At 39.6% G+C, this 113,286-nt stretch overlaps 2 protein-coding genes across 3 annotated transcripts; one reads left to right on the forward strand and one right to left on the reverse strand.

Moving 5' to 3' along the window:
- Positions 1-15,931: 15,931 nt before the first annotated feature.
- Positions 15,932-110,265, reverse strand: stab1 (stabilin 1). Of its 2 annotated transcripts, XM_067586422.1 has the most exons (71): positions 110,119-110,262; positions 109,687-109,902; positions 102,887-103,014; positions 102,663-102,778; positions 101,281-101,366; positions 100,332-100,401; positions 100,064-100,159; positions 99,152-99,265; positions 97,823-98,010; positions 97,131-97,267; positions 95,254-95,381; positions 94,746-94,822; positions 92,698-92,820; positions 87,808-87,945; positions 86,525-86,596; positions 85,111-85,224; positions 83,939-83,992; positions 83,410-83,490; positions 83,150-83,308; positions 82,895-82,957; positions 80,772-80,864; positions 79,474-79,560; positions 79,243-79,354; positions 78,691-78,877; positions 77,793-77,886; positions 76,553-76,711; positions 75,329-75,424; positions 74,705-74,800; positions 72,402-72,449; positions 71,645-71,778; positions 70,966-71,077; positions 70,265-70,342; positions 69,734-69,835; positions 69,527-69,628; positions 68,562-68,693; positions 67,353-67,481; positions 67,174-67,227; positions 66,731-66,844; positions 64,180-64,375; positions 62,978-63,073; positions 62,812-62,857; positions 61,918-61,997; positions 61,696-61,821; positions 60,571-60,644; positions 58,921-58,992; positions 57,316-57,435; positions 57,175-57,222; positions 56,015-56,092; positions 55,628-55,774; positions 53,303-53,437; positions 53,134-53,193; positions 49,891-50,067; positions 48,706-48,795; positions 47,920-48,066; positions 47,111-47,167; positions 46,851-47,013; positions 45,951-46,100; positions 41,804-41,908; positions 40,184-40,297; positions 37,963-38,095; positions 37,747-37,807; positions 35,341-35,485; positions 34,159-34,292; positions 31,165-31,330; positions 28,974-29,080; positions 26,366-26,485; positions 23,370-23,504; positions 22,672-22,776; positions 19,364-19,513; positions 18,707-18,811; positions 15,932-17,209 (listed from the first exon to the last, which is right to left on the reverse strand). In XM_067586422.1, exons 2-71 carry the CDS (start codon positions 109,738-109,740, stop codon positions 17,141-17,143), a joined length of 7,638 nt encoding a protein of 2,545 aa, XP_067442523.1. In that variant the 5' UTR covers positions 109,741-109,902; positions 110,119-110,262; the 3' UTR covers positions 15,932-17,140. The 2 variants fall into 2 exon arrangements, with proteins under 2 accessions (XP_067442523.1, XP_067442522.1); XM_067586421.1 differs by having other exon boundaries at positions 109,687-110,265.
- On the forward strand, positions 88,987-92,518 carry LOC137181068 (zinc-binding protein A33-like). Its single transcript, XM_067586424.1, has one exon. The coding sequence runs from the start codon at positions 89,278-89,280 to the stop codon at positions 90,688-90,690; it is 1,413 nt and encodes a 470-aa protein (XP_067442525.1). The 5' UTR covers positions 88,987-89,277; the 3' UTR covers positions 90,691-92,518.
- Positions 110,266-113,286: the final 3,021 nt, after the last annotated feature.

Raw genomic sequence — 113,286 nt, forward strand, 5'->3', positions numbered from 1 at the left:
TTCAAAATCCCTGTGAGCGACATGCTGTGACTTGTACTCACAGCAGTTTGTTTACTTTGTCTTAAATGAGACATTAAATTTTGCAATTAATCTGCTGTTCACATGTGTGCTGAATCGTGGGGGGCGATCCATATGATCATGGATCGACTACGATCCGTTACACCACTAATTAGAACTATTTGGAGATTAAAATGATGAAAGAATTTTGACTCTAGGCCAAGCTGTATTCGAGATAACTGTTGAACCTCAAGTTTGCCATTTTGACCGTTGTCATCTTGGATTTTGGAGCCAGAAATTACCATATTTGGACGAGAGGGTGGAGCAGACCCTAATGCTAGCCACTAGCTGTTAGCTTGGTTAGCACGGTACATTTACAGTCGATGGTTAACTGTGATAATGCTAATGCTAATTTTTGCTAGCAAGAAGCAAATTTAAAACCACCAAAACAAAATGTACTTACCAATAAAACTGAACATCTGACTCCTTAGAGGGTGTTTTTGTACAACCAAATGCTGAACAAGGCTTTTTTTAGGCCACCAAAATGTTACAATTAACATTCATGAACATATTAAAATATAACTATTTAAAAAACTGGATACTGCATTCCAAAATGGTGCCCCATTTAATCCAAGGTAAGTGCTCACTGGATGCATAAGCTGAATTTGTTTAAGGCTTTTGGGGCCCACAGAGCATAAGCACTAGCACTAATGGATAAAATTCTGATAAGACAAAGTCAGCTTGGGCTGCCACTCAGAAAAATGTATTCTCCATTTCACAGCTGCTCCATTTGTAACTAGAAGAGAGCATTCAGTAGAGTGCAGATCAACACCAGGTGAGTACAGTCAAAATGGCAGCGTAGGTGACAAAAACAGTGATATATTCTTCTTATATTGTTCCTAACTTTAGTGAATCATAACATATTGGGTTTGGAATTAATCTGTAGATGCTCCAGTTCAAGATGAGACCAAACTTTTCTATGGATGTCAGTTTTTGAGCCACGAGAAAGGCCAAAATGTGACCTGCAACAGATTAGGTGAGCCTTGTTTTTAGTCTAGCAATGGCTATATTGTAAAAATGCGAGGACTGCTGAAACCGGCTCTCACGGTACCGAAATTTGGCACCGATTGATCTAACTTGGCAAAAAGGCATGATTGGTTGTCCCTAGAGGAAACAAAATTCCAAACTGAAACTGAACTTGTTGACTGTTGTCACTTGTTGCCCCTACCGGCCAGTTAAGAGGAGTCAGCAGTCAATGGTGGTATAAAACAGAGTAGTCAATGGCGTTATAAAATAGGTTTTCAAAAATTGTGAGTCACCGCAACAACGAGAGGTCCTTGAGCATACAGGCATAAATGTGTACAAAAAATGTTAGGCTGATGGGTCCAGTAGTACGTGAGATTAGCTGTGGACAGATACACACAGACACAAACACACGACCAAACACGTGATCCCCTCCAGGCTTATGCCTGGCAGAGATAATGATTGTGTGTTGGAAGAGGTCTTTTTTGGCCAGTGTGGATCATGTGATCCTGCAATAGAGTTGCAAAGTGCTAATTCAGGAGTTAATTCAGACGCCCTGGTTCTGGAAGTAAAGATCCTATTCATTTTTCCCACAGATAACGTTACATGACACAGTTTGAACACTTCTACAGCTTGGATCAATATGAAACTCTCCCGGTTAGATCATCAGTACAAAAGATGAACAACCATATCAGGAAATATCTGGTTCTTTAGTGAAAAATCAAAAGTACAAGAATGTGTACATAAAAATTTGGGGTAGAAGTTAACTACAACTCCCAAGGTGCATTTCAGCAGCAAACAACCAATCACCAAGCCTAAAATTAGGTAACATGTACTGCTAAAGGCAAGCAGAAGCTAAAGATTACAATGTTGAGTAAACTGATTTTACAGACATCAACACAGTGAATCAGTTTGCTTTTAATTTCTGGGTAACCTGAGTAAATTCAGCAACTATGGCTAATGTTTGCAACTTCAGCGATGAAGCGTTTTGAATTCATTAAGCTCAAATTCAGTCCAAGTAGTGTTCCAATTCAAAGTCCACAGCTAGCCAAGTACAGTCAAATGGTGTTCTTGCTACGCCCGTTTTATCGAGGATACATCAGGAGCTGACTGTGTGGACATGGGTTAGCCAAGTATCCCAAAATGCATTTCACCCCAACTGGCAGTGATGGCAGAGATTTCGATCCAGGCTAAAAGCTGTTGAAATTTTCAGTCTAGGATCTGTTAATATGTCACTTTATTAAGTTTAATATTTTTTCAGGCGAGAAAATAACCATTTAGATTCCCAATATGTGATCAGTTCATCCAAATAGTGCCTATTTGGAAATTTGCACTGATGTTTTTGGAGATATGGGGAGCCGCTGGCTGGGTGAGACCAGCCAGTCATCTCTGCCGCTGGCAGCCCGACTCCTGAGATTCGGTCCAGGGTGCAGACACCCTCTCTATGTTTAAGAGTAGGCTTAAAACTTTCCTTTTTGATAAAGCTTATAGTTAGGGCCGACCAGGCTCACCTTGGATCAGCCCTTAGTTATGCTGCTATAGGCCTAGACTGCTGGGGAACTTCCCATGATACACTGAGCTCCTCTCTCCTCCCCCTCCTCTCCATCTGTATCCATTCATGTAACATCAATGCATGTCACTAACTTTGCTTCTTCCCCGGGGTTTTTTGTTCTTACTCATCTCGCAGGAAATCCTGGGATGCAGGCCAAGCCTTCGCGGTCCTTTGCAGTCCTGTTGGCATCCTTCCCTGGCTATTGCTACCTATACTTATTGTTATTGTTATGATTGTTGTCCCCGCCCCCTCCTCCCCCTTTCCCTCTTTCTTTCTCTCTCTTAACCCAACCGGTCAAAGCAGATGGCCGCCCACCAAGAGCCGGGTTCTGCTTGAGGTTTCTGCCCATTAAAGGCTGAGTTTTTCCTTACCGCTGTTGCCAAGTGCTTGCTCATGGAGGAATTGTTGGGTCTCTGTAAATTAAAGAGTACGATCTTGACATGCTCTATGTGGAAAGTACCCTAAGATGACTTTTGTTGTGATTTGGCGCTATATAAATAAAAATTGATGGATTGAAATTGATTGATGATCGGACATGATCTGAACTGATCTCTGCAATCCCTTTGTAATTCACCACTGGTTCTAATATTTCCGTAGCATTTTGGTATATGATATAAGTCCCTTTGGATGATAAATTTTGGTCTCACAGATGAAATCTAATAATTGTAGCTGCCACATTAGGTCGTCTGAATGTTAAGTGAAGCTTCATGTTTTTACTGGATAGAACAACAAGGCTCTATCCCAACTAAGCTGCTTAAGGAAGTTTTACCCTTAGTTAGTACTTCTTTACTAAATATGATCAATCTGTCTTTATTAACAGGCTATGTACCACAGTCCTTTAAAGCAGCTGTAATAAATCCTCTTCTTAAAAAGCCTATTCTTGATCCAGGTGTGCAAGTTTGAACTTGACATACTTTGTATTGAGCAAGGCCTAGAATGTTGCCTCACAGCCCAGCGTTGTTCTTGGGGGCTTGGTAAAGACCCACTGGAAGTGAACAAATTGCGCAACATCACCTCTGCTTCCTCTTGTTTGTTGCTTTGAGCTAGTGAGTAAGACACTCATCAGCAAACACTGTGTAAATAAGAAACGCACCAACAATTTGTGACTTTGTGCCAAACTGAACTTCGTTTTTGTGTGTATCTGCAATCTTGGAGGCAAGGAAGAGAAATCCTAGAAATGATCTTCTACTCCACAGACATGGTGGTAAAAACACTGGTAAAAACCAAACTTACTAATCCACCACTGCATTTATTTTCTGTTGTCTGTTTTTCGGGAAGTTACTGCCAAAAGTAAAAATGTTAAACTTTTGACACCTGCCTTTTTTGCGTTGCTGGTCAGTCCTGTGTAGCCTGAAATTTCACTATGTCTTGTATTGTATAGTGTTGTATTCAATCAGTTAGTCCACCACTTTGATCCAGAATGAAATGTCTCAACTACGTACAACATTTATGTAACATCCCCTCAGGCTGAATTGTAATTACTTGGATGATCCCCTGATTTCCATCATGTCGGTCAGCCAGTCCACCACTTTGCTCCAGACTGAAATATCTTGGATGGATTGCCATAAAATGTACATTCATGGTGTCCAGAGGATGAGTGCTGCTGACTATGATGATCCCCTGACTTTTCCTGTAGAGCCACCATGAGGTTGACATTTTTGGTTTTGAATGAATATCCCAACAACTCTTGGAAGGATTACCATGAGATTAGAGATCCATATGCCTCTCAGGATAAATTGTAACTTTTCATGCAGAACGGCCATAAGGTCAAAGTTTAATTCATCCAATAGTTTGTTTTATGAACAAATACCTGCAAAAACATAGCTTTACTTTGTCTTTAGTGCTAATTTGCAAATTCTAGCATGGTAAACTAAGATAGTAGCCATGGTAAACAGTATACCTGCTAAATATCAGCCTGTTAGCATGCTGACGTTAGCATTTAGCTCAAAGCACCACTGTGACGTACAGTTTCACAGAACTGCTAATATGTCTGTAGACTATACAGTGCACGAGAGGGCTGTAAATCATGTACATACATGCACTGATTCTTTTCACTGTGAATGTCACCTGTTACATGTGTGTACATCTGATTCCTAATGGTCCTCCTCTGGTTTACTAATGTTATGATTGTTCTTCTGTAGCCAGCTAGCTAGTTTAGCTAATTAATTTATCTCTGCGAGTTGGTGAACTCCCTGGCTGACCTGTTTTAAAATGAGAATCATGTAAAAGAGGTTTAAATATGCAATGGATACATAAATTATAATGTGCTAAAAGACTGAGGGTAAAGCTATCAGGCATGGTTTTGAAAGGGCTGAAAGAGACACCACCCTCCAAACTCTTTGTATACTGAGTATCTCTCTAACTAAAGCAATGTTGCCAGATGGGAAATGTTAAAGTATCTTACCAGAGGCTTGAAATTATCATATTTTGAGGAAAATTATTGTACAAGTAAGTCATAACCAAGAGAGCAAATAGGCGTAAATGTGTAACTTTCAGAAAACACGTGTTTATTGAGACGAACAACTCTTCGACACCGCCTACAAATCTAGCCACATTGTTTAAAAAATGTTAAAAAATTGCTGATGTAGTATGATGCATGGAAGGGGGTAGTCTGATTGGCTGGAAAGACGTCACGTGAAAAGACATGTGTAAACACATCTAGGATCCATATTTTACTATCCTGATCGTGTTGGCAAATGAATTAAAATGACTACAATTACTAATACTAAGTATCACAAAATGATCAAATTATCGTACATTATGGGACTTTTGGCATTATTGATCGTACATTGTACAGAGGGCAAAATTATTGTACAAATATGATAATTATTAATAATAGTATAATAATATTATAATAATTATAAACACTGAACTAAAGCCCTATGAACACCACTTCAGCCACTCTATGAAGAAATCCGAATACTGACAGTTCGTTTGTGCCTAGTAAAATTAATCTACCGTATATTCCTGCCTACTTTTTCATTGCAGTTTTTTCACAACTTCCAACTCTTGTTTTCCAGTTCATGCTTGTTAAGCCATCAAGTCTGTAAGTAACAAATATGATTATTGAAATGGCGCAACTTGTTTGTGTAATGTTATTAAAAGGCTGATCCAAATTTTAAAATAATAGTAATGATATTTTCTCATTTAGCGCTAGGAGTATCTACCCATGCATGAGATTTCTTCCTGTGACCAGTCTAAATGTCATACAAACAACTTGACTACATTTACATTCACTCAAAATAATTATTCCGAATACGACAATATTCCGAATTTGATATGGGTCAGCACTTACTGTTTGGATTTTGAATTAGGCCTTATTCCAAATGTAGCATTTTCCGATTATGAAGAATGGGATATGCCGATATTATTCAGGTTTTAGGAGTATTCTTTGGACATGTATACAGCACATTCAGAATATGCGTCTCAATTGGGGTTTTTACTGCAGTTTGCGACACACAGCCTCTTGCCTATTTACGGTCGACTCTATGTATTACAAACACACCAACTAGCCAACAGTCTGTAAGGCTGGGATAGAGATGCATGACAAGCTGGTTGTGTAACGCACCCCCGCACAGGCAAAATGACGTATGCTGGAGCAGGAAGGCAGACAGAGGAGAGGAATGAGAGGAGAGTTCAGGGCGGGATAGAAAAACAGAGCTCGCCATCTCCATGACGGCGATGGAGGGGATTGGTTATTATCCTGACATGCAGCCATGGACTGACAACTTGACTCAGCAGTTTAGTAATCATGAAACCTAGGTACTGGATGTGCCTGTAACTATAAATTTATATCAGTCATATCAGTATCACTTATAAATATCAGGCAGCAGCTCACTAATGTTTTTCACCACGCTGGTTTACTTCACTGCCTGCGGAGATCTTGTGATTCCCGTTCCTACTGGAGCAGAGGGAAACTCTGAAAACCCTCTGCATGTAAACAGGAATATTAGTGGAATATTCATTTTCATTAGCCGTGTAAACAGCTCAGTAGGAAAATTTTCTTTTTTGTTATAAGGTCAAAAAACTGAATGTTTTGTGCATGTAAACATAGTCACTGTTTCATAACAAATCCTGCTGATGTGAAATCTCATTACCACGGAAACAAATGAGCAATGCAACCTCAATGCCCGTTGTGTCAATGTATTTTCTTGACCCTTGAGCTGGAGTGTCATGTCAGGGCGGAAAAATGTAGTGATTCAGGGGGGCATAGCCGGACAGGTTGTGCCCGAGCTCTGTGCTCTACCTCAGTGCTCAGTGACATGTCTGCTGACAGCATCTGTCTGCTGTGGGAGGTGGAGCAGGTGGAGAACGAGACCTCAGAGCCAAAGGGGGGGTGGGGGTGGGGGTGGACATTTCAGTGGGCGGCGACTTGTTGAGCAAAGCAAGATGCTCAGCTGGCTGGTTTTTGATCTGTGATTCACGGCAGTTACAGTGGAAATATGTCAGAACATCCGTAGAAACTTCTCAGACACAACAGAGCTAAATACACCCTCGCCCCTGAGTTCTGCTACCTGAATCTGGATGCCGTTATTTTCAAATATAATGTATTGAGAAACTTCTCTTTCTCTGACTGAGCCAATTGTCTGTGTCCACATGTATCGTCTGCTGCAAGTAGATTCAAAATGTCCAGTGGAAAGAATAAAAGAGAGAGGAGAGTGCAGCCAGTGTTTTGCATTAGCCTGGCAAGCTAATGGTCAGTAATGGATGAAATGAAGCAAAGTTATAGCTTCAGGTTAAGGTCTCAGATTTGGTAGAACCAGTTGGGTCTTAAAGACGCAGGTATGGGCCAGTTTCTGGTCTCAGTTTTAGGACCATGCAGAAGTCTATTGCCTCCTCAAAGCGCTGAAGTGGTGTATTTAGAGATTTATTGAAACCAGCAGGCTAAAGGGGGCCTGGGTTAACAGCTGGTTGCACTGTAGCTACAATAGCAAGCAGCTATTAGCTGACTGCCAAAACAGACGGTGTTTGTTTACAGCTTGGAGGCAAACAGCTAATCTGTAATGCTAGCAGGAAGTCCTTTAGTCCAGTTTCAAATCCCACAATTGGAGAACTATATTTCAACAAGTTTCAACACACTGTTCTTTGCAAATGTTTTCCAAAGAGGTTGAAAGGTTTAAAGTGGCTATAATCAATATTTTTCATAATAACAAAGTAGTGTGCACAGTCATGAACCTACATGAGTTATCAGCAACTCAGCCGCTCTACCTAGTTTAACAGCAATCACATGATCAACACTCAGCCAATCATGAATGCTGATCATTGGTTTCAACTCTCTACTCATTTTGCCTTTGTTATTCAAGATATTATCCAGGATAACAAGTCAGTCAAATTAGCTGGATGAGAATTCACAGTGTTATTATAGCCTGATAACAGCATGTTAGCCTGAATTACTTAAACCAGATTTGAAGAACTGGGCTCAGGACTGAAATGGCAGAAATTCAAGCCAAACTCTTAACATCCGCTGCTGCTCACTGCCCGACACAAACATGCAGTAATTATTCACCTGCAGACGAATTAGAGTGTGACGCTGAGTTTACTGACCTGAATGACTCATGTCATCCACCTCAAGGTGTAATTATGAGTCTTTACTGCTTACGCACCTGGTGTGGAAGTTAGTATGCACACAGACTATCTCAGTGGGCTTTTCAGTGTAGTACAGTGCATGTGTCAACCTGTCCCTTTATTTCATGACGAAATATGTCAAAATAATAAAGGAAAAGGAGGTAACGACACCACAACCACACAAATACTTTGAATAAAAAGGGGGAAGAGGACAAAGTGCTGAATGTTGGTCTCGGATCTGGACATGGCCTTGTCGCTGTTTATCTGGGTTTTTTTTTTTGCCTTGGCGTTGATGATGTCAATGAACTCTGGCTTCAGGGAGGCTCCACCAACAAGGAAACCATCACCATCAGTCTGGAAGCCCAGCTCCTTACAGGTGGCACCGGTCACAGAACATCCATAGATGATCCTCACAGAGTTGGCAACAGCTTCGGACACGTGGGTCTTGAGTCACTCCCTCAGCTTGTGGCCTCAATGACTCATGTGGTGTTTACTTGTCTTGAGCTATCAGGAGTGTTTGTTGGACAACCTCGGTTCAGATTTTCTCACCACAGACCAGCTGCAGTCACAAACTTGTGTTTGTTCCTCGGAACATTCTGGAAAACTATAATAATATGGTGGAGCCAATTATAGGACTTTCTAGAGCTAGGGATGGTATCTACTAGCCAGTTCCATTTTGGGTCTAGTTCCCAGTTAGCAAAAGAACTGCATTGGTTAAGCTCAAACTTCTATCTTTATTATTATTATTATTATTATTATTATTATTATTATTATTATTATTGTTATATTTTTTATTAGCAAAGTGCAATAGAAAACAAAGGTAACAGGCTTCTCATTGAAAGCCGACCAACACTGTATTTAAAATAACAGAAATAATAAGCTGTAGTTAATTACTATTAATTCCGTAACGGCTTAAATAAAAAGTCTGATATACAGTATAGCTTGTGAAACACAGTAGGCTACAGTTGTTAGTTGAATGTGTCAGATACATTTAATTAACATTCACATATTATGCTGCTCAAATCATTTTCAGGTTGTAAACATTAATTAGGCTGCCGCTGAAAACTGTTTCTGCCTTCTCAATCAACAAAAGCTGATCAGAGATCTTCGAGTTGTTATTTTAGCCTTTTGTTACTTGCAAACGTTGAAAGATCTACCTACTAAAGGATACGAAAAGATCTGAATTTGATACTGGATTTGAATTTGATAAAATGAATTAAATTCCACCCCCATCTAGAAAATTTCCTGCATATGCTGCCAGAATTTACCTCTTTTGATACTACCAATAGGGGTCACCATAGTTAGAAATTGTACAATTGTACAAATTGTACAGTCTGACAGATATAAAATAATGACCTTCAAGTAAATATTTCATTCACAATAAATGTTTGTTTTGGTTCAGATTTACAAATTGTGCACAACCTCCAGCTCAATCTTCAGGCAAGATCCTGCTATGTTTGTTAGCCAACGTGTGCACACAGGAGAACAGGCTGTCTTCAGTCTTGTTTGTAGTAACTGTTTCTATGATGTGCCTGTTCAAGGATGCAGTATTGGCTAGCATGAGCTGACACTGGCTCAGGATCCTGAACTATCTGGATAGTTTGTGTGTCTACGCCTGCTAAGAAGAACTGTGTTGTGGTTCATATGCACCTGAACAAACAGAAGACAAAGCTTGAGTCATCAAGTTAGAAGGATCTTCGTTGGTACTGTTCTGTACTTCAGGACTGTGAGACTTACGCTGACCTTAGAAGGTCAGCAGATCTTTGGTCCCCTGTGCCCTGCTGCAAATGTGGCCTGTGCTGAATAGGTTACTGGACAACTAGGCTTATGGAGCTGAAAGCAGCCCTCCTTGCTCTCTGGCAGTTTCTTTGAGGATATTGACTCTTTTCTACAAAAGAACTTTTCCAGGAAGCCTAGTAACCTTTTTAAGGAACTCAAGAACTTTATGTGTTTTGACAGGAGGAAATGGAGAAGTCTAAATTCAGTTCCTGGTTTGCTCTGGGGTTAGTACTTTCTGAAGGCAAAAGAACTATCGGGACAGATTTGGATGTAGTGAGTGTTGCTGATTGGACAAATACAAACCTCATGGCTGCTATAACTCCTGTATAATATTAATTCATACGTACCTTAAACAACTCTGGTTTTTGTTGGTATTAACTTCCCAGCTAGTCTAGAAAAGAGTTAAATAAAGATCTTGAGAGAATGTTGAAACAAAATGTAACATTATTTGCTTATTGATTAAATGAGGTAATGTGCTAAAGCATAAAATTAACTTTAAAACACTCAGACAAACACACATCAGATTGTCACTATATATGTGGACATTATCGACAATGACCATCCAGTCAATGAAAGCAACACTTCAGGAGACGAGTCAAAGTAACCGGAGTAGGATACAAGTTAGGCCCACATTCTTTCTCAGGCATCGGCAACCCATGTCACTCAGTATATGCTGTGGCAAAGATGTAACAACTAATAATTTCTCAGGTGCTACCTGTGCCATGACAGTGAAAAGACAAACAGGAAAGCACAGGAAAGATACTAGCCCTTTTCGACCAAATATTTGCAGGAACTCTGAAGCCACAGGTACTAAACTCAGGAAAAGGGAAGTCCCCTTTTGTGCATTCCTGTTTGTTGTTGTGTTCTTTGTATTTACTACATGTTTTCTCATTTCTGTTAATCAGGATTTGTTTTTTTCACTTGATCGCTGATCCTACCCTCTTGTTTGCTCTTGCTCTTACCACATTCACACTCTTATGTCATTCCAGTGAGACTCGTAGGAAAACTAGCTACATAAAACTGTTTTAAACTCAATCAAGATTTCCCACCTCTTATTAGGGTTGGGCGATGTTCTCCATAGTCAGATCGTTCTATCGTCACCCTGTGAGATTGGCAATACCCGATGTTATCACCCGGGTGGGTTAGGGCAAAACTCGGAAAAGACTCGGCAGCCAGACTTGTCTCCATTCATTGTTTCGGAGAAGCTGAGATTGTTATAAAAATGAGAATAGCTGGTCCACCTCAAAGGTCAATCCACATTAATTAAGCCTGGTCAGGTTCGTCTAACCCATTGTTGCTAACTTCAGGGCTAATCACCTTCACTTTAATCAGCAGGTGGTAAGCAAGACACAGGAACTTGGCTTTGGTCTTGTGGAGTTGTAGCATTTATTCATTGACAAATAGCCTAAACTGTACACACACTGCACTGCTATGTTCACAACTATAAAGCTAATTTCATACTCTCTGCCCCAGTAGCCAGTCTCACCATGACACACACTCTCTTTCTCGACCGCATGCTCACTACGCACACAACCTACACACTGAGCTGTTCCTTAAAGGAGCTATGATACTAGTATAAGACTGTAGTAAGTTAGTTAAAATTGCCTTAATATCGGCGCAGGAAAAAACAATCGTTGAGCATCCCTTCAATTGTCAATATACAATCTGACTGCCAATTGGCACAAACCTACCTCTTATCATAATATTGACTCTATCACCCAGTGTTTGTTTACTCTGTAAATATATGCAAGTAAAAGCACTCATAGTGTCTGTGTTTTACCAATCAGAGCAATTCAGCCATGAAAATGCTGCCCAATAGTTCCTGAACCATCTCAAAGTACTTCTCCCCCAAATAGGAACTGTTTTTGCATTAGGAACTATGGCAGAGGAATTAAATTTAGTCCCTGGTTCCACCAGGTGAAAGGCAAATAAAGTTCCTCAAAAGGTTCTTTGTTTCCTTGGGAACAGGGTGTTAAGCCCCAGTAAACCATGTCTCGTTGCACAGTGATAACTCTCTACATCTACAGACAGAATGGTCACAGTTCTCCAAACTGTGGAAGTCAGTTCATCAGAGCATCTGTTCTCTCAGAGCGGGGAGTTTATGGAAATCTGATACTGCTCCACCAAGGCGGAGGCTCACCTATAATTTGCCTCCAGGGAGTTGAGGCTTTGTGCACTCTGCTGGAGCCTGAAAAATTATAAAACTTACCCATAAGTTAGGATGCCTTTTTTAAAAAAAATGAGTGGTCAACATTCAGTCCTCTTCAGCCCCTCTTCAAAAGATGATGATTGTGCAAGATCATATGACCAAATTCAAATTGTTTCAAAATGGAGAAACGTTTTTGCTTGCAGGTGATACGCCAATCCTTCCCATGGTTTGGGTTAAAACGGTTACGTTTAGGTACAAACCTCACCACTTGGTCAGGGTCAGGGAAAGATCATGGTTTGGGTTGAAACAGTCAAATGTCCAGTTTAACGGCACTAAAATACCCAACATGACAGTAAAAAATATCCGGTTAGTGGTCTACAAGAGGTCCAGCAGTAAATTCCAGAAACCCAGTCCATACCAATAGAACAAACTACTATCGGCACAGAAAACCAGTCTGGACCAACAGCTTGTGGACTACTGGCACAAAATCCCATTCCGTGTCAATAGTTGGTAAATTATTGTAATGGTTCCATAGCTGTAGCTAGTAGTTTTGATTTAAATACTTATTTGTGCTATTGCCATGATACAAGATACAATTTGGTAGATTTTTGTTTATTTACTGTAAAAAATAATACACACTTAGCGTCTACACAATTCACAATATGTAAAGTAAAAGACTTGTTGATTTCACAAGTTCCCAGCTTTTTGTAGCCAACAGCCTAATATTTTGGGAAGATAATGAGGCTAGCATGTCCTGTTAATGTGTCTTGTACTCTAGTGGCCTGAAAGATTCATAGCACCTACTACTTGGAGACTCAAAATATTCAAAAAGTATTTAGAGGTCCAGACCCTAAATACCAAAGCAACATAACACTCGAATTTCCCAGCACTACAATAAGCTACTTTGTTATATGCCATTGTGGTGGCAACAAGAGAAAAAAAATGCCCAATCAGAGATGAGTATGTAAATTACATCAATGCAAACGAATGAATGCAAGCTTCAGGCTCATCAGAGACGAGAGAGACTGACTCTTTGTATCTGCATGTGTTAACGCTCAGTTAGAAATGGGCTCCTCGGTTTCCTCTCAGCAGAAACCAGCTGTCACTTTCAGCTGTTTAACATGGACAAACCGTTGTCTCGGCTGAACATCAGGTCTGATCAGGATGTGTTTCATCAGACAGCAGGTCGGATGTGAACAAACAACACCGGTTTTAAATGAGGTCTGCAGTGGCGGCGAACAGCCAGCCAGCCAGCCTGCAGCAATGGAGGTCAGGGTCTCCGGTCTTCACTCCCCCTCCTCTTTTCCCCCCACAGCGTTGCTTCTCAGGCAAAACCATTTCCAAGCTGCTCTGCTCTGCAGCCAGCGCTGCAGCTCAGTTCTTTGTGTGGGGGGAAGGGAGCTCAGCAGGCAGAGAAACAGCCGGAACAGTAACCTCCACAACTGCATGCTCTCCATTTTGGAAAGGTTACCTCGTCACAGATATTCTAATCTCAATATATGACTTGAGTGTATAATTACAATGCTTTATGTACCTTGTGTGCACTGCTTTCTGGTGAACTGTCAAACCTATAAACTGTCTGACAGCCACACAGACAGCAGAGGGAGGAGGTCAGGCTTGGTTTTTTTGCGTCTTGAATGTCAGCAGCAGAGAAGGAAAGCTATTTAAAGTGAAGGTCTACAGAGAGAGGAAGCATTTGGGGTTTTTCAGTGCAAGCCAGCGGTAGACGCAGCAGAATAACAACGATCTCCTCTTCTGCCTGAAAATGTGAACAGAGGAGCCAAAGAGAAGAAGGAGAAGAAACAAACCGGCTCCTTCCACCATAAACAACATGGCTGCTTTCACACAGAAAACCTGAGTGCAAAAAAACCTGCTGGCTGTGTAAACAAAACACATTTCTTCTGTTTAGACAGCTATGAGGAGAAACAGAAGTGGGAAAAGAAACAGATGTAGAGGCCAATAAGAGACAGACACATCAAATGAAACCAGAGTGAAGAATGAAGCAGATTTCTTTGGTTTTAAACAAACCATCGAAGAAAATAAATTGCAGCAAAGGAAGGAAGGAAAAGCCAACAAAGGACAATCACTTTGATTTTTTTTAATTGAAGCAGCAGCTAGATCTGATAAGTCTTCAGCTTTAATAGATGTAACAGTCACTAAACTGATCATGATGTTTCAGTTTCATTAAGAAAAACACTGAGCCTGGAAACTCTTTCAGCTCATTCTGTCCTGCACAGGAGTGTGATGAACTTCAACACCACCGCAAGTCCTGACAATGAAACTAATAATTACCTATAGTATCCACTAATCTGTTGATTATTAGCCACATTGGCAGCATGCATCTAGGGATACTTATGTCAATGGGTCCACAATAGAGAATATCTCAACAACTACTGAATAGATTGCCATGAAATTCACCACAGGCATTCATGGTCTTCAGTGGATGAAGCCTGATGACTTTGATGATTTCCTGACTTTTGCTCTTGCATCATCATTAAGTTCATTAGACTGCTCAGTCTTTGACAGTACCTGGTCGGTCTTTTGCTGGCATGCCGTTATACTGTACCAAGAAACAGTTCAGCACAAAACCCTCTAAAATGGCAAATTGCCAGTTTTACACTTCAGATTTTGTATGGATTGAATAAATAAGTAACATGTTAATTAGTGAGCTTAATACATATATATGCTGGTAGATGGCTTTGTTACTCTTGAAAAGAGCCAGGCTAGCTGTTTCTCCCTGTTTCCAGTCTGTGTGCTAAACTAAGCTGACCAGCTGCTGGCTGTAATTAGTGGAGAGACTGGAGTGTGGTATTAATCTTCTCATCTAACTCTCTGCCAGAAAGTGAATGAGTATATTTCTCAAAATATCAAACTATTCCTTTAACACAGGAACACAAGAGTAGAACTTTTCACTGTCTCTTTTAATCAATTAATCCAGAATTTAAATTTCTGTTATGCTGAACTGTGATTGTTCTGTAATATCAGTCTGAACTGATTATCAATTATTATCAGAATTGTAGATTCGCAGGTCAAAACTTGTTTAGGGGCTTTTTTTTTCTACCACACACAAATGCACACATGCATCTCTGTATGTGTGTTTGCATGATTGTGCATACATCTTGAGGTGAGTTACTGTAAACTGACGTTGGTTCATTGTGGATCCTTTGTTTTCACGTGATGTCAGTGCAGTCAATAGAAACACATCACAACAACATTTTTTTTGCTCTCTGTCATCACCCGTGATGACATCAAATATCACTGATGTCAGTTAAATGACATGATAGACAGTGTGGAGGAAATCACTGCGGGCTCGTCTGTTTTCTGATAAACTCAGCACATTCAGAGAGCCTCACTGCTGACATACAACACCATCAATGATTAATGACAAAACAGCAGCAGACAGGCAGATGCAGGGAGTTTAATGTCTTTGCCGAGGTTGTGATTGAAAATGATGGCGGACATTTTATTTGTTTGAGGACATGCAGCTGCTCCAGTGTGGGTTAAGTGTTTATCCAGTTTCTCTGCACGAGCGAGTTAAAGGATAAGGCAGGCGTACTTCCTCCCTGTTTGTTCCTACTGAAGATGTAAATCTTTAATAGCAACTCACAAATACATAGCTTCATTTTTTAAAATGAGGTTCAATAATTTCCAAAAACAACTGGTCACTGTAGTTTTTAGCAAACGTTACTTAAACAGGAGGAAATAATGGTTGGGGACTATTTTAAGTGGCATATTAATCCACATTTGTTGCTCTTTCGAGCATTTCCAGCAGCAGGACGGTGTGTGTGATTGAGGCAAAATAACCTACAGTGTGTGTGTGTGTGTGTTCATGGCAATGAAGGAACATGTCACCCAGTGCAACGGTGTGGCTTGTTGATGTGTTTTTAATAGATTTTTGACAACAATGGAATTCATTGGCACAGACAAAAAACATATATCAGGCTTTGGCTTTGAATGAACAACCAGCTCTGCACCTCTACGCAGCTTCTTTTTGGACTGGTGAAACCAAAACCATGCTGTCTTGTATAAAACGTCAAGGTGGAATTATGATTCTCTATCCTGCATGTAGGCAAAAGTGCAAAGGGGTCGCTGGGAGACGTTTGTGTAGCACTTTGGTTTACACTTGTCTGTAGCATGTTAACATTTGTTTTTCATCTCCGTTTCCTGAAAGCAATTGAATCCAGCAATCAACTTGAGGATGCACAGGTCTGCACCAAGTGTTTTTGAGATTTGGAAGATGTACACAATGGCTCCTCTGCAACCCACGGTTACCCATAACACCCTTCTTCGACGTTTACATGTATCTTTGGAGAAGCATGATTCCAGTTTTAGGTAGCTGCCCTCAGTTCAGGAGCTAACAAACTGTACACTACCTGACTAACACCAAACGGCAAACAAAGTTAGAGACTAGCCGGTGAAGAAAGTAGAACATTTAGCAGCTAAAGAAACAGATATTTTTGGTTGGAGTTGGAGACTAAACCAGAGCTTGGGTGATGAGGGTGAATGATACGCAGAGCAACATTATCATCCCATTGGAGTCATGTATGTGTCCACCTCTGATGAATATACATCCAATATTCACTCCCCTTTTAGCTCTGGTTTGGTCTCCACCAACTCATGTGAAAAAATATCGGTTAAGCTGATAAATGTCCCACTTTCTTCACTAGATAGTCCCTAACTTTGTCTGCTGTTTGGTGCTGGGAAGATACAGCTGCTTGCCGCTGCTGGGAACAACCATAACAAATGTGCTATAAAACCAAAACTAGGAGCTAAAGGGGGCTAAAAGGCTCTGTATAGGTGCAGAGTTGGTGAGAATTCTGTGTTCACAACTACACATAGTCAGCTGATCCATATAAAAATATATAAAAAACTATTGATTAGTGCAGCTTTAATGGAAATCATTTGGTTTTTCCCCTAGAAATCATCTGGTTTTAATTAAACTGATAATTTTTTCTTATTTAGATACAGATGAACTGAATAAGAGCTAAACCACGATAAAGTCACCAGTTTACTGTGGTATGGAAACAGACAGACAGACAGCTCCAGTTTTGCTGGTTCAACTGGCTCAACTGGCTCTATTGGTCCAGGTCAAGAATCTTTGGAGGTTCTTCAGGTGCTGCTGACTCTGCTACTGGATTGGTGTCCTGTAGGATGAAGAGAAAATAATCAAACTAGGAAGTAATTTCACACTGACAATATCCTTCTGTTCACTAAAGTATATGGAGGGCTGTCCTCATACTAATAGTCATAAAGTGAATATTTATGACCATTCTCAGATTGTGTTGTCAGGGTGTTCAAAGACAGTAAAACGGAGGAGAAAACAAAGACAACAGAAAGAGGAAGTGTCATGCACAGGGTGAAAGGGAAATATGACTTCTGTTGAAGCGGTCTGGAAACCAGACTGGGGTTCTACAGATTGGGGTTGTTTGAAAGTGTGGAAAGAACCTGCTGAAGGACACTAAAAACAACAAGATTCACAACAGACAGAATCACAGGTCACAGTGTCCTTAATGAACTGTTCAGAGAACCGGCTGAAGCTGAAAGTTAACAGAAAAAAGGCTAAAAATGTCCAGAGACATGGTCTCGGGCAGCGGCCACAGCGGCTGAACAGCTGACTCTCTAAACTATAACTCTACTTTACTGTCAGTGTTCGTGCAGGTCTGACAGCAGCAAGGTCACACAGCTGAAAACAAAGTGAACTAACTGTTCTGTGGACCCTGATAGAAAAGGAATGTGTAAACTACAGAGATACAATACAACAGTGAAGACAGCAGAGTGTCCTTCACACACACTAAACAACAGCAGCACAGTGGGAACTACACCGTGTTTCTGTCCAACCAGGTCTGTTTTTTATCGAAACAAGAACACTCAGTAAATATTTTTTGTTTAATGTAGATGGATTAATTAATTTTTGCTGATTCGTTTTATTCAAGGGATTCTGTTATATTCTGATTCTGTTGAAATGAATCATTATTAGTCATAAGTTTTTTGTTGAAACATGAATAAATATTTTCATAGTTTGTTTCCAGATGTTTTCAGTGATATTCCAGTGAAACAGAATTGATCAACAACAGCTCTGGTACATCAAGACAATCATTGCACCTAATAACGGCCTCTTCTGTTTGTAAACTCCTTATTTGATAAGTGAAATCCTCATGTTTCACTTCTTTTTCTTGTTCTTTACTTGAAATGGAAACTTCTCAAATACGTCCGTACATGTTTGAGCCTGAATCCGGTCCGAAATATGCAAGTGGACAAGGGGAACAAACCATGGCACAACCTAAGCAACATGTGAGAACAATCTGACGTCATCATGAGGACGAAGTAGAGGTAACTTTGCGAACAGCATTCAGAGCAGGTTGGATTTTGACTTTCAGAGAGCAATTTTACATATGTTCACTTTTCACGTTCAAGTTTTGCACCCTTTGAAGTTTCACATAGACATCTGACATCATAAAAGTATATAAATAACAGAAAATCACAAAAAGCATGTAATGTCCCCTTTAAGAAGAAAGACCTGTCTCTAATGTAAGCCTGTTTTAAATGAAGGCCTGGTTCTCTGCAGTTGTGGTAAATCTTAGACTGGATTCTTGGTGGTTTAGTTTGAGAAGCTCAGTCAGACTCTGATTGGTCGAACTCACCCCAAACGGCTCAGCGAAGGCCCTGGAGCCGCTGTACAGAGGGTTGGGGATGGAGACTAGCGTGGGTTTGGTCTTGCCGCCCGCTGTGCCGTCCTCATCCTCATTCTGTGACAGAGGAAACAGGAAGGACTGTTAGGTGTTAGCAGGGCGTCAGTGAAACTACCAGCAGCTGAATGACTGATAAACATCAGATGTTTTCGGGTTTTTTTATTGATAATAATGTCAAACCCTGCCAACATTTAAATCTGTTCTACATCTTCAAATTCACCGTTGAGTTATTAGCAGATGTCACTTATATCACACAACATATGAAACTCTTAGGATTCTGTGAACCAGTGAGTTTATTTTCTGAATGAATCCCTGTGGAACAAAAGGGGACCAAAGGCTGAAAAGTGCTGAGTCACTTCCTGGTTTTTGGAAAACAATCTGTAATTCGATGGCTTCCCGTCTCCCCCTGTTTTCTCTGAATGTGCGGTGAAGTAAAGTTAATGTGTCTGTACCAATGGAACCGGATGGTGACATAACATCTGAAACTCTCTGGTCCCTGGTTGAGTGTTCATGTTTTAATGCAACATCATTAAAAGAAAGATCAGTTATTAAAGGAGGAGTTCACAATTTTCAAGTCTGTCCTAAAACGTGTGTGTGTGTGTGTCTCACTCTGAAGTAGTGGAAGCGGAAGGCGTCGGTTTTGTTTTTGAAGACGTAGTAGCCGAGTCCAGCCAACACACATGCCACTAACACTGACACCAAGATGGCCGACGCCGTGCCGCTTGAGTGGGTGTGGCCACGGGAAGCATGATGGGAGATCTGGAGATGATAGGTACAACAAACACACACGAATTACACATCACATATGAGGACATCAGATTAAACCTTTAGACCTCATTGCTGGATATCTGACACACACACACACACACACACACACACACACAGTCTTTATCTGTCCAGCTCTAATAACCATGGCAACAGTTACACATTGCTGCACCGTCACCATGGAGACGTGACTCTCTGTGCTGTGACCATTACCAGCTTTATTTCCTCAGAGGAAGATAAAAATTCAACCAATTAAAATGAATAATAGATATTAAAGATCCAGTCAGAAGAAAGACAGGGTGGATCCTCCTGGTCACATGTCCAAGCCTGACCCTGGCTGCCATTTTGTTTTCCATCACAGGAAGAAAAATCTGTTTGTATGATGTAGAGGAAAGCAAGATGGCCGTCGACACTTCACATGTCCCCCCCCAGTCATTAAATTCTGAACCTTTACAGGTTAGTGTGAAGTCAACAGACTTACTGATTTTTAAGGTTCTAGCAGTTTCTACAAGGATCTGAGTTTACAGAAGAATATTTCCAAATTCTTTGATTCCAGCTTCTTAAATATGAATATGTTTTGGTTTCTTTTGTCCTCTATGATAATAAACTGAATATTTTTGGGTTGTGGACTGTTGGGACAAAACAAGACATTTGAGGATGTCACCTTGGGTTTTGGGAAACACTGATCGACCTTTTTTCACCATCTTATGGACCAAACAACAAATCAATTAATAGAGACAATAATCGACAGATTAATCGATAATGAAAATAATCCTTAGTTTCAGCCCTATATTTGAGGTTTGTGAGGATAGGACTTAAACTGAAATTGAAATGTAGTTTTGTTCAATATCAGTATATATATTCTTGGTGTTTGTATGTGTACTTATTTGGTTAAAGTTGTAATTATTAAAAAGAAGAAATTTTAGTTTTCTTAATTTTTCTGCAGTATTGAGGCCTCCACAACATTCACACATTTTTTCACCAGTTTTTGGGACAAAGTCTGTACTGTAATTTAATTGGTGCAACATTTGTATAATGGTTGGACACTAAAAACAGTTTTCAGCACACTACTGAACGGGTGTGAACCAGCAGAGAAGCCACTGTTTACCTACAGTTTAGCCCCATCTGTTACCTCAACACTCTGTGTGTTACTCTGAGACTCCAGAGTCACAAAGTAATGCAGAGAGGGGGTCTGTGAATTCAATTCACTTTTATGTGGTGAAAGAAATTACAGATTAGTACTTTAACAGACAAAACCTGAAGAAGATCCAAATATCTCAGTCTGAGAGAAAAAAAGGGATTAAACTGACTCTGTCCACATTCAGTGTGTGAAGGGGACGAGGACGAATGGAAAGAAGGTGAGCTTTAGGTGAACTAAACATTAGTCATTTAGGGAAAAAGAATAATTAGTTTAGCTTCAGATTAATCTAATGTGATCAAATCTAATCTTCGTCTTTTGTGTCCCATATCATGAATATTGATCAGAGTTGGGACGTTATCAGGATGAAAACGTTTAAAACTCTTCATTTCCTTAAAGAAACTAAACACAGCCATCTGCTCTCTGCCCACAACTCTTGCTGTTGCCTAGCAACAACAGACAGCACATCCTATTAGGAAGCAGATGGGAGAGGAAATGTTGTCATGGCGCCTCCTGGTGGCCATGATCAGAACTGTGGCAGTTGACATTACAGCAAATATTTAAAGGTATACTACGCAGGATTTGGCGGTTGGTGTTTGTGAACACATAGCATTCAAACCTCCTCCAGAGAGAGAGCAGAAGTGGTCGAGTGAGCTAGAGAGTGAATGAAGAGAGGGAGTGGCGGTGGTGAAAACAAAGCCATGAATCAGAAAAATAAAACATTATTTTCTGATTGTTTCACGGTGGTTACGTTCTAAAACACAAATAAACACACCTACACCTCCACACACCCCTGCGGGAAGGCACCGCATTGTCGGATTTTAAGTGAATGCAGAGCTTCATCTTTTCCGCTGTGGCCTCTCTGCTCTGCGTGTGTGTGTAGCTCAGCCCCGCCCTCGGTCAAGCAGATACACAGACCTGCAGCTCTTTATGCATCCATGACACAGGGACAGAGAGCAGAGCGGAGCAGAGGAGAGAGACGGAGACAGCGATGTAACCTGGTCGCTACGCTACAAGTCTCAATCTCACACCTGCACGACGTTATTGGCTGGCGGCTACACACCCACTGCCCAAAGGTTGACACCCAGAAACATCCCAAACACAGCAAAATGATAGGAAAATACATGCAGAGGGCAGAGTCTCTGCAGATAAATACAGACTTCTAGTGTGTATAAGTGATGATTGAGAAGGATTACTATTGTATGAGTCCATACTTTGTGTTCTAGGAAAATGTTAACAAGATCATGACAAAAAAAGACAAAAAAATGTATAATTAATTACATTTTCTGTATCAGTGTAACAAAATGTCACTTCCCAACCAGAGAGCCTGAAGTTTTACCAAGATTTCAATCTTTTTCTGTCGCTGGCCAGCGTGGTGACGTCCTGTTGTGTCGCAGTAGAAACAGAAATGAACGTATACAAAAAAAAACTTTCCAAAAATTCCTGTACTTTTGGAAAGTACTTTTTGGGGGGTAAAACAATCTCCCTGAAACTTCATTTAGACATTAGATTGGTTCCTCCAGTGGAAATGCAGATAGAGGGACTGAGTTCCTCAAAAGGTTCTTAGTTCCCAGGGAAAGTTCCTGTGGTGAAAATGCAGTTTTATGTGCTAAAAGCCCATGGAAAATTATTATTCAGAGATACAGCACTATCTCCACAAAGAGTAAGTCGTGTTGTTTCCAGCAGTGATGGCTGAGGGCCACGCTGACTGTCCCTGCAGTTTGGACTGGTTTAATTGAACTACAATTACACATATCCAGTGAAATAGTATCTACTATACTAGTATAGGACTGTGTTTTTATGTATATTTATCTTGTTAATTCTTTATTTATCTTTTTAATTCTGTATTTATCTTGTTGATTTTTTGAGGTTTGTTCCTATCTGTAGGTTGCTGTAACAATGCAATTTCCCCTCAGGAATTGATAAAATATCTCTCTCTCTAGGTGTAGACATTTTAAAGAAGTGTGCATCAGTGATACAGTCAGCACCTCTGGATTAAACCCTCTTCACTCACCGGTGGGAGAGGTGCTGTCAGCGGGGCCTCGATGATATGGATGATCCCGTTTATAGCAGGAATGTCCCATTCCAACAACAGCTGCTGGTTCACCAGTTTACGGCTCTGAGGGAGGTCATTTAAAAGAATAGCAAAGAAACAAAATTTTAAAAAATATTACACAGGTCCATTAATGCAGTGGTTCCCAACCTTTTTCGTCTGTGACGCCTTAAAATAAAGCAAAGTCTACCTGGGATCCCTTGTTGCCAACAGTTCAGGTTTTGTCTGACTAACAGTCAAAAACCCAAAGATATTCAGTTTATCATCATGTTCGACACAGAAAAGCAATGAATCATCACATCTGAGAAGCTGAAACCAGCTTATTTTTTAATTTTTGCTCATAAAAATAAAAAATAACTAAAAAAACTATTATTCAATTATCAAAATAGTTGCTGATTAATCTTCTGTTGATTGACTAATTGATTAATTAACAAACCTTGCAGTTCTAGAAAGAGGACTTATTTTGTTTTATTTGAATAAAACTCTTTTGTGTGTTAAAAATGTTTTTTTTCTCCTGAATCCTATCCTGTCCTATCATCTCAGGATCCCTTTGATTAATCCAGTGACCCCTTGTAGGGGTCCTGACCCTGAAGTTGGGAATCACTGCATTCATCCAAACTCAAAAATATAAGAAAACATGAGAAGTGTTTGTTTCTGACCTCATTGTTGCCGTGGGTAACAACCAGGTTGAACCCAAGTCTGGATGTGATGACTTCCTGGTGTTTCAGATCCTTGTATGGTCGTCTACTGTGATTGGCTGTGATGTGATACTCAAGATCTCTACCAGACAGAGTCTATACACACACACACACACACACACACACACACACACACACGATAGAAACACATTAGATGTCACTGACAGCTCTTTTAGTTGGAACCTGCTGATGTTCTGAATTAATTAAGTTCTAGAGGTTAAATACGTAATTAACAAAAGGTTAATATATTTGTGGATTTGAGTGGATCATTCTACTTCTATAGTCAGGTTATATACCTAGTAGACACATGCTTCAATAGAAGTCTGCAGTCCATGTCCTTCACACATTAAAAACCTTCAAACATGAGTGTACTCCCCAGGCTCCATAGCTTCTTCTAGATTGGGTAACAACCACAGAGGTGACTTGTTCTAAATAACAAATAAATTAATTAATCAATCAAAAGTGGAAGCTCTCTGAAGTTATTGGTTACTGGAAAGATAAACCTGGTTATCATTAGCAAATCAATTAATTAATTATTATTATTAGTAATAATTAATTGACGATTTACTTACAGTATTTACAAATATTTCAGTTTATTATGAATAGGTCTAACAATAGTTACTGTTTACTGTTACAAACTTACAGTTAATTGGAGTATTTAAAGTATTTAAAGTTGTTATAGTTAGTAATAATTGTAATACAAACATTTAATTTCAACTTAATAGAGCTATTGTAATTATTAAAGGATAATATATGTATGAATTAATGTAAAATATATGTAACATTAACTGTTAGTTAAAAATGAATAGATTTATGCTATATTGCTTTATACAGTATATGCTTCTGCATATATGTAGTTAATTAATTAAGTGTAGTTAATTATGTACATTTTCAAATTCAACTAACAGACAGATTGAAAACCTGGGTTGGACTTTCAGTCATAAGTCTAAAGTGGTAAAATTCTTATCTCCAATACAGAGACCTGATTGAAGCAACATGACCTGTGGAGTTCCCCAGGGCTCAATCATTGGGCCTCTTTTTTTTGGCTGGACTGAAACAGCAGGGCCAGTCCTACACATGCAGTTGTCTGTGAGTGAGTGACTGAGTGAATGAGTGATGAAGTTACACCATTGGTCGGCCGTCCAAGTGTTGGAGTTTCCCCATTGGCCGTTGCTCTTTCAAAAAGAATCAGCGCAAACAGTTTTCTATTTACATCATGAGGAGGCATTTACAGAGCTTCCACTCAGAGCCCTATTCGCACAGGACCAGTATTACCTCGGGACCTCATGTGATTTACGCCCCCTCCCCTCCCCACCTCTGTGTTTCATGCGGCACATTTGCACAGGATAAGCAAAGTCTGTATTTTACTTGAACTTACTGACATTACCCCCCTGGATATGCGTGACAAGATGACAGGCTGCAAACTTTTACAGTCTACAGTTCCTGCTCCAAGCTCTCAGCTCCAGTGTTAAATGCAGAGAAGTCAGCTAAACTGTTTAAACAGACACATACCAGCGTCTGCAGGTAAAACATGAGACTGAAGTAGGCTGTTATATCAGTTTAGTGTAGATACGCTTGCTGTAACTGCAGTAAACTGAGTGAAGATGAGCCTCTTGAATTTGTGCCCAATGCTGTAAAAACTTTCATTTATAATTTCCACCACAGCCTCCAGATGAACATTTAATATCCAGGAATTCACATTATAGGCACTATCACTAACTATTCCTGTAACAAACTGGCCACAATTTTGCCCACCCATACACGGTCCAGCCATATACTAGGTTTTGACCCAGTCTTGTTAACCTTTAGATGTTTTGATGGATGGCAGTTGGAAAAACACAAGATCAAAAAACTACTCTTAGATGATAAAAAATCAGGAGTCAGAGGTCCAAGCAGCAAAGGGTTCTTTAATGTTGGCAAAAAAGGAGAGCAAACAGTACATACAAGATGTACCAGGTCGCTCTGAAGGTTCTGGCCTCAGGGCGTAGGTTTTTAAACCCTTGGGTTTGCATGGGTCACACCTATTGTCCATCCTCTTTATCTTGGCCAATTACACCATTATATTTTAACTTCCTCACTCGTTGTTGGTCAAAACTCTTCAAGATGAACTGGATATGCATTGGCATATTCAGTTCTATCTAGTTATGTCCCTTTTTTTATATGACTATTAGGGATCATTTTACACCATTATTGCCAAATTGTCTCCTGGCCTTTATTTTTTATAAGTCATTCTTGCCATTTTACACCCTTATTTCTTGATCTCCTTTAGTGCAGACTTTAATGCAAACCCAAGCAAAGTGACATGTAATACAAACACACTCAAATTTACCCAGTTTATGAATTATGGTTGAATTAAAAGTCTTTTACAACACTTCTGTACCCATATCTTGATTCTATGTGATTTGTAGGATTACAAATACATCATCAATAAGAAGGCAACACACTATCACTTATCTCTTATAATGTTTATAAAATCATCATAGGTTAATATTGTCTGTTAGCCCATTTTTCATTTCTGTTGAGCTTGTTTTTATCCTTTTAATTTAAAACATCTTATTCAGTATTTCTAAATGTTTTTTATGTCATATGTAAAGCCTTTTTAAGTTGTCTTTGTGCACGAAATGCACAACAGAAAAGCCTTATCTTAATCCAATATATAGTAATTGTTAAAGGGTAATAGTTATATTACCCAATGGGAAATTATAATAGCTGACCATAAAGTTAATACACAGACTAGAAAGTAAAATAATAACATGAAATACTTGTATAGGTCATTAATTTTATATATATGGTACCTGTCAAAGGTTTGGACACACTTTCTCATTTAAGCGAATGAGAAGGTGTGTCTTAAGTTTTGACTGATACTATATAATGAAATATAATTAAAACTATAATATAATAATGAGTCAAATAACTTGAAATAATTAAAAAAAAAGTTATTAGTGTTGGTAACTTACCTGGTTTTGGGCGAAGCCGGCATCATGAGGAACAAACAGCGTGACCTCAGACTTTCTGTGAGATAAAAATTCAACAAGCTGTTTTCCCTCCGAGGACGAACCACTATAGTCCAGCAAGGACTACAGTGAGAGAGACAAGAGGACAGTGGTGTTATTTAATCCACTCAATAAATCTTTCTTAGTTACTACTTAGTAACTAAGAATGATTTTTGCTTATTTAGTCATGAATATTTAATGTTACAGAGAAAAAGGATGAAACATTTGCAAGCACAAAAAACTATGTGGTACAGGAGGAAGACAAAAGAGGAAATTAAACATATCTCAAAGGATAATGGGTTTATTTTTGTGGGTTTTTTTCAATCCTGTTTTATGTTCAGACAGACATATAGTATATATCAAACTGAGTACACCCCTGTGTAATATCACTAAAATGTTAAATGATTCAAAATTGTATCATCTTACAATACTTGTAGTATTGTAGGGTGAAGTGTAAGGTCTTATTTGTAATTAAAAACAAACAGGTTAGATAGACTAAATAGAAAATACAGACCTCGAAGTAGAACCTCAGTGCAACAGAAGTGAGTATACCTGTGACTTCCAATTAAGACTAATTGCCTGAACAAGCTTATAAAAGAACCTGTGAAGACCACAACTTCCTCAGTTTTGTCCTGGGTTGTGTCTAATGCAACATGGCTCCACATGGTGAGGAGTTGCCTGAACAAGTAAGAAACCAGATTGTGAGACTTCATGAAGATGGGAGAATGTACAAGATCATCAGTAGACTGCTGAACAGAAGCCATAACAGCAGTGCAGTGGTTACGAGGTACAGTAGGATCCGTACTACCAATAGCAGAAGGTGCAGCGGTTGTCCTTGAGGAATGACAGTAAGCACAATTCACTATTTACGCAGCCTTGCATTGAAACACGGATGGGCAATTGCTTCTGACTTGGCACAGGGATTATCTGTGGAAATTGGTGTTTCAGTGAATGATCAGACAGTGCGAAGGACATCGCATGAAGTCAACTTCTGCAGGCAACGTCCAAGAAGAACACCATTGCTCACAAATGGACTCAAAACTGCATAATTAAACTTTGCCAAAGAACATGAAAAGAAGCCTGATGAATATTGGTGGCACATTCTTCGGTCAAATTTATTTTGATCAAACCAAAATAAATTAGTTTGGATCAGATGGGGTCCAGCATGTTTGTTGTGGACCTGGTCAGGACTACCACAGTGACTGCATAGTGCCAGCCATGAAACATGGAGGTGGGAGTGCGCCGATATGGGTCTGCATGAGTGCAAAAGGCGTGGGGGAGATGACATTTATAGATGGCACGATGAATGTAAGTTTGTACCCAAATACTGAATGAAAAGAAAAACTCCTGGTCTCAAGAAGGTTGGCAGAACAGGAATTTTCCAACATGACAGTGATCCCAAACATACTGCAAAAATCACACAAGAGTTTTTAAAGAAGAAAAAAGTGAAAACTATAACCTGGCCAAGTATCTCCCCTGACCTGAATCCAATAGAACACCTTTAGAGTATTTTAAAGAGGAAAGTAGAGCAACAAAATCCCTCCAGCAAAGAGCAGCTGAAAAGAATCATATGTGAAGAACGGCAGAACATCTCTCCATATATCTGTGTAAGACTGGTATCATCCATGCCCATGAGGATTGAATCAGTCATCAGAAACAAAGGTGGGCATACCAAATATTGAAAAATAAAAGAATGGAGTTTCACTAGTGAAGGGTGTGCTGACTTTTGCTGCGGTTTGTTCTTAAATATGAACCTTTTATATTAGTTTAATTAGTCAGAATTGGCTGAATTCTTCTTGGGTATTTTCTAAAAACAATGTAATTTGTAATTATGTAACATCTCAGTGATATTGACCAGGGATGTACTCAGTTTTGTTATATACTGTATTTACAGTAAGTCAAGAAATTGACCATTTATGGCTAATTATTATAGACCTGTCTGAAAAGAATCCACCATAAATAACTAATCTCCCATTAAAGACACTGAAATAAAAATACATTTTCCCAGTTATAATCTTGTGTCCTTGTGTTATCTCTCATTTTGCCAAAAAAATAATTTCAGAGTATTTGTATATCAAAATCCCAGCCTTTCCCCATCCTGTAAAATGTTTTCAGATGTTTGATGACTCATCTTGAACTCAGGGGTTTTTACAAAAATGTATCCAATTAAAATGTGATTTTGGGCGACTAGCTAACATCATATAAAACCGCACAGGTTAAAGAAGCAGATCAGTATCACAAGGGGAAGTGTGTTTTACATCAATGAGGAAAAAAAACCCTTTGTTTTCATTCCAAAAGAATGTGGTTGAGGTCTTAATTTATTCCTCCTCCTGATCTAAAAACACGGGTGAGGGAGGTGTGTGTGCAGGCCAACAGAATCAGATTTGATTGGATGACCTGAAAACTGAAAATACTGAAAGAACTTATAATAAACCAGAATTATCTTTAAAAGGGGACTTATTATGCACATTTCCATGTCTATATTTATATTCTGGGGCTTCACTGGAATATCTTTGCATGATTTACAGATATGTCCCCTTTCGCAACTAAATGGTCTAACTGTCACACTCACCTTGTAAAAGATGGAGATGTTACTGTACGTTGCAAGGACGTTGGTCAGGACGCCGTTACAAAAGTCTCCGTTTCCGACGTAACCAGTAGGACACACACACGACACATCTGCACACACAGACACACACATACATGTTAATATCACTAGGAATACTTTTCACATACCAGGGTTATCAGAGGTTTGTTTTCTGTTTGTACAGCATAATGTGTGTCCTCATGTTTGGAGTTTTAAGTCTGATGTTGTGTCTCAACTTTGTCATTTGACATGTTTTCTGTAGATTTGACCAGAAGCGAGGATTGTATTGTATTTTGCAGTTGTTTGGTGAACACCACTGCCATCCATCAATCCACCAGACTTTAATATACTGGAAACTCCCACAACAGTGAAATAAATTGAGATTGATGTTAAACTATTTCACAATAATTGAATGTATTGATCTGTTGGAAATTTAAAGTGTATCAAAGCCCAGAGGACCACACATTTTTTAAATTTACTTTATAATTCTGTTCCTGACAAAGTCTGATATGTTGGATTTTTATAAATACAGTGCATTACAGTGTTGTCAAGAAACCAAACTAAATATCATTGAACATGTTTCAAGATTTTTGGACATAAAAGACCAAAATATTTAATCCATTAATTGAAAAAATAGGTGACAGAATAAACAATAATGAAAATCATGATTACTTGCAGCCCTGGATTATATGGCAAATCCAAACCGCCTGTTTACCTCTGAGTGATAAATTAAATCCACACAGAGCTCTGTGACGCTGCAACAAAATAAATAAAACATTGACATAATGTTCAGGAACTAAAATGTCCACTGATAAAACCAGATGGGAGAACAATTTTCATTTATTTTTTATTGTATGTATACCAAAATATTTTCATATATCATACAAGCAGGTAGCTTTGGGTCTGAAAAGGGAAGCCAATGCAGAAGTGACTTAAACCTGCATTCTCTCTAATGGCCATCAGGGGGCAACTCCACTGGCTCCAAAAAGAAGTCGGATTGTATCGAAGTCTATGAGAAAATGACCCTTCTTCTCACTTGATTTATTACCTCAGTAAACACTCTCCTACTGTGTTTATGGTCTCAATTTTTTAGTTTCAAGTCTCCTTCAATACATCATGATGTTCATTTTGTAAATTATGGTCCCATTTAATTTAAATTTGACGATAAAGCAGAGTATGCTGTAGGGCGTGACTATGTTGTGATTGACAAGTCGCTAGCACGGCGACAATATTGGTTAGGTAACGTAACCATGGCGTAACCCGAGATTCACAGAGTATGGGCGTAACCATCACTATTTCAGTGTGTTTTCAGTTCATGAAAGTTAATTGCAACATTTTGGTCGCCTAAAAGTCTTGCTCAGCATTTGATTGTACTAACTAGTGAAAATTAGCGTTAGCATTAGCATTATCACAGTAAACCAAAGACTGTAAATGCACTGTGCTAACCAAGCTAGCAGCTAGCAGCTAGCGTTAGGGTCAGCTCCACCCTCTCGTCCAAATATGGTCACCTCAGGTCACTTCTGGCTCTAAAAATCCAAGATGACGACGGTCAAAACGCCGAACTCAAGGCTTCAAAACGGGAGTCCACAAACCAATGGGTGATGTCACAGTGGCTATGTCCATTATCTTTTACAGTCTATGATGTCATATCATACAGCATATTGTATTATATCATCATCATTTTATATTATATGTTCTATCTAGGAAAACTGGTAAAATGGTAATGAAATTTGAATTTATTTTGAAAACAATTAAATGGACAAGATGGTATCTTTTTAATTAAACCGTTTATAATTTTCAGCAAATTCCATAGATAAAATGAAATTAGCTAATTAAAATATCTATATTACAATTCTTTAGTTGGGCTGCAGAATAAAAAGGCAAATAATTATTTTTAAAACCTAGAAAAAAGAAATGATTTGAATCTGTGCATTTTCAAATTAATTTTTTCCTCCTACATATTATTTTATTTCTGTTGAATATGAAGAGGTTCCTGTAGTATCCTTTTTTGGGTAATGTTATAATTTCCTGGCACTCCACTTTTTGTTCTTATACATTTTTATACTGTATTTTATTGTGCTTTGAATTTGAGTTTGTGTTTTGAATTTGATTGCTTTAAATAAAGACGGAGATGTTTCCACTGATATGTCAGCTTCTGTCTGTGCTTCCATATTACCTTTGACCCTGTAGCAGTAGGCGTCATACTTGCTGGTCGGGTCCACAGGGTCTTTGTAGAGGACCAGCCCCACGTGGTTGTCTCCACACTTGACGGAGGGGAAGCGGGTTGGGTACCCCACCTTTCCCCCTTCAAGCCAGCCGGCCACGCACAGATGCATCCCCAGCTGTCAGGACCAGAGAAAAACAACCACAGCAGGATAAGTGATTGATCACAAATCCCAGCATGCACTGCTGTGGTCGAGACAGGTGAAATACAATAAATACTTCACAATTAACTGGAAGAGGTTGTTATAACGTGTCTGTGAATTCTGTGTATCAACAGAAATATTTCCAGATGTTTAAAGATCAATTTAGACGGATTGATTGACATTCTCAGATGTTCAGTTTTCTGTCCTGTTTGTTATTTAGCAGGATATCAAAAAGTATCTGGAAGTAAAGCTGCTCATGTATGAAGAATGACCCACAGGATGTTGGTGTTCGTGTGTAAAGAGGAGGACAACATCTGATAACACACACAAACCTCATCTTGGATGATCCTTTTTCCATTAAGAGTCCAACTTCAAACACATTCCCTTATTCCAGGCATCTGCCGTAAAACCAAAGACTCCAAAACTGTTTCCCCCCAAAAATCTACCAAAATCTGTCATGAATCTGATATGGATTGCAGGTCTTCATGGAATATTTTGTGCATGTTCATTTCCAAAAGGTTTTGTGTTTAAAGTATATCTCTGATGTTTATTACAGCAGCAATAATGTATGTCAGGATAACTTCTATTTCCACTGTAACTGACATGTCATGTTTGATTATTTAGTGGCATCAATAATGAAGATTCTGGGGAAACTACTCTCACATTTATATTCATTTATACATACAAAATATGGACGAGGGTCAACTCCCATGGTCGACGCCCCTTTAATCCAAAACTATAACTGGTTCAGACATCTCTAGAGACTCCGCTAATAAAATCTTGGTCGTAATCTGGGTCAGACCGTACGATATAATTGTTCAGTCATTTTATTATGTTTACATGGAAGGTCTTCTTACCAGAATTAATCTAATTCTCACGACTTCAGGTAGAAGGATTCCTAAATTTAAGGGATTAGATTTGTTTTATAATAATTGAACAAAATCTCCCAAGAATCAACAAAAAATTTTTAAAAAATGAATAAATACATTAAATTGAAAGTTTAGTTGACCTAAAAGGCACTAACAGCTTACAATAAAACTATACATAAGTGCTACATTTGATTACAATATTCTACAATCTTCTTTCACTCAGGACTCCTGAATTTTTCAGTTTCGTTGCGCTTCCTGACCACCAACCTGTCCCTCAAAATGTATTTGGCCGATAGGGACGCATTCCTGTAACACCCGCCCACATGAGAGCTTTGTGTCAGAACTGAAAAATTCAGCAGCAAAACTGTAAAAAGTGACAGCAAAACAGAATCCCGATCAGTGAAAGTGGAGAATACTGTGATCAAATGTAGCACTCAGGTCTGGTTTTATTGTAAGTTTTGTCTTAAAGGTTTTGGTTTCAAATTATTATTGTTATTATTTATTATTTTTTGTTTGATTTTGTTCATTTATTATGAAACAAATCTAATCCCATAAACTGTGATAGATATCTTAGTTGTCATTACATGTATTATGTATTTTCTTTATTTAAATCCATTGCTGATATTCCACGTGGGTTCAGTCATTGATCACTATCTTTCTCTCCCACCTTTGACTATCACTAACTGTGTCCTGACTGCACAAACCAACACATTATGATAATTCATTTCCTAATTTATTATCCTTGACAATTGATCTTCTCCACATGTGCATTAATTTGTTTGAGAGAAGTTGTCTTGACTCTTTCGTGCATGTAAATCTTTTAATATCAGAATCCCTGAAGTTCCCAAGAACTAGAAGAGCGAGTAGTGAACATATTCTTATATATATATATTCAGTAATGAAACAAGGTCAAACTACCCGTCATCGTCCATATCACCGAAATAATGTAAACACAGTTACTGTGGGGAATATAAATAACCCATGTTATGGCTGAATATCTTACAATATATCTGTCGAGCGTTGGTGGTGATATCCTCGGGTGAAATCCGACACTCAACTATAAATCAAAACCTACGCTGTCAGTATCTGCCGTAAACCCTTTGCCCGTATCCCTCACATATACTGCAGCAGCAATAATGCATGTCAGAATAACTTCTATTTCCACTGTGCTAGACGTGTCTGCCCTGTACTGCACTGTTACTGTCAACAAATCCTATGAAAAAGACCAAAACTGATGTGTAAGTCTGTCTCAATACTTGACTTTCCAACCTTATCTGTGGCTCTCAGACCCAAACCCTTTGGCTCCTACTGAAGACATAAAGCTTTAAAAACATCTCACGAATACACAGTTTAATTTAAAAAAAAAAAAAAAAAGGTTCAGTGATTTCAGGAAACAGCTGAACCAGTTTGGTGCTGTAGTGAGTATTTCTGGCAGCAGGACAGTGTGTGTGTGTGAGATTTGGTTAAAACTGTAATGACCTTGTCACCTAGTATAACGGTGATGTGTTTTTAATAGATTTTGGACAATAATGAAGCTCTATGGCACAAAGCAATAAGGCTTTGGATACACAGAAAATACTTGTTAGTTGGATCAATTCAATGTTTGATCTTGAAATGACAAAGTAAATAACATGCATTATGTAGATCTAAGCAAACATAAACTTACCCACCCAATTTTGGCAATTAATAGTATCTGGAATCAAAGTTGAATTTAAGTGGACTTAAATATTGAACATAAACTTAAAATAGTACACGCTGCTCCCACTCACACAGATGTTTAGGAGAGAACAGCTGTATTCTCCACTAAAACAACAGTCTTCATCTGCTCAAATTTTTTTTTTTTTTTATATATAAATATCCTGTGTGTGTAAATATAGGTGAGGTGTATTGATCTGCCTGGTGTCTCTATGGAAACCCTTGCTGTAGGTGGTTTACCTGCTGCGCTTCTCCCATCTGTTTGAGGTTGGCCAGCGTGGCGCCCTCGGCCTGGCAGGCGGCGTCTGCCTGACTGACGTTCATCTTGTACTTCCCCTCTGGAGAGCGCAGGTGGAACACTCCAGCTGTGTTGGCTGAGCGACAATAACCATGTTATCTTCACCATTACCTCTGGCTGCTGTACTTCTATACTGTTCAGTACAACAATTTAATCTCTGTGTGTGAAAACAACACACTGATACACTAATAAACTGACATGAAAAACTGCCACTAATTAAAAAATATACCACAACTGAGAAAAATCCTGGTCTCTGATTGGCTGTCAGGTGTTTGTTCCACTTGCTGTATTGAAAAGAAAGCTGCAGGATGTATCAACCTGTGAATTAGTGCATAACTAACCCTTATTCATAAGTACCAGGTACAGGCTGAGCCTTAACAAGCTCCATGTTTAATGAGCCTTAACGAGCTGTGGGTGTTACCTTCTGTATTCCAGCTCAGTGCTTGTTGGCATCTGTTTACCAGTCCCAGAAAAATCACTAATCAAATCTAGAGCTAATAAACAATGTCCTCCGTAAAATCACCATGGTAACATGAACACTACAAAAGGTCAGCTGCTGTGGAATTAACAGTTACTATAGCAACTGCAATAGAGTAGGACTGTGGAGCCAACATGGCTCCCGGTCAGTAGGAGCAACACAACACATGATTACACAGCAGGTACTGGCTCATTTCAGATGTGTTACCATGGTAACACAATGGCGCTACAAGACAGATATTACACAATCAGCTTGTTACATATGTGTTACCATGGTAATAAGTCATTGTGGATGTGTTACTATGGTAATAAAAGGCAGTACATACAGGTATGTGCTACCATGGTAATAAGAGCCATTACGGATGTGTTACCACGCTAATAAAAGTAATTGCACATTTGTTACCATGGTAACAGAAGTGATTGCAGTGATGTGTTACTATGGTAATAGCTATGGAAACTGAAGTGATTGCAGATGTGTTATCATGGTAATAACCACTGTAATAAAAGTAATCGCAGATTTGTTACCATGGTGACAGAAGTGATTGAAGTAATGTGTTACTATGGTAATAGCTACGGCAATTGAAGTGATTCCAGATATTTTATCATGATAATAACCAATGTAATAAAAGTCATTGCAGAATCGTTACCATGGTAATGCAGGTCCTTGCAGGTGGCCACAGGGTCACAGTCTCCATTGTTTTCCAGGCAGCGGTCAACAGGAGGCACCACCTTCTCCAAACACTGGACTCCATTACCCACGTATCCCGGCAAACATTCACACTCACGCTCATTCTGAAGGAAACAGATTATGTGATCCGGTTAAAGCGTTGTGTTTGGATGCAGGTGCTCATGGTGTCATATTTCTGTCTGTCCTGCTGTTTTACTGGGTGACCTTTTTTATTTTTTAAGTATTTAAGTCCGTGTGATGTCATAAAAGAAACCTTGAGGCTGATTTATTAGTTCAGCTGCTTCATGTCAGAACGAGAAATCAATACAGTTTTAATGAGATTAAATGTGAGATAAAGCTCTTTCATTATTGCACTGCCACTCAAGTCATGCTCTCCGTGTCCTGGATCTTTGTCAAACAAATATTCACATAGAAAAAAAAAGCCTGTTAACCCAGTTATGGAAAGTCCGACGTCAGCAGCCTGTTGCTTTGTGTTACTTCACACACAGCTTCGTGTGAATGTAGTGGGAGTTACACTATAACTTTGTAAAAACATGTTGCACCATACATGTTAGTGACAATGTGGAGTTAAAATAGAACTTTACATTAAGCAAATGTAAGTGTGACTTTCAGGACAGAATTATTATTTTACCACAAAGATATTTTTCCAGAGACTTTTGTTGTTGTTGTTATAATTTACAATCATATTTATGTGTGACACAGCCATTCTTAATTTAGTAAAAAAACAAATCAGCAATCAGTAATGGATATTTAAATATTATTGAGGTGATGTTAAACACACGTATAATATATTAGCTAGTTTACACGTGATGGCATACATTACTTTCTCTTTTTTGAATACAAAAAGTCTATTGTAGATCTCTCACTTGCTGTGTCTGTTTCTCCCCTTGAATCTGAACATTGAGCTGGAATAAACATCTTTGTAACAATGTTTTGGTTACGACTGACTCATTTCTTTCATAGTGTCGGTAGAGCTGGTGTCACTGAACAACGTGGCGAGTTTATTGTGAAACTAACTTGTTGCAACATAACGGTATTGACTTTACTCTCAAACTTAAGAACACACTTATGTCGAGCTGGTGCATCAGGCTCTTGGTTACTGCAGAAAGACTAATAATCAGATGACTGAAGTGCATTAAAACACAGAGACCAAAAGACTGTGTGGGGAGGATCCTCCCCCCCAGCTTTTGAATTCCACTAAGAGATAACTGTGGGTTTGAATAGACCTTTTCAGAGGCTGCAAGAATCTGCCAAGTGGCCTTCTCACCTCTCATAATAAAGGTGTCAGAATTAACATTGGCCAGAGAAGGAACCAGCCCCGGAGAGACCAATGCTTTGACGTGATAATAAAATGAATAGCAGGACGTGGAACCACTTAACGACCTTTTGGGTCATCTTTGTTGTGGATCACAGGGGAAGGAACCATTTCCACTCAAGACAAAATAAAAGAGGAAGAGAGACTAGTGTTTAATTTGAGACTGAATACTTTTCACATCAGGAAAATTACCAGAATTAAACAAATAATGGCCTTCAGTCTCTTTCGCTTCCCTCATCTCTGTCTTACACACACACACATACAAACACACACTTCTCCCTCCCCCTCAGCTCTTTCTTATCACAACAAGCTCAGATCGTAAATTGGCCTCTATTCCTTTCATGACTTTCCAATGTATTTCTCCTTGTTCAGCACACATCTGAATTAATGTGAATTAGCTGTCCAACTATTTAGTAATTCGGTTAATATTTCTCGGTAAATGTTTTCATGAAAAATAGTTCAACTCCCGTATCTGTGTGATATAAATTGACTGGGGATGTATAATGCACATTTCCAGGACTATACTGATATTCTGGGGCTCTACTGGAATATCTTTACATGATTTACAGTTCAAAAAGCTCCTTATTTATCTTATACTGGCTCTTTGCAGCCCCTCAGTTCAGCCTCTGTCTGAAACAGGCAGTTTTAGCTCCTGTCTCTTTAAGGCCCCCCTCCTGATGAGCCTACTCTGTTCTGATTGGTTAACTTCTCAAATACATCCGTACATGTTTGAGCCCCAAATCTGATCCGAAATAGTTGAGTGGATGATGTGAACAACGCACGCAACGACCTTAGCAACAACCTTAGCAGCAAAGGCTACGGAACGGACGGCTGTTTGTGGGCATTTGCAAACAATCTGACATCATCACGAGGAGGAAGTAGAGGTGACATTGAGAGCGAAGCGTTCAGATTTTTACATATGTTCATCTCAAGTTTTTGGAAGATTAACATAGACATCTGGCATAAATAAAAATGACAGAAAATCCCCAAAAGCATAATATATCCCCTTTGAAGAAAAATAATAAATGTGCTGTGAGGGTTTTTACTCACCGGACCGGTGAACTTGCAGGTGGCAAAGTCACTGCAGCCGCCATTTTCCTCTTCAACACATCTGGACAGAAAAACAGCACAACGTCACATCTCTGACATGGACGTCTTGCATTAATATTAAATCATCTTTGATAAAAAAAAAAAAAAAAAAGGAAACCACAAAAGCAAATTTAATTCAGAAAATAAATGACAGACAGCTGTAAAGGCCAAGCCCACCTGTTGATGGGCTCGCAGGAGTAGCCATCTCCTTGGTAATTGCTCTGACAGGTGCAGTTGACGAGCAGTCCCGTCTGGTTACAGTCTGCTCTCTGGTGACAGCCGCCGTTATACTCAGAGCAGAGATCTGGAGCTGCAGCGAGTTTAATAAAACTGTCATTTGATCTGCTCACATGGTGGACTTCATGTCAGGAGAGAAACATGACAGCATCTCTTCTGGAAATGTGCCGTCTTCATATTTACACATCCTTCTTATTATTATAGTAGTATATTGAGAGCAAAGAGGAATATGGGATTTCTGATATCTATACACACATGTCAAATTTTACACCTCAGATAACTGCCAAACATAGATCATGTCTTCTTCCTTGTTATTTTCTTTCAAATGTATTAAATATTTCTAAACATCTAATAATTAAAGAGGATAAAAACCTAAGGAAATCTGTTCTCTATATAGGTTTTGATATATTTTGTTTTGTCTCTGTACTCTATCACATTGTATTGGAAATGAAACAGTGACTATGAGGTTAAAGTTTGGATTTTCATCTTGAAGGGTGTTTGAGGGTTTGAGTTCCCAGTTTTAGGTCAATGCAGCAGGACAATAACAACACCTGACGTAAGCGAGCCGCCGTTCTCCCATCCTCACCACTGTTGTGGATATTTTTAGCGATGGTCAGCAGTGGAGAGAGGCGCACGCAAGACTTTTGATGTCTCAATGCTGAAAATGTTTATTGAAAGCACTTGGCCAAGTGGAGAACCAAAAACAGTAAACACCAGAGTGTTTTGCTCCGATGCTGTCTCTTTCTGTTCTGCCCTCTGAAGGTCCAAGTCCTAGTCTTTATCAGAATATAATATGAAAAATTTGTCCGATTGGTTCACTCGTTTCTAAACAAGGGACAGTTTAAGTCACGTTGCATGTAATTTCAGCAGTTTTGGTTTGAGCATCTGACTGTGTCATCCACCCATCTGTGTCGTTTAAGGGAAGCCTCCTCTGACCTTGGTAACCATGGAAATGCTGATATACCCTCTATCAGAGAGGTTTTTCTGCCTTCCCTAAAACATCACGGACAGCTGAAGTCTCAAGGAGAAAATATCTTAATCTCTGATTAAGAATTACAGTGGGACCTCAAAGCCAAGCTTGACCCAATGTAACCCAATTTGTAACCTCTAAAGATGGAAAATTGCATAACAACCACCATCTAGCGCAGCAATACTGAGTGTCCTGACAAGCTGTATCGTTATCCGGTATTGAATTAGACTGTAAGTGGCAGCTGAGAGGATCATATGGGTCTCTCTCCTCTCCATCCAGGACGCCCATCTATACCAAGGTGATGTCCTAGACGGAGATGTTTATGAAAGACCTCCACCTTCCCCCCTGACTCAGACTGTTTGACCCCCTGCTGTCTGCAGCAAATCAAAAACCACCAGGATGAGCTTCACACTCCTTACAGCCACCCAGCACTCAAAACACACCTCAGTTAACAAACAGAAACACACATACAAACCTTCTCATGTTGCATATTTGTGTTGCTACTTTGTACGTGTGAATGTATCGTGTCTTATCTTTTTGCTCTGCTATATGTACTCAATTTGAACAAATTATACATGTTTATTGCACTTAGATGTTTTTATGTTTTGTCTGAGAGACAATATTTCACTAAGCTGCATTTTCTATGGTTGAACTAATAAATTAAAACCATCTGATCATGTGTTTCACGGCTAAAGATCACACTGAAAACAACAGAAAGCAGGAAATGAATCTGGCTGCAGTCCAGAGCCGACGGAGCATCACAGAGAAGATATTGAGTGTCTGATGATTTATTTAAGTTTATATGAGTTTGTCCTGTTATCTTTTGTCCCCTAAACTCCCTACGTAAACTCCCTAAAATTAGGTCTGATAGTCACTGTAACACATAATAGTCACTGTTTTCTTCATCTGAAGGAGGACAAAAGTTTAAAGTTGTTTATTTGAGCCACAGCAGAGGCGGGTGATCTAACATCCTGCAGCACGCAATCAGCCTTTAAATTGTGATTAAATTTTGATTAAATTTTTTCCACAGAACTTTATACTCTGTTTGCAGTTTCTGTCTTTTGTATCTGCAAAGCAACAATTCTAATCATTTTTGGCATATGATATATATGATAGCTTGATGTGTCTTGTTGTAATGTTGCTGCTTTAACTCACTGTCATCGTGTGGACTTAAGACTGCAGAAAACTCACGTTCTGAAGTGCAGAAGGTGCCGTTCCCCTGAAACCCAGATTTACACTGACAACCAACACCTGGCATACAGTCGGCCTGAGCGTGGCACTGCCGGCACTCCTCTGGGATCTCGCCTGGACAGCAACGGACAGATGATTCATCAGAGGAGGAAGTTAAAAAAGGTAAACAGTAAACTGTAAAATAAAACTAAATAAAAGTGAAATCATGTTTGGAAATGTTCCAAAGTTAATATAATCAACATGTCTGTATCACATGAATCAACTACAAAGCACTTCTGCATCTACACTTGGATCAAAATACATACATATGTATCATGCTGATTGGCTGATGATACCTAAATCCTGTCAGGGAGCATTAGTACTGTGTACAAAGACAAATACTGAGCAGTCATGAGTTACAGCTCTTGAAATGTATCATGTTGCTGTAACGCCGCCTGTAGGTGAAATGAAACATTTAAGGAGTTGAAGTGTTAGCTGATGCGTCAGTTGAATGTTAATTTATGATGAAGTTAAATCTCAGTCTGATCAAAAGCACTAAAAGCAGTTGAACTGTCAGTTGAGGAGTAATAGATGAAAGCACTTGAACTGTACAGCTCAAGAGTAAGTGATGAAAGCAGTCAAACTGTCAGTTGAAGAGGAAGCGATGAAAGCAATTGAACTCTCATTTGAAGACGAAGCAGCAGAAACTTCAGGTGACGAGGAAGCACAGGAGATAATTCTGTGTGCTTTTAAAACATTAAAGTGTCAGTTGCAAGAAATAACAGCAATTAGTCTATTTTGAAGTGTTTTTTCTTTATTCCTTTCTAAAAATTTTAACCTAACAAAGAAAATATTAACTTATAATTTGTAGGAGAAGCGATAAAAAACTGTTTTGCAAAACTTCAAAATAGACAAGCTGTTGGTGGAAAGTTGCACATTAGTCTTTAACCAAGGAATCCTGGAAATAAAGAGGGTGTCCTGTTTTCTTTAGTGTTTTGTAAACAGCCACACAATGGCGCCAATCATCCAGACCCACAACAAAAAAGTAATCATTTGTTACTTGATCCATGGCCAAAATCATATATAATGATGATGATATATAAATCCTGCTTAAAGACAAACATAAATTCTGATGGAGGTAAAAGTTAAAGGATAAGTCTGGTGATATACTATATTTTTTGTTACTGTCAGTAAATGTGACCCGAACCAACAATGAAAAACAAGTATTGTGTATCCAAAGCCTGATATATCCTATTCCTGTGCCGTAGACTTCCATTGTTGTCCAAAAACTCATCAATGAGTCACACCGTTGCACTGGGTGACATGTTCCTTCTTTACCATGAACAAACACACTGCAGTTGATATAAAAAGTAAATACTCACTAGTACTAGCACCAAATGTGTATAAATCCGCCACTAAAAATAACCCAAAAAAATCATAAATTCCTCCTGTTTCAGTAACATTTACTAAAACAACTGTGGCAGGAAATGTTTGTGAAACATTTTCAAAGATTTACACCTTCAATAGGAACAAATGGACTTGGGACTGAGAGCCACAGAAGGGTACAGAAGTCAGACGGTATTGAGATACATTGTTAGGATTAAATGTATTCAGGTCCTTACGTTCAGGAGGGAAACTTACCTTGTTTACTCTGGCAGCGATCGCCCTGCCAGCCCGGCTCACACACGCACTGTCCAGAACCTTCAATGCCCTCATCACACTTTCCCTTCTGACCACAGCTACAGACTGACAGACAGAGAAAGAAAAACGTGACTCAACCTTCCTGACTCTGACAATCTAACATAATCTTAGAATAGAGTTGTGAAAATGTAAGAAGTATTTCAGGCATCTAGGGTTCCTGCATGTAATGTAAGGTGTTAGGTGACACTTCATGAATCTGTCCTGGTTGAATCATCAGTACAAGCCTGTGGACATAAAACCTAAAAGAGCCAAGTTAAAGGATGGGTTCACAATTTTTCAAATGTGTCTTAAAACAACAATCAGGTGTCCATATGAGCATTAAAACAGGTTTTCCTCACTGTAATCATGTGCGCGCCTGTTCATATGCTTTCAATGTAAGTGATGGAGGCCAAAATCCACAGTGTGTCCGAACAATGATTCAAAATCTAATGTCTAGTGTGGCAGGCTGAGTGTGTTTGAGAGAGAGAGACCCATAGACGAGGCGGGAATCCAAGGTTAAAAAATGCAGAGCTGTTTTATTTTATTTTCATTTCTTTGTGGATTTCCTTTTCAGTGGGTGTGTGGTTTAAGCTCTGCAAAGAGAGAGCAAAATTATTAACATCAAATCAATTCACTACAGAGATTGTGTGCGATAAAGATAAATCAAATGTTAAATAAGGAAATTCACTTATAGGATGCACACAACATGACTGAGGTCAAAAAGAAAGAACAAAGCAAGGATATATAGTCTCTCATTAAGGTGACGTGATCGCACCTGAGGGGGGCGGTTGCTTTCAAGGCAGTTCCCGGCCTCAGGTGCAATCATGTGACTCCTGGATGGGGACTTCTTGACAGCCAAAAAACTGATGTTTTGAAACACAGAATCCCCATTAATCATCCTCCTTGATCTCTGGGAGAGGTACTAGCCGTGCACCTGGATGGAAGTCTTCTACTTTGATCTCGTTCCAGGGTCTGTGTCATTCTTCCAACAGGCCATAGGAGAGCAAGGAAGTTGGGGATCGACGATCATAATTTGTCCCTGTTTTAGGTTCTCCTCGTCTGTGTTCTAGTTTGGTCTTGGTTGCAGGTCTGGAAAGTGATGGCTGATAAAGCTTGCCCAGAAGTGATCGGCCAGGATTTGAATAAGATGCCAGCATCTTTCCCCAATCAGCTAGCTGCTTGCATGCACAACCTGGGGAAGCGAAGCATCCTGCCGCCTCATCAAAGGCAGATTTGGGGTAGTTTGGACTGGTAGCTGAGAAACTGGGACTGATGATTGGGCTAGAAGATGGGGAGGTCGACTAGGAGGCAGGAAAGACAGACAGGGTCACTCGGGAAAGCAACTGGAAGGCAGGACAGACTGCCAGTGTCGCTCCGGAGGGCGACCAGGAGGCAGGACAGATGGGCAGACTCACTCTGGAGGTCGACCAGTTGGCTGGAGTGCAGGACTGGAGTCTGGCAGCTGGAAGACAGACAGGTGAGCCAGTGTAGCCAGGAAAACAGGAGGCTGCTGCAGCACGGGAACTGAAGACAGCTGCGGCTCAAGAACTGGAGACAGCTGCAGCTCAGACTCAGTGCACCATTGAGGCTCTGGTTGTGAAAGATGAGGGGCACTGGAAGTCACGGCACCAAGTGAATGAGAAGAGGACAGAACCTGAGAGAGGCTACAACTCATACGGATCTCCCCAGTCGAGTCAGAATGTTTCTAAACAAGTAAAGAAGAAAGGAGTTTAGCTTTTTCCAGATCTCATTCGGGTTGCCTATGCTTCCTTACCCTGGAAATGTGGTTTGTGAGACACTCGTGGCTTCCGACAGCCTAACGAGCCCGGTCATCAAGCCTCCTATGATAATTTTCTGCCTCCTCTTCCTCATGCTGCTGTCGGCGTAGTTCATCCAGCTCTGATATCTCAGCTGCTCCTCCAAAGCTGCTGACTGCACAGGATTGAGCGCCTCTCTTTCAAAGCTTGACTTGATCTCTGGCCGCGGGACGAAGAAGAACTGCTGACTGAAGCTTCTCTCCCTTGTGTGGGTTCAGGTTTTGATCACATTGCTTGCTTATGAAGCCACATCACTTACATTGTAAATGCATTATGAAGGGATCTTCTAATGGTCGGTATGAACAGTTGGATTATGGCAAGTAAAACCTATTTCAATGTTTATTTGGGCACCTGACTGTTTTTTTTTAAGACAGACTTGGAAAATTGTGAACCCATCCTTTAACTACGACTCCCAAGGTGCATTTCAGTAACAAACATCCAATCACAGAGCTTCAAATTCTGTCATGTGCTCCACTAATGTCAAGCTTAAACTAAAGATTGCATGTAAAAACCTGATGAGACATTCAGTTTGGGAGAAACTCAGTAACCACGGCAACGGGGCGTGTTGTGTTCGTAACCGCAACGTCGAGTTTTGAATTCGCTACGGCTCTGATTCACACCTAAGAAGACTCCTACGTCTCTGAGTTGATTAAACATTAGATCATAAAAAAAGAACTTTGAAACCTAAACAGAAGATGATCAGCAGCTGTTTAATATTTCGTCTGCTGGGTGACTCTGACTGAAGACAGCTGGAAGCACACCCAGCTGTTTGATGGTGATTGTGGTGGCGTTGGAACGTTGCTATGGAGACAGACTGCTGAATAGCTGATAGAGGTGAGACTGTCTGCTGAGTTGAGATTTTATTGGGGATGGGAGGGAGGGGGATAAAGAGAAGTTCTCATGTGAACTGAGGCTACAGAGTCCACAGAGATACCGCGTGGAAACAACAGGAACTATGATTGGTCGGCCTGGGCTTCGTTTGTTTTCTCCTACAGGTTTCTGATGCTGGTTGAGATTATTGAGCGTGAACACAACATGACTCAGGCTGAAGGAAGTTATCTTCTCCTTTACAGAAACACACGTCTAGCAAAGCAATCTTAAACTCATCTTTTTGCCTTAACCCGCAATTAGTTGCCTTTAAATTGATTTCTTCATGACCTTGTGCTGCACGGCGGGTCGGTTTCTGTCTCAATGAATTTATTAAGCGCCATCCTGCTGACGAGATTATTGATTAGTGCAACTGTTCTGATAACCATTGCATCTCTCTAACCTTCTGTTTGTTTGTTGCCCTCTCTCTTCTCTCCCTATTTTCTCCTTCTGTCCTCTCTCCTCTCTCAGGCACCTCTTGCTGGACCAGCACCCATCCTGGATCCGCTCTGCTTCCCCGGCTGTTGGTGCTGTTTCTGAGGTTTTGGATCTGGTTCTCCATCCTGCAGGAGTTCAGCCTCACCTCATGTCCCTCTCTCTCTCTCTCTCTCTCTCTGAATGATGTCTTTATCCTCCTCTTTCTCCTGTGTGAATAACGTCTTTTCTTGTGTATGTGAATGGTGTGATGTGAGTCTCCCCTGTGTGCATGTGTAGTCTGTCCCCCTGCCAGGTCTCCATGGTGATGGATGTTGCGTGGCTCAGGTCCCACTCTGTTCTGGTGGCAACCGGAAGCTGCTTGGCGTCTTCTTCATCACATTCTTCATATATATTATAAATCCATTACAATTTTGTTATCCTGTTTAATGCTGTGTTTCTGTTATTTGCGTTCTGTTCTGTGTGTATTGATGATACAATCAGCCACGGGTGATATTTGTCATTTCAACCGGTGAAAGCAGCGTTCAGGGGCGGATAAAAATGAGAAGCTGCTACTCGAATGCTTTGCACATCGGTCTTTGCTGACAAAAGGAGATTTGATAAGAGATTGTTAACCTGGGTTTAACAAATCTGGATATTTGTTATCCGGCTTTTTTTCTTAAAAATGAAAACAATGAATTGATTATCAAAATAGCTGACGATTGGAAACTAATCAATTAATCGTGGCAGCTCTTAAATTAATGACTGATCTCTGCTTCAAAAACTAATTTATGAAAAACAACAACGTATTTATATCTTTATGAATATATTCATAATTTTGCTATAAAAACCATCCACATGGAATAATATAACTTTATTCTAAAATGAAGTAATAAAGTAATAAAGTCATAAAGAAATAAAGTAATAAAGTAATAAAGTAATGTCCTCTGAAAGGAGGAGGACCTTCAGTTTGGGTTCAAACACACTGTGTTTCACTGTTCATGCTGTACCTGTGCAGTTGGGGCCGTAGTGACCGATCTCACACATTTCGCAGGCTTTTCCTCTGAAGCCATCGTGGCATTTACACCTTCCTGAACCACGCACATTATCATCACAGTCACCGTGGTTACCACAAGGTGCCTCCACGCCACCTGGACAAACTGAAACACACAGGAAAGGTGTGAAGTTGATTCAAAAACAACACATTTAGACGAGGAGGGCTCCCCTGACAATTTTCCTAATTTTGCAAAGCCAGATATCCGTCTCACCAAGCTATTTGATGCTAATTAAGCATAAAAGTTGGTAACTAAAGAGACAGTCTTGATCTTTGCCATGGCGGACCTTTTGATTTGTCAAATTACTTTAACAAAGCGTGCATTCCTGAGACACTTCAGTGCTACAGCAGGTCAAAATATCCGCTATGGAAAAGTTCAATAAAAATAGAGGGAAGATGTTCATAACCAACACAAAACCAAGCAGAGGTGTTTCTTCTGGAGGTAGACATTTTCACACTCATACCATCACATGACTGCCTCAGGTCAGGATTTGTTAATTCCAGCCTAAATTAAAACAGCACTTTGGTCCAAAGGAGAATATCTGCTCAGCTGCTGGCCAAATTTCCATTAAAATCAGGCCCCCAGAATGATTTCTATTGGGTTTTTTTGTGACCTCCTGACCTTTCATGCACGCAAGAAATATGTAAATCTAATGTGCAGATTGCCATGAAATGTTCTGATGCTGTTCTTGTTCTCCAGAGGATGAACACTTAATGACCCTGTGACCTTTCCTAACTGAACATTTTTAACATTTTCACCTCTACAACTGATAAGAATGAACAATGGAGCCTTAAGGGGACACAAGATTTTCTCCAGACCTTCCTTCCTTCCTTCCTTCCTTCCTTCTTTCCTTACCTTGACAGTCTCGGCCGTAGTGGTTTTTGCAGCACTTATGGACCCAGGAGGGAGTCTGACAAACTCTCTTACAGCCCATCCGGTTGAAATGATCGTTTAGGTCAGAATACCAATTTGGGTATCCATACCTGGAGCGAAAGTTAAAACATCGTTCCCTTTTTCCCTGGAAGAAAGCAGAAATGACATTTATCTCTAACATAGCTCAGGTATTGTACAAGCTGCTGATGTTCAGATTTTTTTAACAGACAGGCAGATCTCACCGTGTCTTCGTGTCTGATGGGGCAGGATGGAGGGAAGAGACAGCGTCCACAGCCTCCCTAAGGCATTTTAAGACAGAAAATTTAAATCCAGCCTCCAATATTAGGAGGAATCAGTGTGGTATCGGTATAAAAAGGTGGTACTAGTAGCAACAGTAGCTCTGGTTGTAGATGAATTAAGGCCTGATCACACCAGAAAGTGGTGCAGTGACATTTATTCGTATGTTTTCATGAAATATTTGTGCTACTCACACAGCTCTCTGAACTTCTTTCTAGTCTATACTGGGCTGTTTATTCACCTGACACATCATTTCATTCAATAAAGAGTTAGCGAAGATGAGAAAAAAGCTCTCTGGCAGGCATTTAGAAAAGCTATTAGCTTGGTGTCTGATGGTGCAATTAAGGTCACACAGTTTATTCTGAAGACATATTTGTACCATCAACTCTTGTTTTTCTTAGACAGAGTTAATAAGCTACGATATTCTCTCAAACATCAGCACCGTCATGCATCAAAGTTCACCAATGACGAACACGGTGCAAGATTTACATTAATTTCGCTGCCTGCAAGTGAATCCACTTATTCTATTGAAATAAGCTGATTTCACCTAAAATGTTGTTGCTTCAAATGCTTGTGTGATCAGGCTTTTTGAATTACAATGAGCAGTAACTCTGGCAGCAGACTGTCCTGGTACAAATAGTTGTACTAGAAGAAGTGTTTATTTTATTATTACAACTAGTACAAGTATTAACATTTATACTTTGAGTATTAAAGCAGTAGCAGTATTAAAAGTAATAGTATTAGTACTACTAACATAAGTGGTTCTCATCTCGAGACCGTCGCAGTACGCTCCCAGTCCAGGTGGCTCCAGTAGCTGGTCGATGCCATAAGCAATGCCCTCAGTGAAGGTCAGGTAGCGCTCCACAAGCTTGGCTGCGTTCTCATTCATTAATATATCCCCCTTAATACATAATAATACACACACACACACACACACACACACACACACACACAAAGTCAGTAACTTTTTAAAACAGCTCGCCACAGTCACAGAGCCAAAACAGAAAATAATAACATAGAATAGAGCTGCAATGATGAGTCGATTAATCGATTAGTTGCCAACTATTAAATTAATCACCAACTGTTTTGATAATTGATTAATCATTTTGAGTCATTTCTTAAGAAAGAAAATGTCTAAATTCTCTGGTTCCAGCTTCTCAAATGTGAATATTTTCTGGTTTCTTTCTTTATTTTATAGACCAAACAACTAATCGATTAATTGAGCAAATAATCAACAGATTAATGTATAACGAAAATAATCAGTCTTTAGTCTGTAGTCTGGTGTGACAGCTGTCAATCAAACTAAAGAATGTAAAGAGTCAGTGCGAACATAAAACGGACCGCATGAAGTGTGAAAGTGACCATAGACCATCAGGGTTAGGTTCCAGGATGTTGTTCCCGCTAATATGAAACAGTGTTCTCTCCAACATCACCATGGTAACATGAGGCAGCACCAGTTACTATAGCAACAGTCAGCTGTCAGGTGCAGAAGCAAACATGGCTACCTGTCTGGTCTGTATGAGTGCGCGTGCTTTCTCACCACCAGGGTCTTGTCACAGTTGAACTTGATGGTGGATCCGTACATGGTGCGGTACGTCGAGAATACACTTGGGTGACTGATACCTGTCAGCTACACACACACACACACACACACACACACACACACACACACACACACACACACACACAGATATACTCATGAAGAGCTACAACAGACACTCCATGACCTTTCCTCTATAACTACCCTCAGGATAAACTTTACATTTTCAGCTGAATTACTGGTAAGCAGCCAGTAACAGAGCTGAAGGGTGGTCAGGAGGAGGAGGAGGTCATATGTTTTTCATTTTTATAATCTGTATATGTTTATATACACTTTGCTAAAACAGTTCTTGTAAAAGTGAAAAAAATAATGTGGTGGTTAAGTTGCCCACAGACAACCAAACAACAAAACCTTGTTTTTGAGACCACTAGAGACCAATAAGAACCACATTAATTTGATACTAAAAAAGCATTCTAGTTCCTAAAAAAAAAATATGTGAAACTTTAAATCAAATGGGACCTGAAGACAATCTCGACCAACAGAAACTCTGCTGTTGTTGTGATCTCCTAACAGTTTTCATTGCTAACTTTTCAAGGATGTCTGAAAATGCTCATCTTATTTATTTGATACGTTGTGATGGATAAAAAGCCTGCAAGTGATAAAATGAAAGTTGGAGAAAGCGTTCAATGAAGATTTTAATGACATAATTTGAATAAAACTGCTCCAACTCTGCATAGTGAATAGTAACACTGATCACAGGTTTAGAGCTGAAACGATTGGTTCATTAGTCATTAGAAAGGCAAGTAACTATAACTATGTTAATAATTAATTTATCATTTTTCAAGCAAAAATGCCAAATATTTGCTACTTTTTCTTTGTCTTATATCATAGTAGATTGGATTTATCTGTGTTTTGGACTGTTTGTTTGGAAAAAACAACACATTTTATGACATCACCTTTGGTTTTATGACACTATGATGGAAATTTTTACAATTTTCTTACATTTTATAGACAAATTCATCATCATTGTTTTCCTTCCGGGCTGTGATTAACTTTTCATCCTTTAGGGGGATAAAGTTGGGCTTCAGCGTTAATGGGTATTGATACTAAATGAGTTACATTTGAGTATCAAAGTACTGACACTTTGTCATTGAACCTTCTTCTTCCTCATCCTCCTCCTCCTACCTTGCCGTTGCGTATGATGTGAGCCTTCACAGTTGCAGCCAGCTCGTCTTGGTGGTCGGGGCTGTAGAGCCAGCGCTGTCTTTCAGCTGGCAGGGAGTCGAGAGCCTTGTTTGTGGGCCAGAACATGGTGAACGGCTGGTGGATGGACATCTGGATCATAGGGAGTAATCCTGCGTCCTACACAAAGAGGACAGAAGGGAAATTTTTTAATGTTACAATTATTCTGGCCAAAAACGATATTAACATAATAACTGTCAAACTTTCCTGAAATACATTAGTGCTAAAACATAATAGAATTACTTCACACCATGATTGCCTTGGATTTAATTAAAGCCAACAAACTGAGCAGTAAACAACATATTGCAGCTTTGTTGGACAACAAATATCATCAAAAGCAGGTTGGTTGTTAAAGACAGTTGACTAGAAATTACTTTGAATGCAGCATATTGTTTGTGTTTCTCATTCTATGTACGATTCACTCGTTCATGCTTTCACACCACACATGTTCTGATTTCTTCTGGGTGTTAACAGTTGGGAAGGAAAAACGTTTCTGTTGCCTTTCACACCTATTTATGTGAGTCAGGGGTTTCCATTGTGACCGTCACAAGGTCAAAGACAAGGAACAAACTGAAAGCAACTTGGAGTGCTACTGTGCACGTCTCTGCATGCCTCTCACCGTGACTTTTTTTGTAATGTTATGTTTTGGTTTTTCTTTTCACTTCTTTAGGAAGGGGGTCCTCGGAAATTTTTAACAATCAGAAGTGGGCCTTAAGCTACAAAAGGTTGAGAACCCCTGATCTAAACATTGTAAATGAAGTGAGTACAAGTGATTGACTGTGTGCAGGGTTTTCTGGTTCTTTTACAGCCAGAGTTTATGAGCCTACACACCTGTTTATAAAAACCTGTTAGAGGGCAATAACTTTGAAGTATTACCTGCTAGCTGTTAATAGTTAAAATCATTTTTAAAAGGCAGAATGTTTGTAAACAGCAATGTACCGTGGCACAGTTTGGCCTCCTAAAAACCACAAGCACCACCCAAAGAGCATGAGCAGAGGTGAAACTAACCCATGAGGAAGAAATGTAACGCACGTGACCTTAAGGCAGTTTCCTCTTTGTCAGTCATGTAAAACGCATTTTCTCTCTCACTGAATGTTGCAAGTCAGCACCCATAAACTAGCTGCAATTCAGAAGGTCGAGTACCTGATGTTCACAAAGTGAGTGACGGCCTTGTGTCGTTAAAATAAAGTACAGCTGTGCCTCAGTGCAGCCTCTGGTGTGGTTGTATTGGCTTTGTAATTAATTTAACTTTTTCTAATGTGTGTTAAGTAAATAAAATGTTCATCAATTATGGTGATATTGATGAAAATTTAAAAAATATATATACATATATATAAAAAAAATCACAGTCACAGTCTTCAGGTGTCTTCAGGTGTGCGCCAATGCACCTGGCAAAGATCCACAAGTAAATGTTCCTTTGTTTCTAGGACCGTCACTATAAAATTGAATCCTGACCATCTCTATGACATCATGTTGGTGATCACAGCCAACCTGTATTGTAACTAAAAATGCAAAGCTGCATGTGACGTATTTATCAAATCTTATCTTCAACACTGGACTTTCACAGTGTCTCTCGGTGACTTCAGCTCGATTAGATTTGACGTGCTGTACGGAGTCCCACAAGGGTCCATTCTTGGGCTTCTACTGTTTGATTTGTTTATGCTTCTACTTGGTATGCTACCATCAGCAAACACAGGATCTGTTATCAGTTATGCAGATGATACCCAACTATACATCTCACTGTCTCTGGATAACATTAACACATTAGATTCACTGTTACTCTGCTTGAAGGATGTTAATCTCTGGAACTGAACAAAGACAAAACAGAAATCAGGTCTGCAAGTTCTTTGCCATCACTGACCTGGAAGTTATTGATGCTGACATAAATTTTAATTTCACACATTAGCAGAATCACCAAAACATCCTTCTATCATCTCTGAAATATCTTCCGTAGCTTTATCTCTCAAGCAGATTCAGAAACACTTTGTCTTTTGACCTTTGTCTCCAGCGACTAGATTACTGTAACACCGTTTTTATTGATCTTACTGTAAAATCTATTCAACCGACTGGGCTATAAACCACTATATGGCCTAGCCTCTGACATCTTGACTTGACTACTTTGGTGTGACATATTAAAGGACAGGTTCACAATTTTTCAAGTGTTTCTTAAAACAACAGTCAGGTGTCCATATGAACACTGAAAGAGGTTTTCCTCGCTGTAATCATTCCTCCTGTTCCTACTAACTATTAAAAGATCCCATTCAAATGTGCTGTCAATGTAAGTGATGGGGGCCAAATCCACAGTGTGTCCACACATTTTGTGCAAAAATGCATTAAAAAGTTAATCTGAAGCTTATATAAGGCTTCAGCAGTCTGAGTTAATCATATCAAGTGGATATCTGCCAGATTTACAGTCTCTTTGGCATCAAATTCCCTCTTTGTGTTTCCTTGGACAGTGTTTCCCTGTTGAGCTGTGGTGGAAATATAGTAACAAAAAGAGGAGCTTTGGCACTAAAAAGACTGTAACGTTGAAAGATATCTACTTGATTTGACTCAGTTGGAAGGCTGAGGCTTCATATTAGCTTAAGATAAACAGAAGGAGGACTGTGGATTTTGTCCCCCATCACTTAAATTGTGAGTGCATTATGAAGGGATCTTCTAATGGTCAGTGTGAACAGTAGGAATGATTACAGCAAGAAACACATGATTCAATATTCATTTGGGCTCCTGGCTGTTGTTTTAAGAAAGACTCGAAAAATTGTGAACCTGTCCTTTAAGAAGAAGATGATGCACACAGTCGTTTCCCCCAGTTACCCGATGCTTTTGGATGGCGACATCAGGAGAGGATTGGTCAGAACGGACGGTCTGTGTTGTCGTAGTAATGTCTCCTTTGGTTTCGTTTGTTGTTGTTATTATGTGTGTTATTATCTTTGGTCACCCTTGTGTTTCATTGTGTTCTCTGATTTTGAAAAAAAGAGGTGAGGAGAGGTGTAGTAGAATAAGAAGTTGGCATCAGTAAGTAGTTCTCAGATAGAAGGAGGTGAAAGAGGAAGCAAAGTAGATATAAAAAGAGGATGTGTGGATGTGGGGGGGGGGGGGGTAAATGAAGGGGGAGGCAGTGAGCGAGATGTAGCTGTAGGAGGTGGTGGAAGGAGGTGTGGGAGGAAAAGTCTTTTTTTTTTTTACCTCCACGAGTTTGTAGAAACGGCTGTAGCCATAAAAAGTGGTTGCTGAGGTGAAGTTCATCTGAAAACAGAGAGATATAGAGGTCAAACTGCATGTCTGTCAATTCTGATTAATCCTCAGACATTTGTTTATTTCAATCAATCAACTAAATGACAAAAACAGCACACACCGTGTCAGACTGGATACGCGGTTTGTCCTGCAGCTTGTAGGGCGTCAGCATAGTGTCGATGTAGTGAATGATGCCGTTAGTAGTGGTGTAATCACTCTTAATGATCTTTGACCTGTTGTTCACCAAGACTGAACCCTGCAAGACGAGAGAGACACAAAGGGCACATTAGTTTAATGTCTATGGGACTGCCCAATCATCCAAGCTTTCTGGCTATTATTTCTTTTGTTACTGGTGTGAAGAAGACACAGCAGAGACAGAAATAATATACCGTTTCTTCTTCGCTGGTTTTCTGTGGCCGACTTGCTTGTCTGTCCTCCGTGCATGTCCAGCAGGAGGAGAATTACCTGTTTTGGCGTTTTATTGTGTACGGAGGTATTTGTAGAAACAAGCTGAAACGCCTGGGGTTGGATGCATGTTGTTTGGTGTGGAAGAGTCATTTTCTTGTGTAAACAGTCAGACCAGTGTCAGCACAGAGACAGTGTGCAGAATGATGTCATTTCGAGTCAGCGCTCATGATATTTGACTACTGGCCAATGAGCACTTGTGATATTTGAGTGATTTCTGACTTATAACTTGTGATTATTAAAGGCCACAGGCCCTCTTTTTATTTTCAGTCTTAGAGAGGTGTGAGACACCATTGTTTCTAACTTGAATCATATTTGGATTATTGCCAAAGCGTCAAGGTCACTAATGATGTCATTGTGGGAGGGGTTTTACTGGAAGTGATGTCATCAGGGTAGGAGCTTACATGGGAGTCTTAGCAACAATGGTAGAAAATTCCTGGATTTGGTAGAATGAGGTTGAGTCGTAGAAAACAGGCTCCACAACAGGAGGAGTTATGAAGGGTATATAAGACGATGTTTTATGATCTTACATTAGGTTTTTCATCCATGGACGAAGCCTCTGTTTACTTGTATTGCACTTGATACACAGTAAATCTTTTTATATTGAACTCTGCCAGTTTCAGTGTATTTCTTTGAGTTTGGATCATCTTGATTTTTGGAACAATTATGTTGAGGAAGACCTGAAGATCTTCCACCACACTGACTAACTCTGGCTTGATAGTCTTTTGCGCTCTCTTGCTCTTGAAAAACTTGCATTCATGATTAAGGACAAATAAAAAATCTAAAAAAAGAGTTTTTAGAGGGGGAGAAAGAAGCCTTTTTGCCTTGAATCTCTGCAAATGTCCCAATTTATGCACACTTTTCCAATGATTTGCTTATATTCTTGTATTTTATTTTAATTTTTGTTTATTTCTTTCACTTATAACGTATAGTTGGATGGTGCTTCGATGTGAATGTTTCTACATGCAACTTATTATCTTATATATCTTTATGTATTCGGTTTGGTTTGGTTCATTTAGGCTGGTGTGAAACTTCCAAATGAACTCTGGTGCAGCTTGTTTGTGGTGTAAAAGCAAAACAGACCAACCACATAGTTTAACTTCTATTAAACCCATGTGCTAATTGTGAACTGTTAAAATGATCTCCTGAGCTGAATTAATAGAAAACTGTTTTGTAACCATGGTAACACGCATTATGCGCATCAGTGCAGGGATTTAAGATTAAAGTGGGAGTCTCCGACCATCGCCATCTTGGCAGCTCCCAGCTAATCCAAAATGGGCAAAGAGGTGGAGCTGGGGCGGGCCGACCGAATGAGCCACTTAGCAGCTAGCAACCTGTCACTTAGAGCGGCTACGTCCTTAATTATGCTTAACTTTACGGCTTAATAACATTTAAACCCCCCATACAGTTGTCATGAAAGGGGAAATTAGCTATGGAGACAAACACTGTTTTTTGTACCAGGCTGTAAACATGTCTATTTCTGCTGTAAAGTTGGGCATTTTAACATGGGGGTCTATGGGGGTTGACTTGCTTTTAGAGCCTCAAGTGGCCATTCAAGGTACTGCAGTTTCTGGCACTTCTGCATTGGCTTCATTTTTCAGCCCCGGAGGTTGCCGCTTTGTCTCAACTAATAATGACCATAAACATTCACGAGAGCGACAGCCGCCGTCTCCATCACCGAGCTCAGCAGCATGACTAACGCCACATGGGAGAGGGAGGAACAAGCTAAACTCGCTGTCTTCATATTTAAACTCTTCAAATCCTTGAGGGTGCTACCAGCGAGGAAGAAAAGTCCACAGAATTCACATATTGGGCGAGCGCTCAACAACAACTCACCGTTGCCAATCATTTCATAAAACGTGAAACAATTGAGGCGAAGGTCAGAAAGCACCTTAGTCTTTGAAAAGGCAAAATTATAGTGTGTGTGTGTGTGTGTGTGTGTGTGTGTGCGTGTGCGTGTGTGTGTGTGCGTGTGTCTGACCTGCTGCAGGCTGAAGTGCAGTGTGTGTCCAGATGTTGAGACAGCACGCTCACTGGATTTGAGGTCACTCAAGGTCAAAGTCTCACATGAAATGATGTGGTAACGAACCAAATGATCAACACGACCGTGCTGCTTCCATTCTTCAACCTACACACACACACACACACACACACACACACACACACACACACACACACACACACACACACACACATTCGCCAGTTTACATATCATGCAAACGTACTAATACTTGCATTTAAAACTGATGAAAATTGTCATTATTATATGATCAATATTGTGACACAGAAATGATGAATGATAAATTGAGATTGGTAATATTATTATTGTTAAATTGAATAATACACAAACTGCAGATGCTGTACTCACAGTGGAGAATTCGTTGGTTTCCTCAGCAGGGACGAAGACAGTGTTCGCGCCATCATTAAGACTTCGATGTCCTGATAGCTGAGAAACCCAAAGAAAACAAACTGAACCTCTTTGGCTTTTATCATGAAGCAAGTTCAACTTAGTCTGGCTCTCTTTGAGTTACCTGGCATCACTGAACGTAAACAGAAATTAACTCCCTGGATTAGCTATTGTAGCTAACTGCATAAGGATTTACATCAGGGGCAACTTGCTAGCCGAACTAGCAGCCTAATCATCTGCAGTAGTTCAAACAATTATCATAGAGTGCCCTGATAGACGAATGGTTACGGCACGTCACATAACTGCAACGTCCCTGGTTTGATTCCAGTTAGGGACCTTTGTTGCATGTTGTGCCACTCTCTCTTCCCTTCATTCCTGTCTGTTTATCATCAGCATCAACATATATTAAAAAATAAATAAATAAATAATTATCACAACAATGTCTTTGTTTACTTTAAGTCAGACTCAGAGACAAAGAAGAAAGAAATAATGTACAGGGGAAGCTTGTGCTGCAAGTCCTGATATATGTTGTTTTGCTTTTGAGTTGCATTTTTCAGATCTCTTCAACAGGTGGTGGTGAGTGCAAAGGTAGCAAGACCCGTCGTCTGAATGGACACAATTATGACTTCTTGCTATTGGTAAACAGCACAATTCATGTGTCAAAGTTCATCAGAGTTGGACATGAAGGAAAAAAACGTAGCAGGCAATTCCATTGAAACAAATCGCTTTGCCACCAAATTTTGTAATTTTGAATGCTGGTATGAACGAGTCTTAACAGGTCTGTACTGTAGTCAAAACTGCCGGTTAGTTTGTTGGAACAAAACAATTTTTAGTGGCCACCAACACAAATATTGTGCCAGTCTAATTACAGTAATGTCATCAGTCGAAGCCAACCAGTGTTACCCACTGGACACACTGATGTAGGGGCAGCTGTCACTGGAGAAAAATAAATAAAATTTATATTTCTTCTTTTTTGGTAATTACTATTTTGAGCACATAAGACAAAATAAACAAAGGATATACTAGGAGGTGTATGTGCCACCTAAAAGTTAAATGACATCTAAAAGGTTAGTAAAGTTTCATTTACTGTGTGGATCTAAATTTGACCGACAGCGACTCACATATATCATTCGACGGAAGAAGTTGTTCTCTGGATTTCGGAACACCTCCTGTAAGACAGACAGACAACACAACTTCCTGTGAGGGGGGAGGGGCAGTGGGAGATAAGAGGTCAGCGGGAGGTCAGAGGTCATGTGACTCACAGCGTTGGTGTTTCCGCGGCATTCGAAGCCGTCTCCCACGTGGCCTCTTAGACAGGTGCAGTTCCTCTGACCCTGACCCATGTACTCACAGCGAGCATATTTACTGCAGCCGCCGTTGTTCTGTACACACACACACACACACACACACACACACACACACACACACACACACACACACACACACACACACACACACACACACACACACACAACAATAAAAACATCATTCTACATTTTTTCAAAATTTTAAGTTTAAGTTATCCTCAAATTCTAGATTTCTAAGGATGATCGGTATAAGGAGGTATTAAGAATACTCCCTCTGGAAAAACTGACCTGTACCCTTCATGACAACGTCGAGGGATTTATTAAGATATGGCACCCAGTCTTGGACACGGTGGACCCCTCTGGACTGAACTTTGTCCTACCCAATTAATAACACTGGAACCAACTATGGTATACCCCAGTAATGGTGGTGTGTGTGTTTGTTTTTTTGTGGGGTTTTTTTTGTTTGTTTGTTTTTCCTGTTTCTCTGTTCTGCTCTCCATCTGTATGTTTGTAAAGTGATGGCTCCTGCTGTTTTTTGTGTTTTGTTCAAAAGCATGAGAAAAAAGCGGGTCTGTACATATTACATATTACATTACATATTATGTACATATTACACACATATAATTGTTGTCAGAACCCAATATAAAACATTAAAAAAAATTAAGTTAATAAAGAAACATTCAGAGCAGCAGGTGGAGTCTGAGTGAGCTTCAGAATTATCCAATCGCAGCTCTCTCGTCCTCTTTACCCTTTAAAAGCAGCAGTTTCTGAGGAAATTGTTCTTCTCCTGGTACAGTACCTCAGATCTACTATATGTTGACATAATTATCAAAGGAAGATGATGTTGAATTTACATTTCAAGAAACACAGAAACTCCTGTCAGTGCGTCTAAACTTATCTTTGAACACACATCATATCAATGCAGTTTGGACAATACCTTACTGTCAGTGAACTATATACAGTGTAAATATATATTTAGCTAATTGATTACATAGGTTGCTGTTTAAATGCACCAAATACGTTGGTGCTAACATCATGGCTACAAACACTGAGAGCTTGTTGTAATAATCCTGCTGCCACCACAGAAATCATTTTGATTAACCTGAGGAAACGGATGTTGGAGATTTACTTAAAGCTAAAATAAATTTTAGTTCAGGACGCACCCTGATGATGACCAATATACTCCAAATGATCTCACTGTATTAACTTCAGATCTGTGTGGAACAGCTCACTGAGGAATCCCAGAGCCTGTCAGGAGATTTGAATTATTAATGCAGACACCCAGCTGTGTGATCTGTGTGTAAAATTATTTGTTGTGTATTCGCAAAATTAAACTGCAGGCGCATTTTGCAAGCAGCCAGCTCTGTCATAACAAGTTAACATTCAGTCCTTTAAGACCGATTTTATAAAACAATAAAAAAAAAAAAAACATCAATTAACCAGCTGAAATCATTTCAGATGCTCCCACTTCAGTTTCCCTTTTTTAAACAGGTGTCAGTATCTTGCAACAGGACAGAATAAAGACAATAACTGCACAAGAATCATGAAAATGACACATACAGTTCTGCATGGGTTAACCGGGTAACAGAACCTCCCCGATCCCTGGAAGCCCATCATACAATGGCAGGCCGTCTGGAGACGACAACAGAGCAGAAAGAGAAAAACAGTCAGTCAGTAAAACAGTCAATCACTTCATCCATCTGTTTCCTCCCTCCCGCTGTGCTCAGCCAATCAACAAATCAAATAATCAATTCTCCCTCAGTCCTGTCTTTCAGCAGAGAATCAGCACTGAATCACTTCTGGAGCTGTGAACACAGAACTGTTGGAAAAAAAGAAAAGGAAAATGTTTGTTTTACAACCCGGGACGATCTCTGAGCATCTTTCCTCATAATATACAGGATAGTAAACTCAAGTGAGATGAAAAAAAGTGACAGTTCAGAAACAAAACGCCTGTTGGAATTATTACTCAGTGACGGTAGAGACGACAGGAAATGAACGGAGAGAGAGAGAGAGAGAGAGAGAGACAAAGGACGACATGCAACAAAGGTCTCTGCTTGAATTGGGGACATTGTGGTTCAGGGTTTGTGCCCCACAGGACACCAGAACGCCCCCCCAAGAAAATAATTTCAATTTCAACATGCAAATGAAGCATCCTGGTGCCCCTGTGAGCTGAAAACAGAGGGCTGTGATTCAGTTTAACTGCAATATGTTTAACTCAAAAGTGTTTAATTTCTAGAGCTGAAACAATTAATTGAATAGCTGATTGACAGAAAATGAATCACCAACAATTTTAATTAACAACTAATGTTTTTGTTATGTTATATATTAAGAAAAAAACGCAAATCATTTTCTGATTTCAAGCTTTTCCAGTCTGATCATTTGCTGCTTTTCTTTTTGTTTTAAATAATTGTAAATTAAATATGAAGGGGGGGGGCATCAAGAGCACAGGAGTAAGGTTTAGTTAGCATATTTACTGCTGGGATTAAACTAAAATTGGGACTGAAAGGAGGAAGACTTGCCACTATGGAAGAAGTCTGGGAAGAATCGGTGACAAATGATGACGGGAAATATTTCCAGGAGCAGGAGAAGCACTGGGACAACTTTATCTCATCTCAAGGCGAGTACTTTGAAAGGGATCAGAAAGGTTCTACTGAAAGATTTATGATGACAGTTTTCTTTTTTTTGGGTCTCCTCTCAAATAATTTGAAGATGTAATAATAGACTATATAAGCACAATATCATCTAAAAGATTTGATACAGGCCCCCCTCAAGATCAGGTTATAATACTGTCACCTTGGGGTCCTCATCATTTCAGTTGATATTGTATTTAATATTTTCATATAAAAACAAAAATAATGCCTCAAACAAGTGGCACACCGTAAACTAAACAGGGTCCCTGGAGGTCTGGGCCCCCAGTTGGTTAAACCAGGGGTTTGTTTGGCTGCCCGGTTGGATGTCGCTGATTAGGTCTGAATAGGAATGGTGGCCACAACAATATAAATAATACCAAGGTTGTAAAAAATTTCCTTTAAAAAACACCCACATCCTATTCAGTCCTCACTAGAATGAAACTCGCCTGAAACTTAAGATGACCTGACCCGGTCTCAGCTGGACTAGACTCAGGTCCAATGATTGTTCAGTGTTGGGTCAGGACAAACATATATGTGCCATATAAATCTGACATTTTACTGCAGTACAGTGTTGTCTTACAGTGTTGGGGCCTGTTCTGATGCACTCCGCTGACTTGTGGCAGCCTCCGTTGTTGACCAGACAGCCGTCGATCTCTGTGAACACACAACCGGTCGGAAATTATTTTTGATTATATGTACGACATATAAATCGGACAGTTTTAGAGTTCCTTGAAGTTTTTTTTTTTCCCGTTTGATGGAGCAAAGTGACTAATGTCCCCCCTGCTTTGAGTTAAGATACACTTAACATCTCCTCATCCTATTACTGTCCCTTCATATCATATACTTTAATTTTTTATTGGGTTTTTGTTGGATTTTCAGCTCTGGACACAACAACATGAGCACAAATACAAACAAAAACAACACAAACAGTTGTCTACGGCAACTCAGACATACATTCAACAGTTAAATTGCCTGTTTGGCATCATGTTTCTTGTAAATGATTCACTTTTCCCAGTTCTTGTCAAAAATATAATAAGAGCCATATTAAGGGTATTAAGAATTGATAAGACGTATTTAGTGATTTAATGCTCATGTTAATATTGTAGTAGTTAAACTGTTGAAATGCTCCTTTAGTTGGGCTACTAATTACGTCATAGCCAACGGCTCTCAGTTAGAGTTTATTAGTCTGCAGAGCCAAGTTAAACACACACGGAGCGATTTGTAACATTTCTTTGTTTTAAGTAAACATTTTAAATGGCGTTGCTGCCTCTGAAGATTTATTTCACGTCAGGCTTATTTCCAATACTGTACACAGACTTTAACAGTAGTGCTAATATGGATTACTGGGCTTAGAGAAGATTCCCTCAACAAATATTGCATTTAACTTTTAGCAGGTAGGTCAACTTTAACATTGAATAGATATCCTGGATAATCTCAAGCCATTGCTCTTTCCATGGAGGATAAGCTTTATACCTATTACTCGGTGCAGCTTTTTGTTGGCTATAAGCAACATTTTTTGCCAGATGTCTCTCTCTTCTTTGTACTGCCTCCTCAATATTCCCTACATACATCACAGCACAGTTGTTTAGGATGTCATATTCCTTTTTCCAGGTCTTTTTCAGGTCAGGTAAAGTGTTTAGGGAGGTTTAGGTTAGTGGTGTGGGGTCAGAGGTCAGAGGTCAGGGGGGTCAGGAGGACAACATACCCAGGCAGACAACCCCGTCTCCAGTGTACCCCTCTTTACAGGTACAGGTCCTCTCTCCTGCTGAGACCTTCGTACATACAGCAACCTCTGAACATCCACCGTTAGACCTGCGGCATAAATCCACCTCTGAGAGAGAGAGAGAGAGAAAGAGATCACATTTGATATCTGTAGAGGACAGGAGTGTGTGTGTCTGTGTGTGTGTGTGTGTGTGTGTGTGTTTACCTTTGCAGTACGTTCCATTGCCTTCATATCCAGCCGCACACACGCAGGCAGCAGCCGTTCCTTTCGGCCCCGTAATGCAGCTGCAGCAGAGGGGAAACTGTTCAATATTTATGTCACATTTCTACTGAAGCTGAGAGCAGCTACTAATCATTTCTGTCATCTGTGACCATTTTTTCTGTGTTACAGGATAAGTCTGGTGATATTCCATTTTATTCTTTTTATCAACAAATCCCATATTTAGACTCAAAAACCTACAATGAATTTGTCTTACTAAAAAGTATTGTTTGTGTCTTAAAACAACAGTCAGGAGCCCAAATGAACATTGAAATATGTTTTTCTTGCTGTAATCATTCCTTCTGTTTATACTGACCATTAGAAAATACCTTCATAATGCACTTACAATGTAAGTGATGGGGGCCAAAATCCACAGTCTGTGCAAAAATGCATTTAAAAGTTTATCTGAAGCTAATATGATGCTTCAGTAGATATCTTTCAACGTTACAGTCTTTTTAGTGCCAAAGTCCCTCTTTTTGTTACTATACTTCCACCGCAGCTGAACAGGGAAACACAAAGAGGGAATTTGATGCTAAGAAGATGAAATATGGCAGATATCCACTTGATATGACTAACTCAGACTGCTGAAGCCTCATATAAGCTTCAGATAAACTTTTAAATTCATTTTTGCACTAAATGACGGTGTGGACAACACCTGACTGTTGTTTTAAGACAGACTTGAAAAACTGTGAACCCGTCCTTTAAGGAGTGAAGGTCCATCAGGAATCACGACCCTCCGTACAGTACAATAACCCAGACATTATATAATGGCAAACATGCTGTGAGTAAGTGAACAGTTAACGATTTCAGACTCTGTGATACAAAAACAGAAGGACTTACTTGGCGTAGTCATCACACACATTTCCACAGGCGTCATCCTTAGCCTCTGAGACACACAAACACAAACACACACACACACAAAAATAAAGATTTCAGGTGAGAACAAGTTAGAGAAAATATCAGTGTAGTTTCAGTTCCACTGTGTGTGTGTGTGTTTGTGTCTTACCTATAGAGCATGAAGCTCCTTTCCAACCTTTATAACACACACATTTGCCACTTCCCGCCAGACCGTCCTCACACTTCCCATGATCACACGTACACTCTGCAACACACACACACACAAGTTAAACTGTGAAAATAAAGACATTTCTAGCTTAGTCAGTTTTGTCTCACTGGTTTGTTAAAGTTGTGGGTTTCTAAGCCTCGTGAATTAATTTGTGTTGTAAGACTGTTAGTCACACTAGTTGTGAGTGTTTGTGAATGTCACAATTTGTTGGCATCATAGGTTTGTTATGTTAAATGTGTTAGTGTCTTAAGTTTGTTAGCGTTGGGGTTTGTTAGACTTGTAGATGTGTTAGTGTCACAGGTTTGTTAGCCTTGCAAGTGTGTCACAGCAGAGGTTTGTTAACGTTGTAGAATTGGTAGCTAGTTTGTTAGTGTCACAGGTTTGTTAGCCTTGCAGTTTTCAGGGGTTAGTTGGTTTAGTTTTTTAGGTTTATTTGTTAGCATTGATAAGTAGCTTCATAGCCTTGTTAGCATTATAGGATTGATAGTCTTAAGGGTTTGTAGGTTTGGTAAAGTTGTTGGCCAAACAAATTTCCTGTTGTCATATGTGTGTTAGTGTTGCAGGTTCTTGGTATTGTAGGTGTGTTAGTCTTACGGGTTTTGTTATCCTCATAAGATTTCTTGCCTCACAAGTGTGTTTGCAGTGTAGGTTTGTTAACGTCATAGGTTGGTTAGTGTCACAGGTTTGTTACATGTTTGTGAGCCTCCAACAACAGTCAGATTACATCTCATGAGCTCAGTTTTTGATATGATATGTCAGACAGAGAAGAAACATTTCTTATAGTCTGACATCAAGTTTCTACATTTTCTAAGACGTTATCTTTCTGAGAAGCAGAAACATGTTCCTGAGATTTTCTGTCCATGTTTCAAGATAAATGAATGTTCATTACTAAAAAGTAAAATTTTAATACCTTGTTATTCTAATATATTTAAAACTAGTTATTCTGTTAGCGTTCAACAGCTACTACATCTCCCATGAGGCTTTGGTAATGCCTCATGAAGTCTGGTCTTGTTTTTTTGTTAGTCTAATCTAACGCCCCCTTGTGGCAGAAATACATGATGGCAGACAAACACTTGAAGCAGTCAGAGTCTTTCTGTGTGTTCAGGAGAGCTACTGTCAGGACGAGTGTGTATGTTCCTCACTGGAGGAGCAGTTGACTCCGTATCGTCCCGGCTCACAGTCCTCACACGCGGTGCCATGGAAACCCTCATAGCAACGGCACTCCCCGTTGCCTTGGGTACCGTCTTGACACTCCCCATGATTGGAGCACCAGCTGCCAATGTCTCCAGGGCATTTGAAGCACTCATGACCGTAGTAACCAGGGCAACAGGAGTGATCCTGCAGGACAGACCATCACTATCATTATTCTTATTATTATTTTCATTTTTTAACAGGAAAAACAGCAGAGCTACGAAAAACATTACCGACTGTGGGACTGAAAATTGTTTTCCTGTATTGTTATAATAATAATAATAAGAAGAAGAAGAAGAAGAAGAAGAAAAAGAAGAAGAATAGATGTTGTTGTTGTTGTTGTTGTTATTATTATTATTATTATTATTATTATTATTATTATTATTATTATTATTATGACTAAGCTGACTAAGCTCCATGCTATGAGCTGCCTTAATATTTTGCTCAAGGGCTCCTGGGCAGCCGCTGTTGAAGCAAGTAGAGGGACGGTTTTCCTTCCTAAGACTCTCCAGGACAGGGATTCAAACACTAACAATAATTATTAAGCCCTTTTTTCAGACTCAGAATCAGTAACGTCTGTCTGTAAAAAAATATGTTCATTACACCTTTATTCAGATGTCACAAGACCATTATGGAAAGAGCGACAATGCTTGGTGATATTTGTCAGCTGGTCTGCAGGGGGAGCCCTGCCACTGCTGGAGAACAGCAATGAAAAATAATGATACCAACAAATAAGAGTGCTTGCAGTTTTCTCACAAGCTGCATCACTGATGGTAATTATGGTACTTATTTTACCCGTGAATGACCATTGTTTACACGACGGGGCGCTCGCCCCCTCGCTTCTCACAGTGAATCCATGGCAAAATTTTCTCACCAGTTTCATCTTTTATTTGAGAATTAAGTTGCCTGTTTTATAATTATCTGACAGTGTACAAGCAGAGAGTGACAAAATTATAAATTGGGACATAAATGTATGTAAAATCATTGTGGTTTTTTATTTATTTATTTTGTAATTCTTTTGCCCCGGTCGCACATGAGAAGAATCTCCTCAACAAGTTAAAATCAGATTCACAGTATTTCCTGATTTATCAAACTGATATTTGTACTTTCTTTATGCATAAGAGATTATAATTTATTTTCAGCCATGCTAGCAGCATTAATGGTCTCCAGACGTTGAATCCTACTGACTTTGGTGACCCCCTGATTTATCCTGTACCACCATCATAAGGTTTACATAAGCCTCTGAGTGAATGGATTGCCATTAAATTTGGTACAGACATTCAAACCCCCCACAGGATAAACAGCAATTACTTTGATGATTTCCTTAACTTTTCATCTAACTCCACCATCAGGTCAAAATACAATTTATCAAGTACTTTGCTTTATGACTTAATAATTTTAAACTAAAGACATTCCCATCAGCCTCAGTTGTACTTTGTCCTGTGTGCTAATGAGCAAATATTAGTATGAAACATGTTAACTAAACACATGACCATGGTAAACATTACACTTACTTAGCATCAGCATGTTAGCATTCTGACATTAGCATTTAACTCAAAGCACCACTGTGATTAAGCACAGCCTCGCAGAGATGCTAGCATGGCTGTAGATTCGTAATTTTGTTAATTTATTTATAAAATGTGATTAAATACTTCATAGCAGTCTTAATGTCACATTCAACAACACATTCAATTCAGATTTGAGACCCCGCCATATTTACATAAAGAAGGGCATATCTGAAAGGGACTTTAGTATCAGAGTAACACCGGTTTGAGTAATGGCAGTAGTAGCAGTAGTAATTACAGTACTAATACCAACACTAGCAGTAGTGGTACCTAGTGTTAGCTACTGCCGCTACCTAGACTAAACACTTTGCTCATAGAGACTGAGGATCTTCTCCCAGGTTTCGTTGTTAAAACTGAGAAGACCTTTAAAAAAAAAAAAAAACCTGCATTGTAGAACCAATCCAAAGTCTTTAGGGTGGCCATTCATATTGGGGTGGTGACATGCAGTTCACGACGGAGGAGAATGGGGGAGAGCATCATTTCTGGTAAGGTGTATCCTTGACAAAATGTAAAGGGCTGTAGGTTTGTTAGTGGCCGTTCTCGCCACCATTCAAGCAACTACCGTGCATTCAGAAATCCCCAGACTACCAGTAGGAGCAGTGACACTAATACTGGCTAATAGCAGTAGTGTTTGCAGTCATTCGTGCAATAATTTTACTATTAGTTGATGTATTAGTAGCAAGACTGTACTCAGAAAGATTGAGTCTAAAAAAGAGTTGACATTCAGTAAAGAAGGAGAGTCCTCTCTCAAGAACGACAAGTTTGATCAAAGATTTAATGAGTTGCTGTTAAATTTACTTTTTATTCTGGTTGTAAATTTGAATGAAATTTTACTCCCAGTTTAGTTCTCAATACCTAACCAAACTGCAGCCCTGAGTAGTAGCGGTGGTAGTAATAACGGTAATACTGGAGTGCTGGCAGTAGTGTCAGTGGTTACCGTGGTGACCCGAAGACATTGGATGGCACAGCCTGGCACTGGCCTCCTCTTGGATCCAACCCGCTTCCTGAATTTACAGTTGGGCCTCATGTTGGCCGGAAACTGGCTTCTGATCTGAAGTAGACCACATTAGAAACAGTAGAAACCCAAAATGAGAGCTGTAACAGAACATAGGCATGACACAGAGAGAGACTGATGGCTGAAAAACTGCACGTAAATACAACTGTAAAACCTGCTCAACAACCAAATACATGATTCATAGAGTTTTTTGTTCAGGTGGAGCAAATAATAACAGCAACACCTGGAAAATACAGTGAATAACCTTCACTGTATGAATCTTGGAATTGCATACTTGATTGAGGTTATTTCTGAGGCCGCAGATCGTGGTGTTTGATAATGATGTACAGGTGTTCATATTATTGTGTACACCTCATGTGACTTACTGGTTTGTAACTGTAGAGGCATCGAGGACGTCCTTCACAGTCTGTACACCTTCCCTGGAGATAAGAACAGAGAGAGGGACTTTTTTTTTTTCTCCCGTGTGTAACTATGTCCATTGTGGAATAAAGAAAAGCCTAAAAAGACTTAAGGTCCATCCATCCAACACTTCTTCCATCCTTACGTTGACTCGTAGGGTGATCGGTCTGTTGCATCTGTTGCGGCGGACTTGGAGGACCTGAGGGATGACGATGATGACGCCGTACTGCGTCTCGATGAAACTGCCGTCAAGAGGAACATCGTTCACGGCTGTCTGAAGGACGAGAGGAGGAGAAACAAATCAGACTCTTCACTCCGTCTGGCTGACGAAGATTTACACATTAATTTCCTTCAGTTGGATGTTTGAGCTTCACTGGGCAGAGTTTGATACTCTGCTGAAGGGGGAAAAGTTTCTTTGAGCTCACCTTAAACCTGAGATTAAGACGTGTGTGTGTACGAGCAGGATTTGTGACATCACAACTAGTTTGGAGCCAATCGTGGTCCAGTATGCAAACTACATGTGAGAAAATGAAGCCCTCAGTGCACGTACACTGAAAACAGACTTTGCACTGAAGTAGGAGACATCTTGTGTCCAGTAGTTAAACTTTTAAATGAAAATTACTTTCTTTTTTTTTTTTAATTGAGGGAGAAGAAGGAGATGTCGACATTTTAAGAAATTCTGACAAGACTTTGTTTGTGGAGAAAACATCAGAAAATAAATTATAATTCATGGCAGAGTACTTTTGTCTTGTCTGGAGGGGATTTTTAACTATGATTTTTTTTTTTTAAATATTTAACGTAAATGTTTATCATCCTCCAAATCATGCCATCAGTGTTTAGATTGATTTTCCTCTCTCTGGGCAGCTATTGGTCTCAGTTAATTTCTACTAAATCTAAGAATTTGTAGATTGCAGCTGTGAGCAGGAACCGTTCTCAAAAATCTCTTCAGTTTAGCGTTGTCCTAGAACCGAGAGTCAGTGGCTGAAAAGCAATCTACTGACAATCACTGGTGTCATGAAATCCGACCCAGACGGCCGACAATAAGCAAATATGGACATCGTGAAAAGGGTGAGTTTACTTGCTGTTCGGCAGCTGACTCTCAAACCTCAGATGCCAAAATTTCCTTAAATATATCACAGGGTGAATATTTGAAAATGTAACTGCTCTCAACTGCACCATCACATAAAAATAAATTTGTCTATGTGTTGACCGTGATGTGGATGACCTCTCTAATAAATTAACTTGAATATGTGGGAATATCAAAAGCAGCAGTTTGGTCCTTAAACTAACAGACAAGTCTTCAATATTCTGGTGTCACATAACTGTGAATTTGTAGTGGTCCAGTTATTGTTACCTTGTTGTTGTGTAAGTGGAACTGGACCTCGTGGTCCTTGCTCAGTAGAGTGGCTTTCAACGTGCCGTCAAACAGGTGGTCAGGGAAGAGCAGCTCATTAGGAATCACGTGGTACTTTAACACATCGGAGCTCTGGACAGACAGACAGGAAAACTGGGTTAAAGGATCATTCTGGTTTATTGGTGATCACCGCCCACATCTCTGATGTGGTCAGTGATTCAAATAGGTCCACTATTACATTTACATTTTGTCATTTTTCCTGTTGTTTGAAAAAATAATCAATAAATCAGAGCCAGAGCAAGAAAAATATGTCCAATTGTAGATGAGATGTTTGCAGCTGCACAGGTTGTTGTACGTTGACTTACAGAAATAAAAAAAACAATTATAATGACATATATCTTCGATCAAAATAACAAACATTAAGTTAACTGCATTTACTGCTACTACAGCGTCTGTGTCGGCTGAAAAAGACGTCGAAGGGACGGATATGGCGGTCACTTCTGACTGAATACAGTAACTCTCCCTCCCAAACAGAAAACAGCAAACATGAACACGCTGTCAGACTGAAGCATGAAGCGGAAATGAAATGGACATGACTGAAATAGAAGGTGTAGAATGGATTTATAAGGTCTGAAGTCTGACGAGTGAATCCCCAGAAGCGTTTTATCTGATGTCACATTACCTTCATTGCTTGGAAAGAATAACTCTGCTAAATGCTTATACACAAGGACTCATATCCTGCTCTTAACTCTCCTGCTCTTAATTTGTTTGTTTGTTGTATCTACATAAAAAGAAGAAAATCTCGCCTTGTATAGCGTAACATTTTTTCTGTGGGTAAAGCATCCGTTTTAGTGTGACTTTAATCATAGTGGAGAGTTTTCAGTTTTCCAGACAGCAGGCACTGTTGGTACTGGTGTAATAACCCAACAGCAGTGTGTGCAACGACTAATATCATCTGGACCTACCAGGAGGGAGGAGTTAGTCTTGCTGAGGTGTTGCCTTATGGCCTCGTCTGTCGGCAGCAGGATGGTGAATTCAGACGTCAGATCCTCTGACAGGTTGTACATCTGTGAGAAAACACACAGTTAGTTAGTTAAACATACAGACAGGCAATTAGTTTACTTCATAACAGGAATACATAAGGTTGAGTTGAGTTTCGACAGATATCTTACCAGAGCGTACTGTCTGAACAGAGTGAAGTTGGAGGAGGCGTTCAGGAAGGCCATCAGGGTGGGAGGCTCGGGCGGGAGGTGTGAGTTGGGTGGTGCCAGAATCTGATCGCATCCAAACCAAACAAACAAACAAACAAACATACAGACAGGGTTCAGTTCACTAGAATTTTTTTTTGTAGGAACCATAAAGACTCCACTTTGCAGCAAGATCTGCTTCCATTCAGTTTCACTTTACCTGCAAAAAGGTTCCTACTGTGTGTTCAGACAGAAGCATGTTTTAGAGGTGATTGCATGCAAAGTCAATGGAAAGACACAATTATGCACAAATTCGCCCGCTGTGACATTTCCATGCGAGTTGAAAATGTTTTAACTGGATTGAAAAATTTATGCTTATCCTGCAGCTTTATGAATCTACTCTAGAGACTGTTTGGAGCGAAAGAACACAAAACATTCGCTTCACTGTCTGAACACACATTTAGTTTAATAGTTTACCGGCCAGTGTGTTGTTTGCTCTCAGACGTCGACTCCTACCTGGTCTATGATGTGGATGTAGCCATTGATTGCAGGCAGGTTGTGGGTGATGATGGAGGCGTTTCCAATACGGATCAACTGCAACAAAACAAATGTTATATAATGCATTTGTGTGCATATGTCTACCTACAGTACTTTATTGGACCCATTAAAGGAACAGTTCAACATTTTCACTTTCTTTCCGAGAGCGGGATGAGAAGATGGATATCAATCTCATGTCTGTGTGTTAAGTACAGAGCTGGAGTCAGGACATGGTTAGCCTAGCTTAGCATAAAAAGTGGATGCAGTGGGAAGATGCAAACGGCAAAAATGCCCCAAAAATTATCTTTTAAAAAACTGAAAGCAGGGAGAAACAGCTAATCTGGCTCTGTCCAAACATGAAAAATACATCAAGCAACACCTGTACACAAACAGAAATATAAAAAACACTGTTTGTGGTTTTATAGGAGGATTAGATTAGATTTGTCCACAGCACAAACCACAGTGGTAGAGTCCATCAGCAACTCCCACATGGACAAGAGCGCGAGTTTGTATGTACTAATGGTTGTGGACAGTTTGCACACGGCTGCAGAAGAGATGACAAGCAGGTCGACTCAGACACTGTTAACACATCTGCTTCTAGAGGTGCAAAACTGTGTAAATCTTAGTGAATCCACCTGAATGTATAATTAGTCCATCAGTCACAGTCACCCACTCCTTACCCCGCTGCTGTTGCTGATCTCCCATTGAGTGGAAGGGTTCAGGGAGGGCAACCTGCTGCCAACCAGTCTGTCCATATCTTCTAGAGTGTACATCTCCTGCAGGAAGTGAGCCCTGCAACCAGGAAGAAGAAGAAAATGTTAAGGCTTGTTTGAGGATGAAGATTTACCAGTCAGTTCTTTTTATGACCAGATTATTGAAATGTGTGAAACATTTATGTATGAAATGTTGTGACAGTTGGCTCTATTATTATCATTATTATTATTATTATATGGATCGATGTAAAAGCAGTGTAATCCATTTTGTTCTAACTCTATGCATCACTGGGTCATTTGAAGATATTTGTACTTTGGTGTGAAAGAAACAAGAGACGTGTGTCAGTGATCAAAGAGAGAGAGAGAGAGTGTGTGTGTGTGTGTGTGTGTGTGTGTGTGTGTGTGTGTGTGTGTGTGTGTGTGTGTGTGGCTGTCAAGTCAAGTCAATTCAAATTTATTTATACAGCACATTTCATACGACAGGCGTAAACTCAATGTGCTTAAAAATAAAAGCAAAAAAACATTAGTAAAGATCAAACATGACAAAAACATTTAACATCACATTAACATTACATATATAAAACATATAAGATAAAACATAAAAAAATAGATGATTTGTGATAGATCAGTGTGCGACGTGACTGACCGCAGGAAGTGAGGTAGGTGGTGTCGGCTGGTCCAGAACGCGGTCTCAGCTGAGGTCATGTTCTTCAGAGCTTCTCTGGAGGGAATGAACACTGTGAGGTTCCCACTCAGGTCCTCAGAGGCGTGACTGTACTTCTGATGACACACACACACACACATATATATATATACTGTATATTATACTGTGTTCTCTTTAGTGTAGAATTATTCCTTAAAACACTGACCAGCTCGATTACTAATGCAGCTATAACTACTCTGAAAGGGTTTGAATGATAGAATAGAATGTAATAGAATAAAATAGAATACAACTTTATTGTTCGCCGGAATGGAAAAATGCCGTTGACTCATTAAAACATAAATAAATGCAACATACACAACAACTAACATATAGAATGAATGTGGAAACAAGTAAATATAAAGCTCACTACAGCACATATGTAAGAAGAAAAAATACCTAAAAAAAAAAAAAAGCATAAAACAGCAGTTTTTTGAGTTTAAAGTCTTGATTTCACTTGAAATAAATGATCTCCGTTTACGCAACTACCCCAAATCTTAGATTAAATTAGATTAGGTAACTTTATTAATCCCAAAAGGGAAGGTTAGTTTGATTACTCATGTAATTAAAAGTGTAATTAAATTTGAACTTAGTTCGGAAGTTGCACTTTAACTTTAGTAAAAACAAGTTGCACCATAAAAGCCAGTCACAACATAAAGTTAAGAACATAAAACTGTAACTACAGAGTCTGGTTCTTACACACCTGGATCAGTCGGGAGAAACCGTACAGCGTTGGGTTCATGTCCACCTCCTACAAACACACACACACACACACACACACACACACACACACACACACACACACACACACACACACACACACACGCAGTGTTTAGTCAGGGTGCGCCCTTGAACATAGTGGTTAAACAGATAACCAGAATGATGTTGGAGGTACCTGATAACCAAATATCTGGTCAAGATGAAGCATTTTATTCTATTTATTTGTATAATTCTTTTCTTTATTTTTCCAGCTTTCTGACAGCTGAACAACAATAAAGCTGAAGTTGTTCTGAATGATCATCTAACTCAGTTTGTTCTGTTCAGACTAATCTGGGCTCAGCGGGACCTTTGAGTTTAAAGCGTCTGGCAGCAGTTTATGTGTTAGAACAGCTTAAAACTATCCTGCAAATGTCAACATCAGTCAGTTTAGATGTTAAAGCTGGAGTTTGGAGTCTGTTACATTCAATCGCTTGCTGAACAAGTTTACACAATGCTGATTATCGCCGCTCAGAGTTTTTAAATCTGGTGTCTGTGGTGACTTTCCCACACTGGCGCACTGGTAGTGATGCGTTTACGTCCACCAGCAATGATTGATTTGCGCCTGCTGACGTAGGCAGCGCCCCGACCGCGTTACGTCATCAGAGCGGACCGACTCACATAAAAAGCATCAGGGGTCTGTGGCGATGATGTCGACAGTGTTTGTATAATTACTCTCACTGCCAGAAGAAGGAGACAAAGTTTCTGCACTGCAGGTTTAAACAGTGAGGCCCTTATATTTATTAAATCACAGCTAACAAAAAACGGTCTGTCCTCCCCTCATAAGTTACAGTTTCCAGATTAAGTTTCTTTAATTTGTGGTTCGGTGGCCCTGGTGGCTCAAAAACGTACAATGACCCACCTGCTCAAAGGTTCGGAAGCCATAGAAGCATTTTGATGGGGAAACATCAGAAACGCTGATGTTTAATGTTTACTTAAAAAAAACAGTAATCCATTAATTTAAAAGTCACTCTGACATGAATTTTGACTGTAAAAACATCTTCGTGGTTCTGATTTTCATAGCTTTGTCCATTTTTTTAATCAGTAATAATAACATTGCAATCATTCATTCTTTTAATTCATTCAAGAATAAAACAGATTTATAAGACAGTTTTATGGCTGCATCTGAGGGCAGATATCTCTCCTCTCATAATTCCAGTTAGTGAGCTAACAGAGTTACAGCAGCTTATGTTAACACTCATTCGGCAAAAAAATACTCATACATGACAAATGTAATTGATAACTTATCCACACAAAATAAACAGTGGCCTGTAGATAACGTCTGTCTGGGTCAAATTGATCACAATGATAAAGCGGATGATTATTATAACTGATTTTTTTCTTTCTCTTTATTTCTTTATTTCATACGCAGATTACCATCTAATTGACATTTATATATTTATTACATAGATATAAAGTAAATGAATCGGGCAGCTTCCCTATTTATTGAATTTGACTGTTTCAAAATACAGAACAGCTGTTTCAAACGCTTGTTGCTGCATCTCGTTGGCTCGTTTCTGGCAGTTTGTCAGAAGCTTTGAGGAGATAATGTTTTTCATTGAGAGAAAATTACTTTCTTTTTCCCGTCATGATTTCAGCAGCAGCCTCAGGTCACCAGCCGGAAGCAGACGGGTTACCGTGAAGCAGTAACAGTGTCGCAGCTGCTAAGTACATATCATACGTGTATCATGGGAGTAAAGTAAAAAAAATAGGATTACTGTAATTTAATTTTTTTTCATATGTTGCCATGTATAAAAAGACCCAACGCTGTAAGCAGACCTCTTCATTACTATAAGCAAATTATTTAAACAGCATTTGTATAGGAGTGATTCTTTTTGATTCATGAAAGTGATCGATCACTGTAACTGTGATCCATATACGCTGTTTCCACTGTTCTGTCATTGACACAAATCTATTCTGGTCAAATAGGCCAAATTATGTTATGTGCCTGTGTTATGCAGTTTTTAAGATGTTACAAAGTCGTATTTATTGGGATTTACATGAGTCTTGTGTTTACTTTGTTATCCACTGTGGATTTATGAAGATGTTAAAGATTTGATATCATCTATAAAAGGGGAAACTTCAGCTTTCATTAGGGGGCCAGTTATTTTTTGTTATATTTGGCCCACAGGTCACTATTTGCCTACTACTGGTTTTTTCACTCATTCTTTGTTTAGGAAGCTATTTATAAGGATATTAAACTGTATTACGGTGCCGTCACGTGTATGTGATGCTAATCTGAATATTTACATCCATTAATGTCCCGTAGCAGATGGTTCCATCTCCAGCGTAGCCGTCAGGACACGTACAGGTGTGAGTTCCAGCCTCCTTCAGCTCACACTTCGCCTGATAGACAGAAAACCACTCAGCAGCTAAGGATCATGGGAAGTTTAACACAAACGTTCTCATATTTTTTACAGACGTGTTATTATCACTCTTAGCACAAAGAAAAACAAACCCTATCATTAGACACCACATTGAAGTCATTAAAAAAAAGCCATTAAAGAGAAACGCTGAAAACTGAAACATTAAATTTTAAAAACAAACATGTGTTTTCCAGAAAAAAAATATCCGAGTTACTCTGCACTCACACTGAGAACTATTTTCTAAGTGCAAACTTTAGAGTGCACCACAAACCAAAACATTACATTTAAATCAATCAAATTAAACCAAATCTATCCATTTTATTCTACAGGTATGTGTTTATTATCCTGCACCGGGTCACAGGGAGCTGAAGCCGATCCCAGCATGCAGTGGGTGACAGGTTCAAACAGTGCTAACTACTGAGCTTCTGCGCCTTCCTGTGTTAATTTATTCCTATAAATAAATGATCAAATACTCTGTGTGTGTGTGTGTGTGTGTGTGTGTGTGTACCAGCTCATGGCAGTCTCCGTTCCTCTTGAGGCAGGGGTTTATGAGGTCACACTTGATCCCGTTCCCCATGTAACCTGTTTTACAGACACACTCGCTCTGCAGACACACAGATTCACAGAGAAATAGAAGTTAGGATGTCTTTAGCTTCTGTAATGTGACACAACAGAATATGTGGTTGATGTGCAATTACAAAAGGGATTTAAATCAAATCCTTTAGAGTTGATTGGACCGCTAAAAAGTGGCCTTGGCTTTTGCGAATGCGGTGCAACACAAAGCTGCAGAGAGAAACAGAGCTGTAAAGGACTCCACACACACACCTGTGTTGTTGGATCAGGAGGAGAATGAGAGAGAAATGAAGAAATCAGACCGAAGTCACATTATTTCAGAAATGAAAACAGGTTTTTACCCACTGATATAAGACACACCTCTCTCTATCCACACTGTATCTCCCTCCATATTACTCTGTTAGCTGCTGCTACGACCCACACAAGCAATCAAATGTGGTTTTGTATGATGGATGTCATAATTGATTGTTGATGTTTTTAAATACGTCCCTGAGTTCAAAATGAGTCATCAAGCTCATGAAATAGGAAAGACAGGGATTTTGATTTTTTGTCATAATGTATGTTTGGTGTATAAATTAACACAATTATTTTACTGTGTCTTTAAAGCAATTATTACTAACTTCTTCCAGCTGCTGGAGGGTAGGTCAAACTCCAAAACAAACACAGCGTAAGACACTCCTCACTCCTCTTGGTCTGTTTTCTAAGTCTACAACCTCTGAACTACAGACGCCTGGATACAACAAACAGGGCGAACTGAAAACCAAAGCAACATTTCCTCAGCAGTACGTCAAGCAACGAGGTTTACGGTTTTAGCCATTTATGTTCAACAGTTAGTATTCATGATGTTGTTTTTGGAGGTCGTATTTATTCAACCCAACCGCTCAAAGCAGATGGCCGCCCACCAAAAGCCGGGTTCTGCTTGAGGTTACTTCCTGTTAAAGGGGAGTTTTTCCTTACCGCTGTCACCAAGTGCTTGCTCATGAGGGAATTGTTGAGTCTCTGTAGATTAAAGAGTACGGTCTAGACCTGCTCCATGTGAAAAGTGCACTGAGATGACTTTTGTTGTGATTTGGCGTTATATAAATAAAACTGAATTGAATTGAATTTGCATTTAGAGAGCGACGCTCCAGCTGACGTACAGTAGTTGTCCTTAACTGACCTGTCCGGGTCCGATGTGGGTGCAGTCGGCGTTGATGCTGCAGCCTCCTCGACTCTCCAGCTGACAGTTGTTGATCTCCACGCACACTTTGCCGTCACCTGTCCAACCTTCAGCACACACACACGACACGTTACCCGGACCCACATACACACACTGTGCCTGCGGAGAGAGAAAGAAAGAGAGAGAGAGAGAGAGACAGGAAAAGAAAAAGACAAATATGACGTTTGTTTTCTCTCTTACATATTTGTGGTTTTGTGTTCAGGAATAAAGGTCATTGAGGTTCTTCTTAGAGACTGTGGGAAAATTATTTTGGGGGCTTAGCAGGTCATGAAAGGGGGAGTGTTATATATTTTTTCTTTTGGCTGAAGGGAAGTAGTCCTTTTTTGGAGAAAGGGCCTTTTAATTTTTTCTCACCTACTATTTGCATTTTATTTCAGCCCTGTGAGACTTATTGTAGGAAAGATCACATAGATCAGATCAGAGCGATGTTGTCTTTCAGCAAAACCAAGCTGGCACTGCCTCAGATTTTAAATCCTGTCTTAAAACACATTTTTATAGACTCGCCTTCTTGTCTGACCACAAGTCTTATTTGTTGTTGTTACCGCCAGATTTTATGTTTATTTTTACCTTATTGAAGGTTTAATGTGTAACAGTCTTTTTATGCTGTTGTTTTTATATGTGTGATTGTCTTTCACTGTCTCCCTGCACTGGAAAGCACCTTGTGATCCCTTACTCAAAGTGCAGTTATTATTATTATTATTATTATTCTAAAGAGTTACATCAAAAAGTTGGCTTTCACATGTGTCATGAGTTATAATGGCGGTTTTGCAGAGTTCAGCAATCCTGTTTCTGTGTCAGAGTTGTTTTTCTTCACCACAGTCAGCTTGTAGTGTGGCTAACAGGTCCAATATGTCAGTTTGGGAAACACAGAATACATGTGGATCTTTATACTGTAGTTAGTAGTGGTACATTATATTATTTATTCTGCCACATCACAGTTCACTTGTAATGCTCTAATTGGCTGTTATTGTTATAATAATTGTTCCATTGAGAAGGTATAAAATGTTAAAAAGGGGTAACGAAACTTTTAAATTTTGTATGTTTTGTCAATATTATTAATGGTGAAGTTATTTCTACCAACTCAATATTGTTCTATTATTTAGAGGAATGTTATTTCTATGCCGAGGGAGGGTCCAAAGAAAATATTAATAACTCTGACAAGTTACGTCAACAGTCTTACGTTAGCGTCGCAGTCTCCTCTGTTGCTCCTCAGGCAGGGGTTGAAGGGAGAACAGGAGTGACCGTCACCCTCGTATCCATCCTTACACACACACCTGGTGAAAAACAAACAAAGACAGAACGAAGTCAGCAGCTGTTGAGGAGAACAGAGAAGTGACTGGTGTTGATCAGCTGTGAAACCCTGAAGAGAACCGCTGAAGAATTACAGAGTGTTATGTCGGGTTGAGTGTTTTTAGCCTGCAGAACAGCTTGAAACAGCCAGAGAGTAGCAGTTAGCAGCAGTCATATGTATTATGGATGTAGGAATGGGTACGTAGTTGGTGCAATATTGTGTAGGTGCTACATGATCAGGGGACCCAGGACCGAGCTCTGTTGAACTCCTGCTTACTAAGAATGTAAACAAAAATTAGACTAAAAAGTCACTGATGAAAACTAAAATGTCTTACAATTCTGTGAAGGAATTTTCATATATGTGCCATATATGAAAATGCTCCTTTTTTCATATATGCGTCATGTATGAAATGCTGCTTAGAGAAGCAGACACTGAAGGACAGAAAGATGTCATCTTCCCTGTCAAGGTTGACCTGGCGATATGATTGTTGCCATAGAGACAATCTTATATCGATGTTGTGACTAGGGACAAGGTTGCCTGAATAACTGAGAGTGTTTCAGCTCTTTTCCTTCAGATATTCTGTGGTATTTCTCTGAATCTACACCTGCTCTTTGAATTGTAACTCATATCTCCTTAGTCGATCAAGTGTGTGTTTGTCATTAAATCATATATAATAAAGTCAAATTACTAAAATTTAACTAAAATACAAATTTCCATTGAACTAACTCAAAGTCAGGTGCCAGAATTAACACTAGTAGTATTAGTAGTAGCAGTAGAAGTATCTCACATAGTGTGCAGCCCAGTTTGTGTACAGTATGCGTGAATGTGACAGTGTTCCAGCAGTCCGTCAGAGTTGCAAGGCGTGGCCGTCTTGTCGCAGTTTTCTCCAGAGTATCCCTCCAAACAGGATCCTCTCCGACACGCACCTCCACTGCCTGGGCGGTTATCACAGTCACCGTGGACACAGCGACACTCTGAAAACACACAAACACACACACACACACACACACGCCATGTGATAATTTCACGTTCATCAGTCACAATAGTGGACCAGTGTCACACCAGGCAAAACACACCCCTTTGTTCAAACTAAGCTCATTTTCTATTTATGGTCACTTTGCTGGCTCTGCATATAACAGACTTATTAAATATACAGCTGGTTATTTACAAATGTACACAGGTATTACTATAATCCAGTTAAACTTCTGAAAACTGGGGCTCATGGATGACAAATCCTGTTAGAAGATCCGGATTTTAATGCTGGATTTGAATGTGTGAAAGGGGGCGTCTTCAAGCCAAAACCAGGTGTTTAGTTGCTTTGATGAGGAGGAGCCGTTACCTTCGTCACAGTTGTCTCCGTGCTTGAATGGATCTGAACAGATGTGGCAGGCGATACCCTTGAAGCCTGACTGACAACTGCATGAGCCGTTGCCATGGATACCGTCAAAGCACTGCATGTGGTGAATAAATAAATAAATAAATAAATAAATAAATGCAAATTAAAAAAAAAAAACACGTCGGTTGAGAGACGAGGCTCCGGTGACAGATGAGATGTTTGGTTGTTCCTCACCGTTCCTTTGTCGTAACAGGGATGCTGGAATCCTCCAATACAGGGTTTACAGTCCGGACCGAAGAAACCTTTACAACACTCTGCTGTCTGTTAAACACACACACACACACACACACATTAAATCATAGACCACCATTTGACCACTGAGAGCTGCAATGTCAGTTTCTAGCTTCTTAACTATGAACTGTAACTATAAGTCGTGTTGGTCCTCGTCCTTCGTGCTACCTTTGAAAAGTACCTGTGAGTTTGTGTTTTTGACATGAGAAGTCAAAGACATGATATGCCTGACATTCAAACACTGTTCCATTGGAAAACTCCATACATAATTACAAAAAACACTATCAGGTTAAACTTTTCTTGACGTTATTAATTTTGATCCCACCATGGCGTGAACACTCCAGTTTGGCATTTCTTCATACCTAAACCTGCAATGACTGTTTTTTGACCACTTGGGGGCAGCAGAAACAAGCCAGTATTCATTATTCCAATATCCTCTCTCCTTTTATCTCAGGTTTTTGTCTCCACCAACTACTGAGAGAAATATGTGGCTTTTTAGCTGCTAAATACTCCACTATTGTTCACCAAAGTTGTTAACTTTGTCTGTCTAGGAGACTGAAAACAGCTGTCTGTTGCATCCAAAAACAACACAATGAAAGTATTGATATCAAGTGAAATAAAAAAGTAAAGTTGCGGGCCGGACAATCAAAACAATGAGTTGAGAAGCTGAGAGGAACTGCAGAGTCGGGTCATAATTATCTTTGGGTTTTCCCACAACAAGCGAGCCATTTCACATACAAGTGGTAATGTGATCCATTGTTAATAGAAACATATTGATTATAGCCACTTTAAAGTTTTAAAAAGTTTGTATAACTGTCCATGATCTATTATTATTATTTCATTGTAATTCTTCATCTATGACACCCTCCAGATTCCAGAGATTCCAGCGAGGTTTCTGGTTTGTGTCAGGAGGATTGGTTAGTGGTCGCTAAAAACAGTTGGTGTAAAAATATTGTGAATGATATTTTCCCACATTTTAACACCAAGCTCTGAGGAATAAGAAGAGAGTAAGATGACCAGCATTCACAGACACTATCATTTGTAAAAAAAAAAATGTCAAAACTGGTGATCTGTGAAACTCAGATAGCACAGCTGCCGGTGGTTGATATGTACACAGTCAACAGAGTAAACAATTTCTCATTTAAAGGCACCATTAGCCGCCGCAGGGGAAAAGCTGAAAGGCACCTGAATGAAGTTAAAAATAAAGCTGTTGATGCAGTTTCCACTGATTCCACTCTCACCTGTCTGGTGGTGTTGCAGTATTTGGCGCAGCCTTTACTGAGTGTTGGCTTGAGTGGAGACGTGACATAATCGCAGCCAGTCAGATGATTGTCCTGGAGAGACAGACACACAGACTTGTTTGCATTCTGTTCACGTCCGTACTGCTACTGCTATGAGTCATAGGCTGGAAAAAATACTGGAAAGCTGTCCGCATGAATGGCTAAACTGAACGAATGATTTAAGGGGAAATTTTGAGGCATGAATACGGATCGGGAAATAAGAAAAAAAAGCAGGAAATTAAAATCATTTGGAGAAAAAAAAAGTAAAGTAATACAGTAATTAATTGTCACACCAAGTAAATGAAAGCACAGACTGATAACTGGTGTCAGAAAATAAATAATATCTTATATTCTAGTATTTAATAGACTGAAAACAAGCGAGTTAGGCATTGTACACTTCCTTTTTTATTCTTAAGGCACATATTACATCTCATAATACCTCTCCTTGCCTGTATTTTACCCTTAAATATAAAGTATGCATTAATTATCAAACAGGACTCTCGGTGTCTAATTTATTCTCTGCTCTGGTTGGCTAATTGTTTTGTGAGGATACGTGTTACAGCATCCTGTTTTACAGAGCGTAAGGTGGAAGGAGCCTGTGTTTCTGCCCAGGAAAGGTCGAAAGGGCAGAGCAGCACCAAGAACAAGGAGGTCCTGTTCATGCGGAGGCCCCACACCAGACTGTGAAATCACAATATTAGCGCACTGTCCATGAGGGGCTGTTTCTGTCTGTGTTTACTGTTTGATCATTATCGGATGAACATCTTTGCTCCACACTATAATATGTTTTAATGATCTCTGGACTGATCTGGTTAAGGACTGCTGTTACACACATTTTTATGTTTATCTGTTTTTAACGCTGTCAATTCGATGTGCTGCTGTGCCTTCAATCGTTATCAATGAGAACTGTTGCTAGTGACGAGTGCTGGGCTTTCCAGTGGACAACATCTGTCTGGACTAAATGAGAAGGGGACTTTATTTAGGGGCGTCGTATGATCTCCACGTGAATAACCACCATTGTAAAGATGCCTTGTGAGTTCTTACTATAACATCCTTACGTATACCTTTGAATATTATAATGTATGAATGTGCCATGTAACCAATGAACTGCTTTTGGAAAATATATGCAGGATGTGTGTAGAAAGCTGATAGGACAACCTTAGGGAGACCTCCTCTTGGTCCCAGAGTATTAAAAGACGTGTATCTTGTGAGGAGGGAAGTTAATAGACAGGTTTTGAGTTTGCAGCGGAGCTCTTTGCCAGATTTTTAAATTTCTTCAGATTTTTAAAGATCATCTTGATCTTCTGAAAAGACAGAAACTTCTTCTCATCTTTTGGGCTGCTAGACTCTATCCATCCAAGGCTTCTTCAGCTACATTTCAGTAAGGCCCCTTGCATATTAACTATTCTCTAATGTGTTAATAGTGCTAATTTGGTTCTCTCAAGAGAAAGACCAGCGTTAGAAGGATTAGGACAGGAGCCAGTATATTGGGGTAAAGCCTAGAACGAGCAGCGTACCTGCCCTGGTACTGGAGCTGTCTGTCAGACACTAACAGACTTCTAGGAAGAGAGGAGACCTCTTTAACACATACTGATTTCACTGATAATAATAATTTACCGTGTTGTTGTTATTATCTTATCCAGTGATTAGAGACACTGGAAGTTGGTACTCATTCTTGCTCTCCTGATACGCTACTACATACGTGTAAATCCTAAACAAACCTGACAACCTAGCTGATAGGCAGGACGTAGCGTATAGGACGATACTTCATTGGACAATGACCTAGGCTCCTAAACAGTGCCCAGACTGACACTTGCATTAGATTTTGGAGTCCATCAGACCCAGAAATTATAATCTGTGTTTTCATTCAGCACTTATACTGTAAATAAGAAATTACAACACTGTCTAATTGTCCAACTATTCTGAAGGGCAGAGGTCGTATCAGAGGTCAAAACTGACCCTGTAGGGTTTATCAATCCAGTCACACACATTTCAAAACGATAGTTATTCTTCCATTTGACCCCCATATGGCTCTGTAGAATAGAATTTAATAGACGTTTTACATTAATAATGAGGTATTTTACCATTTCAGTGCTGCCATCTGGACACTGAGTCTCATAGAGGTAACTGCAGTGGACACATGGACCCTGAAAACACACACACACACACACACACACACACACACACACACACACACACACACACATAAATTAAAATACTTAATAATTTACTATTCATGTTACTCTTTGTTTGTATTAGCCTTTAGCCACTGACAGCTAATGTTAGACTGATCTGTTATTGCTGCAGCTCTCATCCTTCTTGTGCCTCTGACTTCTCACCACGGTGATCTTGCTCTCGATGACATCACAGCGGTGAGGCATGATGGGAAGAATGGTGGGCGGGTACAGCAGCCCGTCAATCATATGGATGATCCCGTTGGACGCCACAATGTTGGTGCTCGCCAGACGGACGCCCTTCTCACCCAGCAGGATCTCACCCTGCGTGGGAGGTTTGAGGGGGAAACTAGTGTTAGTGGAAACTGCAAATGTTTAGTGTGAGTTAGTCAGGAAACTATGGAAAAAAAATCAGAGACACTTACATCATTGGACGCAGTGATGGTGACGATCTGATTGGCCATCGTCTGAATCTGAGGAAGAGCGGCCAACTCGTCGACTGTCAGCTACAGACAGAAAAAATGATCATCAACTAAAACTAAAACATCATGTTTGACAGAACAAATAACATCCTGATGATTTAACAACTCTTAGTGCCTTACTAGTAGCAAAAGTTTTCCTGCGGGTGGCGCTAGAGAATATGTCATGAGTCATGGCGTTAAATCTAAAGGCTTCATCCTCTGGGGAGCAGTAACTGGATCAGGAAATATCAAGTCAAATTGCCGAAAGAGATTAAAGATTAAAGAGATATGTAGTGTAGACGAGGGTATTTTAGGTTAGTCATTATGTTGCTAGTTTGATTATGAGATATCTTGTTGCAGACAGAAACACAGAAAGGAAGTTTCTGTTTTTGTCTGCTTTACGAGCAGAGTTAAAAAAGACAAAAAGCAAGAAGAAAGACAGAAGCAGGAAGGAAGGATTGATGGGGGGAGTGTGGGGGTGGAGGGCACTTACCACAGCCTGGGAGAACATGTGATGTTTGAGAAGTTCCTGAAGTTTATGTTTGGCCTTGAAAAAAGAACAGAATATCAGTAAAACATCCTGACAAGCCTCACATAGAAAACAAAATTAGAGCTAAACGTGCTAACGCTTGGCAGCTTGACTGGTTGTTGACATTACGTTAGCTCAGTGCTACAGCACAGCTTGCTCAACATGTTATTTGATGTTTTTGGGAGGGGAAAGGGGGCACAACAGGCTTAAAACTTCAAAATCTGACATATTATCACCTTGTCGGAGTCTAATATTCGCTCTCCTTTTAGCTCTGGTTTGAACCAACAACTGAGAAAAATATCTTGCTCTAGATGTTCCACTTTCTTCACCAGCTAGTCTCTAGTTTTGTCCGTCTGCCGTTTGGTGCTGAGCAGGTAGTTTAAAACAGCTTTAACAGATGTTATTTCCTGAAAACAACTGCCTGCTGCTGCTGGAAACAATGAGACTGAACCAAAGCAGTAAATGTTACATAAAACCAATTTGGTGATAATTCTCTGTGGGTTCAGACAACCACAGACCATATTCTGTACTTAATAGTGTGAAAAAAAGCGAGTTAGGTACTGTACAATCCCTTTTTGGTTCTTAAGGCACACATTATATCTCGTTATACCTCTCCTGGCCTGTATTTTACCCATAAATATAAAGTATGCATCGATTATCGAACAAGACTCTCAGTGTCTGATTTATTCTCTGCTCTGGTTGGCAGAGAATTAGGCGCATATATATTTCAGACAATCACAGTCAGCTGATCCATTGTTAATACAAAAAATATTGATTACTGGTGATTTAACATTAATGCTAACTACTGTAGATCTACAACATGAATAGCTGTGTCTGCCTTTTCAAATAAAAGGCAGGTGCAATTTAAGGGAAAAGTAAAGTTACTCAACAAACTAACAGTTTGGGAAATTAATAGACCTCTCAACAATAAAAAAAAAACTTTGTGAGATGCTAAATATTTACGTCTTCAGTAGAAACCAGTGGGCTTGGGTCTGAGAGCCACAGTCAGGGTAGGGAAGTATTGAGAGACGGACTAACACATTGTTGGTTTATGTTATCAACACTAATCACAAATAAATGAAATAAATGAGAGCTGAAGTACTAATTAGACCTGAGTCCCCTCCCTGTGGCCTTACATCGTGCAGCATGTAGAGGATGCTGCCGTCTCTGGCTCGGTCCACAGCCTGGTTGGTGGGAATGAACACGGTCAGGGGTCCCGGACCCCGCAGAGGGAGGCGCGTCCCACAGTTCTGTAAACAGACACAGACACATCATATCAGATTAGAGTCAAGAGATTTAGAATCGATTCCCGTTTAGAGATGGTTCAAACTTCTCTGAGGATCGACCATTCGCTGAGCCCCAACCCCCCTTAGTTACTGTTGCTAAGGCTATCAAGCTTTCTCTCCAACAGCACACATGAAGTTTACAGTGAAAACGGTGGATGACTTTTTATTAATTTTTGAAACAATGGGTCTTTGATAAAAACACACAAAAGCAGCTTCATTTATATGTCACCGGCAGATTTGCATCTTTTGTCTCTTTTACTTTTTTATGTTTACAGCTGATTTGTTAAAACTTAAATGTGAAACAGTCCTCGATATGTAGACGATGGCTAATAATGGCTGATCCATGCAGAAGACGTGGACATGAAGAGAAGAGCAGTACTATTCTTTATTGCAGTGTAGAGCGATATTTTAAGTATGATAGGGGAAAAATGTAAGATCTTTTTTTTTTTTTTTGATGTAACAAAACCTGGTTTTCCTTCATATTTTCAAACAGTATATTTCATTTTAAATTTTACAAGAGAAATTGTTTTTCACTGTTATCTCGGAGTTTGGTGGTTTCTTTTTGTCTATCTTTCAAATCATATAAAGAACGGGACACAGCCTCTAATGTCAGCCATTAACTGATATAACTATAATATATTTATTCTTTGAGCATAGGCAATTAAAACACTATATTATTTCACCTGAAGACAGAGTGCCTTCGTCTTTCTCCATGGTTGTCTGCACCACTTAAGGACAAACATTCAGCGAGACTTCCCGGATTTTGTTTTTGTGTGTGTGTGTGTGTTTTCACCTGCCCTACTAAAGAGCACCTGTCTCATGAGCCATGGGAACCATGCAGGGCTTCCTCCTCCTGTTGTGATATATAACTCTCGTACTATCAGAGTGTATCTACTGTATAATCTATAGCCAGGCATGCTAACATTTGCAGCCTGCATTAGAACAAATAAAACACTGTTGAATCAGTTCATTACACTTCAGGTCTTGTGGTTTTGGAGATTCTTTAACTGTGAGGTATCTGTGTTACTACAGCGTGTTATTACACGTAGAGAAATCCAAAGACTGACAGACCTGCTGTGCCTAGTTACGGTTGCTAAGATACAATTAGACAATCACTGTTCGAGGGAGGGTTTTAGTAAACGTTTTGTCCTGAGAATCAGGATTGTTTCGTCTCACTGACTGATAATGTTTCTACTGTTTTCTTCTCATGTGGGGATAAAACCAAACATCAGTGTGATGTTATTGGCCAGAGTCAAATACTCACATCAGCCAGAGACAGGAAGCGGTTGTATTTTTCATCCTTAGTCAGAATCTCCCCAATCGTCTTATCAGCATACTGGACCAAGAAAAAGAGGAGTAGGTTCAAAAGACTGACATTCACATTCACAGACTGCTGTAACATCAGGATACATAGTTATAATAATAATAATAAACTTTATTTATACAGCACCTTTCAAAACAGAGGTACAAAGTGTTTTACAATAAAAACAAAACACAGAGAGATTAAAACAAACAAAAGCCATAAAAAAAATAAACATTATGAAACACAAAGGGAGTAAAATGCTAAATTAAAAAATAATAAACATGAAATTAAAAACAAATAAAGTCAAGTAAAATAAGCAGGCAGCTCAGGTAAAATCAGGAAATGTTTTCCAATAAAAGTATGTTTTAAGAGATTTGGAAGAAGACACTGACTCAGACGGGCTTATTTCCTCAGGCAGGTTGGTCCAGAGCCTCGGGGCCCCTCAGGGCCCTGATGGCAAAGGCTCTGTCCCCTTTAGTTTTCAACCTGGACTCTGGAGGAGACAGAAGACCTCTGCCCGAGGATCTCAAACTACGCAACTTTTCACAAGGCTATAAAAGGTCTAAAATATGATCTGGAGCCAGGTCATGAAGAGCCTTAAACGTAATCAATAAGATCTTAAAATCCATCCTAAAACAAACAGGGAGCCAAAGTAAAGAGACATGATCAAGCCTCTTAGCTGTGGTTAAAAGCCTGCAGCTGTACAGTCTGTAGTCGTTTCAATGTTTTTTGATCAAGACTATAGAAAACGCTGTTTCCATACTCAACGCACGAGGAGATAAAAACATGTACAAACAGTTTCTGCATCTCTAAAATTTAAAATAGATCTTATTTTTGCAATATCTCTGAGATGATAAAAACATGATTGGACGAGCTTTGTAACGAAGATTTCTTGCAACAGGCTCGATATGTTGTGACAAAAAACCAGTAGATGGCAGTATTTGTTTTGTGACCCAGCAACAAGTTAGACTGCACTGTTAAATCCAGGTGAGCTGGCAGGAAATCTAGTTTACGTTTAACCGGACTGCAGTTAAGGCAGATTATTTAAATATACTGAGCACCAGAAATACTCAAATCAAAACTAACAGACCACATTTCCTCTTCCTCTTCATTTTTTAGACTCTATTTTTCATGTTCTGTGTTTGATTCTACTGTTTTTATAGTTAATCAGTGTAGATGTCGTATTGTTATCAGTGTGTTTTCAGGCAGCTTTGTATATTTGGTGAAGCAACCCTTTAACTCACCTTTTCGTCACGAGCGGGCTTATCAGGGAGTGTGTTTGTGATTGGCTGGTCAATGATGTGAATGATCCCATTGGCTGCTGGCAGGTCTTCCTTGATGATGGTGTACAGTCTGCTGGGGTTGTCCATCAGGATGAACTTCTACACCAACCAGAGAGAGAGAGAGAGAGAGAGAGAGACAATCAGTGTGTTTATATGCAGTTAAATAACCTGCTTATTCAGACTTTCTGCAATTATCTGATTCCTTAAACATTGTGAAACGAGAAACCAGGTTTCAGCTGATTTCTCTGCTATGTAGACATGTAACCTGGTTTCTAACAGGACGTTCACATGTGCACTGTGAAGACTTCACACGAGAACGTATCAGTGTGATAGCAGGATGAAAGAAAACATTACTGCTGTATAGTTGAGATGTGCAGATATATTGTTTTCACTCTATACCTCTGTGAAACATTCTGATGGTATCAACACCGTCTATTTTATGTGCATTTACAAATGAATTCCCAGTTAACTGTTAACACCCAGCTGATACACTCACTACAAAGTAATCCAGTCCAGAAATCTATCGATCAGCTTCATCAACAAAAGCTCTTAAACTTTGAACAACCTGCTTTTGTTTACAGTGTTTAATCTGTTTTTCATGTTATTTCTTATGCAGAGTCCAACAAAGCTGCAACATACAGACCGTGATCATGGTGTGAAGGAATTTAACTATATTTTAGCAGTGATAGTAGGATTTCAGGAAACTGAAAGTGATAATATTGTTTACCGTGATATTTTCAGCTACAACAATCATAGTGTGAAAATTTGATACCAGCACATGTGCTACTGTATAGTACCCTCTGTGCTGTGCCTCTTCTTAACAAAATAATTAAATCCAAAATATGAGTAATAACAGATTAACAACATTTTGGACACATTTGCATCTCTCATTCCACCATTGGTCCAATATGGAGAGGAGGAATGATTACAAACACATATTATCTTTCAATGTACATATGACACCTGGCTTACTTTATTACATGCTATCCTTTAGCATGTAATAACTTATGCTATGTATGAAAATATGTTTTTGGTCAATTGGCTTGCAACAAATACCTGATCTTATAAATATGAGCAGTAAGGAAGTATGGAAGGAATGAGAAATGCTGTGACAAAGCTCCACCCACCCTGTAACTCAACAACAGGAAATACAGCTGATAATTCCTCGTCCCTGACAGAGGACACACTGTGAGACAGACGGTAAGATTCACCTTCAGATCAAAACCACCGCGTTCACTGAGAGAGGACAACTGCAGGAGGGAACACTGGAAACACTGGAATACTGGAAAACTTGCACTTCAACCTGCTGCAGACTCCAAATATTGAACTGGAGGAGCCTCAACTTAAAGTGAAAGTAACTTTTAAGGAACTCTCTAGACTGACTGATTTCCCTGTTTGCCTGTTGTGTTTAAAGCTTTACTCTGAAACAAAATGTCTTCGAGACCAGAGGAGGATCTCTGCTGTCCGGTCTGTCAGGACATCTTTAAAGATCCAGTTGTCTTGTCATGTAGCCACAGCTTCTGTAAAGATTGTCTGATGAAGTGGTGGAGAGGGAAACAAATACGTGAGTGTCCGTGCTGTAAGAGAAAATCCTCGAGGAGTGATCCACCTCGAAACCTGGCGTTAAAGAACCTGTGTGAGGCCTTCTCACTGGAGAGAGATCGGAGAGTTTCAGCAGGGTCTGAGGCTCTCTGCAGTCTGCACTCTGAGAAACTCAAACTGTTTTGTCTGGACCATCAGCAGCCAGTGTGTGTTGTCTGTCGAGATTCAAAAATACACAACAACCACAGATTCAGACCCGTCGATGAAGCTGCACAGGATCACAAAGAGGAGCTCCAGAAATCCCTGAAGCCCTTACAGGACAAACTGAAGCTCTTTAAAGAAGTTAAAGGAAACTGTGATCAAACAGCAGAACACATTAAAGTCCAGGCCAGAGACACAGAGAGGCAGATTAAGGAGCAGTTTAAGAAGCTTCACCAGTTTCTACAAAAGGAAGAGGAGGCCAGGATCTCTTCTCTGAGGGACGAAGAGGAGCAGAAGAGTCAGATGATGAAGGAAAAGATTGAGAACCTGAGCAGAAAGATAGCAGCTCTGTCAGACACAGTTAGAGCTGCAGAGGAGGAACTGAGAGCTGAAGACGTCTCATTCCTGCAGAACTACAAGGCTGCAGTGAAAAGAGTCCAGCAGCGCCCCCTGCTGGATGATCCAGAGCTGGTCTCAGGAGCTCTGATAGATGTGGCCAAACACCTGGGCAACCTGACCTTCAACATCTGGAACAAGATGAAGAAGATGGTCTCCTACACTCCTGTGATTCTGGATCCAAACACCGCCGACCCAGAACTAATCCTGTCTGAAGATCTGACCAGCGTGAAATGTGGAGAGAAACAGAAGCTTCCAAAAAACCCAGAGAGGACCAAATTCTCCTGTTCTGTCCTGGGCTCTGAGGGGTTTAACTCGGGAACTCACAGCTGGGACATTGAGGTCGGGAGCAACAAGGACTGGGAACTGGGCATGTTGGGAGAGTATGTCCAGATGAATGGACGCTTACAGTCTGGACTGTGGAGAATATTGTTCTGTGATGGTAAATTCACAGCGTTCTCCACTTTGGATTCAGACAAAGATCTGTCAGTGAAGAAGAAGCTCCAGAGGATCAGAGTTCATCTGGACTTTGACGGAGGAAAACTGTCATTCTCTGATCCTGATACTAACACACACATACACACCTTCACACACACCTTCACACACACCCTGTTTCCATACATTTACACTGAGAATCACCTCCCGCTGAAGATTTTACCAGTGAAGGTCTCGGTGACAGTGGCAGCGCAGCGCAGTCAGAAATGATTATGATTCAGATTTTTCTACAGCATCTCTGGTTGTATTAGACCATTGTGGGTAATTTTACCAATCAATAAGGAGGATTTTATTTGAACAGGGTATTATTTGTGGTTGTTCCATATGGTACACATAGTACTATGTTTGTACAAAGCCTAGAATAGCAGAAAACATCAGAATGGTGTTTTATGAAATTTGCGAGTGATGCAACAATTGTAAATATAAAAAAAAAAAAATCCAAAACAAACCGCAAAAAAATCTTTGCAAGCCCAATAACTTTGTCATGTAATCTAGAAACATCATTATAATTTTTAAAAACAGGTCACAGGATTTGACACTTTATTGGTCAATATCAGCTTTTCAGAGTTCATTCTCACCTCAAGATCCATTTAGTAGCTGTTCTGGGCTTTGAGCTGTATCTCTGTATCTACTGTACCTCTGTTAAACGGATCTTGAGGTGAGATTGTTTTGTTGCTGTTTCCAAGGTCAAGAATGAGGAAGAGCACGTAGCTCGAAACATCACTTGGAGCTACAGTGCACAGACTTTCTTATTTCTTTTGTAAATTGTTTCTTTGGTCCAGCACCTGGTTTTTTTTGGATGTGCACGTCTACCATACATTTTATGACAAGATCAAGAATAAACCTCAACTTTTAAGTCATCATGGATAAGAAGTTTTAAGGTTTTCTGAAAATATTTAGAGAACATAGTAATATTGCAAGATATTTATTTTACTTTAATTCTTTATTATTTTTTTATATTTAATGCTTTTCTTAGATATGCAACAGTATAGAGATGACAGGAAAGGAGGGGATAGAGACACGGAGAAAGATAATGTGACAAAGGCCAACAGCCGAACACAAACTGGTTCGGGAATGTAATTTACACAAATGTGATGTGGAAACTTGAAGCCTCTATAAACTAAGAATGGACTTTTCAGTGAAGAAGGACACATCTTGTGCCCAACAGTTAAACTTGAGTTAAATATTTGTATATTCATAGATGATTCTGGAGAGAGAAGGAGCAGATGTAGTTGAGTGGAAGAGCTTTTAACAAGGTAATAAAACATAATGGTTAAAAACATATCAATTATTAAAAGCAGAGTTTTATTTAAAAATGTAAACATGGCTGGAGGGGATCTTTAATGTAAGATGTTAATATTTGATGTAATTACTGTTGAAACTGCATGTTGCTGTAAGACAAAATAAATTGAGTGATCAGTGGAATATCAGTTGATGCTGTTTGGATTGATCGGACAGGCAGAAGGGCGAGATCACTGAAAAATGTGTCATGGCGTCACCGGTCAGATTTTATGTTCACACCTGCTGGTTCAGGATGAGGTCACCACTAAATATCCCATCAACAGTGTCCATTTAATGTTGTCGTCAACAGAGAATACAGCAACATGTTAGATTAAATATGTGTATTATGTGAGTTATGTTAATAATGTTAACTGTATATCAGATAAACAAATTAAATTAATATTGTAAATGTTTTCTGAAGTAGAAACTGAATCTGTAACATGTTTCTCTCTGTTTTCTCTCTTTATTTGGATTATTCTGATTATGTGACAAATAAAAATTAAGTTAACAGAATAGTTATTGACTGTGTGTGAAGATGTTTCCATCATAATGATCACTGGAATATTTGTTCCATCTTCATTTTAGCTAATGTTGTGTAATTAGTGCATTGTGCTAATGTTTTAACTTTTTAAGATGCTGGTTGAGGAAATTATTAAGCTTCAGCTTTTTAGTTTCTGGTGACATCTAGAACTAAATATTGTTCTCTGAATTACAAACTGAAAATTATTGTAAATCTTCTTTTAAGCAAAAGAGAGAAAAAATACAGCTGCTGCACTGGAAAATGTGTCCTAAACGATCCACCAACATCTCAGTTTCTGAATAAATCTGAGGAGAGAACCAGGGATGAAGCTTCATTTTATATCTTTAACAGTAGTTTAAATACTTGTTAACTGGGACTTGTGGGTTGAAATGTGGAGTTTGGAGAGGAAGTGTTACCTTGTTGTTTTTGCTCCTCAACTTGGCTCCTCCGTACAGGTTGAGGTCTCGTCCTTCCAGATCCTTGTAGAGGTGCTGACCCAGGATCAGGTGGTTTTTACACACCTGCTCCTCATTGATACCCTGCGGAGACAGTGTAGGTGTGTAGATTTATAATGTAGAATTCGTTTATTGATCATTTTCTTCCTACTAGTTGTTGAAAACAGGCTATCAGAGGCTCTTAACCAAACAAGCAGTTAGACTTGAAGACCTCGGGGGATATCTGCGCTCCCTTTTTTCAAAAATACCTCGTGTGAATTTTTAAAGCATCAAAGCTGGAAATGAAGGAGGCTGCACACTGTGAATGAAGGAAATCCAACAGAAATCCAATTGATGCAACCAGACATTTTACTCACACAGTGAAAGTGACATAAAATGATTCTGAGATACACCTTAAGGTGCACCGGGACATACAGTTTTATAATAATCTAACCTGGACTCAGCGGGTGTTAAAGGGCCTTTCAACATCAGACACCCTCACCAAGGTTTAACCAGACAGACTTGGGTCTCAGTAGCACTGCAGCACAGATCACTCCCTCTGATCCAGAGCCATTTACTTCACCAAAATCATTTCTCCTTCCTCTGTGTTGGCCGCTCTTTCTTCAGTCCTCTGGGACCTTTCAGCCAAGTGCTTTAGTTCATATTTCTGTTGCCAGATCTCCTTCTTTAGATCAGCTAGAATGTGTGTTTATTCATTCCTAAAGTTTTTCATCTCCCCTCAAAATTTTTTAAGTTTTTGTAATGTTTTGTAAGTGATTCATCTCAACATTTCCCGTATTTCTCCATAGTTGTTTGTCTCTTTACTTTCAATAGTCTTATTTTCGCTTCTTCGTTGCTGTGACTGTACCAGAATGTACTTAATTATATTCATTCTAACATTTTAGGGCAAGATTTTGGGACGGATAAAAAGCACTTAGGCTGCCGTCTTCTGTCCCTGACAACTGGAAGTGATCCATAACCATTTGGCGGGTCATTCAGCAGCCTCTGACGTGGTCCTGATTGCTCTCCTTTTCGCCGCAACCATGATGCCCAGTAGCATAAATGCTCTGCAGACAACAGCAAAGCCTCCATCCCTGCCTCTGACTCTGCTCTACCACCCCTGATATCTGTCTGGATGTCAGACAGCAGGGCCACATCAGGCTTCAGTGATGTTAATCTAACTCTGTCAAGGAACTTGAACCCTGCCCAGGATTGACACCTTGCACTGCAGCTGCTCATCAGCTCTCATGAATGCGATATGCTTCATATGTGTGCAGAGATACTTGCTACCTCGAGCACCTGATTACGGAGTCAATGGCTTTCTCTCCAGGCCTTTGGGCAGCTGCTCAGGATTTGCTCTTCCTCAGCCTGGGGCCAAGAGGGCATGTTGATACATCACTTATGTCGTACGTGTGGATGTTGGCAGAGGTGGAAGCACGTCATGTATAAAACCTGGATCATGAACTTGGTGTGCTGGAGTTCAGCCTGCCAGACTTTCTCTCCTAGTCCATGTTGCCACAGACCTACCGTTCTGACTTGTGCCTCATCGATGCATATCAGCATCTCCTCTGCGAACTAGCACAGGACACCAGAATGCACACAAATGAGTAATGCTCCAGTGAAGAGGTCGACATTAACTCTGTATTTGGTCTGTTGAGAGGAATGTTTTCTGTTTTTTGTCACTTTCACTAGATTAATATCTTTTTCAGTCAGTCAAAACAACAAATTCTTTGGGCTTGAAGAGTTTATTAAGTTGTTTTTAAGTCCTGAGGCTGTCAAAAAGTACCCCATCTAGAGGGGCCGCAGACTATTAAGGGTAAGTGTGCACTTTACGAGGAGTTGGTGCATTTCAACTTGCCGAACTACAGTGATGGATTTTGTTCTCAACTGTCCTGAATTTACAACAACTCTGATTCACACCTCTTTAATGCCAGTTTCACCAAACTAACAGATTTGTCAAAAATAAAGCTGAAATAATATCTGATTAAACTAACATCAAATAAAACTTTACAGACAGACAGGTGACCTACAGTCAGAGGTGTTCTCAGCAGGGGGATGAAAGCTGTGAAGGGTCCGTTGTGACTCAGCAGCAGTGAGCAGCCTTTCTCTGAAACACACACACACATACACATATATGTCAAAGGTCAAAGATCACAGCAACGTAACAGTAACATTACAATGGTACATAATTTGTGGTGTTTAGTATCATATATTATAACAGTTAGTTATAGAGTGGAAGCATTATATGTCTTCTTTTTTTTTTTACAATAATGTTTAAAAAATAACTATGTCTATGGTTTATATTTCAACTTGCAAGAGGATCGACTTACATCACTGGTATTTTATTTAGTGAATATACAGTTTTGGCACTAATTGTGTTTTCCAAAACAGATTCCAGACAGAATAATAATAATTGATCTTGAACCAAATCACCAACTTGAAGAATCAAATTGAATTGTTAAGCCAGTGACTCACACCTCTAAAATAGTGAAGTGCAGCAAAACAAATATTTTTTACAGCGTATTTTGTTCTTTTTACCGAACAGATCGACGGCTCCAGTCAGATTTTCTCTCTGGCTTCCACTTCTGTCCAGCTCTATAATCTGCTCCATAAGGTTACCATAGCAACGCCGCCCATCACCGATCTGACCCGCCTCACATACACACCTGAGCGAGAGGGGAGGGGAGGAGGGGGGGGGGATTGGCTAACTAGTGACACAAAAGTACACACACATTCACATAAACTAACACAGAGCTAAAGACAGTGAGACATGAGACATCAGCTGTTCTGTTTCTTCTGGTCCTGGTTCTAGACCTGGCTTTGCTCTGGTATTAGTCCTGGTTCTAGCCTAGCTCTAGAGGACATGAAACAGAGAGGCAGAGACAGAAGAAGTTTTCAGAGAATTTGTTGTGGGTTGATCAATTATTCTAGATTTGTTTATGATTTTAGGTCTAGTTTTAGAGAAAAAGAAAGAAAGATGGAAATTGCTTCTGCCTCTAGTTCTAGTTCTAGTCCTTGTCTAGTTCTAATCTTTAGACCTGGTTCTAGTTCTGGTTCTGGCCTTAGTTCTGTATCTAGACAGCAAGAGAGATTTAGTTCTAGTTCTAAGGGCGTTATCACCCCTGCGCTTTTTATTCCGGTTGAATCAGACTCTGGTTCGTTCTCCTCCTTGGTGCGATTCGTCTGAGCAGGTCTGAACACAGTAATCAACCATACCGAGACCCTTTAGAGGAGGTGGTCTCGGTCCGGTCCCAAAAAAACCGTGGAGCAGTTTGTTTGTGGTGATCCAACCTCAATCCAACCCAACTACTAGGCGTACTCTGCAAGTTTGAGCAAGAGGGCTCCTGTAGCCAGGTGTGCTTTGCATGCTGGGATGTGGATGAGTGAATTTAACAGTTGCTAACAAAATCACCAGAAAATGAATCGAGATCCGACCTGGACTAACACAACGTAGCACTCTGTGTTTGGCCAGCGGACCTCCTTCAGGACCTTTTTTCTGTGTGTTTATGTTCTTGCTTCCCGTCTCAGACACATCCGACCAATAAGCGGAGTGAACGTGTAACTTGCACCAAGTTTACCAAGTAAACCAGTGATTCAGACCAGAATAAACAAACTATAGGTATGAAAACGTCCTTAGACTCGGTTTTAGTTTTGGTCCTTTGGCAGTGACAGGGACTCCATTATAGAGAATGAGCAAAGGCTTCTAGTTCTAGGTTCAAGTTCAGGTCCTGGTGCTAATTTTAGTTTTAGAGATTAATAGAGAGACAGACCGAAATAAATCTAGTTGAAGTTCCGGTTCTAGTCCTGGTTCTCAATCTAGCTCTAGTTCTAGATTATAAGAGAGAGACAGAAAGAAAGACGAAGGAACTGGCTCTATGTCTAGTTCTGGTTCTAGTCATCGTCTAGTTCTAATCAGGTTTTTAGAGGTGATTCTAGTTGGTCCTGGTTCTAGCTGTAAATCTAGAAAGCAAATTAAAGCCAGGATAGAGACTTGATCACAGATATAGTTCCAGGGAGTAAAGCTCTGGTTTCAGTTCATATCCTGGTGCTAGTTCTGTTTCTAGTCCCAGTTTTATCTCTACAAAGACAGACTGATATAGAGAAACTGGATCTGGATTTACTTCTGGTTCCAGTTTCTCGTTCTGGAAGCAAGAAACAGAGAGACAGAGACAGAGGAATAAATTCTGAGCTTAGATCTTTTTCTAGATCTGGTTCTGGTTCTTGGGCTGGTGCTTATTATAGTTAGTAGGGAGAAACCTGGTTCTAGTGCAAGAACTCAAGAGATACAAACAAACAAACTGGCTCTGTGTCTCCCTCTGGTTCTAATCAGTGTCCAGTTCTAGTCTTGTGACTTGAACTGGATCTAGCTATAGTTCTAGAAAGCCAAAGACAGACAGAGTGTTTGTGTGTCCGACCTGGGGTGTCCATCCAGTCCAGTTTCACAGACAGCTGTGGTGTCGCAGGAGTCCGCTGAGCAGGCAGAGACCAGCTGACAGCCAAACTCAGGGTTTCCACCTATAGGGGACATGCCAAACATACACTCGCAGCTGGACTGAGAGACAAACAGACAGACAGAAGACAAAGAGGTTAAAGGTCTGTACTTATATTCTTGGGCTCTACTGTAATGTCTTTGCATCATTTCCAGTCTCAAAAACTCCTTATTTATCTTATACTGGCCCTTTATTTAGCCCCTCAGTTCAGCCTCTGTCTGAAACAGGCTGTTTTAGTTCCTGTCTCTTTAAGACCCCCTTCTCATTGAGCCCACTCTGTTCTGATTGGTCAGCTCCAGGAAGCTGCCCCTCTGCAGACTCCTGCTGGCTCCTGAGGCTTTCTAGGCTAGGATGTCACTACTTTCTCCGAAATGTGTGATTGGACAACGTGAACAACTTTAGCAACAAAGACTACGGAACAGACAGCCGTTCATAGATGTGCACAACGTCATCTCGACAGGAAAGTTTTTTAAAAATTAGCTCTGGTTTTTATGGTAATCCCATCAACTCTCTGTGTAATAAGTTGTGGTTCTGATGGTCATGCTAGTCCTGGTTCTAGTCAAGGATAGGTCCTGTTCTTGACCTGGTTCTGGTCCTGGCCCTAGAGGCCTCCTCACCTTGTTGGGTCCTTTGAAGACACAGACGGTGGAGTTGATGGGACACCCTCCGTTGTTCACGGAGCAAGGGTTTTTGGGTATGCAGATCTTGCCGTCGCCATGGTAGTCAGGGTTACAGGCGCAGCTGATCTTCGGCCCCTGTGAGGAGCACTGGGCGTTGGTGTCACAGTCTCTCGCCGAACAAATACCTGAGCAGGACAACAAGAAACCACTGAGTCTAGATGAGAGTTGAGAAGTTTAAAAAAAAATCAAACATTCACAAAAAATTTTCATTCATTCAAAAAAAATTAAAACAAGAGTTAATTCCAGTACAAAGGGAGACAGAGGAATTTATTCTAAGTCTAGTCTTGTTCTAGGCCTGGTTCTAGTTCTAGGGACAAAGAAAGAGATGAGAAGCTTTAGAAACTGGTTCTAGGTCTATTTCTTATGATCTTATATCTTTTTTTCACTTTATTTAGTGCAAAATATGTGATTAACACAAATAATCGAGTGCAGGATAAGTGATTAACACGAAAACAAATATGAAACAGGACAAACGGGAGAAGCAAAGAGAACCAGACAGTAACCGAAACAAAACAATAACATGAACAAAATAATAAAAAATGAAAATAAAACTATAGGGATCTCTTGTTCGATCCCAGGGATGAAGAGGAACCAGGGTGAAACCAGGATGAGTCAGGACAGAATTTGATTGTATTTTTTCTTTCTCTCCTCCTATCCAACCACTTCTTTTTATAGTTTGTTTAATTTGTCTGTCTGTGCTCCCCTTTCTCTCCTCCTCCCCCTTCCTTGCTCTCATTGCTCTCACCTTATATCTCATATAATCCTGTATCGTTCTTCTAGTTCTAGGGACCAAAGACCTGTTTCTAGTTGTAGTCCAGATTCTATTTCTAGTTCTAGAGAGGAGGAGAAACTTTGTTCTAGTTGTAGTTCTGGTTGTAGTCGTGCTTCAATAACTAGACAGTCTGTCAGGACGTTGGGGGCTTTATCCAAATAAGAACAAGACTAGCAGGTAAAACAGGGCTAAAAATCTGTAGCTTCAGTAGAAGCCCAGTCAGACTGTAACGTTTATTACACATCAGGAAGTAAAACTGTTGGACTGTTCTTAGATGTTTACCACTATTGGGGCCAAGAATAATCTGGAGGGTGTCACTAGAGGAGAGATCATGTAAATCAAAGGAGTTTATCCTCTGAACCGTTTTAGAGAATCCAAGCTTCAGCCTTTTCAATCGCAGCTCTACTCTCAGATTTACCTCAACTATCATCAGGCTAAGCTGAGGCTCAAATGACATGACAGAGAGAATGAACACAGATGAGCAGCGTGTTTACTTGCGCATTTGTTCTGCGACGTCTTCCTGTGTCCAGGCAAACATTCACACACGGCGGCGGCTCCTTCTCCTTTACAGTACGAGTACGGGCTGCAGTTACTGCAACCGGTGCTCACTGACAACAGCACAGACACAACAGCAACTCACTGGATGTGCAACAATTAAACATCATACAGACAGACAGTAAACACATCCTGGAGCAGTAAATGCAATATGTGTCATCTCATGTTTTATTAACTAAACCCAGATAACAGGATGAAGATAAAGTATATCTTTTTGGTACAGACTGAAATGTGTCTGAATATCAAAAAATGTCAAGCACTGAAGGCTGATGTTGAACCGTCACATTCTTTGTCTTGTTTACTTGTTTTAAATGATAACTTTGCAAGTTTAAGTCTATATTTAATTTAGACAAAGTTCCTCTATGACTGCTTGTGTTTAAGCATTTAACATTTGTTAAGTCCATATGTTGATTTTGAAATAAAGTATTAAATATGACACGATTCTAATAAGACACAATGTAATATCAATTGAAGATAAGGAAGTAAAGGACAGTGTTCCTTATTAATATTTACTGAAACTAGTGTTATTACTGTGGAAGTTTCAGCACATTGTGTTAGTTGGTAGGTTGATATAAATGTACATAAATGCAGATGTCAGCATTCACCTAGTTTCAGGTTAGTTTTTTAATTTTGTTTTAATTGATCCATCAACCCATGACCTTATTGTATCATCCCCATTGAAACTGTACCTAAGGTAAGACATTATTTTAATTTTTGTTTAAAAAAATTGACTTAAATGATTATTATTAGTAGTATAAAAAAAGTCCTACTACATATTTGTGAATCATATCTTATTTAACCTAATAATATGCAGTAATAGAGTCTGAAATATCCAGCGTGTGATGTCATACCTTGGTCACAGCGCTTTCCAGTGTACGGCGGCTGACACAAACACTGTCCGTCACCCTCTGGACCTTTATTACACACTCCATGCACACAGTCACACTCTGTACAGACACACAGACAGAGCACAGTCGTAATTATTGAAACAGCTGTGGGACGTTCTTACTGCTGTTAAACATAGTCTTCTCAAATTTGGAAGTATTGTGTCCAGTTTATATGGTTGCTTTTCCTCTTTGACTGACTATTACATGCATTTTTCAGAGATCAGAAGCCTACCTTTATCGCAGTTTTCTCCAAAAGCGTTCTGATTTTTACACTCCTGACAGGCAAAGCCAGTGAAGCCCTCCTGAAGAGAGAAGAGTTTATTTCAGGACCTCTATTTTACAATACGGCCAAGACATCAACAATCTAAAAGAGGCAAGAAAACAACATACAATGTTTCCAAACTCACAACTTCTCCGGTGTCCCCTCTTTACCCGCCCACTGCCCAGGTCGCTCAGTCGGTAATGTGAACGTTAATGTCAATGGGCTCTTTTGTGATTAATTTCGCCTTGCAGCAGGAGGAAGTGACAAAAAGCTGCAGTCAAGACTGAGCAGTCTGCGCAGGAAGTCACGGGAAAACTCACATCCCATTAGATCAGGCCTTGATTTTATAAAATGTTATATTTACCCAGCGTCCAATACTTGTTGTCTTAAAGCTGTTCTGCTTGATAGAGTAGCTTATTAAAATGACACATAGGCTATCTGTGATTATCATGATGGTTTTTAATCTGCAGCCTCCATATTACTCAATTATTTTACATAGAAACTGAGATCTAATTTTCATGGAAAGCCCCATATCGGTTCGCCAACAGCAGTAAATCAGCTGCTGGTATTCTGTTAAAAGTAAAACATATCATATTAAAGAACAATATAAGATCAAAATAGACCAACAAAATCATTAGGATTAAACAAAAAATGAGTTTCTATAAAACGACATGTTGTTGATCTGAACATCTAAACCAATCGGCTCTTAGATCAGGGGACAGCCAGGCGTTTCCCATCATGCCCTGAGATCTAGCAGTCAGTGGATATCAACTGCAGCCGCTTTGTTCTTCTGAGGAATGAGCCTTCTGTTTAGTTAAGGGCAATGTCCCTTATAAATAAACATACAAACAATAATGATCTCTGAACACCTTGACAAACAGGTAGGACAGTTACAGACAGACAGTTGTAGTATACTGACATCACAGACGCAGGTCCCGTTGCCAACGTCTCCATCCATACAGCTTCCATGAAAGTTACAAGTCTTTCCTGACCAGCTAGGACAGGCTACAGAGAGACAAACAGGTGATTAGAAATGATCACTATTCATTGTTTATTGTTCACATGATTCAATTTAGCTTCTATTAAAGGCTCCTATAACACTGTGTGAGAACAGAAATCTTGCAGGTTCACGTCATGTCAGACTGTATGAGATGATCTAATAAAACCTTTGGTCTCAAACTGTGTCAGACTTTGTTAGTTTTGAGGTTGTCGGATTGTGAGGTGAATGTCAGCAGTTCAGAGATGTGTCCTCAGCTCCTGTCGTCGATCTGCACTGCTCTCATGTTTTGAAAATGCAGCAAAACAGAAATCCACTAGCTGTAACGCTGTCGGACTCACGATGGACAGTTCACGCATTCTTCTTCCTTTTCAAAATCTAACTCCGCACCCCCAGATTTTTTGTAATCTTCAGACTTTTCAGATAGCAAAGTTGCTGTGGCCCAGATCCAGCCCGCATACTGCATGGAATGATGCCACTTGGCTCCTGTTTCCCAGATCTGGGCCACAAGCAAGCCGTATGTCAACCAAGAACAAACCAGATGAACCAGAACTGGCCCACATCCAGATTATACATACCTGAGACCACTGCATCTTTACCAAAAAAGGCGCACATTTGCTTTGGGATATTTGGGCCATATTTGCTGTTTTACATGTGGGCCATTTCAGGCTCACATCCATTTTTTCTGGGCCAGAAAAAGGCCGGCAGCAGTGCTGCATCATTGCCTGAAGTGGCCCACTTCCATACGCTATCTGGGTTGTAGTCTTCAGACTTAAGTGATGTCACTTTATCAGATTTCACCTGACAGAGTGAAAAGCTTTATACATCTTTTTTCACATATGCAGTAGTATTCCCCAAGACCTGTAAACTGGCTTTGATGCGTAAAATCGGTGTTCCCCTTTAAAGCGTCTGTCAGCCTCAAATGAAATGCTTGTCAGGTTGTCTAACAGCATCTGAAACCTTCTATCTGAGAGATGAATCGGGGATGTCATGTCTGACAACTTTGTATCTTTCAGAAACTGACAATCACTTTATGCAGTGATTGGCCAGATGTGCGGAGGTACACAGGGTTTGAACTTCATATTTCAACAACTTCTGTTACTTTTCATGTGAACAACTGAGTGCAAAACCATGAACGTCTCCGAGGAGAGGCTGTCTGAAAGTTTGCGCCGTGTTGAGACTACAAAGACAGATGCAAAAAAGTTGTTAGAGAGAGGAATTGTGATGGAGGCAGGGGGAGGCTATGACAGCAGCTTTCTGCAGCCTTAGTGTGGATGTACTCTGAGTATGTGTTTGTTTCTTACCGAGACAGAGTGGTCCCCAGTGCTGTGGGCAGCATTGTGGCTGCAGGAAGCTCTTCACACAGACGTGCTGACATCCAATCAGCTCCATCTCCCTGCCACCGATCTGCACCACGTAACTGCAGCACACAGTGAATATGAGGTGAAGAAATACCCGCATTTATGACACATTCGTGGAGCTTGAGGTTTGTGTGCACTACGGGTTATGTAACCAGGTATGTACGTACCTGCAGTTGGTAGTCCGAGCGCTGCTGAAGCCATGGGGACAGCTGCTGGTGGTGATGGCAGCACAGGAAGTGCAGGAGGTGTGCACATCCACCCTCTGCAAGATATCACAGCGACCAGGAGGAGGAGTCTGAGGGAACAGAGGAGGTTCATGACTGGACGGCCAAAAATTACAATCTGATATCACTGACATCTCTCTTTGTATCTCATCTCTCTCTAGTGCTTCCACCTCTGTTAGTAATAGTAGTAGTAGTAATACTGGTGGTGGTAATATCAATAGTACCAGAGGCAGTAGCAGTATTACTAAATGAAATGAAACTATGTGTCATACACCAAAAGGATGCTTAGCCCACAAGAACATAATTTCATATATAGATAAAGAAAGAAATCATCAAGAGAAGCAAACAAACATATGATATTACAGTACATCCATGTAATGTATGTAAACTACACTCATCTATCAAGCAGGCAGGAAACATTGTCATGAAAAGCTTAAATCAAGAACAAAGCAGTAGGAGTCACTATATTGATAAGACTCATTTAAAAACAACACAAGTTGACATTAAAGTGGAGACTAATTCTCAAAGTTGTTCCATAATCTATGTTCCACCACAACAAAGATGTGATCCGTCTTAAGTTTCAGCCTGAACTGTTAAACAGCTTTAGGTCAGAAAACTGAAGGACACTTACAGTTTTAAGATTAATTCTATTTGTCGAACACAGTTTCATACATAATTGAGTCAAAGTGCTTTACAGAGAGAAAAAAAGAAACAAAAAGGTGTTTGATAATGTTTGTTATACAGCATTTTATACAAGAGATCATCAGAATAATCAAGTCTGCTGGTGATAAACAGCATGCACTGACGTTTCTGTATCACACACAGAAACACCAAATATTTGAATATTATAAGTGATAAAATGATGGTTTAGTCACTCGAGGTCAGAGTCAATAAGAACACTGATGTTTATGATTTGATTTAAAGGCCTGGACATGTCGACTCGTGTATTTAGTGTGGGTGGTTCTCTGTATTGATTCAACATAAAATCCACACACACTGATACACAGTGTGTCTCTCATGAGGTCAAAGGTTTTATAAATTTTATTTTTGCATTGTTGATTTCGTTTGACTCACAAAAATATGTGGAAAATAGGGCATCATGTGACAAAACATTTCATCCCAGGTCAGTTTTTGAAAGTCATCATGGTTCATAACGTGATGTCAAAACACCAACAGTGAACTGTTGAGGAACCTTTGAGATTCAGAACGTATCTTTAAAGTAACTGACCAACACATTAACTTAAAAACTACTGCAAAATAATCAACTCTAAATTTAACACAAAAAATATTGAAACATGACGGTAATTTTGTGGTTGTCTGACAATAGTATCTTATACTGTTTTGTCCAGCTCAGTTCTAACCCATCAAATTTCTCATTAAACTGAACAGCAGAGAGACATACCATGGTGGACAGACTGGGATTCTGTGACAGCAGCCATGCTGGTCTTACCGGGAAATGGACACATTTCTGATTCATGGCTGGAAGTTTTTCACCTCAAATTGAACTTATTCTGATAAGAATGTCTAAAAAAACAACTTAGTGTCAGCGGTGTGATTACTTTGAGTCTTGATGCTCTGATGATCTCAGACTTTGGGGATACCTTTTCTATCCAGAATCAACTGGATTCCACAATATCAAGTCAGTTTTGCAGTGCATTTGTCTTTAAAAAAGGAGGAGGATACTATGACCCTGTTTACACTTGGTTTTAAAATGCATCTTTGGCAATCAGATCACAAGAAGTAAAGTAAAAGATCAGTAACATTTTACTAGAGTTGATGATACGTGCATTACTGCACAGCACAGCACAACAAAAGCTGTTTGTATGTAGCCTAACTGTTTATCTGAGTTTTCCACGTATCTTAACATTTGGCGAATTCTTGTAAACTTTGCTGCTGACTGATACAAACCAGTACGCCCTCCTCTCTACTCGCAGTACCTGCAGGCAGTGAATCACATCAGCAGCAGAGGAGGACAGGATGAAGGACTGCTTGTGCAGAAAGCAGCTGCTGTACAGCGCCAGAAACAGGTTGTGATAACGAAAAGGAAAAACTATGAAATTGGGAGATTAACAGGAGTAATTATAAATTGGGAGTGCAGTGGGAGGAAGGGTTCAAAACAGGGAGACTCCCATGAAAATCGGGAGTGTTGACAAGTATGTTAGAGGCGGTATTATTATCATATAAAATGTGTGCAGGTGTTAGTAAAGGCAAACTGATTCAGATTCACTCCAGGTGGCGAACTATGGTGTAGATGCATCAGATCAACCAAAGTCCATTTCTGTATAAATCTGTGGAGAGAAACAGATGATGCAGGTGCTAGGTGCACCTAGTTTTAATGGTTTTTAAGTTTCAAGTGTTCTCTCTCTATTTGTGACTGTTGGAAGGGAGATTGCAGTCGATTATTGACCTTTAGAACCAACAGGAGAAAATCTTCCCTTGTTTGGAAGAGTGAATTTCTATTTTTGTCAAATAAGTATGAAACTGCCACCACAGCAGTTTAATTTTGGCTGAGATTTGCATTGTTCGGTTGAATTAGGACAGGAGTACTCCACCAGTTTTACATCCCCACCCATCCAATTCCGCCCATCCAGGAAATTCGGCCACTCAGGAGAAATCAGCATCAATGCCTCAACGCCTCAAGCCCCTGACCGCATGACACAAAAGGGCCTGAGGCTTTGGAAAAATTTTAAAAAATAAAATTCACAGGGGGGAAAAAATTCCTGCCTGGTTTGTATGTTTTTTTGTCTGTGTGTGGTGTCTGGATTTAGAGCAAAGTGAGACATCACCTCCTGTTTAGTATCTCTGCTGGTCTTAAGCGGAAACCTGATTTGTGGTGTTTGTTTTGTTGTCAGCAACAGTTGTTGCATTTACACTTTTAGAGTCACTCTTTTTTAATCTTTCTGTCATTTCTTTCTTTTTCTAAGAAGCTTGTTTAATCCTCTGAACTTCAGTTCATGGCAGTTATTGTTATTCAGAGTTTTTGTCGGTATGTGACACCGGAGGAGGAAGTTAAAGCAGCTAGCTGAAGTTGGCATGCCAGCTGGTGTTTCCTTTAACCAGTGACTGACCGATGACTTTCAGGAAAATGTGTTGTGGTTGTTGTGTTGATGGCAGCTGTTGAACAGAACATGTGGGTGTCCTTCTAAAGTCTTAAATTATTGTATGTTCAATACAGTATATATTGGTCTGGTCCTTTTAGTATTACATTATGTAAATTAAAACCAAATGCCGCCAGTTACTTTCCTCTGGCGCTGAGACTGCACTTAGCCTGATGATGTCATAGTGACATCATCAGGGTTCATTTTGGGCTTGGAGAATATATCTACTATTTATGTTAGAAAGTCTGTCTTGCAAACTGGAAGTGTAGAGTTTGAAAGACACGGTCTAACAGAGAGACACTATTGAGTTGTACTATGGGAAACGTAGGATCCAGTGTAGCTATTCTAGCACAGAAATGATGTTTATATATTACTAAATTGCAGCTCTAGCAAACACATTTTCTCCTCCTTCGTCTGACTTCAGAGCAATATATAAATGTGGCTGCATTCATTCGAAAAAAACGTTGCCTGTGGATATAATCGAGGCAGAGATTACATTTGTCAATGCAACGTAATTGAGAAAAACAATTTAGTTGTGTATGAATGTCATACAGCGTAGGCTAACAGCATGGCTCTATTGATGGCAACGTTGGTCTGTTGATTGGTCTACAACTTTGATCCAGACTAAAATATCCAAACAACAATTGGATGGATTGCTATGAAATTGTGTACACACATTCAAGATCCCAGGAGGACGAATTCTAATGACTATGGTGATCCTCTGACTTTTCATCTGGTGCCACCAGCAGGTCAAATGACCCAATACTTTAATTTATGACCAAATACCTGAAAAACTAATGCTATTCCCATCAAACTCTACTTTGTGTTTAGTCCTAATTAGCAAATGTTAGCATCCAGGCTAAGCTAAGATGATGAATTGGGTAAAAATTACCTGCTAACCATCAGCATGTTAGCATTGTCATTTTGATATTAGTATTTAGGTCGAAGCACAGCTGTGCCTGAGTACAGCCTCACAGAACTGCTAGCACAACTGTAGACTCTTATTCAAGTCAAGACAAGTCAAGTTTGTTTATATAGCACGTTTCATATAACAAGCATAAACTCAATGTCCAACTTTAGACATACCTCTAAAATGTTAAAAAAGCAGTCTTAGAGATGTTAGATATGTGCCTCTGAAAGTTAATATCAGCGTCCAAAATCACACCCAAGTTTTTGACATGCTCACAGGGTTTTATCGACAGGGGAGTTAACAAAGAGTGAATCTGGTGCCTCAGAGCCTTCAGACCCTCTAAAAGAATTTCTGTTTTGTCCTCATGTAGCTGTAAGAAATTTGTGGCCATCCAATATTTGACATCAGAAATGCATTGGATTAGATCATCCACTGGGTTAAGGTGGTTGGCAGAAATAGATATGTATAACTGTGTGTCATCAGCAAAGAAGTGATATGATATGTTTTATTGTTGAATGATGGACCCAAGTGGAAGCATATACAAATTAAACAGTAGAAGACCAAGAATTGACCCTTGAGGGACTCCATATGGAATCCTGACTTCATCTGATTCAAAATTACCTACAAAAACAGAGAAAGATCCACCAGTAAAGTAAGAAGAAAGCCAGTTAAGAACAGTATGTCTAAGGCCTAAACAGTGCTCAAGGCGTTGAAGAAGAATTACACGGTCAACCGTATTGAAGGCTCCACTGAGGTCCAGAAGTACCAGAACAGAAACTTTATGGTTGTCTGAGCTAATTTTAAGATCATTAACAACTTTAACCCTGGCAGTTTCTGTACCGTGGTTAACTCTAAAACCTGAACTCTATATTGTTATGTGACAGATGCATATGTAATTGTTGATATACAACCTTTTCAAGAATTTTTTCAGGAAATGGCAGGTTTGAGATTGGTCTATAGTTCTCAAGGACAAATGGATCAAGACTGCTCTTCTTTAACAACAGTGTTACAATAGCATGTTTGAGAACTGTGGGGATGATTCCAGAGAGTTGAGAAGCATTAACAATTTGAAGGACATCATCTACCAAACAGTTGAGAACACTTTTAAACAATATGGTGGGTATTGGGTCAAAAGCACATGTTGCAGAACTTAACTGTTGTACTACATCTTCTGGTTCACAACTTTGAATAAGGGCGAAGTTAGAGAGAGTGCTGGCAGTATGACACTGAGTGGAAGAAGAGCACTCACTTGCACCAGCAGAGGAAGCCACAATATTGTTCCTAAAATTGGTAATTTTGGATTTAAAGTATGAAGCAAATTCGTTGCATTTTTGTGAAGAGTGGAGCTATTGGTCTGAAGGGATTTATCAATCTATCAATTGTACTGAACAGAAACTTAGAATTATTAAAATATTCTTTTTTTTCATTTCTTTGTTATATTTACTGAGCAAATCTTTATAAATAATATAACCAGCCTGCAATTTACGTCACTTGCACTCAGATTTGCCACAGGTTCTTTTTAGTGCTTTCACTCCTTCCACATTCATCCAAGGTGCTTTTGATTTACCAGAAATTATCTTGGTTTTTAAAGGTGCAATATCATTTTAAATTTAGTGTCATTGAAAGGTTAAAATTATTGACTAAATTGTCACACAAAGACAATGAAGACAAATTAAAATCAGAATGTGAACAGGTACACCTGATAATACTTATCAGATGTGTCTGCACAAATGGAACGCCTTTTAACTAATTTTAGACCACGTACATGTTTGGTCATCCAAGCAAAATCAAAAAATGATCTGAAATCCCAACATCTAGAGTGCAGTTTGGGGTTATAATAATTCCTTTGGACATGACCAGGTTAAGAGTGTGAACCTGCTTATGCTTATGAAATCAAAGGTTGATAACAGTTAAGTGATTTGCAAATGTTTTATGTTGAAATCAACAGAGATAAGGGTTCAGTCACATTCAGCAGTGATTTTAGATAAAAGCTCACCAAATTCAGATATAAAACCTTTTTTTTAAGCCTTGGAGGCCAGTAAAGTACTAGACAGGGATATGCAGATATTCATTACCAGGGCTAAACACTTAAAAGTAGAGTTTTTACATGATAAACTATCTGAAAAAATGGAAGCAACATCACCACCCTTCTTATTCGACCTGGTACAGTGTGAAAACGAAAAATTAGATGAAGAAGCTTATCAGTTCTTTGCTACCAGTTTCATCAAGCCAAGTCTCAGTAAGGAGAATATAATCAAGCCTATGAGATTCATAAAATCATTAACAATGAAAGTTTTGTTAGTAAGGGATCTGACATGAGTTTGGTCCATACTGGGGACTAAAAGTCAGGATATCTCGGCCTCTGGTGTTTTGATTTTGACCATACTTTTTAAAAAATACATCTCTTGTGAGTCTCCAACTTGTGGGACAATAACAAATCACTGGAGCACTTTTTTAGGTTCCATTATGTTGGGTTTTTTTGTCAGGATTTCACTTTACCCCTTAATTTTCCTCTTTATGCAAAAACATTAAAGTCCACAACTTTTCATTCATTTAGAGAACCAAAATGGCGTTCGATTCTGTATAAACAAGTATGGATGTTCTGTGAGATCAGGCTCCAGATGGAAAACAGTGAGTATCAGAGAGTTTAGCAATCCATTAATAAAAGATATAAAGAGTACGAGGATAAACCGGTGATATTATATGTCAGTGTAATGGAGTTGGAGGTGTGTTACCTGTTCTTGCAATGAAGTTTGCAGACAGAGCAGCAGCAGCAGCAGCAGCAGCATGGCTCCAAGTGTCACATCCAGGGGGGAAAATAAACCCACCAACTCAACGTCCTCTTCTTCACAAATCAGTCAGTAGAAAGTGTAGAGAATGTGTCCAGACAGTTAGATCTTAACTTTGTTTTCTCCTCTCATATCTAGTGTGAACCCAAATTGCTCTACAACCTACAGGAAAAAACACACAGATAACAACATCCTCTGTGCTGGAAAAACGAAACTACTAGAAAAAAATAGATTCGTATTCAGCAGAAATAGGTCTAGAAAAACCAAAAGCAACGTGCTGTTTATAGACACAAAACTGTAAGCACTTAAAAATATTTATATTAAACTACAAGGTGCATCCAGGCAGTGTTGGGATTATCAACAGTATTCTTCACTCACTTACAACCTGAAGGCAACAATCCCTGTAATAAAGGAACAAATCAACAAATTCCAACTAACGAATAAACTCTCAGCTCAGCGTCCGGAGAGGCAGAGAGAACCCAGAGAGGCTGGAGCGACTGCTGGCGTCTTTTCCTCTCTAATCTAGGAAGAGCAAGAGAAAAAAAAAGCAACAGAAACTGGCAGAGTAGGAACCTCCCAGCAGAGGTCATCTCCTCCTCCTACTGCTTCCCTAGTAGCAGCAGCAGCAGCAGCAGCAGCAGCAGCACTGGAAATAAAAGTATTAGTACTGGTAAAGTAGCAGCAGTAGCAGTTGCAACAGTGGCACTTATGTGTCACAATAGCAAAAGTAACAGCAGTGTATTGTAGCAGTAAAGGTATAATAACAGTAGCATAGAAACACATACAACACTCCATTTCTCTCACCCTCAAACCTCCATGTCTATTGTGCAAAGACTACAATACCTACAGACCGCTTGTTTCCAACCTGGAGGTCAGGACTCTCAAAAGGGTTGTGAGCTTTAATTTACAAAAAAATATTATTATAAGTTAATATTTTTCTGACTTTTTATAAAATCTTTACTTTTTGGTTGTAAAATTGTTTTACAATGAGGTTTACCTTCCAGACTCATTTGTAAAATATTCAAATGAAACAATCTGGGGTAACACTTTACTTTAAGTCCCCCTATTTAGCATTTATAAGAACTAAATAAACCTTTAGTAAATGGTTTATAACACACTACAATATAATTGTAAGCATATATAAAGATATTTTAAGTGTTTCTTAATGTATAGTATTTGTCAACAATTATAACTTCTCCTTTGAAGACATATTTTATACTATTATAGCTGTGTTTTACTATATTACTATATTACACAGGAGGAATTATAGTTGTTGATAAATACATTAATAAACATCATTTTGTGTTAATTATTACTTTTTATTCTGTAAGTCTTACAGCAGTAGTCTTTCTTTAGTAACCCCCCAGCCAGTTGTCTGTTCTCTTGTTCATGGATTGATAAAATAAATAGTTTAAATAAATAGTACTAGTAAATAAAAAACAAAGACCACTAAAAAAATAAAATAAACACTTACATCTGCTTACAACTACATTATAGTGTGTTATAAACCATTTATTAATAGTTTATATATTGCTTACAAGTCCTAAAGTGTTACAGACATATGCAACCTGTGACGTGGTATATGGTTATGGTTATCATTTATGATTCATACTTAACCACATCTCACTTTCACTCAGTGTCCAGTTTATTATGTCCTCCCAGCTAAAATGAATGCAGTCTAATAAAACAGCCCTGCTAATATTTTATCCTCCTCATTCAGTATAATACAATAAAATTCGACAGCAGCACAAACTACAACCTTCAAAATCACCATAAAGTTGAATCAACACCTCTCTATACTAGTTTCAACAAAAACCTGAACATTGCACACTTCATGAAGGTTTGTATTGTTCATGAAGGATTTTGTACACACAGGTTCATACAGGTACAAGAGTGTGATATTTCTACTGCTGTTTCAGCCTCACCATTGCTGGGATACGACTCACAAGTAGTTCTTGGCTGTAAGTACTGTACTGTACTGAGCCAACATGCTCGACACCAGGAACCTGGCTGACGTTAGCCAGCATTGTTATTAATGACACCTTTTTTAACAAGTCAAATGCTGTGAGAAAGGTCTACAACATTAGTGCACAATGTAAACTTAATACTGATTTAGCAAAAGTAGGTACGTTATAATTGCAAACATCAGTTGAGGGTCACATGCTCGTATACAGTTTGAGTAAATCCTTCAACACTTTCATAACTTCAAAACCTTTTTTAGGTAGAGTATTTGAGTGAAAGTACTCAGTTACCTCTCTCCTTTGCAGCAATATTTACAACAGACTAACAGTGACAATAAAACAAAAGGACACAAAATCAAAAGTGCATAAAGTTCAGTTAGAAATTAAATCTTGGGCTATCAGAGGGACATCAGTCATTGAAAACACATTGACCTTTGGCTTTATCACTTTGATACTGTTTTGATAACTATGACAAGTACAGTTTGGTTTATTTTTGGCATAAACTGTTCATGGGAACTGTTTCTTGGGCTCATTCAGCAAGCATTTTATGGGATTTATTACATAGCTTTAGATCTATTATAACTCATTGTTACATGCTGTACTTTTAATCAATTTTCTGTTCATCTTTTGTAATTTGCCTTTTCTCTCTGAGGGCTCCAACCTTTCCTGGGGATTTTTCTTTACATGCTCAAGTTTTTGTAGAGAACTTGTTCATTGTCTCTGTAGAGAGTTTAGGCAGGAACGGTTACCGTTGTGGCTGTAAAACCTGAGACATTGAATTCGATATCGGACGATACAAAAAAAGTCAACATATTCAAGGAAAATCACTGCTGCTAATAATAATAAATAACTGTACTAGCAGGTAATATTAAAACATTCTGGCCTCTGATGGTCAGTTCTGTGTGTTTGAAAGGAGAGGGCGATTGTGAGAAATACTCTCTTCCTGACAGGAAGTTTTGGGTGGATTTCCCCTCCCGGTCGTCCCTATAGGCCGTTACGATGTGGACGGATTTCCTCGTCAGCTGACACAACTCGTCGTCTGTTTCTCAGAGTGAAAAGAGAACAAGTATGAAAGCTGAGTTTCTTTCCTGTTTTAATTCAGTTTGACTTGACCAACTGATGACAGACCCAGCGAGGTGAGTCTGACCAGAGAGAGGGTCAAAGGTTAAAATGCAAGCAGGCAGAACAATAGCAGGAAGCCCACAGACACTCCAGGGCAGACAGTAAACCGCCGTAATGCTCTGCCTTGCTCACTGGCTCTTCGGCAGTACATTTAGCCCTGTCAAATTTACCCACACAGTTAGGAGATGTTAACCAGCAACCCTCTAGACACGAGCTTCAACCAGTTTTGCTCAAATTTCAAATTTAATGACATCTATGGAGCAGTTAGTGAATCACACATTTTTATTTTTAAGGCGTTCCATGTAGACAAATTCTGAAATGTTTAAATCTGTTTTAAGCTTTTTGAAAACTGAATGAAAAGTCAACATCAAGTCTAAAATTAGTTGGATTAAAGCTTTGGAGTAACCATTAAATACTGTATATTGATATGGTTTTATTTTCATTTATTTTATGTCTATTTGAC

This window comes from Thunnus thynnus, chromosome 4 (assembly GCF_963924715.1).
Source record: "Thunnus thynnus chromosome 4, fThuThy2.1, whole genome shotgun sequence".
NCBI lineage: Eukaryota > Metazoa > Chordata > Actinopteri > Scombriformes > Scombridae > Thunnus > Thunnus thynnus.

Excerpts from the sequence above, each read along its gene's own strand:
- LOC137181068 (XM_067586424.1), top strand. The coding sequence starts at position 89,278 with ATGTCTTCGAGACCAGAGGAGGATCTCTGCTGTCCGGTCTGTCAGGAC.
- stab1 (XM_067586421.1), bottom strand. The coding sequence starts at position 109,740 with ATGCTGCTGCTGCTGCTGCTGCTGCTCTGTCTGCAAACTTCATTGCAA. Across the intron at positions 34,293-35,340 it reads CAAGGACCTGCATTACCATG|CCAACACAGCTGGAGTGTTC; the intron begins GTAACGATTCTG and ends ATTGTCGCTCAG. Across the intron at positions 31,331-34,158 it reads AGATGGGAGAAGCGCAGCAG|CTGGGGATGCATCTGTGCGT; the intron begins GTAAACCACCTA and ends TGGTCCTGACAG.